The sequence below is a fragment of the Diplotaxodon limnothrissa genome, linkage group LG16 (assembly GCF_057381915.1).
Source record: "Diplotaxodon limnothrissa isolate DT_005_m linkage group LG16, D_limnothrissa_male_GT1.1, whole genome shotgun sequence".
Classification (NCBI taxonomy): Eukaryota; Metazoa; Chordata; class Actinopteri; order Cichliformes; family Cichlidae; genus Diplotaxodon; species Diplotaxodon limnothrissa.
This window is the reverse complement of record NC_140611.1, coordinates 23,649,518-23,773,035: the sequence shown is the minus strand read 5'-3', so window position 1 is coordinate 23,773,035 and position 123,518 is coordinate 23,649,518. Positions and strand designations below refer to the sequence as shown.

The 123,518-nt window shown below is 39.7% G+C and overlaps 7 protein-coding genes across 11 annotated transcripts; 4 read left to right on the top strand and 3 right to left on the bottom strand.

The window, feature by feature from the left end:
* The first annotated feature begins 27,112 nt into the window (after positions 1-27,112).
* On the top strand, positions 27,113-33,846 carry LOC146616228 (Golgi reassembly-stacking protein 2-like). Its single transcript, XM_085375037.1, has 10 exons — positions 27,113-27,301; positions 28,803-28,883; positions 28,958-29,161; positions 29,261-29,347; positions 29,440-29,570; positions 30,646-30,778; positions 30,882-31,002; positions 31,204-31,287; positions 31,426-31,539; positions 33,575-33,846. The coding sequence occupies exons 1-10, from the start codon at positions 27,113-27,115 to the stop codon at positions 33,781-33,783; spliced, it is 1,353 nt and encodes a 450-aa protein (XP_085231163.1). The 3' UTR covers positions 33,784-33,846.
* Positions 33,847-34,608: 762 nt separating this feature from the next.
* On the bottom strand, positions 34,609-51,710 carry tlk1a (tousled-like kinase 1a). 3 transcript variants are annotated; one of them, XM_085375034.1, is made up of 22 exons: positions 51,665-51,710; positions 46,228-46,349; positions 46,065-46,136; positions 45,399-45,437; positions 44,880-44,955; positions 44,721-44,764; positions 44,388-44,483; positions 44,209-44,295; positions 44,025-44,117; positions 43,765-43,875; positions 43,531-43,667; positions 41,182-41,370; positions 40,924-40,990; positions 39,661-39,758; positions 38,212-38,293; positions 38,041-38,132; positions 37,853-37,942; positions 37,597-37,766; positions 37,333-37,468; positions 35,905-36,016; positions 35,722-35,829; positions 34,609-35,634 (listed from the first exon to the last, which is right to left on the bottom strand). In XM_085375034.1, exons 2-22 carry the CDS (start codon positions 46,342-46,344, stop codon positions 35,464-35,466), a joined length of 2,187 nt encoding a protein of 728 aa, XP_085231160.1. In that variant the 5' UTR covers positions 46,345-46,349; positions 51,665-51,710; the 3' UTR covers positions 34,609-35,463. The 3 variants fall into 3 exon arrangements, with proteins under 3 accessions (XP_085231160.1, XP_085231159.1, XP_085231161.1); XM_085375033.1 differs by lacking the exon at positions 51,665-51,710 and adding an exon at positions 51,388-51,443; XM_085375035.1 differs by lacking the exon at positions 51,665-51,710 and adding an exon at positions 50,963-51,020.
* A 1,890-nt stretch (positions 51,711-53,600) lies between these two features.
* On the bottom strand, positions 53,601-58,507 carry mettl8 (methyltransferase 8, methylcytidine). The gene is made up of 10 exons (XM_085375038.1): positions 58,490-58,507; positions 57,147-57,303; positions 56,588-56,679; positions 56,132-56,493; positions 55,962-56,011; positions 55,620-55,680; positions 54,779-54,918; positions 54,267-54,373; positions 54,073-54,138; positions 53,601-53,778 (listed from the first exon to the last, which is right to left on the bottom strand). Exons 2-10 carry the CDS (start codon positions 57,296-57,298, stop codon positions 53,624-53,626), a joined length of 1,185 nt encoding a protein of 394 aa, XP_085231164.1. The 5' UTR covers positions 57,299-57,303; positions 58,490-58,507; the 3' UTR covers positions 53,601-53,623.
* dcaf17 (ddb1 and cul4 associated factor 17) lies at positions 58,156-73,643 on the top strand. Its single transcript, XM_085375036.1, has 14 exons — positions 58,156-58,708; positions 58,783-58,886; positions 59,697-59,787; positions 59,876-60,012; positions 60,117-60,195; positions 60,542-60,631; positions 60,745-60,852; positions 61,196-61,298; positions 61,672-61,814; positions 71,246-71,355; positions 71,453-71,537; positions 71,741-71,824; positions 73,117-73,272; positions 73,356-73,643. The coding sequence occupies exons 1-14, from the start codon at positions 58,538-58,540 to the stop codon at positions 73,461-73,463; spliced, it is 1,569 nt and encodes a 522-aa protein (XP_085231162.1). The 5' UTR covers positions 58,156-58,537; the 3' UTR covers positions 73,464-73,643.
* A 2,099-nt stretch (positions 73,644-75,742) lies between these two features.
* cybrd1 (cytochrome b reductase 1) lies at positions 75,743-77,737 on the top strand. The gene is made up of 4 exons (XM_085374708.1): positions 75,743-75,987; positions 76,500-76,708; positions 77,005-77,159; positions 77,260-77,737. The coding sequence occupies exons 1-4, from the start codon at positions 75,801-75,803 to the stop codon at positions 77,537-77,539; spliced, it is 831 nt and encodes a 276-aa protein (XP_085230834.1). The 5' UTR covers positions 75,743-75,800; the 3' UTR covers positions 77,540-77,737.
* Positions 77,738-78,760: 1,023 nt separating this feature from the next.
* On the top strand, positions 78,761-101,436 carry LOC146616223 (dynein, cytoplasmic 1, intermediate chain 2a-like). Of its 2 annotated transcripts, XM_085374704.1 has the most exons (17): positions 78,761-78,836; positions 80,315-80,426; positions 82,381-82,492; positions 83,664-83,751; positions 85,873-85,962; positions 86,283-86,392; positions 91,199-91,288; positions 91,468-91,630; positions 91,722-91,821; positions 92,909-93,034; positions 95,153-95,299; positions 95,384-95,497; positions 96,002-96,135; positions 97,138-97,282; positions 99,822-99,962; positions 100,125-100,250; positions 100,528-101,436. In XM_085374704.1, exons 2-17 carry the CDS (start codon positions 80,325-80,327, stop codon positions 100,639-100,641), a joined length of 1,902 nt encoding a protein of 633 aa, XP_085230830.1. In that variant the 5' UTR covers positions 78,761-78,836; positions 80,315-80,324; the 3' UTR covers positions 100,642-101,436. The 2 variants fall into 2 exon arrangements, with proteins under 2 accessions (XP_085230830.1, XP_085230829.1); XM_085374703.1 differs by lacking the exon at positions 85,873-85,962 and having other exon boundaries at positions 100,528-101,434.
* LOC146616222 (electrogenic aspartate/glutamate antiporter SLC25A12, mitochondrial-like) lies at positions 101,416-122,602 on the bottom strand. 2 transcript variants are annotated; one of them, XM_085374701.1, is made up of 18 exons: positions 122,464-122,602; positions 121,905-121,958; positions 119,162-119,304; positions 118,618-118,733; positions 117,781-117,920; positions 114,689-114,835; positions 114,361-114,499; positions 113,394-113,487; positions 111,286-111,370; positions 109,979-110,060; positions 108,544-108,702; positions 107,516-107,568; positions 107,193-107,273; positions 104,424-104,564; positions 103,191-103,329; positions 102,843-103,001; positions 102,073-102,163; positions 101,416-101,989 (listed from the first exon to the last, which is right to left on the bottom strand). In XM_085374701.1, the coding sequence occupies exons 1-18, from the start codon at positions 122,473-122,475 to the stop codon at positions 101,782-101,784; spliced, it is 2,043 nt and encodes a 680-aa protein (XP_085230827.1). In that variant the 5' UTR covers positions 122,476-122,602; the 3' UTR covers positions 101,416-101,781. The 2 variants fall into 2 exon arrangements, with proteins under 2 accessions (XP_085230827.1, XP_085230828.1); XM_085374702.1 differs by lacking the exon at positions 122,464-122,602 and adding an exon at positions 122,059-122,436.
* Between the last annotated feature and the right edge of the window lie 916 nt (positions 122,603-123,518).

The window sequence follows — 123,518 nt, the reverse complement described above, 5'->3', positions numbered from 1 at the left end:
CAGTACTCTGGGTTGAACTGCAGAGATTGCCACTGTGGTACAATTGTACCAAAAAAGTGGTCACTTAAGGACTTCCATGTTTCCACTGAGGTGTTACTGTGTGGAGGTGTCATGTTTAAGTTTGTATTACTATTTCTCTGACTCTGAAATGTAGAAGAGGAAATAAATTGTTGGCTGGTTGGAGTTGGACTAGGCATGTGTGCTCTTTGTAAACCAAATGCTTGAGAGTCTGGACGGCTCCTTTATATAGGTTTAAGCCCCGCCCACGTTCGGCTGCAGCCACTGTGACGTCATCCACTTTCCTTTGAAGTTGAACCTTCAAAGGTTTGGGGGCGGGGTTTAAGCTAATCTCTGACACAGCTGCATGACATTTAAATGGCATAAACTATTAATTTAAATTACCCATTGTAAATGTTGTTCTTAAAGCAGACTGGTTAATAATAATTTCACCACATGATATTTTCAAATTATTTTGTATTTGCTTAAATAAATGCATAATTCAAAGACTGTAATTTTTCATTGTATATCAAATTACAATTGGACATTTTAGGTGTTCCCTAAATTTTAATGTAGGCATCAGGACATAGATATTTTTTATTTTGCTTCTTTTTATTCAGATTCAAGCTGAGTACGATTAAAAGTTGTTGGGGTTTGTTTTTACTTAGACTGAAGTTTGTATTCCTATCTACTGATATTAATTCATTGTTATCTTAATATAGCTTAAGGTGGGGTGCATGCATACCCATATGGAAACGATATATACATAAATCTTATAAAGTCTGTATCTGTCTTGTGTGAAACTTGTATGAAAAGCATACAAGAGTGAAAACAGATATAAGATCCCTTGAAAAATTATATACATGAAACTTGTATATTTTGGATACTTACTAAAACAATATATGAAAGTAATGAGAAAGTGGCCACCTTCATGAGTGAATCGCATAAGCCTTATATGATTCACTATATGAAGTAGGCCACATCTTATGCAAGTCTTTTATACGTTTTTTCTATTTCTTTTCCATATGGGTATACTTGAGCTTGTATGTATACTTTTTACCCTGTGTGAATAAATTCAAACTTCTGCACCCAATTCTTCCTTTTTAAAGTCATTAAAATGTATACTGTAAAGTTAGAGAAATCATTAAAAGCCCCAAACTACAATATAATATTCATAATCATTATAAGAGCCTCTAAACTTCTCACCACATCTGTATGAAACTCCTGGCACTATTTTTGGTGATCCCAGCATCTGTTGACAAATTTGGGGCGGACATCATAGTAATTTAACCTTAGTTATGGTTCATACTAGGTTTTGCAATATTATTTTATAATTTTACACATTTGACTTTCTTATATATTTCATTATTTTACTATCACTTACCACACTTTATATTTTATCAAAACATTTCTTTCTTATAGCATTTTGTGAGCTGATTTTGGTCCAACTGTAATTATTACAAAAGGACATCTTAACTGTATAATCAGTGTGTTGTTTATACAGTTAAGATGTCCACAACCAACAATGAAAAGAATAAAAATAAACCTTTGAACCTCTCAAGGCGCACCCTTGTAGTTTGATCAGGTGCTTGTCGGTTTACAGAACTTCTCTGAATGGCTGACACCCTTACCAAACGCCGGGTAACTTTACAGTTCTTAATCATACTTGCCCCTTAAAAACCCTCAATAAAATCTGAAATTCAAGTTGGTCTCAGCTGCTCTCCACTCTGGATTCTTTAATAATTGAGATTTCAGCGGTGACTCTGTCTGATCTCAGTTGCCACGCACTCGCCTTCTCCATACTTTGCTCAGACATAAGCGCTCTTTCAGACTCATTGAGTCTACCTGCAGGTTTCCTGGAATCAAAATGAAAGTAGAGAACAAAAATCACTCAAGAAATCTCATCCTCGTCACCAAGATTGTTGTGGAAAAATACACTGAGCATCGACCCAAACTGACTCAGATTTATCGAAAGAAACTTCAAACCTCTGCAAAAGGATCAACACAGCACCAACGGGGTTCGTACCAGCACTGACAAACAGGCAAAATAATAACAGCTCCTCTATAGCCATACAGATACAGTGAAAATGAAAGTGTTTTTGAATTTTATTTTCTGTAAATCATTTGATTTATTTAATAAATTAAATATTATATTTTAGAGGCCGTTCTAATCTGATATTCCATTCTAGGCAAATTGACAGCAAATAAAACTAAGTACACTTTTAAAACTTTTTTTTAAATTCATTTTTATTTGAATTCAATTCAATTTTATTTATATAGCGCCTAATCACAACAACAGTTGCCTCAAGGCGCTTTCTATTGTAAGGTAGACCCTACAATAGTACAGAACCCAACAATCATATGACCCCCTGTGAGCAAGCACTTTGGCGACAGTGGGAAGGAAAAACTCCCTTTTAACAGGAAGAAACCTCCAGCAGAACCAGGCTCAGGGAGGGGCGGCCATCTGCTGCGACCGGTTGGGGTGAGAGAAGGAAGAAGACGGAATAAAGGACAGAAAAATGTTATAATGTAATGTGGTGAAATTATTATCAACCAGGTGGTTCATGAGACAATTATTTTAAAGTAGTCTGGTTTTAACATTAACAATGAAGAATTATAATAAAAATGTAATGCATCTAGGCTACGTCCACATGTACCCAGGTATTTTTGAAAACGCAGCTTTTTAGATGCAGGTGTCAGGTAAACTTTAACGTGTTCGTGAGAAAACCCTAGAGAAGAAATTAGGTCTCTTCAATGGGGCATTTCTTTTGAAACTTTTGACAATCACGTTTTCAATATTGTCTTGGCCATTAAACATTAACTCCAGGACAGTGTTTGGATTTTTCCACTTTTGCCGGAGTTCATTGTACACTTTCACACTGACTTCTTCAGTGTTCTCTAAGGACATTTTAAGCTTTTGGGACAAAATTTTAGCCCAAATCCTGTGGGTAAACCTGTTCATGATGGCTTTATCTGCCCCTGGAGGCAATTTCCTTGCCTCATTTGCGTTGCTTATAGCGTGCAGAACCAAATCTTTAGTGAAGCTTTCAACAACTTTTACGTACTCTTCTCGGTTTTTATATATAGTGAGTACTCTTTTTGGTAAGGCCAACAGGTGTTTTGTAAATGTTGGGACAGTAATATCGTCAAGCCGTTCGCTCAGATATAAAATCAAATACTTCTCCCTGCAGTTATGTGCTTTGCAAAGATTGGTGAAAATGTCCTTGTTGATATTGGTCAGCCTTTTTGGAGATAGATCCAAATCCCTCTCGTCAATCTGAGGCCAGATTTTTTCAAGCAGACGATCGCTGATAGAGTCGGAGTTGTGGCACCGTGTGAAGTCCTTGTATTTAGACGAGGCTTTGCCTGTGGCCTCTGAAACTACCAACTGAATAACTTTGTAAACACACATCTTTTCTTCAGACAGATAATCAGATGCCAGAGTGACATCATAAGAACCAAAATCTGAATCAGACTTACGGACTGACCTATGTAGTGTTTTCTTCACAGGCTTTTCCAGGGGGGAAGCTTCTATGTTGTCCAAGTCTTTTGTATCAGCTGAGTAGTTTTTCTTCGGTTCTACTGTGGCTGCGGTGAGGGTTTGAGGAGGAAACCTCTGGGATGACACAGACGCTTCTTCCTCAGATGACTCACAGCTGAAACCTATTAAAATATCTGGATATATGCAAGGTGGTGCAGGTACACGATGCAGTGTTAGAATTTCTCTGTTTTCACTGTCATCTGTGAATGTTTCATCAAGACTGCTCTCCTCTGCAGTCAAATGCAGCTTGAGGTTTTTTGAGTCTGAAGAGTCCTCCAGTCCTGGAGTTTCTGTTTCTTCATTATCACCGTGGTCATCTACAGAAATTTCTTTCAGGATGCTGTCCTTTGCTCCTGTTTCTTCTGTTTTCTCAGGGGACTCTGTGTGCACTGAGTGAAGAGAAGGCTCATTATTCTGCGTGGACACTGCATCTCCCTTCTCCACGGTTGTGTCCATTGCATCCACTAACATGGAACAAAGTTTCAACATGTCTTTCAGCAAAGTGGAAGGCAGCTCAGTGTTGCAGTACTCTGGGTTGAACTGCAGAGATTGCCACTGTGGTACAATTGTACCAAAAAAGTGGTCACTTAAGGACTTCCATGTTTCCACTGAGGTGTTACTGTGTGGAGTTGTCATGTTTAAGTTTGTATTACTATTTCTCTGACTCTGAAATGTAGAAGAGGAAATAAATTGTTGGCTGGTTGGAGTTGGACTAGGCATGTGTGCTCTTTGTAAACCAAATGCTTGAGAGTCTGGACGGCTCCTTTATATAGGTTTAAGCCCCGCCCACGTTCGGCTGCAGCCACTGTGACGTCATCCACTTTCCTTTGAAGTTGAACCTTCAAAGGTTTGGGGGCGGGGTTTAAGCTAATCTCTGACACAGCTGCATGACATTTAAATGGCATAAACTATTAATTTAAATTACCCATTGTAAATGTTGTTCTTAAAGCAGACTGGTTAATAATAATTTCACCACATGATATTTTCAAATTATTTTGTATTTGCTTAAATAAATGCATAATTCAAAGACTGTAATTTTTCATTGTATATCAAATTACAATTGGACATTTTAGGTGTTCCCTAAATTTTAATGTAGGCATCAGGACATAGATATTTTTTATTTTGCTTCTTTTTATTCAGATTCAAGCTGAGTACGATTAAAAGTTGTTGGGGTTTGTTTTTACTTAGACTGAAGTTTGTATTCCTATCTACTGATATTAATTCATTGTTATCTTAATATAGCTTAAGGTGGGGTGCATGCATACCCATATGGAAACGATATATACATAAATCTTATAAAGTCTGTATCTGTCTTGTGTGAAACTTGTATGAAAAGCATACAAGAGTGAAAACAGATATAAGATCCCTTGAAAAATTATATACATGAAACTTGTATATTTTGGATACTGACTAAAACAATATATGAAAGTAATGAGAAAGTGGCCACCTTCATGAGTGAATCGCATAAGCCTTATATGATTCACTATATGAAGTAGGCCACATCTTATGCAAGTCTTTTATAAGTTTTTTCTATTTCTTTTCCATATGGGTATACTTGAGCTTGTATGTATACTTTTTACCCTGTGTGAATAAATTCAAACTTCTGCACCCAATTCTTCCTTTTTAAAGTCATTAAAATGTATACTGTAAAGTTAGAGAAATCATTAAAAGCCCCAAACTACAATATAATATTCATAATCATTATAAGAGCCTCTAAACTTCTCACCACATCTGTATGAAACTCCTGGCACTATTTTTGGTGATCCCAGCATCTGTTGACAAATTTGGGGCGGACATCATAGTAATTTAACCTTAGTTATGGTTCATACTAGGTTTTGCAATATTATTTTATAATTTTACACATTTGACTTTCTTATATATTTCATTATTTTACTATCACTTACCACACTTTATATTTTATCAAAACATTTCTTTCTTATAGCATTTTGTGAGCTGATTTTGGTCCAACTGTAATTATTACAAAAGGACATCTTAACTGTATAATCAGTGTGTTGTTTATACAGTTAAGATGTCCACAACCAACAATGAAAAGAATAAAAATAAACCTTTGAACCTCTCAAGGCGCACCCTTGTAGTTTGATCAGGTGCTTGTCGGTTTACAGAACTTCTCTGAATGGCTGACACCCTTACCAAACGCCGGGTAACTTTACAGTTCTTAATCATACTTGCCCCTTAAAAACCCTCAATAAAATCTGAAATTCAAGTTGGTCTCAGCTGCTCTCCACTCTGGATTCTTTAATAATTGAGATTTCAGCGGTGACTCTGTCTGATCTCAGTTGCCACGCACTCGCCTTCTCCATACTTTGCTCAGACATAAGCGCTCTTTCAGACTCATTGAGTCTACCTGCAGGTTTCCTGGAATCAAAATGAAAGTAGAGAACAAAAATCACTCAAGAAATCTCATCCTCGTCACCAAGATTGTTGTGGAAAAATACACTGAGCATCGACCCAAACTGACTCAGATTTATCGAAAGAAACTTCAAACCTCTGCAAAAGGATCAACACAGCACCAACGGGGTTCGTACCAGCACTGACAAACAGGCAAAATAATAACAGCTCCTCTATAGCCATACAGATACAGTGAAAATGAAAGTGTTTTTGAATTTTATTTTCTGTAAATCATTTGATTTATTTAATAAATTAAATATTATATTTTAGAGGCCGTTCTAATCTGATATTCCATTCTAGGCAAATTGACAGCAAATAAAACTAAGTACACTTTTAAAACTTTTTTTTAAATTCATTTTTATTTGAATTCAATTCAATTTTATTTATATAGCGCCTAATCACAACAACAGTTGCCTCAAGGCGCTTTCTATTGTAAGGTAGACCCTACAATAGTACAGAACCCAACAATCATATGACCCCCTGTGAGCAAGCACTTTGGCGACAGTGGGAAGGAAAAACTCCCTTTTAACAGGAAGAAACCTCCAGCAGAACCAGGCTCAGGGAGGGGCGGCCATCTGCTGCGACCGGTTGGGGTGAGAGAAGGAAGACGGAATAAAGGACAGAAAAATGCTATAATGTAATGTGGTGAAATTATTATCAACCAGGTGGTTCATGAGACAATTATTTTAAAGTAGTCTGGTTTTAACATTAACAATGAAGAATTATAATAAAAATGTAATGCATCTAGGCTACGTCCACATGTACCCAGGTATTTTTGAAAACGCAGCTTTTTAGATGCAGGTGTCAGGTAAACTTTAACGTGTTCGTGAGAAAACCCTAGAGAAGAAATTAGGTCTCTTCAATGGGGCATTTCTTTTGAAACTTTTGACAATCACGTTTTCAATATTGTCTTGGCCATTAAACATTAACTCCAGGACAGTGTTTGGATTTTTCCACTTTTGCCGGAGTTCATTGTACACTTTCACACTGACTTCTTCAGTGTTCTCTAAGGACATTTTAAGCTTTTGGGACAAAATTTTAGCCCAAATCCTGTGGGTAAACCTGTTCATGATGGCTTTATCTGCCCCTGGAGGCAATTTCCTTGCCTCATTTGCGTTGCTTATAGCGTGCAGAACCAAATCTTTAGTGAAGCTTTCAACAACTTTTACGTACTCTTCTCGGTTTTTATATATAGTGAGTACTCTTTTTGGTAAGGCCAACAGGTGTTTTGTAAATGTTGGGACAGTAATATCGTCAAGCTGTTCCCTCAGACATAAAATCAAATACTTCTCCTTGCAGTTATGTGCTTTGCAAAGATTGGTGAAAATGTCCTTGTTGATATTGGTCAGCCTTTTTGGAGATAGATCCAAATCCCTCTCGTCAATCTGAGGCCAGATTTTTTCAAGCAGGCGATCGCTGATAGAGTCGGAGTTGTGGCACCGTGTGAAGTCCTTGTATTTAGACGAGGCTTTGCCTGCGGCCTCTGAAACTACCAACTGAATAACTTTATAAACACAAATCTTTTCTTCAGACAGATAATCAGATGCCAGAGTGACATCATAAGAACCAAAATCTGAATCAGACTTATGGACTGACCTATGTAGTGTTTTCTTCACAGGCTTTTCCAGGGGGGAAGCTTCTATGTTGTCCAAGTCTTTTGAGTAGTTTTTCTTCAAAAAGCTCTTCTTCGGTTCCACTGTGGCTGCGGTGAGGGTTTGAGGAAGAAACATCTGGGACGACACAGACGCTTCTTCCTCAGATGAATCACTAAAACCAATAAAAACATTTAGATATATGTTAGGTGGCGTTGGTGCACGATGCAGTGATATTTCACTGTCAGCTGTGGATGTTTTATCAAGACTGCTCTCCTCTGCAGTCAAATGCAGCTTGAGGTTTTTTGAGTCTGAAGAGTCCTCCAGTCCTGGAGTTTCTGTTTCTTCATTATCACCGTGGTCATCTACAGAAATTTCTTTCAGGATGCTGTCCTTTGCTCCTGTTTCTTCTGTTTTCTCAGGGGACTCTGTGTCCACTGAGTGAAGACAGGCCTCATCAGTCTGCGTGGACACTGGATCTCCCTTCTCCACGGTTGTGTCCATTGCGTCCTCTAACATGGAACAAAGTTTCAACATGTCTTTCAGCAAAGTGGAAGGCAGCTCAGTGTTGCAGTACTCTGGGTTGAACTGCAGAGATTGCCACTGTGGTACAATTGTACCAAAAAAGTGGTCACTTAAGGACTTCCATGTTTCCACTGAGGTGTTACTGTGTGGAGTTGTCATGTTTAAGTTTGTATTACTATTTCTCTGACTCTGAAATGTAGAAGAGGAAATAAATTGTTGGCTGGTTGGAGTTGGACTAGGCATGTGTGCTCTTTGTAAACCAAATGCTTGGGAGTCTGGACGGCTCCTTTATATAGGTTTAAGCCCCGCCCACGTTCGGCTGCAGCCACTGTGACGTCATCCACTTTTCTTTGACGTTGAACCTTCAAAGGTTTGGGGGCGGGGTTTAAGCTAATCTCTGACACAGCTGCATGACATTTAAATGGCATAAACTATTAATTTAAATTACCCATTGTAAATGTTGTTCTTAAAGCAGACTGGTTAATAATAATTTCACCACATGATATTTTCAAATTATTTTGTATTTGCTTAAATAAATGCATAATTCAAAGACTGTAATTTTTCATTGTATATCAAATTACAATTGGACATTTTAGGTGTTCCCTAAATTTTAATGTAGGCATCAGGACATAGATATTTTTTATTTTGCTTCTTTTTATTCAGATTCAAGCTGAGTACGATTAAAAGTTGTTGGGGTTTGTTTTTACTTAGACTGAAGTTTGTATTCCTATCTACTGATATTAATTCATTGTTATCTTAATATAGCTTAAGGTGGGGTGCATGCATACCCATATGGAAACGATATATATATACATCTTATAAAGTCTGTATCTGTCTTGTGTGAAACTTGTATGAAAAGCATACAAGAGTGAAAAACAGATATAAGATCTAATCTGATATTCCATTCTAGGCAAATTGACAGCAAATAAAACTAAGTACACTTTTAAAACTTTTTTCTTTTATTCATTTTTATTTGAATTCAATTCAATTTTATTTATATAGCGCCTAATCACAACAACAGTTGCCTCAAGGCGCTTTCTATTGTAAGGTAGACCCTACAATAGTACAGAACCCAACAATCATATGACCCCCTGTGAGCAAGCACTTTGGCGACAGTGGGAAGGAAAAACTCCCTTTTAACAGGAAGAAACCTCCAGCAGAACCAGGCTCAGGGAGGGGCGGCCATCTGCTGCGACCGGTTGGGGTGAGAGAAGGAAGACGGGATAAAGGACAGAAAAATGTTATAATGTAATGTGGTGAAATTATTATCAACCAGGTGGTTCATGAGACAATTATTTTAAAGTAGTCTGGTTTTAACATTAACAATGAAGAATTATAATAAAAATGTAATGCATCTAGGCTACGTCCAAATGTACCCAGGTATTTTTGAAAACGCAGCTTTTTAGATGCAGGTGTCAGGTAAACTTTAACGTGCTCGTGAGAAAACCCTAGAGAAGAAATTAGGTCTCTTCAATGGGGCATTTCTTTTGAAACTTTTGACAATCACGTTTTCAATATTGTCTTGGCCATTAAACATTAACTCCAGGACAGTGTTTGGATTTTTCCACTTTTGCCGGAGTTCATTGTACACTTTCACACTGACTTCTTCAGTGTTCTCTAAGGACATTTTAAGCTTTTGGGACAAAATTTTAGCCCAAATCCTGTGGGTAAACCTGTTCATGATGGCTTTATCTGCCCCTGGAGGCAATTTCCTTGCCTCATTTGCGTTGCTTATAGCGTGCAGAACCAAATCTTTAGTGAAGCTTTCAACAACTTTTACGTACTCTTCTCGGTTTTTATATATAGTGAGTACTCTTTTTGGTAAGGCCAACAGGTGTTTTGTAAATGTTGGGACAGTAATATCGTCAAGCTGTTCCCTCAGACATAAAATCAAATACTTCTCCTTGCAGTTATGTGCTTTGCAAAGATTGGTGAAAATGTCCTTGTTGATATTGGTCAGCCTTTTTGGAGATAGATCCAAATCCCTCTCGTCAATCTGAGGCCAGATTTTTTCAAGCAGGCGATCGCTGATCGAGTCGGAGTTGTGGCACCGTGTGAAGTCCTTGTATTTAGACGAGGCTTTGCCTGCGGCCTCTGAAACTACCAACTGAATAACTTTATAAACACAAATCTTTTCTTCAGACAGATAATCAGATGCCAGAGTGACATCATAAGAACCAAAATCTGAATCAGACTTATGGACTGACCTATGTAGTGTTTTCTTCACAGGCTTTTCCAGGGGGGAAGCTTCTATGTTGTCCAAGTCTTTTGAGTAGTTTTTCTTCAAAAAGCTCTTCTTCGGTTCCACTGTGGCTGCGGTGAGGGTTTGAGGAAGAAACATCTGGGACGACACAGACGCTTCTTCCTCAGATGAATCACTAAAACCAATAAAAACATTTAGATATATGTTAGGTGGCGTTGGTGCACGATGCAGTGATATTTCACTGTCAGCTGTGGATGTTTTATCAAGACTGCTCTCCTCTGCAGTCAAATGCAGCTTGAGGTTTTTTGAGTCTGAAGAGTCCTCCAGTCCTGGAGTTTCTGTTTCTTCATTATCACCGTGGTCATCTACAGAAATTTCTTTCAGGATGCTGTCCTTTGCTCCTGTTTCTTCTGTTTTCTCAGGGGACTCTGTGTCCACTGAGTGAAGACAGGCCTCATCAGTCTGCGTGGACACTGGATCTCCCTTCTCCACGGTTGTGTCCATTGCGTCCTCTAACATGGAACAAAGTTTCAACATGTCTTTCAGCAAAGTGGAAGGCAGCTCAGTGTTGCAGTACTCTGGGTTGAACTGCAGAGATTGCCACTGTGGTACAATTGTACCAAAAAAGTGGTCACTTAAGGACTTCCATGTTTCCACTGAGGTGTTACTGTGTGGAGTTGTCATGTTTAAGTTTGTATTACTATTTCTCTGACTCTGAAATGTAGAAGAGGAAATAAATTGTTGGCTGGTTGGAGTTGGACTAGGCATGTGTGCTCTTTGTAAACCAAATGCTTGGGAGTCTGGACGGCTCCTTTATATAGGTTTAAGCCCCGCCCACGTTCGGCTGCAGCCACTGTGACGTCATCCACTTTTCTTTGACGTTGAACCTTCAAAGGTTTGGGGGCGGGGTTTAAGCTAATCTCTGACACAGCTGCATGACATTTAAATGGCATAAACTATTAATTTAAATTACCCATTGTAAATGTTGTTCTTAAAGCAGACTGGTTAATAATAATTTCACCACATGATATTTTCAAATTATTTTGTATTTGCTTAAATAAATGCATAATTCAAAGACTGTAATTTTTCATTGTATATCAAATTACAATTGGACATTTTAGGTGTTCCCTAAATTTTAATGTAGGCATCAGGACATAGATATTTTTTATTTTGCTTCTTTTTATTCAGATTCAAGCTGAGTACGATTAAAAGTTGTTGGGGTTTGTTTTTACTTAGACTGAAGTTTGTATTCCTATCTACTGATATTAATTCATTGTTATCTTAATATAGCTTAAGGTGGGGTGCATGCATACCCATATGGAAACGATATATATATACATCTTATAAAGTCTGTATCTGTCTTGTGTGAAACTTGTATGAAAAGCATACAAGAGTGAAAAACAGATATAAGATCTAATCTGATATTCCATTCTAGGCAAATTGACAGCAAATAAAACTAAGTACACTTTTAAAACTTTTTTCTTTTATTCATTTTTATTTGAATTCAATTCAATTTTATTTATATAGCGCCTAATCACAACAACAGTTGCCTCAAGGCGCTTTCTATTGTAAGGTAGACCCTACAATAGTACAGAACCCAACAATCATATGACCCCCTGTGAGCAAGCACTTTGGCGACAGTGGGAAGGAAAAACTCCCTTTTAACAGGAAGAAACCTCCAGCAGAACCAGGCTCAGGGAGGGGCGGCCATCTGCTGCGACCGGTTGGGGTGAGAGAAGGAAGACGGGATAAAGGACAGAAAAATGTTATAATGTAATGTGGTGAAATTATTATCAACCAGGTGGTTCATGAGACAATTATTTTAAAGTAGTCTGGTTTTAACATTAACAATGAAGAATTATAATAAAAATGTAATGCATCTAGGCTACGTCCAAATGTACCCAGGTATTTTTGAAAACGCAGCTTTTTAGATGCAGGTGTCAGGTAAACTTTAACGTGCTCGTGAGAAAACCCTAGAGAAGAAATTAGGTCTCTTCAATGGGGCATTTCTTTTGAAACTTTTGACAATCACGTTTTCAATATTGTCTTGGCCATTAAACATTAACTCCAGGACAGTGTTTGGATTTTTCCACTTTTGCCGGAGTTCATTGTACACTTTCACACTGACTTCTTCAGTGTTCTCTAAGGACATTTTAAGCTTTTGGGACAAAATTTTAGCCCAAATCCTGTGGGTAAACCTGTTCATGATGGCTTTATCTGCCCCTGGAGGCAATTTCCTTGCCTCATTTGCGTTGCTTATAGCGTGCAGAACCAAATCTTTAGTGAAGCTTTCAACAACTTTTACGTACTCTTCTCGGTTTTTATATATAGTGAGTACTCTTTTTGGTAAGGCCAACAGGTGTTTTGTAAATGTTGGGACAGTAATATCGTCAAGCCGTTCGCTCAGATATAAAATCAAATACTTCTCCCTGCAGTTATGTGCTTTGCAAAGATTGGTGAAAATGTCCTTGTTGATATTGGTCAGCCTTTTTGGAGATAGATCCAAATCCCTCTCGTCAATCTGAGGCCAGATTTTTTCAAGCAGACGATCGCTGATAGAGTCGGAGTTGTGGCACCGTGTGAAGTCCTTGTATTTAGACGAGACTTTGCCTGTGGCCTCTGAAACTACCAACTGAATAACTTTGTAAACACACATCTTTTCTTCAGACAGATAATCAGATGCCAGAGTGACATCATAAGAACCAAAATCTGAATCAGACTTACGGACTGACCTATGTAGTGTTTTCTTCACAGGCTTTTCCAGGGGGGAAGCTTCTATGTTGTCCAAGTCTTTTGTATCAGCTGAGTAGTTTTTCTTCGGTTCTACTGTGGCTGCGGTGAGGGTTTGAGGAGGAAACCTCTGGGATGACACAGACGCTTCTTCCTCAGATGAATCACAGCTGAAACCTATTAAAATATCTGGATATATGCAAGGTGGTGCAGGTACACGATGCAGTGTTAGAATTTCTCTGTTTTCACTGTCATCTGTGGATGTTTCATCAAGACTGCTCTCCTCTGCAGACAAATGCAGCTTGAGGTTTTTTGAGTCTGAAGAGTCCTCCAGTCCTGGAGTTTCTGTTTCTTCATTATCACCGTGGTCATCTACAGAAATTTCTTTCAGGATGCTGTCCTTTGCTCCTGTTTCTTCTGTTTTCTCAGGGGACTCTGTGTGCACTGAGTGAAGAGAAGGCTCATTATTCTGCGTGGACACTGCATCTCCCTTCTCCACGGTTGTGTCCATTGCATCCACTAACATGGAACAAAGTTTCAACATGTCTTTCAGCAAAGTGGAAGGCAGCTCAGTGTTGCAGTACTCTGGGTTGAACTGCAGAGATTGCCACTGTGGTACAATTGTACCAAAAAAGTGGTCACTTAAGGACTTCCATGTTTCCACTGAGGTGTTACTGTGTGGAGGTGTCATGTTTAAGTTTGTATTACTATTTCTCTGACTCTGAAATGTAGAAGAGGAAATAAATTGTTGGCTGGTTGGAGTTGGACTAGGCATGTGTGCTCTTTGTAAACCAAATGCTTGAGAGTCTGGACGGCTCCTTTATATAGGTTTAAGCCCCGCCCACGTTCGGCTGCAGCCACTGTGACGTCATCCACTTTCCTTTGAAGTTGAACCTTCAAAGGTTTGGGGGCGGGGTTTAAGCTAATCTCTGACACAGCTGCATGACATTTAAATGGCATAAACTATTAATTTAAATTACCCATTGTAAATGTTGTTCTTAAAGCAGACTGGTTAATAATAATTTCACCACATGATATTTTCAAATTATTTTGTATTTGCTTAAATAAATGCATAATTCAAAGACTGTAATTTTTCATTGTATATCAAATTACAATTGGACATTTTAGGTGTTCCCTAAATTTTAATGTAGGCATCAGGACATAGATATTTTTTATTTTGCTTCTTTTTATTCAGATTCAAGCTGAGTACGATTAAAAGTTGTTGGGGTTTGTTTTTACTTAGACTGAAGTTTGTATTCCTATCTACTGATATTAATTCATTGTTATCTTAATATAGCTTAAGGTGGGGTGCATGCATACCCATATGGAAACGATATATACATAAATCTTATAAAGTCTGTATCTGTCTTGTGTGAAACTTGTATGAAAAGCATACAAGAGTGAAAACAGATATAAGATCCCTTGAAAAATTATATACATGAAACTTGTATATTTTGGATACTTACTAAAACAATATATGAAAGTAATGAGAAAGTGGCCACCTTCATGAGTGAATCGCATAAGCCTTATATGATTCACTATATGAAGTAGGCCACATCTTATGCAAGTCTTTTATAAGTTTTTTCTATTTCTTTTCCATATGGGTATACTTGAGCTTGTATGTATACTTTTTACCCTGTGTGAATAAATTCAAACTTCTGCACCCAATTCTTCCTTTTTAAAGTCATTAAAATGTATACTGTAAAGTTAGAGAAATCATTAAAAGCCCCAAACTACAATATAATATTCATAATCATTATAAGAGCCTCTAAACTTCTCACCACATCTGTATGAAACTCCTGGCACTATTTTTGGTGATCCCAGCATCTGTTGACAAATTTGGGGCGGACATCATAGTAATTTAACCTTAGTTATGGTTCATACTAGGTTTTGCAATATTATTTTATAATTTTACACATTTGACTTTCTTATATATTTCATTATTTTACTATCACTTACCACACTTTATATTTTATCAAAACATTTCTTTCTTATAGCATTTTGTGAGCTGATTTTGGTCCAACTGTAATTATTACAAAAGGACATCTTAACTGTATAATCAGTGTGTTGTTTATACAGTTAAGATGTCCACAACCAACAATGAAAAGAATAAAAATAAACCTTTGAACCTCTCAAGGCGCACCCTTGTAGTTTGATCAGGTGCTTGTCGGTTTACAGAACTTCTCTGAATGGCTGACACCCTTACCAAACGCCGGGTAACTTTACAGTTCTTAATCATACTTGCCCCTTAAAAACCCTCAATAAAATCTGAAATTCAAGTTGGTCTCAGCTGCTCTCCACTCTGGATTCTTTAATAATTGAGATTTCAGCGGTGACTCTGTCTGATCTCAGTTGCCACGCACTCGCCTTCTCCATACTTTGCTCAGACATAAGCGCTCTTTCAGACTCATTGAGTCTACCTGCAGGTTTCCTGGAATCAAAATGAAAGTAGAGAACAAAAATCACTCAAGAAATCTCATCCTCGTCACCAAGATTGTTGTGGAAAAATACACTGAGCATCGACCCAAACTGACTCAGATTTATCGAAAGAAACTTCAAACCTCTGCAAAAGGATCAACACAGCACCAACGGGGTTCGTACCAGCACTGACAAACAGGCAAAATAATAACAGCTCCTCTATAGCCATACAGATACAGTGAAAATGAAAGTGTTTTTGAATTTTATTTTCTGTAAATCATTTGATTTATTTAATAAATTAAATATTATATTTTAGAGGCCGTTCTAATCTGATATTCCATTCTAGGCAAATTGACAGCAAATAAAACTAAGTACACTTTTAAAACTTTTTTTTAAATTCATTTTTATTTGAATTCAATTCAATTTTATTTATATAGCGCCTAATCACAACAACAGTTGCCTCAAGGCGCTTTCTATTGTAAGGTAGACCCTACAATAGTACAGAACCCAACAATCATATGACCCCCTGTGAGCAAGCACTTTGGCGACAGTGGGAAGGAAAAACTCCCTTTTAACAGGAAGAAACCTCCAGCAGAACCAGGCTCAGGGAGGGGCGGCCATCTGCTGCGACCGGTTGGGGTGAGAGAAGGAAGAAGACGGAATAAAGGACAGAAAAATGTTATAATGTAATGTGGTGAAATTATTATCAACCAGGTGGTTCATGAGACAATTATTTTAAAGTAGTCTGGTTTTAACATTAACAATGAAGAATTATAATAAAAATGTAATGCATCTAGGCTACGTCCACATGTACCCAGGTATTTTTGAAAACGCAGCTTTTTAGATGCAGGTGTCAGGTAAACTTTAACGTGTTCGTGAGAAAACCCTAGAGAAGAAATTAGGTCTCTTCAATGGGGCATTTCTTTTGAAACTTTTGACAATCACGTTTTCAATATTGTCTTGGCCATTAAACATTAACTCCAGGACAGTGTTTGGATTTTTCCACTTTTGCCGGAGTTCATTGTACACTTTCACACTGACTTCTTCAGTGTTCTCTAAGGACATTTTAAGCTTTTGGGACAAAATTTTAGCCCAAATCCTGTGGGTAAACCTGTTCATGATGGCTTTATCTGCCCCTGGAGGCAATTTCCTTGCCTCATTTGCGTTGCTTATAGCGTGCAGAACCAAATCTTTAGTGAAGCTTTCAACAACTTTTACGTACTCTTCTCGGTTTTTATATATAGTGAGTACTCTTTTTGGTAAGGCCAACAGGTGTTTTGTAAATGTTGGGACAGTAATATCGTCAAGCCGTTCGCTCAGATATAAAATCAAATACTTCTCCCTGCAGTTATGTGCTTTGCAAAGATTGGTGAAAATGTCCTTGTTGATATTGGTCAGCCTTTTTGGAGATAGATCCAAATCCCTCTCGTCAATCTGAGGCCAGATTTTTTCAAGCAGACGATCGCTGATAGAGTCGGAGTTGTGGCACCGTGTGAAGTCCTTGTATTTAGACGAGGCTTTGCCTGTGGCCTCTGAAACTACCAACTGAATAACTTTGTAAACACACATCTTTTCTTCAGACAGATAATCAGATGCCAGAGTGACATCATAAGAACCAAAATCTGAATCAGACTTACGGACTGACCTATGTAGTGTTTTCTTCACAGGCTTTTCCAGGGGGGAAGCTTCTATGTTGTCCAAGTCTTTTGTATCAGCTGAGTAGTTTTTCTTCGGTTCTACTGTGGCTGCGGTGAGGGTTTGAGGAGGAAACCTCTGGGATGACACAGACGCTTCTTCCTCAGATGACTCACAGCTGAAACCTATTAAAATATCTGGATATATGCAAGGTGGTGCAGGTACACGATGCAGTGTTAGAATTTCTCTGTTTTCACTGTCATCTGTGAATGTTTCATCAAGACTGCTCTCCTCTGCAGTCAAATGCAGCTTGAGGTTTTTTGAGTCTGAAGAGTCCTCCAGTCCTGGAGTTTCTGTTTCTTCATTATCACCGTGGTCATCTACAGAAATTTCTTTCAGGATGCTGTCCTTTGCTCCTGTTTCTTCTGTTTTCTCAGGGGACTCTGTGTGCACTGAGTGAAGAGAAGGCTCATTATTCTGCGTGGACACTGCATCTCCCTTCTCCACGGTTGTGTCCATTGCATCCACTAACATGGAACAAAGTTTCAACATGTCTTTCAGCAAAGTGGAAGGCAGCTCAGTGTTGCAGTACTCTGGGTTGAACTGCAGAGATTGCCACTGTGGTACAATTGTACCAAAAAAGTGGTCACTTAAGGACTTCCATGTTTCCACTGAGGTGTTACTGTGTGGAGTTGTCATGTTTAAGTTTGTATTACTATTTCTCTGACTCTGAAATGTAGAAGAGGAAATAAATTGTTGGCTGGTTGGAGTTGGACTAGGCATGTGTGCTCTTTGTAAACCAAATGCTTGAGAGTCTGGACGGCTCCTTTATATAGGTTTAAGCCCCGCCCACGTTCGGCTGCAGCCACTGTGACGTCATCCACTTTCCTTTGAAGTTGAACCTTCAAAGGTTTGGGGGCGGGGTTTAAGCTAATCTCTGACACAGCTGCATGACATTTAAATGGCATAAACTATTAATTTAAATTACCCATTGTAAATGTTGTTCTTAAAGCAGACTGGTTAATAATAATTTCACCACATGATATTTTCAAATTATTTTGTATTTGCTTAAATAAATGCATAATTCAAAGACTGTAATTTTTCATTGTATATCAAATTACAATTGGACATTTTAGGTGTTCCCTAAATTTTAATGTAGGCATCAGGACATAGATATTTTTTATTTTGCTTCTTTTTATTCAGATTCAAGCTGAGTACGATTAAAAGTTGTTGGGGTTTGTTTTTACTTAGACTGAAGTTTGTATTCCTATCTACTGATATTAATTCATTGTTATCTTAATATAGCTTAAGGTGGGGTGCATGCATACCCATATGGAAACGATATATACATAAATCTTATAAAGTCTGTATCTGTCTTGTGTGAAACTTGTATGAAAAGCATACAAGAGTGAAAACAGATATAAGATCCCTTGAAAAATTATATACATGAAACTTGTATATTTTGGATACTGACTAAAACAATATATGAAAGTAATGAGAAAGTGGCCACCTTCATGAGTGAATCGCATAAGCCTTATATGATTCACTATATGAAGTAGGCCACATCTTATGCAAGTCTTTTATAAGTTTTTTCTATTTCTTTTCCATATGGGTATACTTGAGCTTGTATGTATACTTTTTACCCTGTGTGAATAAATTCAAACTTCTGCACCCAATTCTTCCTTTTTAAAGTCATTAAAATGTATACTGTAAAGTTAGAGAAATCATTAAAAGCCCCAAACTACAATATAATATTCATAATCATTATAAGAGCCTCTAAACTTCTCACCACATCTGTATGAAACTCCTGGCACTATTTTTGGTGATCCCAGCATCTGTTGACAAATTTGGGGCGGACATCATAGTAATTTAACCTTAGTTATGGTTCATACTAGGTTTTGCAATATTATTTTATAATTTTACACATTTGACTTTCTTATATATTTCATTATTTTACTATCACTTACCACACTTTATATTTTATCAAAACATTTCTTTCTTATAGCATTTTGTGAGCTGATTTTGGTCCAACTGTAATTATTACAAAAGGACATCTTAACTGTATAATCAGTGTGTTGTTTATACAGTTAAGATGTCCACAACCAACAATGAAAAGAATAAAAATAAACCTTTGAACCTCTCAAGGCGCACCCTTGTAGTTTGATCAGGTGCTTGTCGGTTTACAGAACTTCTCTGAATGGCTGACACCCTTACCAAACGCCGGGTAACTTTACAGTTCTTAATCATACTTGCCCCTTAAAAACCCTCAATAAAATCTGAAATTCAAGTTGGTCTCAGCTGCTCTCCACTCTGGATTCTTTAATAATTGAGATTTCAGCGGTGACTCTGTCTGATCTCAGTTGCCACGCACTCGCCTTCTCCATACTTTGCTCAGACATAAGCGCTCTTTCAGACTCATTGAGTCTACCTGCAGGTTTCCTGGAATCAAAATGAAAGTAGAGAACAAAAATCACTCAAGAAATCTCATCCTCGTCACCAAGATTGTTGTGGAAAAATACACTGAGCATCGACCCAAACTGACTCAGATTTATCGAAAGAAACTTCAAACCTCTGCAAAAGGATCAACACAGCACCAACGGGGTTCGTACCAGCACTGACAAACAGGCAAAATAATAACAGCTCCTCTATAGCCATACAGATACAGTGAAAATGAAAGTGTTTTTGAATTTTATTTTCTGTAAATCATTTGATTTATTTAATAAATTAAATATTATATTTTAGAGGCCGTTCTAATCTGATATTCCATTCTAGGCAAATTGACAGCAAATAAAACTAAGTACACTTTTAAAACTTTTTTTTAAATTCATTTTTATTTGAATTCAATTCAATTTTATTTATATAGCGCCTAATCACAACAACAGTTGCCTCAAGGCGCTTTCTATTGTAAGGTAGACCCTACAATAGTACAGAACCCAACAATCATATGACCCCCTGTGAGCAAGCACTTTGGCGACAGTGGGAAGGAAAAACTCCCTTTTAACAGGAAGAAACCTCCAGCAGAACCAGGCTCAGGGAGGGGCGGCCATCTGCTGCGACCGGTTGGGGTGAGAGAAGGAAGACGGAATAAAGGACAGAAAAATGCTATAATGTAATGTGGTGAAATTATTATCAACCAGGTGGTTCATGAGACAATTATTTTAAAGTAGTCTGGTTTTAACATTAACAATGAAGAATTATAATAAAAATGTAATGCATCTAGGCTACGTCCACATGTACCCAGGTATTTTTGAAAACGCAGCTTTTTAGATGCAGGTGTCAGGTAAACTTTAACGTGTTCGTGAGAAAACCCTAGAGAAGAAATTAGGTCTCTTCAATGGGGCATTTCTTTTGAAACTTTTGACAATCACGTTTTCAATATTGTCTTGGCCATTAAACATTAACTCCAGGACAGTGTTTGGATTTTTCCACTTTTGCCGGAGTTCATTGTACACTTTCACACTGACTTCTTCAGTGTTCTCTAAGGACATTTTAAGCTTTTGGGACAAAATTTTAGCCCAAATCCTGTGGGTAAACCTGTTCATGATGGCTTTATCTGCCCCTGGAGGCAATTTCCTTGCCTCATTTGCGTTGCTTATAGCGTGCAGAACCAAATCTTTAGTGAAGCTTTCAACAACTTTTACGTACTCTTCTCGGTTTTTATATATAGTGAGTACTCTTTTTGGTAAGGCCAACAGGTGTTTTGTAAATGTTGGGACAGTAATATCGTCAAGCTGTTCCCTCAGACATAAAATCAAATACTTCTCCTTGCAGTTATGTGCTTTGCAAAGATTGGTGAAAATGTCCTTGTTGATATTGGTCAGCCTTTTTGGAGATAGATCCAAATCCCTCTCGTCAATCTGAGGCCAGATTTTTTCAAGCAGGCGATCGCTGATAGAGTCGGAGTTGTGGCACCGTGTGAAGTCCTTGTATTTAGACGAGGCTTTGCCTGCGGCCTCTGAAACTACCAACTGAATAACTTTATAAACACAAATCTTTTCTTCAGACAGATAATCAGATGCCAGAGTGACATCATAAGAACCAAAATCTGAATCAGACTTATGGACTGACCTATGTAGTGTTTTCTTCACAGGCTTTTCCAGGGGGGAAGCTTCTATGTTGTCCAAGTCTTTTGAGTAGTTTTTCTTCAAAAAGCTCTTCTTCGGTTCCACTGTGGCTGCGGTGAGGGTTTGAGGAAGAAACATCTGGGACGACACAGACGCTTCTTCCTCAGATGAATCACTAAAACCAATAAAAACATTTAGATATATGTTAGGTGGCGTTGGTGCACGATGCAGTGATATTTCACTGTCAGCTGTGGATGTTTTATCAAGACTGCTCTCCTCTGCAGTCAAATGCAGCTTGAGGTTTTTTGAGTCTGAAGAGTCCTCCAGTCCTGGAGTTTCTGTTTCTTCATTATCACCGTGGTCATCTACAGAAATTTCTTTCAGGATGCTGTCCTTTGCTCCTGTTTCTTCTGTTTTCTCAGGGGACTCTGTGTCCACTGAGTGAAGACAGGCCTCATCAGTCTGCGTGGACACTGGATCTCCCTTCTCCACGGTTGTGTCCATTGCGTCCTCTAACATGGAACAAAGTTTCAACATGTCTTTCAGCAAAGTGGAAGGCAGCTCAGTGTTGCAGTACTCTGGGTTGAACTGCAGAGATTGCCACTGTGGTACAATTGTACCAAAAAAGTGGTCACTTAAGGACTTCCATGTTTCCACTGAGGTGTTACTGTGTGGAGTTGTCATGTTTAAGTTTGTATTACTATTTCTCTGACTCTGAAATGTAGAAGAGGAAATAAATTGTTGGCTGGTTGGAGTTGGACTAGGCATGTGTGCTCTTTGTAAACCAAATGCTTGGGAGTCTGGACGGCTCCTTTATATAGGTTTAAGCCCCGCCCACGTTCGGCTGCAGCCACTGTGACGTCATCCACTTTTCTTTGACGTTGAACCTTCAAAGGTTTGGGGGCGGGGTTTAAGCTAATCTCTGACACAGCTGCATGACATTTAAATGGCATAAACTATTAATTTAAATTACCCATTGTAAATGTTGTTCTTAAAGCAGACTGGTTAATAATAATTTCACCACATGATATTTTCAAATTATTTTGTATTTGCTTAAATAAATGCATAATTCAAAGACTGTAATTTTTCATTGTATATCAAATTACAATTGGACATTTTAGGTGTTCCCTAAATTTTAATGTAGGCATCAGGACATAGATATTTTTTATTTTGCTTCTTTTTATTCAGATTCAAGCTGAGTACGATTAAAAGTTGTTGGGGTTTGTTTTTACTTAGACTGAAGTTTGTATTCCTATCTACTGATATTAATTCATTGTTATCTTAATATAGCTTAAGGTGGGGTGCATGCATACCCATATGGAAACGATATATATATACATCTTATAAAGTCTGTATCTGTCTTGTGTGAAACTTGTATGAAAAGCATACAAGAGTGAAAAACAGATATAAGATCTAATCTGATATTCCATTCTAGGCAAATTGACAGCAAATAAAACTAAGTACACTTTTAAAACTTTTTTCTTTTATTCATTTTTATTTGAATTCAATTCAATTTTATTTATATAGCGCCTAATCACAACAACAGTTGCCTCAAGGCGCTTTCTATTGTAAGGTAGACCCTACAATAGTACAGAACCCAACAATCATATGACCCCCTGTGAGCAAGCACTTTGGCGACAGTGGGAAGGAAAAACTCCCTTTTAACAGGAAGAAACCTCCAGCAGAACCAGGCTCAGGGAGGGGCGGCCATCTGCTGCGACCGGTTGGGGTGAGAGAAGGAAGACGGGATAAAGGACAGAAAAATGTTATAATGTAATGTGGTGAAATTATTATCAACCAGGTGGTTCATGAGACAATTATTTTAAAGTAGTCTGGTTTTAACATTAACAATGAAGAATTATAATAAAAATGTAATGCATCTAGGCTACGTCCAAATGTACCCAGGTATTTTTGAAAACGCAGCTTTTTAGATGCAGGTGTCAGGTAAACTTTAACGTGCTCGTGAGAAAACCCTAGAGAAGAAATTAGGTCTCTTCAATGGGGCATTTCTTTTGAAACTTTTGACAATCACGTTTTCAATATTGTCTTGGCCATTAAACATTAACTCCAGGACAGTGTTTGGATTTTTCCACTTTTGCCGGAGTTCATTGTACACTTTCACACTGACTTCTTCAGTGTTCTCTAAGGACATTTTAAGCTTTTGGGACAAAATTTTAGCCCAAATCCTGTGGGTAAACCTGTTCATGATGGCTTTATCTGCCCCTGGAGGCAATTTCCTTGCCTCATTTGCGTTGCTTATAGCGTGCAGAACCAAATCTTTAGTGAAGCTTTCAACAACTTTTACGTACTCTTCTCGGTTTTTATATATAGTGAGTACTCTTTTTGGTAAGGCCAACAGGTGTTTTGTAAATGTTGGGACAGTAATATCGTCAAGCTGTTCCCTCAGACATAAAATCAAATACTTCTCCTTGCAGTTATGTGCTTTGCAAAGATTGGTGAAAATGTCCTTGTTGATATTGGTCAGCCTTTTTGGAGATAGATCCAAATCCCTCTCGTCAATCTGAGGCCAGATTTTTTCAAGCAGGCGATCGCTGATAGAGTCGGAGTTGTGGCACCGTGTGAAGTCCTTGTATTTAGACGAGGCTTTGCCTGCGGCCTCTGAAACTACCAACTGAATAACTTTATAAACACAAATCTTTTCTTCAGACAGATAATCAGATGCCAGAGTGACATCATAAGAACCAAAATCTGAATCAGACTTATGGACTGACCTATGTAGTGTTTTCTTCACAGGCTTTTCCAGGGGGGAAGCTTCTATGTTGTCCAAGTCTTTTGAGTAGTTTTTCTTCAAAAAGCTCTTCTTCGGTTCCACTGTGGCTGCGGTGAGGGTTTGAGGAAGAAACATCTGGGACGACACAGACGCTTCTTCCTCAGATGAATCACTAAAACCAATAAAAACATTTAGATATATGTTAGGTGGCGTTGGTGCACGATGCAGTGATATTTCACTGTCAGCTGTGGATGTTTTATCAAGACTGCTCTCCTCTGCAGTCAAATGCAGCTTGAGGTTTTTTGAGTCTGAAGAGTCCTCCAGTCCTGGAGTTTCTGTTTCTTCATTATCACCGTGGTCATCTACAGAAATTTCTTTCAGGATGCTGTCCTTTGCTCCTGTTTCTTCTGTTTTCTCAGGGGACTCTGTGTCCACTGAGTGAAGACAGGCCTCATCAGTCTGCGTGGACACTGCATCTCCCTTCTCCACGGTTGTGTCCATTGCGTCCTCTAACATGGAACAAAGTTTCAACATGTCTTTCAGCAAAGTGGAAGGCAGCTCAGTGTTGCAGTACTCTGGGTTGAACTGCAGAGATTGCCACTGTGGTACAATTGTACCAAAAAAGTGGTCACTTAAGGACTTCCATGTTTCCACTGAGGTGTTACTGTGTGGAGTTGTCATGTTTAAGTTTGTATTACTATTTCTCTGACTCTGAAATGTAGAAGAGGAAATAAATTGTTGGCTGGTTGGAGTTGGACTAGGCATGTGTGCTCTTTGTAAACCAAATGCTTGGGAGTCTGGACGGCTCCTTTATATAGGTTTAAGCCCCGCCCACGTTCGGCTGCAGCCACTGTGACGTCATCCACTTTTCTTTGACGTTGAACCTTCAAAGGTTTGGGGGCGGGGTTTAACTAATACCTTATAAGTTTAAAGTCACAGTCATCTAACAACAGAAAAAATACTGATTGTCTAAGAGAAAAAAATGCATAACTAAAAATGTTTTCCATCTTTTACATCAGCAAACAGAATTCTTACTGAGCATCTTATTGTTTGGTTTAATTACTAATGCAGGAATGTTGCTCTTGCAGCCCTGTGATGCGGTTCTTATAGTCTGCTTGGAGCTGAATGCTTTCTAATATGACATGCTGATGTTTAGCAGGTTGAATGCTTACCATCCCTAAAATGCAAAGACTGAGCAGGATTTTAAGAAGTTTTTGTATCATTAAAAAAATATACATGTGAATGTTGACAGCTTACGACAATTACTGCTACATCCCATAGCTTGCCTTTTAGTCCTAAACATAAAGCATAGCAGAACCTACTGGGAACATTAGTAATATTTGCATTTGCGTATGTGTTAAACTTTTCTGTTGTTTCCTTGGAAACGTGTGATTTTTTTTAAAAACTTGTTATACACATGTCAGTATTTTCATAATTAAGAAAACTGAATTTCTTTTCCATTTTCACTGTTTCCTAATTTTTTTTTACATGAAATAAACTCTAAAATCAGAATTAAATTGCAATCCTTATTTGTATTTTTATTATTTCAGTATAAAGAATAAAACATTATTCTCAGAATTTATTAGAGTAAATCCTGACTTCCTGTCTTACATCACAATCCAGCTTACAGCCTGCATAGACACACGATCAGGGTGAGCTCTTGTGGATCTGGAGACTGACAGGATAACTGATGACTGATGAGGGGAATAACAGCGCCGAGCAAGTTTATTTCAAATTATTTGATAAGAGCTGCTGCACTACAGAGATATTCAAATTTATATGCATTAATCTACTCGGTGAGCTCATGCTCTTTATAGAGCTGATGATCTCTCCCATCACAGTTTGATCATAGAGATAGTTTTTTTCATCTTCGGTCTCTCCTATCTGCTCTGGCAGAGCTATACTGAAATGAAATCAGCCATGATGTGAATAAACTAAGAATTCTACAGACATTTCTCAGTCAAGTTGATGTTACAGAAGGTGACAGGACAGGATCTTAAACTGTAGCACCGTGCTCTTTGGCAAAGCATGACAACTGATACTGTGTTTGCAGAAGGCAGTAATGCAGCAGTAATGCAGCAATTCTCCAATTTTTGTAATTTTAAGCCACAAAATGTATATAATATGTAATTGAAATACAAATTATCCACAATTCAAAATCCTCAGCATTAGTCAAACAGCACTGCAAACTAAATCCCTCTATCTTCATGGTGCATGGGTTGGTCATTTGCAAAAGAAGCCTTAACTGGACTACAGCACATTTTTTTAAATTACGATTGTCAAAATGTGACCTCACGCTTAATTTGGTGAATCTCAGCATGAATAAAACATCCCCAGACAAACTTTGAAAGGCCACAAACCTTAAATATCATAAGTCACTTTATTTAAGAACAGCAAACAACAAGTGCAAACAACGACACCAGACATGATTTGAAACTGACAACCCAAGAGATTCAAATGATTTCAACTAAATGAAACTATCACTAAAAACAATTAAGCAAACACACGGCACGTGACAAGCTTGAAACTGGGTGTGACGTCCTGTCTTATTTCAGTCTTTCCTGTTCTCCACACTGTCTGGTTTCCTAATCTGAAAATGTCAGTGAGAAAGAGGACATTTTTAGTCATGAGTCAAGTCCTGCTGGTGAGGTAGACTACGTGATCTGGAGGTGGAAGAGGCTGTTTCCGACTTTCAACTGTGCACACAGAGCAGAATCCCTTGTTTTCACAACCAGCTGGCTCATGGAGGTGTTACCAGTCACACTGCTCATGTTGAGACATGACCTGGGCTTCTCTTGTTTGACTTGCCTCACAAGAAAGTGGCTAGATTAAGTTAAAAGTATATATCTGCTGGGAGACTTTTCCCCCTTCATGTGCTTAACCTGCTTCCCCACAATGCATCGCATATGTCATGATTTATATTTTATAACCACCATGGATTCAGACTACTTGCCCCTGGGTTTTGCGCCCTTAATAAACCCGGTTATTTAAGAATATTTAATATTATGCTAAAATAATGAAGGCCAACAAACATATTTTGCAAAAGCTCACAGGCAGGAAACATCTTATTTGAAATTACACCAAAATATCGTCCTCATTAGGTCCCCCTGCCCTGAAGCACCCAGATTTAAAGCTTAAAGCCTCTCCGCCCATAATCTTATTACTTTACAAATAATCAGACCTCAAAAGACACAGATGATGAAACCCTGCTACCACAGAGGGATGCACCTCCCGCTCCTCCTCCTCTTCACTATCATCATCATCCTCATGAGCGGAAGTCCTGGGAAACCAAAGCCACAGGAAACGCGGCATGATCCGAGCCGCCTGCTAACTAATCACCTAACTAACCAGCACAGGTGTCAGTCCCACCCTGACTGTCGCACTCGGGGAAGCATGGGAGGCTCTCCGAGCGTCGAGATACCAGGTGGAGGCAAAGAGGGATACCACGTCCTCAGGGTAAGAGAACATTTTAATGTGGACGTACGGACTGTGACCTCCTGTTAGCCCGCGGAGGAGCAGCTAACGATAGGATAGAAGGGTTATTTTTCCTTTAGAGGAAGCGACCTCTACTACTGGCTAAATGCTGATGCTAGTAGAGACTTGTGTTTGACACAGACCCCGAGGAGGACTCAGACACACCCAGAAATCTCTTCACATAGCTCGTTGTCTTTATTGTAAACGGCTAGCTGTCCCCGCCTTTGAATGGAAGCTCCTGCTACGCCCACTCTCTAGCACCAACCGCTGATGTGTGAGCTTGCTAATAGCCTCTCGGTCTACACTGTTTAAATGATATATATCCATATTAGAAACTGGACACGGTTAATTGTCATTCAGACGTGCAGTTTGTGAGACAATCAGCAGATGTCCCCTCACTCCCCAGCAGACTGGATGATGCCAGAATAACCGGTGTGGCTGCTATACGTGATTTATGGAAATGGGTGTGTGTGACTGTTTTCATTTGAAAACGTTATACTCCACCAGTCAGTCCAAGCTTTTAAAGAGTTTCATCACCAGATTACACGCAGGGAAAATGGGCCACACTAAAAGTAAAATGCTAAATGTTTGCATTTTGTGCTTCAAAGATCTGTGTCCAATCAGACCCACTGATCAAGGATCATTAAGAAAAAAGGATCACTTTGAACATAATTCATTCACAGTGGGTCATTAGCTCAGTTTGTTTTAGAAAAGCCTTTAAAAATTCTTAAAAAGATACTTTAAATACAATTCAGGGACACGAAGTTGCAATAAGACAACAACAACTCATAAAAACACTTGCCCCAACAAACAGGTGATCAGCTCTAGGCGTACCTAGATGATGGTGGGAAGGATACTAAGAAAGGGAGGAAGGAAAATAAACACCTGGGGAGTGGAGATAAGAAAGAGTGCATCACAGGCAGTCCCACACCAGCCCTGAACCTATAGCGGCATAGCAAAGGGATGGTTTTAGTGGTTTTATCAAAAAAAGGCCAGTTTGAAGCTAATGTTAAATGTAGAGAGGATGCCTGTCTCTTAAATCCAAACCGTGAAAAGAAAGAGAGCGGCCTGATACCTGAAGGCTTGGCCTCCTATTCTACTTTGGAAACTTTTGGTATCAGAAGTAACCCAGCCATCTGAGAGTGAAGTGCTCTGTTAGGTTATTATGGTAATATGAGGTCCTTAAAAGACAATATGCCCTGAAGATTCAAGACTTTGTACGTGAGAAGGAGTAAAATAACCAGTTAAGGCTAGTTTCCAAGAAGGAGACTAATGAGTCTTCTTGGAAACCTCACTTGACACACTAGTCTTAAACCAGTGAGAGGAATGTTAAACTACACAGGAGTGTTTGCCAAAACAGAGATGTACAGGTTTTCATTGAATGCTGCTCGTCCTTTGTGACAAGGACCTGTGTGCAGATATTTAAAAGACTGGCATTAACCTGCTTTACTTGAAAACCTTCTGACCGCCTTCTAATCTGTAGGTGCAAGAGAATTCTCCCGGTCGCCGTGCGGGACTGGAGCCATTCTTTGATTTTATCATCTCAATCTGCGACACTCGGCTGGTGAGTTTCCGGTTAGGTCAGTGTTAGTCACCGATATTCCTAGGAATCATTTGGATATACTGGTTTCTTTACAGAACAGGGACAATGACACCCTGAAAGAGCTGCTGAAGATGAACGTGGAGAAGCCCGTCAAGATGTTGTTGTATAGCAGCAAGACGCTGGCAGTGCGGGAGACGACGGTCACGCCCAGCAACATGTGGGGCGGCCAGGGGCTTCTGGGAGTCAGCATTCGCTTCTGCAGCTTCGAGGGAGCCAATGAAAATGTTTGGCATGTCTTGGTGAGTGTTAGGTTCTGTCTGAGGCTGCTTTTTTTGGGGGGGTGTTCTTATTTATTTCTGTGATCTCATGTGTTGATAGCTGCATGTTTTTGAGTCCAGGAAGTGGAGCCGAATTCTCCTGCATCCCTGGCAGGTTTGAGGCCGCATGCAGACTACATTATAGGAGTGGACACCGCCATGACTGAGGTGCCTGCTTAAGATTTTATTTTTATTTTTTAATGCAGGAATTAAACCAGGAACAAGTTAACCTGATGTGTATTTTTGTGGTTTTTAACCAGAGCGAAGATCTGTTTTCCCTCATTGAAACACATGAAGGGAAGGAGCTAAAGCTCTACGTTTACAACACAGACGCAGACAACTGCCGCGAGGTGGTCATCACCCCAAACTCTGACTGGGGTGGAGAAGGCAGGTATGACAGTCACTAAAAAAAAAATGATCCACACAGTTTCTGTTGCTGGTTAAAATCTGTGAGCTTTCTTGATATTACGTAAGAGAGGAGTTTACAGTCAATCCTGCTAGTTTATTTAAGTGCAGAATTTGTTCTAGGCTATGTTTTTATTTTCATTTCTGGATTTAAAAACTGTGTTTGATATATAAGTGCTGAATGCATAGCCATATGCTGCCTTTGTTAGTGTGGTTGTTGGTGCCAGATGGACTAATGAGTATTTCTGAAACTTCTGTTGATGTCAGAGGTCAGAGGAGAATGGTCAGCCTGCTTCAAGCTGATAGCAAGGCATCAATAACTCAAATAAGCTAAGAACACAAACTCTTTAGACATTAGACACTATAGGATTTGAAAAAGATTCCCATTATTAAGTCAGTTCTGCTGCAACATTCAGATGATAGGGTCAAAACTTGGTGTAAACAACACAAAAGCATGGATTCATCCTGCCGTTTGGCACACTTTAAGTACCAACGAACCTTTTTTTTTTTTCCGTTAATGCTATGGCCTGTCGTTGTTGACCATATCCATCCCTGTAAGTCTACCCATCCTCTGTGACACGTAACAAAGCTCACATCATCTTAAACTGGTTTCTTGAACATGACAATGAGTTCCCCGCACTTAAATGACCTCCAGAGTTTCAGAGCTCAATCCAAAGTGGTGGAACGGGAGATTCTCATCATGGTTATGCAGCAAATCTACAGCAACTGTTTGGTGCTATCATGTTAATATGGAGCAGAGTGTCTGAGGAATGTTTTCAGTGCTTTTTTTGAATCTGTGCCATGAAGATTTAAGGCAATTATAAAGGCAGAAGTGGGTTCAACCCAGTACTAAGAAAGTGATGGAGTATACTTCTGCTACACATGTAGAAAGTTATGAATCATTCCACCAAGAAAAATGATACCCCTACGTTTAGGTGTATCTTGAGTTTCAGTGGGTTTGATTGTTGAAAAAGTTCTACTGTAATTTGAGTGTCAGGTTTTTCTTTTACAATGTTTCTGATGCTGCCCCTTCACAGTATTGCTCTATTTCTGCCATGCAGTCTAGGCTGTGGGATTGGCTACGGTTACCTGCACAGGATACCTACCCTGCCATTTGCTGAGGGTAAGAAGATCAGTTTACCAGTACAGACTCATTACGAACCACCTCCTTCACCAAAAGATGGCTTCACAGAGGTAAGTTGGCATCTTTAATAACTGCATCCAGAAGTAAATCTCATTTTGATGCTGTCTGGCTTCCAGCTTTTGTTAAAATGTACAAAACACTGTTGGTTACCAGGTCCACCTCTCTGCCGTCGTTCCAATTGCTGTGTCGTCTTCTGCTTCGACGGGATTGGAGCAAGGTCTCGCTAGCTTGTCCGTCAGCTCAAACCCAACATCGGTCCTGAGCAGTCATACAGGTACACTGTCCTCTCTGACTCTTTAGCATTTACAATTTGAGCTGATCTGAGGATGAAATCTCACGGAAATTAATTAGTAGTTCAAATGAAACCTAAGTGGAATAACAGAACAACAAGAGTTAAAGGCATTTAGAAACCTATAATATCTCCTCCTTGTTGTCGCTTTCTCATGTAATAAAACATATGATTATATAATTTCAGGAGTTCCTGCTGTCCCGCTGCACAACCAAGTACCCCTCTCACAAACTGTTCCACTGTCTGTCAGTCCTGCTCCAACGCTACCAGGTTGGTTAAATTACATTGGGTGTTCATAGCTCCCCAGTTTTTGTGCCAAGTACAGTCTGTAAAATTCATACTTTATGATCCATGATGCGAGTCTGCTACACCTGTCTATTTTTTCTCCCTTTTCTTTTTGTTGCATAGGCGTAATGCCCCTACCTGGAGGTCTTTCACCTTTTCCTAATCTACCAAACCTAAATGTCTCATTGCCAGATGTGAGTCATGCATTGCCACCGGGAGTTGGAATACAGCCCGCAGGTATAAATGTGTTCTGTCAAGCATGCTTGGGTTCGGATGTAAAGGCTAACGCTGATATTTTGCTTTCTTACTATCCAATGCAAATTAGAAATGTATTGTAAAGACGTACAGTGTAACGACCACAGGCAGCTGAGAATAGTCCAGCTAAATACAGTTTATTACTACTGAGTGACTTTGATGGAACACGCCCAGCTTAGTAACATTTTAGCTTTTAAAAGTGTGATGGCAGGCTCGCTGTTTTTGGTGTTCCCAACATTTGTTTATAGAAACAAATGTTTAAGGGTTTATTTTTAATATTGAGATAGCAGCGATTTAGTGAAACTTGGCTATAGGATTTAGATTGACTGACTTTTAAGTGTCCTTGAAAATTCTGGAACAGGTTTGACTTATTAACATCACTCCTCCTCCCATTTCTAGTCTTGACATGATCTTTTCATAACACAGTTAAGTGACAGAGACATTGTGCAAAGATGTATCCAACAGTTCAACCTGGTAAATTCTAACGGTTGGAAGAGGAAAAAAGTATTTAAAAAAAGAAAAACAGGTTTTCTTCTTTTACAGTTCTGTAAACATTTCTATTTTTGCCTCCATTGTTTGTGTCCATTCATATTTTTCCTCTAGGCTTTGACACATACTTCAGATGTGTCATGTTGACTAGTGTATTATGTCATTTTACTGGATCCTCTGATTAATTGGTTATTAAATGTGGGTTATCTATGTCTACGTGGTTATAACATTCAAACACAGCATCAGGGTCAAGTCTGGATTCAGTATCTTGCCCAAGGATAAACTGACAAGTGGATTGAAAGAGCCAGGGATCGAGCCACCAAACATCTGATTGGCAGACAACCAGCTTCACCTCTGACCCCTGTGTAAACTGTTTCGAACTAGCCAAAATGTTCTTGAGACTTGACAGATGACAAAAGTAAAACTGAGTATAGTGTGGGTATAAGACATCCTCCTAGAAAAGCTTCAACTAGTCTTTGCATTGAATGTTTAGTCTTTAGAATACTATTCTTCCAAAAGATATTCCCTCATTTGGGACTCATGATAGAGAGAACTAAAGTCAATTAAAAATCTCCCCGAGGTGTCCAATTAGTTTGAAATGTGAGGATACAATTCTCATTGTTATCATTTCCATAAGCATGTTATTGACCCCTTGAGCCATGTAGATGGATAATGTCATCATAGAAGAGTCTACTACCATCGTGATCAATCTTTTTAATTGTCCCCCGTGGCATACTAGAATCCATAACTGGAAGGGTCAAACATTTCCTTTACTTTTCCTCCCATCCACATGTTTGCAACTGCAGTCTAAAGGACCTTTAACTCTTTTACCTTATAAAAGGGATAGCTGCAGACCAGTGTAGCAGATCATCAACTAATCTGAAGGTTGGTGGCTCGATCTGTAAGCCATAGTATCCTTGGACAAGATACCGAACTCAAAGTTATTCTCAAGATTTACTGAGAATCAATCCCCTTATCATAAAGATGACATCTGATAACCACCCTGTATCCTTAATGATGAGTTGACACCACAGTATATATCCATTAAGATGTGGTTTGACAACCAAGGCAGAAATCACCCTCACTAACTTTTGATGCACACCAAGAAATTTCGTTTTTGGAAGCAAACCTGAAATGACCGAAAGTGTTTGGTTCAGAAAAGGGTTACCCCTGGTAGGCGTCCAAGGGTGAAAGGGTTAAACCAATTACTAAGTCGATCATTTTAAATCATGTGAAATTTGCTTAGTGTTTATATTTAAACTAAAGTTGTGGAAGAGTAACTTACCTTTAATATTCAAATGCATTGTTGCACAGAAACTGGATTCTGACTCACACCTCATTGAAAGTGCTTTACAAAGGCATCTTTCCAGGATTGGTTGAAATGGAAGCAAACACCGTCTGAGCCTTTTCTTTAATACTGAGTGTTGTCTCCAGGCAGGAAAAGTAGAAGTGTAGTGTCCAAGAGCTAATGTTGTTAAAGTAAAATTACAATTTTGCTAACTGAAGGGTTTTGTGTCATCTTCTGCAGGTCTTCCACCTCTTTCAGCAATTTACCTGCCAGGTGCTGCCCCCAGTGCAACTCCTCCCCTATCCAACTTTGTTTCACCCCCAGTCTTTGCCAGTACTTCGCCTGCTTCCACTATGCTAATGAACAGTTTTCATGCCAAAACCCCCAACTCCCCATCAGTGACCACCTCTGGATCAATAAATATTACAATGTCTGCAGACTCATCTTAACAGAAAGCAAAAATTGAAGATGTTGGCATGCTCTCTGTAGAGTCTTTACACAGTGTAATCTGACCATTCACCCCAGCACTCGGCTGACAAATTCCACGTGCAAACAGACCATCAGGATTGTTGTGCGAGCTCGGCTGCAAGAATGGAACTGGTATTAAATGCAGGGCATCCAGTTTGTCCTGGAAATGGTGTGTCAGAAGAAAAGCCCTGCGTCTGAAGGCAGTTAAAGGAACTTTGAGAGCATTTTGGAGTTTAAGTTGTTCTGTGATAGAGGACATTTAAATTCTTTTTAAAATATGGAACATGGGTTATTCAAATTGTGCAAATCAGCATCTTCGCATCTTCAAGGATTACACTACTTAACGGGAGGGCTCAACTATAACTTATACTACTGGGGATCTTCCATTAGAAAACAAGGCTTGCTGGCTGCAGGATTGCAGACATTGTTTTCTTGTATTGTATGAAATTATTTGTAAAGTGAAATATTGTTACCTTGATTAAACTGATGTATTTTCTCAATGTTAGCCTCTGGTTTTTCTCATCTGTTGTGAATCTTACCTGCATCCTAGTATGTAATGTAATACTATGTAATACTAAACATAACCAGAGGGTGTCAGTATAATCACAGACATAATGGTAGGTAGAGCACACCTGAAAATTTACAGTGAATAAGCACTAAATTATCTTTTTATAGATGCAATGAGAGTGGATTATGTGCACTAAGATCAATGGGGAGAAAAAAAAAGTTTCCTGGTATTTATTCACTCTTAGCAGAACTGTACAATTTGTACCCGAAGTGGAACATAAAGCCCTTGAAAAGTAAGAGCAACAAAGCAGCAAAATGAAACCACTCCAGGAAACTACTCTTAAATTGGGAAAAATTTGAACTCTTTGTACACATTACTGCTGCAGCTCAAAATTTGAAAATTCACCTGTACAGCATATACAGTTTCCAATTTATCTGTTAATATTCCTGCATAGGGTTTTTTTTTTTAATACAATTTAATTTTTCTACATTTGGTTATTTTGTGCATTAAACGTAAGTATGCTGCCCCAATCTACATGACACTAGTTGCCACTTGTATGCTACACATTACATTCTCATGGCTAAGTAACTCAAATTAAAGCCTAAAATTTGTGGAAAAACAAAAAACATAACCAAAACAATTACCCAATCAATGGTGAAATCTTTGTAGTTCTACTTAACAATGACTGTCTTCTCCTCACAGTAAATTAACTTCTAGCAGCTGAATCATTTGCACCCTGGCAGGACCACATTATTTAATCTAAATGGTGGCCTGCCAAAGTCTCCCTTCGGCCCTTTAAGGCCATGTCCATCAGCAAGATCCGAACCGAGTGTCCAGTCACATTTTCTTCAAGGTATGTAGTCAGTTTCAGTGCTTTTTTTTTTGTTAGACCTTCAACGAGATCCATTTACCCATGTCCTTTACCCGTCCCTTTACTGTCCCTCCAACTGATCAAGCCCTGGTAAACAAGTAGAAGCCTGGCACAGGTCAGAGGAGGCCAGGTGATGCCCCCCACCTGAGCCCGTTCCTTCCATCGCTGGCTGTTCCTCCTCTTACGAGCCCAAGCCTCTGAAGAGCTCTGCAGGTGCAACTTCAGTCATCAAGTTTTAAATTTTTATGCGCATTTTTGTTTTTTTGTCACAATTCAAAATTGTCAATATGAGATGTTGCTGGAGGAGGCTGGACTTGAGACCGCAGCACTCATTTGCAGATTTCCAGAGGAGCTTGATCTCCGGATGTGAGGGAGCAAGTAGGGGTCACTTCCCAGCTGGTGAACGTCGATCCGGTCCTCCTTCCTGTATGCCAGGCACCGCCGTATGAAAGCCTGAAAGTTGAAGAATGTATTCAAAATTAACAAGTCATAATGTGTGATGATATTTAAAAGACAGCAACCGTGTGCAAGTTCTGCTACCTTTGCTTCGTTACTGGAAACTGGCTTCACAGGGAACTGAACGTCGGTAGCTTTGAGTATGGTGTTCTCCTGCAGGATATCTTGTTGTGACTGATTGTGGCCAAAAGGCTGGAAAGAAGGACAACTTTATCATCAGGCATAAATTAACATAAACACTGCTAGAAGACCAGCCATCGTCCTTACCTTCCTTCCATACAGACACTGGAAAAAGATGACACCCACAGACCACACATCCACCTTGTTGGAGATCTTTGGAGGTTCTTTACCAACCACAAAACACTCAGGAGGCAAGTACCTGATGTCACAATATGCATAAATCAAAGGACAAGATTGGCACACACATTTATGGTCAGTACCGTTTTTACAATTTTAAGTTACTTATAGATTACTACAACTACAAATAGTAGTAGTAATAGTACTGTTACTACAAATGGGTGCCTATTTTATGCTACTTTTTTCTTTCCATTATACCTTGCTGAAATAAATAAAATCATGCCAGGTATCTATACTGATATGAACTGGGTAATATGTTAGGAACAAAAGGACGCCACATCCTTTGATGGAAATGAAAATTATTAACAATACAGAGAATTCAAAAACAGCCCAAAATCAAAGTGAAAAACTGATGCAGCAGGCTAGTCCAAAATTTCATCACACATCACAACTCAAAATGACACTCCGTAGTTTGTATGGTCCTATGTGCTTGTATGCATGTCTGGCAAAGTCGGGGATGCTCCTAATGGGATGCTATCCTGGGGAATATCCTCCCAGATCTGGACCAGGGCATCACTGAGCTCCTGGACAGTATGAGATGCAACCTGGTGGTGTTGGATGGATGGAAACAATGTCCTAGAGGTGTTCTATTAGATTTAGGTCTGGCAAGTGTGAAAACCAGCCAGTGGTATCGGTTCCTTCATTTTCCAGGAACTGGCTGCATACTCTCGCCACATGAGGCCGGTCATTGTCACGCACCAGGAAGAGCCCAGGACCCATTGCGCAAGCATACAGTCTGACACTGGTTCCAAGGATTTCATCCTGATGGCTAACCTGTAGCGTTTTGTCCAGTTTCCTCAAAGGATGCTCTACACAGCATGTCAAAATATGCCAAGTTTTCAGCTACAGCTAAAATATAGCTCTATTCTCTTTGTTAATAGCCAACAGAATTATCTCTTAATGCGTTGACACAACACTGCCACTGAAAGACACCGAATTCAACATTTATCCCAGGAGTTAATGCCTTTATGCTTGAGCAATTCAATGACTGGTATGAAGAAGCTGACACAAAAGTATTCCTCTAAAAATGTGAGTTACAAGGAGAGAACTGAAAATGAGTACTTAAAAGCACTTAACGCACTCTTAAACTTGGTTCCACCAGGACCATCATCGACATTTAAGGCGTTTCAGGACTGTAACGATGTTAAACACTCAATGTAAGAGTCTACTTCACAAACAGCTTTTGACACTTTCACAAGAGCACAAAACTAAATGCGGGATCTTTGTTTATAAAGAAGTACGCCTATAATATGTTACTGCTACTTTTCAGTAATCATCAATCAACATTTAAAGACAATTTTAAATGTCTGAATGTGATTTAGGAGCATTTCTTCTCACCAGTAGGTTCCTGCACCCTGTGATGTCAGGTCCATCCCATCTACGCCGTAGTTGTCATCATCCATAATTTTGGAAAGACCAAAGTCAGTGATTTTAATTTCCCCACAGGCTGTGCCATCCACCAACAAGATATTACCTTCAAATCAAAACACATTAGGTCAGAACTACAGCAGTAATCACGCTCAATCAGAATCAGAATACTTTATTAATTCCAGGGGGGGAAACTGTTTAAGACTGATCCGTTGTTCAGAAGGGGGTGTTTACCTGGTTTAAGGTCATAATGGATGATGGGAGGTTTGATTTCATTCAGGTATTTTAGTGCATTTACAATCTGCATGACTATGGACCGTGCCTCCTTCTCAGACATTAATTTATGCTGCTTCAAGTAGAAATCCAGGTCGTTGCCCTCGCAGTACTCCATAACGGTGCAAAACCTGTTGGACGGATAAATTAAGTAAGAATTACTTAGTGCATTTTTTTGACACCTTTCACATGCTATAAAATGTGCAGAGTGACTGACGTGTCTGTGTCCAGTGAGAAGTAATCATAAAGTTTCACAATCCTGGGATGGTCCAACTCCTTGTGTATTCTGTACTCTCGACATGCATGCCTGTAGAAAAGGATGATATTTATCATACCATTAGCAACCAAAGCAGGAAGGTGCTGTGCTCCCTTATAATACAAACATATTCACACAGACTAACATACTTGTGATAGTTCTCTTTTTTTTCTTCTCTCCAGTTTTTGTTAAGTTGGTGGATTTTCACAGCAGCGTATCGTTGTTCAATCAAGTCAAAAGCCTGAACGACACAGTGACAGTTAGAATAAACCTGCACAGCAACACTTATTGAGAGTATTTTTCCATGTTTAATGACTTACCTTGTAAACTTCACTAAAGCCTCCTCTGCCTAGAAGATGCAGGAGCAGGTATCTTTCATTCAACGTTGGGTGATCTTTAAATCTTTAGATTGGAGAAAAAATAATAATAATAAAAGGAGGGAGGAGTAAAATTAAAATTTGGACCTATGTGAATCACAAATTAATAAAAAATTAGCTTTGCTAGATCAATTTATTTTAGGTTCAGCACTACAAAGACGAGCAAAGAGTCACATTATGCTGCTTATTAAAAACTTAACGGCAAGTCTTGCATAACAGTTGAAAGTGTCAAATTTCAGCTCCAAATACTGCACAGATAAATAATTTCACCCAGCTTCTGCAACGTTTTAAGAGGTCATTTTTCTGACTACAGGTGTAATCATGAACTGCTGCACATGACGGTTTACAGTAGAGTTCAGCGAGTGAGATAAAGGAGCAGCATACTGCATTATAGCTGATATACAGACATGAATAAATGAGGGGGGAAAAAACAAAGAAATTCTGTTGCTTCTAGCACCTTCTCATTTTAGCTATGGCCGTCTGTGTAAGACAAGTAAGATGTTTTGGTTATAAAAGTCCAAATTTTAGCTGCTCAAACACTGTTTAGATGTTAACGTGCAGATTTTATGAAAACATTTCAGTCACATTTCAAAATCCAATCACTCTCAAAAGAAGCAAAAAATAAATACATGATAATCCCTTTATTTTTATATAGCAAGTTCTTCAGTAAAGTGCAGGCAAGCACACAATATAAGGAGAGAGAAATCTGATGTGATCAATAAACCGAAGCACAAAACAGCAACCTCTAATTTAATTTTCGGTCTCAAAGCTCCCATAATTTTTAATTTCACTTTTAACACAGCTGTAGTCTGTGTGAATACAATCAGAATTAATGTAATACTGCCAACCATATTTAGCAGCTTGATGTGCCAACGACAGGACACTTGCTATTACTCTAAGGACATTGCAAATACAAGTAATCTACTGGGTCTTCATTCCCCCCGGATACTGGAGTACATAAAGACTTATGGGCTGCAGGAGCAAACACAGAACAGACATTTTGTTCGGTTTGCTCATAGCTAATGCATCTCTGAGTTAGCAGACATGGATCTAGCAGGGAAATAATGGCAGACTGAGCTGTTCATTCAGAATTCAAGAGGATGAATCCGTTTGCCAGCTGGGGTGGGGTGGCGTTAACCCATTCTGACACCACAATGGTCTATAAATCAGAACAGCAAGTTCAGACACACTGAATGTGACAGAGAAAGGAACAGACAAAAAGAGATGGGCTTCCCCCCCTCATTTTGTGGGTCTCACAACACACGACGAGAAGCTTAATTTCACATAATACAACCCTTTATTATTCGACTGTGGACGAGGACTGTAGCCTTGCTTGTACATCGTGTTCCAATGTCAATGCAGCAAATGTCAAGGAAAGTGATTTAGACTCACTGTGAGCTGTCTTCGTTATTTATTCTCTTCAGTTCCCGAATGTGAAGGTTGCGCACTCTCTCCAGACGCTCGAGCTCTGCCTGGATCTCAGCTTCTTCCTATAAATGATTCAAACACACAAACACACAAATGCACAGAAGGAACTTCAGAGCACTGACTACAAGGAGACTTCATCAAAACCCACTCATACACATGACGAGCTCGCAATTAAATATTAACATCTGACTTGGTGCAGAGTCCGTTAGGGCTTTTCAGTGAAGCTTTTTTCCCATGAAAACAATGAGTAAATTGACCTTATATTCTTTGCACAATCTTTACTAATGGAACAGGATTTTCAATCAGGAAACTGAGGAAAAAGGTGGAAGAGATAAATGCAGAAAGTTTGGCCACAAGCTAAAATCTAAATAGATGAACAGATTTAAAAAGTCAAAGTTACAGTTCTTTATTGTTATTTTAAATAGCATTAGCATTTTTTACCCCTTTTACAAAGACGTCGGTCATTGCAATTTCTAAGGCTTGTTTACAACCACTGGGAAAGGTCAGGTGATGCAAATTTCAAAGGTTTATGAATATACCAAGTCAACCTTTAGCCCAAAAATATGCAGCCATAGCCCAAAAAGTAGGAGAAGGCTATGCCTCTGCTGTACAGCCACATCTGCTCAAATTGGATGTTCATGGAAGGCTCGGTACAGTTGGCCACATTGAGAGGTGCACGCTAACAGTTATGCCTCGGCCCCACGCAGTTCCCCTGCCTAAACCTCATCAAAAATCTGTAGTCATACCTAAAAAGAGCAGTGAATGCAAGATAGCCCAAGAATCTGACAAAACTAGAACCCTTTTGCAGGAAGAAGGAAACAAGTTCCTCAAACAAGTATTTAGGTGGCTTTTAAAAGTAACCACTCTCACCAAAGGGGGTGTTACTAAGCAATAAGGGCCATGCGTTTAAGTGTATAGCACTCAAAAAGGAAGACATCGGACCTAAAACCCAGCACTGCAATGTTCAATTTTTCTATTTTTTGCCTTTTGTCATACATTTTATTCCATTATAATCTACATTTTTATTAATATTTTATCTTTTTTAATTGATTCATCCTACTTTTAGGCCATTAATGTTTTGTCTGTTTAAATTTCTTACTGTTGCATATTTATTTTGTTCTTTTACTTTGTCAATTATCTGTCAGGCACTCTGAACTATATTAACTTGATTGAACAATCAAACAAAACGTCACAATTCTGTTTACCAGGCTTCATATTTCCACAAACCTTTTTCAGATGTCCAAGTCGCAGTTTGAAGATCTCTTCCTGTTCATGGTACTCTGCTAATGTCAGCCTTTCAAGGATAAGAAAGCATATAAAAACAAAGCATGAGCCTAATTTAACAGTGCGTCTTAAGTTTAACACTTTCAGTTAATACTGTGCTACATGCTGTTAAAATCTGCTTTCCTGGTAAACATGAGGTAATAAAGCAAAACACGGGGGAAAAGGATCCTACACAACACATACACAAGGGTGTGGACTTACAGCTGAGGTAGGCTGGGTTTTAGAAAGGGATCGTTTTCTGCTCCATTCACCGCCTTGGTTTTCCGTTGCTTTGGCTCAGAGTTTGTGGTTGGTGTTTGGGAGTTGTTGGAAGATGGAGGTTTCCTCTTGGCAAGAAGTTTCCTCTGCCTCTCAATGTCTTCTCTCTGTTGGTTTATCCACTCCTGCTGCCTGCCGAAGGACATATTAAAGCTGTTAATTTTAGAGGTACAACTACATTTTAGAATTTTCAACTTGAATCTGACGATGGAAATACTGCAGATGAAGGCTGCAATGCAAAACTCAGTGAAATTATACTAAAAATACTAAGTCTGTTTTGACAACATGAGGTTAAATCTACTCTTAAGCGAATAATGTTAAGAAGTGACGTGGCAGCTGTCCTAGGAAATGAAGCCTTGGAGCTGAGCTTACAACCCCCAACTTTTCAGTAGCAGGGGAATTAAATGTGCATGTAATGTGCAGCTTTAAGGTGTACGTGGAGAGCTAAACTTAAAATATGCAAAGCTTAATAAATAAATGGGAGATAAAAAATGAAAGTTGCTAAAGTTATTCCCATTTACAAAACCGGTGAAAGACATCATTTTACAAACTATAGACCAGTGTCAATACTCTCCCAGTTCTCTAAGATACTGGAAAAACTCTTCATAAAAAGATTTGATAGTTTTGTGGAAAAATATGAATTAATGACAGATAGTCAGTATGGGTTCAGAAGCAACAGATCAACAGCTTTGGCACTGATAGATTTAATGGAAAAGATAACGGAATGTATGGATAATAAGAGGTATGCGCTCGGAGTTTTCTTAGATCTAAAGAAGGCGTTTGATACTGTTAATCATGAAATTCTATTAAAAAAACTGGAAAAGTACGGGTTTAGGGGAGTGGTTTTGGAATGGTTAAAAAGCTATGTAGGGAATAGGCAACAATATGTACAAATAAATGAATATAAATCTAATTTGATGGATATAGCTTGTGGAGTACCTCAAGGTTCAGTACTGGGTCCAAAAATGTTTATTATGTACTTAAATGATATCTGCAGAGTATCGGAGATTTTAAAGTTTGTAATATTTGCAGATGACACAAATATACTGTGTTCAGGTGTGGAGTTGCCACAGGTTTTGGGGATGATCACACAGGAATTAACGATATTAAAGAAGTGGTTTGATATAAATAAATTATCATTGAATCTAGATAAAACCAAATTTATGTTGTTTGGAAACCAAAAGAAAAACATCGAAGTAGAAATATGTGTTGACAATGTATATTTAGAAAGAGTAAATGAAATAAAATTTCTTGGGGTGATCATTGACCACAAGCTCTGTTGGAAGCCACACATTACTTATGTTCGGGGGAAATTGGCACGGGGCATTGCCGTCCTGGGGAAAGCAAAGCATATGTTGGATCAGAAAGCACTGCACATTTTATACTGTGCTTTACTACTGCCATATATGAGCTACTGTGTAGAGGTCTGGGGAAACACATACAAAAGTAACACACAAACAATAACTATAATACAGAAAAGGGCCATTAGATTAATAAATAATGTAGGGTACAGGGACCATACAAATGCACTCTTTGTCAAAATGCAAGCTATTAAATTCCAAGACTTGGTGAAGCTTAAAACAGCGCAAATAATGTATAAAGTAAGAAATAAATTGCTTCCCAAAGAAATCTGTAAATTGTTCATAGAAAGAGAAGGTGGGTATAACTTAAGAGGGAGATGGAATTTAAAAATACAAAGTGCTAGAACAACTTTAAGAACTATGTCTATCTCAATTGCAGGAGTTAAATTATGGAACAGTCTAACAGAAGAAATAAAAGACAGTCAAAACATAAAACAGTTTAAAGTAAAATATAAAAACCTAATTTTAAATAAGTATAAGAATGAAGAAAACGGGGTTAACCCAGGACGGTAATGTTGCTGGTAATGGTGTTGCGGTTCTTTTTTTTTTTTTTGTTTTGTTTTGTTTTGGTTTGTTGTTTTTCCATAACTTGTGTATCTGCAAATATACACATTCTGTATTTTTCATATGAAAGAAACTATACTGTGGTGGGGCTTGCTAATTTCTTGTTTTTGATTTATGTATGTTATGTTTTGTTTTACTTCATATGTTTCATATGTTGTTTGTTTAATTTAAGACAAAAAAAAATTAAATGAATGAGAGGTAAAACTTGAGGGGGTAGGGACAAATAAGTAAATACTTCAGCCTACTCCTTTTCAAACAAATAATGGAATGATATTTTGTAATGATTGTGAAGGCACATGTTTGAAATGTTTGAAATAAAAATGAACTGAACTGAACTGAACTGATAAACAATTTAAAAGCTTCTCACTTGACAAGGTTTTGGAAGGCATAGCCATCTGTCCACTGCTCTGTGAATGAGGCCCCATGTCTCACTGTAGTAAAGTGGCCTAAACGTAGTCTATCCTGCATGCTCTTCTCCCGACAGGCCTGCTTCTCCTGGGTGCTCTGAACAACAACAACATAAAATACAGCATGCAGGTTCACAGCCACACAAACATTCCTGATTTTAATAACGCAGGCTACAGAAAAAACGCTTGTTTACCTTTTCTATAAGTAACTTCTTGCTCATGGTGATGCACTTATTCAAGCGTTCCTTGTATTTCTCAAGTAACTTTTGCTGTTCATCTATCTGTCTCCTGAGATCACAGTTTGCCTGTGAAGCAGAAAATGACACTGGATAAGCAGACATAGAAACAAAATGCTTTACTAAACACATTTACTATAAAACTGAACTCTGGGAAGTTTTATCCACCTTGTTTTTAAACTTGTTCAGTCAATAAAACAGTAAGATGTCCCTCTTACCCTTAACAGGTCATCTATCCTGCCCTCCTTCTTCTCAAGGTCTAGATTCTTGGTGCTTTCAAGGGCAGCCAATTTTAACACTGTCAGGTCAGTCTGGAGTGAAAAACAAAAGGAGTTAAACACTTGTCATATCAAACATGTTTTAAGAGTGAATGCAGAAAGGCTTTGGTTACAACCTCCTCACCTGAACAAATTTGACTGCTAGTTGCTTTGGATGTGCCATATGGTCCCCAAAAGACAGACTAGTAGGAGATGAGCTATTTTGTCTAACCTAGAACACAGAGAGTGATGATATTTTATTTAAAAACAGGTCAACACTATGGTGAGCTACAAAAGAGTTATTTTGTTATTATCACAGCTTACAGAAGTGCCCTGAGTCGAGTGGGAATGTGAATTCTGGGGCGAACGAATCACTGGTGGGGGACCTCTGACAGGACTGGACCCATTTCCTCCCTGGAACTACAAGATGAAAAGAGAGGATAAGTAGCACCGCTGCCTAAGATCTGGTAACAGTAGACAGCCAGTGGGTCCTTTTATTTTACTGTAATGTGGTTACAGACAGGAAATGGATTACGCCTCAGATCTTCAACAGGCTGATATAGCACACATTATTTTCTGGGCACTATATATTCATCTATAGTGCCATGAAGTATACTGTTCATACTTCATATATGAAATATCTGACACAAAACTTACATCGAAATAATCACTTATTTTGGGTCCCCGCACAGTTGATTTTCCTAAAATCAAGAGAAAGCAGGGATGAGTGTTGTGATTTATCAAACATATTTTATTGGAATAACACAAACAACAGGAGTAAAATAATTATAACCGGTATAACAGAACAACACTTACCTTGGCTGCTCTCTGACTGGATCTCAGGTTTCCTTTTTCTGCCTCTAGTTGTTTCAGTCTGTTTCTTCTCTGGGGTCTGAAACATTAAATTTAATTTGGTATAATTTTACAGTATGATTACTGCACAACGGACACTCTGAACCTGAACTGCTGCTGTATTCTCTATATAGTGATAGCTTTTTGTTTCCAATGGGTATTTATAGATATTCATGCTTTATATACAGAATAAGTAATATTACAATAGATGTTTGGAGCTGTAACGGCCTTTTTTTTAAGTCCCCAATAGTCCAGGTTAACAACAGTCAAGAAATGCAACAAGTTCTGGAATAATAAAAGTACTTTCCTAATATCTGAAAAATATTTCCATTATAAATATTGGTCTTTTGAAAAATATAAATAAATAGCATTGTTTCGGTCATGTTGAACCTAGAGGGATCACTGCAAACACCAGTGTTGACCAGACAAATCTCCAGCCTTTAAATGCAAAATATTCGTTTTCAGATCTGATAAATTACCCACCGAATAAGCAGGAGAGCTCCCTCTTTTCACATCAGACCCCTATAATGACAAGGAAAGCTTTAGACCAAAACTTATTACCCATGGATAATAAGTGACCAGACTAACAATGAAAAGCATTTATTGCAAGTGTACTTCATTATTAAATAAAATCTTTATTTAAAAAATTATTAATTAATAGTATAAAATAACCACCAGTATGCAAGTAAATGACAGTTCAAGACTACATTAAAAATATATTGTTTAATTTAACAATATTGATACTGGAAATATTGGTATCATTTCCAGAATAAAGGTTATATAATAATGGAATGCTTAAGATTAGCATGCAAAGGACACAAACACTTGTGTCAAGCATGATTAATCTGGACAGTGTAAATGTGATCAGAGTAGCTCCCACATAGGATTAATAATAATAATAATGATAATAATGGATACTTTATTGATCCCCATGGGGAAATTACTTGTTTTTCTCTGCATTTGACCCATTCACTCAGTGAAGCAGTGGGCAGCCCACTAAGCAGGCGCCCGGGGAGCAGTGTGTAGGGACGGTACCTTGCTCAGGGGTACCTCAGGGTAGCCGTTAAGTGGATTCGAACCGCCGACCTTCCGATCATGGGGCGACCACTTTACCTACTGAGCTATCCCTGCCCCTTTAAAGATATTTACCTCCGACTCCTTGTCACTTGAAGATCCTAGACTCCCAAAACTGTGATTTGAACATTCATTATTGGTCAAGCCCTGAAATAAAGAGAGACAATTAATAACCGAGTCAACACTACAATAGGAAACACTTAAACAATAAATAAATACGTCCTCATTTCTGACTCACTTTGGTTCCCCCGCTTGCGCTGCCAGTGCTGCCCCCTGTGCTGCCGCTGACTCCGCCCATAAAACGAGCCTCCAGCAGCTCCTGTCTCCGGGGGTCCAGGCTGTGCAGCTCCTCCATGGTGCCTGGGAGGATTAGCAACAAATCACAGTGTGTCTCCGTTATTCAACGATCAGCTTAATTGAACCCATTTACTGCCCACTCGAGTGGGCAAATGACACAGCAGCAGTAAGCTTATGAGATTTGAGTCTAGATCAGAATGTAGGCCGAGACCAAATTTCTGCCCGCTCCCTAGTGGCATCCCCAAGGCAGGTTTTGCTATATTTATTCATCAAGTACTGAAGAGATAAGCTAGTTGTGATTATGGTTACACCAACTCTACAGGTAAAAGCCTAATACTTAAATAACAAAAATATTCAAAAGAACGCGTTATATTCTCCAAATGCAGAGGCCACATTCAGAAATTTTCTGTTTTGTTTTTTTTCTTTAAATCATGAGAATCCAAGGGCAACATTTCAAATGCTAGGCAATGCTGCTCACAGCGCTCCTGCGGGAATGATGCAGGAGCACCATGGGCTTTGGTGTTGCTGCAGACTCAGAGGTGCCTGCTCACTAAATCTGTGCTGTAATGAGACAACCATTTTGAAAGGGTTATGGAGGTTTGGCACTGCATCCAAGCTTAGTACAGTAGGTAGGGATTTTCAAAATCCATTTAAGAGTAGGAAAGACAAGAACGCACTGAATATGTTTAAAATTATACCAGCTAGGATTATAAATGTGAACTAAAGATCGAGGATAAAAAGTCATCTTGTAGCATTCAGCGACATGAATTGTTGGAGGATATGTATTACAAACCACTGAAACCAAAATACACGTACTTTTGCTTAAAATATTTCAGCAGTGCAAGAAGAAACCTACAGAAAAAAAAAAAAAAAGTCTCTCTAAACGGAGTGAAAGAAAAAATAGTTACAATTCAAACGTGATTGCCCTGATTATCCCAGATAACAAATACAAATTAAACCACACACAGTTTCACATGAAAAATAAAATCTTCAATGATCTCAGGACTGAATCTGCACTTCATTTAGACCCTGAGGACTTCACATAACAGTTTGCGCACACAGCTAAACAAAAAGTAATTTATTACATCCTCTCAAACCAAACCCTGTCTCCTATTATGGTATGATTTGCAATACATCTGCAAACACAAAGCAACTTAACAAATGGGTTGTAACAGACAGAATACAGCTGGCTCGCCAAACGATACTGACATGAAGCCATTTCCCAGATAAGCACACAAAAAAAGAAGTGTGTCTAACGTAAAAAGAATCACGTGTCCTGTCGTTAATTAAAATCCCTTCTTTACCAATCGTGTCATTCACAAAAACAGCTCCAACGTGCTGTTATACTTTAATTTTCTGAAAAGTCAATAGCTACTTTTAAGAATAAACCATTCTAGGATATTTTTACTTCCAGCATGCTATCAACACCTCCACAGAGAAGCGTCCGTTACCTTTTTTAAATAACCACCACGGTGATCGCTTTAGGCAAATTCTATCTGAAAACTTTTAACTGATGTATTTGCTATCTTTATGTGTATTCAGTAACACATTTAAGCTGAAAAGAGACCTGTTATTAATGTAGTCTTCTAATTTACATTTACTAACACTATATTGTGATCGATAGTTACACTTAGTGAAGTATTTGTGGTGCTATGCATCAAGTCTAGCACCACAGAAGCCATGGAACTGTAAGCCACAATCAGCATTTGCCTCACTGAAATTTGATCAATACGTGCATAATACTGTCATATTTATGCTCTGCAAGCAAGATATAAAATAACAATGATTACACTGATGCATCTGCTTAGCTTATTATAATCACTACTTTGCCCTAACCTCTTGATTAAGACTTAATAAAAAGGTCAAACCGTCATGAATCTGATAATGTTAACTACCCTTTGCAACCACCCGATAGACCTTGTTTTTTTGTTTTTTACTGAGAAATACCTTATTAAAAAATAAATAAATAAATAAAAATTAGGCAACCCGCACATGTTTCTTCCTAACATTGTCATGTTTGTGGATCTGTAATTTCCCAATTAAATTCTGCTCGAGAAATCATTTACTGCAGGTCACGTACCTAACACAGCTAACCATGTTTTTCTGCATGTGGCAGCTTTATCAATTTAAGAGCAAAAAAAAATAAAATAACCTTATGGAGAATATTTGCTTTTTTCCCCCTATATTTGCTTTTTTCCTCTATAAATAGCACTGTGAAAACTATCTGTACCAAGCAGTCTTTAAACAGTGACTTAATTTATTAAGGGAAAGAGCGAGAGAGAGAGAGAGAGAGAGAAAAAAAAAAAAAGGTATCCAAACCCTCACCATGTGTGAAAAAGTAATTGTCCACTAAACCTAATAAGCAAGAACTGCAATTGAGCATTTGTGATATCTGGCAATGAGTCTTTCACATTTATTATCTTCTTTGCAGAATTGTTTTAATTCAGCCACACAGGATGGTTTCTAGCACTGACGGCCTGTTTAAGGTCATGCCAAACCATCTCCAGACTTTGACTTTCAGGCCACTCCAAAACCTTGATTTTATTTGTGTGTTTTGTTTTAACCCATTCAATCTGATGGTTGGACATTCCCCTTCAGGATTTTCTGGATTTCATAGTTCTATCAATTATGCCAAGTCATCCAGGTCCTGAAGCAGCCCAAAGAAATTTTTGACAAACATTAGATGAGCCTTTGTGTTCATTTTGGTGAGCAGTGATTTTCACCTTGGAGCTCTCCCATGGATGCCTTATTTGTACATTATTGTACTTTATTGAGCCCCGTGGGGAAATTGCTCTCTGCATTTAACCCATTCACTCAGTGAAGCAGTGGGCAGCCATTGGGCGCCCGGGGAGCAGTGTGTAGGGACGGTACCTTGCTCAGGGGTACCTCAGGGTAGCTGTTAAGGGGAATCGAACCCCCGACCTTCCGATCATGGGGCAACCACTCTACCTACTGAGCTATCCCTGCCCAGTCGCTTTCCTGTTGTTAAATCAAATCAAACTCTGACCTTAACTGAGGCAGGTGAGGCCTGCAGTTCTTCAGATATTATTCTGGGTGCTTTTGTGACCTCCTGGATAAGTCGATACGGTGTTGGAGTAATTTTGGTAGGTGGCCACTTCTGGGAAGGTTCACCACTGTTCCAGGTTTTCATGGCTCTGACCATGGTTTGCTGGAGTCCCAAAGCCTTAGAAATGGTTTTATAACCCTTTCCATACTGATAGATGTCAACGACTTTGTTTCTCTCCTGTTCTTAAGTGTCTTTTAGATGAGATCTTTCAGCCCAATTCATTTCGTCAGACAGGTTGTTTTTAAGCAATTTCTTGATTCAACAGGTCTGGTAGTAATCAGATATGGGTGTGGCTATCAAAATTAAACAGAACCAAAGAACCAAAGTTAAATAATAAATTAACTGTGATTAACAAACCAGGCAGATTTGGATCATTTTTTCCCCCTTAAAAAATGTAATCATTTAAAAACTGCATTTTGTTTTTAATTGGGTTACCTTTACCCATTTTTTTTGGGTGATTTGAAACATGTGTGGAAAAATAAGCAAAAAAAGAAGCCCTTTGATTTTACACAACACTGTATATAGTAACTAAATATCGCATGCGCCTTAATACATCGGCTTCATTTTCAACTCATTCAAATGATTAGCACCATTTTCACCTCACTACCGCTTAATTAGAAAATCTAACACATGCAGGGAATAACTGGCTTCTACGTTCAGTGATGATTATCATTTCTGCATAAGCTCTGAAATGTCCAATGTTGTAGACGATCAACCAATACTTTTGCATTTTTATGACTTGGTTTTGCTGAGACGGATCCATAACCACATCTCCCCAAATGTTTATGCCAGTTTCACGTCATAAATACACATGAGCTGCGTATTGTTTCTCAAGGATTTGCTTTTGTTTCAAACATGAAGGCCTCAGAGCATAAATATTATCTATATTCAAGCCCCTGCGGGAGCTAGCGGTTGAACCCTTACAGCTCATGGTGTGGATGTGTTTTAACTCCATGCTGCTCAGCAGACAAGCTGACCACCTGTTTATGGCAGACATTTAGAAAGTCGTTTTAAAAAACCAAAAAAAAAAACCAAAAAAAAAAAAAACTGACATTAGATGAACAGGCCATTACAGTCTGAGTCCATTCATTGAAAACTTGAAAACAAAATGAACAAAATAAATTATAGTCTCATTCTCATGTAGTCAGCTATTACTAATTTATGTCAATCTGTGTTTACAAAACGAAGTGGGGAGATTCATCGGTGTCCTAGGCTGGGTAAAGTCCTCCATCATTACAACAGCCAATGAAAACTAACGTCCAGGAAGCAATATTAACATTAAGTTCCAACTACAGATGTATTTTATGGCGTTATGATTGGCATGCTGCATAGCCCAGCCATAAGTTCTCCTTCAGTTTTGCTTGTCATCTCTACACAAACACTGAGTATTACTTAGAGTGAAAAGCTAAGGTCAAGCAAGGCTACCAAGCATCCAGTGCATTAGCTTTAGTTACAGACCACAAATACTTCCAGGATAAAAGCCGATGCAAGACCCCTGTGTACCGTAAAGATGACAAACAACACCACTTACACATGTAGATGATGTGGACACTGATGGAAGGAAAACAGCAGTTAACACACAAAGGATTGCTAACGATGCGATGCACACCTTTGCACTGGCTGCTGCCAATCCACTAAGCATTACTAGAATTTGCTTGATTATCTCCATTTGCACATGATTATCGGTAACCTGGCTAATGTGTGCTCTTAAACAGGCAGCATGCCTAATGGAGGATGCATCGACTACCACAGTTACATTTCTGCTCAAAACAAAGCTTAATCGCCATTGCACTAGTCTTAAGGTTACTGCACTGGCCTGGGCACAGAAAGACGGTCCTGTGTCTTCGGTGCTAGTAGCTAGCCAAACAGGTTCAATGGACTTTGGAGCTGACGCGTTAGAGTAACGTTAGCTAGCGAGCAGATTTCGCCACCAAGATTTGCTCGGTCATTTTAATAGAATTTCCCTTCTATATGCACAAAAAGAACAACACGAACAAGTAGAAAAGACGTGCGGCTTAAAATGTTTCACGATACCTTTCTGGACCTTCACCACTGCCGTGGTATGTAGCTGAAAACACAGTCCGTGTTGGGGACGTGGAGAGCTGGGACCAAAGATGGCGTCCCCTCCAAACTTCCACTACTTTGGATACTCATCAAGCTACTTTTCGTGTGTAGGTGCTGCAGCGCACATGGGTAAGCTTTAACACTGACTGAAAAACTGACCGACTGGCGTGCCCTGTGTGACTTTAGAAGGGCACGGTGACTGCCAGTAGGTGAAAATGTCTAATTATTGTGTTTTAAGGACACAAACCTCTTCACACCTCAGTAGCGAGTCCGGGCTCCGGGCCCACCTCTCCGTCTTCAAGTGGTTGGCTATGAAACGTCACGCATCGTGTGCAAAATTCTTATCGCGAGGGCGAAACATTTCCCCCCCAGCGTCAGCGACAACATACGAAAACATGAACACCATATGTTTTATTTTTACAGGTTACGATGCTCAAAGGGTCAAGACATGACTTTTAAACGAATGAAATGATCGATTTCCTTGTACTAAACTGTCATAGCATGGCATATCAAAAAATCTCTTTTCAATAAATAAATAAACTAATTTATTTAATTAAGAATTAAAATAAATAAATACATAAAACGCTTGAAAGTTAACATAATAATTATAAAAATACTCAAGATTAATAGTTAGATACAATGCAATAATTTTTATTTTCTACTCTCAGGCATAAATTAGAGTAAAGGTTAAGTTGTGATTCTGACGTCCAAAACAAAAAAGTTTCAAGAAATCAAATTAAAAAATTTTTTATTCCGTCAAAATTATGATGGAAACTAAAGATTCTGAAATAGTAATTAAGAAAAAAAGCTTACTTTTGGAAGGGTTAATGGGTTGATATGGAAGCTTGTTTATGTTATTAAAAATCAACTTGTAATTCAAAACTCCGAGTTAATATTTTGACATTTTTAGTTATCTCAAACTTTTGAGTGAAGTATCTTGACATTTCCAGTTAGTCAGAAGTAAGGCAAAACTTTTAGATACTTAGTAAGTTGAAATTTTGAGATAATAACTTAGCTCCCCCTCACATTTTTTCTCCACTGCTGGTAAATAAATTCCATATATTTGATCATAAATTTGAGTATTTCAGTTTAGTAACGATTACATGCTTTAAAACAATTTCTTTCTTGCTAATTTTAACCACTACTAATATACAAACTAAGATATTAGAAGGGACAAATACTTCTTCACAGCACTGCTGATAGCTAGCTTGCCAGATTTTATTGTTACAAAAAGAACAAAAAAATCAAAATAGCATAATCTACAAAAAATCAAACAATATTAAAAAGTACCATAGACCAATACTGAAGGCTTTAATATGTAAAGCAGTGCAAAAAATTTGAAATCGGATAATTAAGTTAATGTAAAGAAAAAAGATAAAAGACTGAGATCATGCAAAAGCAAATTGTAGCAAACAGTGGTGGAAATGACATAACAAATAACATGTGCACTGTACACTTAAGAAACAGCAGCAAGGAGGTTTGGAACAGAAATATGCATGTAATCATGTGTCCTGGTGTGCGTCGGATGTGTTCTCCGGTCACAAAAACAAGAGCTGTTGTACAATTTCATAAAGAATAACAGGAATATCCGTGTAGAGTCATCCAGGTCATGGGAATCCAAGGCGATTGGAAAGAAAGCGACTGGACTCCTTTAAAATTCTTGAAGATGTTAAATCTCTTGTCCGAGAAGATTCACTAGTTCTAATTTGCTCAATGTATGTCTTAGAACAGTGGGAATGATTTCCTGAAATGTTCTTTATGGCAGTGAGGTCGAATCAGTTTTGCAGCTTATCTGCAGATAAATCAGCATCAATAAACACAGCTAAGCATATATTCAGGCAACACATCAGTGCAACCGCTAATTTGCTTCTCTCTTACAAAAAGTGGCTTGAAGTGGCTTATGTGCCTTACTGAATAATGGAACGTAATCTCCTGTCAATCATTCTTACAGTGGCCTCAAAACATCTAGTGCATGGTTCATGTACCCGAGCCCACCTGGACTTAACAACATTGTGTCAGTATCTAAATATGAATATAATGAGAAGTAGAAAACACCAAACACCTGTTTACTGGTTTTTATTGAGTTTTATATATTTTACCCCCAGCTGCCTCCAAAAAAAAGTTATTACTAGGCCCAAATAAACCAGTTTAAGTATAAAAGTATGAAAAATACACAATTCTAGTTAGATCTGTGCATGGTGGGATGCTAAGAGGTTGAAGGTGGATATGGTTTTCTGTACTTGCTCTGCATCCACACCCGGCGCATTACTACTTTCTTTCCTCGGTTCACTTGCAGTCGTCTATCCTCTAGATTCTGAATTTCTTCCAGTCCAGCTTTGGAAAACAAATCATGAACCTCCTCTGTAAAACATAAAACACAACAGTCAGGAACCAAAATTTTAGTCCAGGTTCTCTTTCTGCCAAGAAAGCCATGACAACAGAAAACACGGTTTTGTGTGCATTACCGTGAAGCTGTTTTTTTATACATCCGTTTTCTTTTTTTACCAATTTTGGAATTGAGTTTTATCTGAGATAATGCATATATTTAACCATTCACCAATAAATGTAAATTCCATCTTTGTAAACACCACAAACTTGTATCATAGCACTGATCAGAATAGGGGTGTCAACACCCACACCCATACGTAGAAATACCTTTTGTGAAAAAATAAACACAGGTTCCATCTCCGCGTGTGTAGAAATTTTCTGATAGACATCGTCCTTGTTGTCAGAGACGAAATGACAAAGAATTTGTTTAAAAAGGAGAATCTCACACACAGACAAAGATGTATTAAGAATATATAAGAAATTAGGGTAAAATGATACAACGGGCATATCGGGAGGCTTACCTTTTTTAAAACGGAGTTGTGAGAAGTCGTATCTCCCATAATCACGGAAAAGGAGCACACCACCATGTTTCAGGTATGCAGACAGATGGTTCACAACGTCTTGCAAGCTGTCAATAAAATTTAGTTATTGGATAAATTATGTTATAATGCAGCAGGCTTGCAGCTAAAGTGATCCTTGCAGCCATCGGTAAAATATAGGCCAAGGAGAAATGCATTCACTGAGATACAACTGACTTCAGTCAGCAGTGCATTTGTATTAGCTTAACCCAAGTATATTACATGTGTTTCCCAAATTCATCTATACTTTTAGTGTCAAGCAAACCACAGAATATTCAATCTCTTGCAATTAACTGTATGGTTTATTATTTCCATTTCAAACTGGGGTTTATAATGGCATTCAAACAAAGGCTGGGCAATGGGATGGTTATGGAGGTTGTGGAGGGGGAGGGGCTGGCTGGCAGGTGATAAATGACATTAGGGTCTCCCATCTCTGTACTCTAAACCTCACCTACCGCTCTGGATGAATGGAAGAGAGCACAAATACTGCCAGAATAATATCCAGGCTCTGAGGAGGAAATGGGAAGGTGGCCATTTTGTCACAAATGTCATGGACGAAGGCGTGGCACACCGAGTCGTCATAGTCTGGGTGGTTCTACACAAGGAAAATAAGTTAGATTATATCTATTAAGCATGTCATTATCACATTGGTGTTGCAACTCATGTACAGTTCTGAGACATTTTCTCATGAACCTTCCTATCGCCTTGAAGCAGTCTGGTCATTCTTGTCTGAGAGCATCAAGAAGACATTTTCACCCAAATAACTGCCACTCAGTGGATGTTTTCTCCTTTTCAGACGACTCTCTGTAAACCCTAAAGATGATCCGTCCATTCATCCATCCTTCCTCTTGTCCAATTCAGGACTAGGATAGCCTGGAGCCTATCCTAGCTACTCTAAAGATGGTTGTGTGGGAAAATCCCAGTGGATCAGTTAACAAACAGTTAAATAGGTGTACATTACAAATTGGCTAGCAAGTGTGTAGGAATGCCGTCTTTTTTACATTACTAACATTGTTTTCTATGTGTGAGATTTATTTAATGTGGAGATATGTAACAGTGATGTTTTTTTCTTCTGCTACATTTCTGCACATGATGTCATATTTATCTATTCTGTGTCTGTCTAGGTAGAAATGTATGATAAAGACATATTTTATTTATAGATCAGCTGTTCTTCATCAGCTGTTGAAATTAAATTATTTCCCAAAACATTTAAGGGACGGCAATATTTTGTAGATGACTAAATTATTATTATAATACAGTATACACTTTATATTTTCATACGAAACAGATGCTAACCTTAACCAGCTGAATGGCACGTGGCGAGAAGTCACAACAGTATAAAAATGAGTCTGTTTCTCTGTGGAAGAAAACAAACAGTTTAACAACTGGGAATCATCACATTACAACCACAAGTACTTGTAAAACACTAACAAAGTGATTTTGTGGCTCAACACATTTTTTACAAGTGTCTTAATTGTTTTTTCTAATGTAGGTGATAACACAACTACTTCACAGAGAAATTTCCACTGTGTTCTATGTGTATGCTCTGCTCTCAGTCAACAACAGAGATGACAATAGAGACAATCAAATACTAAACATCTGTATGATCATTCATTAAAGAGAAACATTTTGACTTACTTGATGTTATTTACAATAGGAAACACACTGTTACCAACTCCACATCCAACCTGTGAACAGAAGAAAATGCAAAGCAGTTATTTAACATTATCTGTGTTGCAATAATATAACATGCACATCCTGTATAAAAAATTAAAACAAAAACAGAGTATATTAACACTTTTAAAAACCTCCAGGATCCTGAAGGATGCACGTTGTCCAGGAAAAGCAGAATCATCCACAGCAGCTTCATTCGTTCCTCGTGCAGCTTGTTGATAGGATTCCTGAATGTTAAAGGTGTCTGTATTCCTGTGATGGTCAATGGGATTGCACAGTTGATGTTTTCCAGTTTCGGTGTCCAATCTGGATGCACTACATAGTTGAATGGCTGCTTGCTGATGACTGTGACACGTGTTTGTGCTCTGGCCTCTTTCACCTGAAGGCAGCAGCTCTGGGAATTCTAAAAACAGCCACCTGCGATCTTTGAAGAACTTGTCCTGGTGAATCTCATAAAACATGTCCCAGTACTGGCAAGCTGCTGTAACAAATTTACCTGCAAGGACAGAATTCAACAACTTTTTCATCATTTTTGTTTCCATGTAATTCCCAAAAATCTAATTAAATGTGTTAAAATATTTTATTCTTGCCTTGTTCGTTTAAAGGAAGTCGTACAGTGGAATTTTCCTCCGCCTTCTGCCGTGCATTTTCCTTGTCCTCCTCTGTCCATTGCACATGATCCCTAACATGAAAAACATTACTAAAGCAACTCCTGAATGTTAATATATCAATTTAACTATAATGACTCACAATTTAATTTGTTATAATTAGCTTTAATGTCATGAAATCCTGTGACCTATATTTTAGATTGTATATTATTATATATTATAGTATATTATTAGTATACTGGTGGTGGTCAGAGGGCCCGGTGGCACCAGTGTCCGGCAGCCTCGCCTCTGTCATGCGCCCCAGGGCAGCTGTGGCTACAATGTTGTTTGCCATCACCAGTGTGTGAATGTGTGTATGAATGACTGAATGTAGTGTGAAGCGCTTTGGGGTCCTTAGGGACTAAGTAAAGCGCTATACAAATGCAGGCCATTTACCATTATATATAACACATATACAATATACAAGCTACATGGTGTCTTCTTATTATGTGGAATAATAAACGCAACTTTTACACATATTCATTAAAGTCGCATCACTTACCACATGTTGTGCTTGAAGATCTCATCAGGACTGGTCAGAATCCGTGAACCCAGTGGAGCTGAAGGTCTACTGTCACTGCTCTTTAACCTCATAGAGAATCTGATGAAAACTGCAGCCACTTTGGCTACAGAGAACCTCTTCACTTTATTCATTTACTCTGTAAAAGTGCACATAGGTTTAAATACATACAACAATCCCTGGTCAGTACATCGCTGCCTAAAAAGACTAGTGGAAGCAATATCTATGTCATGCAGGGGAGGAATACTAGCATCGAAGGACGCTGAAGATGGAGCTGACACAAAGGAAGACCACAAAGAAGACTGATAAATGTAGTGAAGGAGGAAATGCACAGGGTTGCTGTTACAGAAGAAAATACTAAGGATAGGGTGAGATGGAGACAAATGAGCTGCTGTCGTGACCCCTAAAGACACCATCCAAATGTCTATTTAATGTTAATACATACATGTAAATAAAATAACAGAATACGATAAACTCTTCTTTTGCCCTGAAAGCTGGGAAATGTCCTGAAAATAGAAAATGCATGCATTTTGGTTTTTTTAAAAATCCCCAAAGCTAACGAAACTAAAATGAGCTCAAAGTCGTAGAATAGTAAAAGAAAACAAAAGTCAAGAATACATAAACATTTAAATACAATGCAACGAAATCCTTAAAAAAGAACCTAGTATAATACGTTAGCGTGACTCTTTAAAGTACATTAGCTCAAATTTAATACAGGAAAAACAAAACAGAAATAAAATAAATAAATGATTAAATACACATACACACAGAGAAATATGTTTAGCTAACACCGCTCAAATGCTTAAAAAAAGCTATATAGTTTGAATAATAATTCCTAAAATATAGAATCGGACTATTACTGCAAATAAAAACGGAAACTAAAGGATGCAGCTGATTTTTAAGTGTATCTCTGGTCAGGGTACGTGCAGACGAATGGGTGCGCTACAGCGGGACAGCGAGTGCGCTATTGTGCCGTAGAAGAAGACGCGTGTGAAAACATGGAGAGGGATGGGGTGCTAATAGAGTTAGCGGCTAACTAACAACACAACCCCAGTCGACAGGCGAAAGCAATGCTCGCCAACTTAACCCTAACAATTATATTTAACCCTCCATGCAACCTCCGAGCAGTTCCTCTGGGTCATATAGTAAACAAAACTTTTGGACGAAGTTGGCGACATGTCGAGGTTCCTTAGCTCACGCTAACCTAAGCTAGCTGTTAACTTTTCATGTTAGTCATTGGACGTGTGAGGTCGCGACGGCGTTGAAAACATGAAGCCTAGAAAACAGCTGTAGCGTGCTGGACTACAAAACCATACGGTGCTTACCTCGCTCTGGGTGGGCTGTTGTGGTCACTTCAGTCAGTCGATCTAGTCATGCTGCTAGCAGCCCCCAGTAGGAAAACGTACCACCTGCAGATGGCGCCACAGCAGAGAAAGGGGAGCGCTAACGCAGCTGAACTGCTGAGCCGGAGGAGCACGGGTCTTGGGAATACTAGGACTTTAATCAGACATAATTTGAAGATCCTGAGAGGTATTCTCCTTCAGGTAATGTTACAGTTTGTAGTGTTACTGCTTTCAGTTGGTGTTTTCCCATATTAATTATTGTTGCCATATTGTAGGAAAACCGGACTTTCACGAAAGTATGGAGCAAGACCTCAAAATCCACAGTAATGTACGAAAATTGCAAACTATACTTTGAAAACTACCAGCACTGCTACAGCTGGTGAGTATGGGGTCCTAACTTTAATTAGCTTCAGTTTTTAAACACGTATACATGCCAAAATATACACAGGACTATTTTGGTACGTTAAAGTAATCCTCCACTGGTCATATACACTATTAAAAATGAGTTGTTAAAAATCTACCTATACAAAATATTTTTTTTAATATGAAGTGTTCATATGACACTGGCCTGTAATATAAATTTATTTGGCACCCACTTAAGAGATATAGCCAGAGCCAAATGAAAATCATCACCTCTTTAATCACTTATGTAATGGATATATAATGTTTTAAAGCTTTTACTTGAGTGTATTAAATATTATTGTCTGTAGTGAGAGTAGGGATCAGGTGAAAGAGCCTGGAAAGGTTGAGGTATGCTCTGGAGAGAAGAGGAATGCAAATCAGAATACATGCGTGTGAATGAAAGGGAGATGGATGTAACAGCGTAGCAAGTTGATGAGTTTTTAAAAAAAAAAAAAAAAAAAAAAAAAAAAAATGCAGAAAACCATTTAAAGCAGTGGAAGATATTGAATATTTTTTGTCTTATCTTATCTGGCAGGGAAAAGTATAGATGTCTGATGAATAACGTGAAAACAGGTGGGCCATGATATTTAATGTAAATGTGTACAATTAAAATAAAACCCATTGTGTCATTTTAACTTCGTCAGAAATTGTTGCTTTTGCGAAACAGTGATGTAGGATACAGAGGAGCAGATGATCTAAGGAGCTTTAATTGAAGTAGGAAAGTGTTGTGTATGCCCAATAACACTGACAAGCTGCTTATGTTTTATATTTTGTATATGTGTTTCAGTGTTCATGTTGAGCCTCAGATTTTGTACAAACTGCCAACGAGGTCCAAACAGGAGAAAATTGAAGATACATTGATGTGTCACAGCCCAGTTGTAAGTAAACATTAATAAACTGGGTGTTGCTCAGATAGAAAATTTCAGACTGTTGTGTTACCTCTTTTTTTTTTGTTCTCATCCAAAGGAAAAATCCTTATCTTCTCCATCTGATCATAAACCAAGCCTCTTGGCTTTGACGGCCAATAACTGGCTAATTCGCCTTTCAGCTGAAACGGGAGAAGAACTGCAGAGAGTTTACCTCTCTCCAAACTATAAGTTCAGGTATCTCTACGGTTCTGATTTCAGTGTCCTTTGAGTGGAAAGTATTTTTAGATTTGGTTCATTTTAAAGCCATTTTAGTTTTATAGCTTGTTGTTATCTTGTAGATATCTTGGCTGGGATGTTTCTCAAGAGACATTTTATGTTAAATCTGTTCAAAACAAGGAAACACCTTTAGCCAGACAGGTAAAGTGAATACATGTATTTAAAGTATTTGTGTCTTGTAAGAGAAAGTCAATGATAAGTTAATGTTATATTTAAATTAAACATAGCTGTCACTAGCTATACGTGACTCTTGTTATCATTTCATTTTTTATATTCTTTATATTTAAGGATTATTCTTTTTTCATCTTGTGGTTGTTGGTTTCAAATCAGAAGGTTGTTGTTATTATTACTATTATTATTATTAGTAGTAGTAGTAATTTATTGTTTGTGCAACTAGAAAGTTTATTAATTATTTATTTTTCTGTAAGTCCTATAAAAATGAAGAGAGGAGATGGAGACGTGACCTTTTTTCTGATTTATCCCACAGGCAGGTATCACTCAGAATACAGTGATGCACATCGCTATTTTTCACGTTTTCCCATTGGAAGTTATTGGTGTTATGGAGATCAATAAAAAAGTAAGTTTTTTGTTTGTTTGCTTGTTTTTTTAAATACAGTTTACATTTTTTCAAATGTACATTTTTTTGGAGGTTTTTTCATTTAAAGGTTTTTTGTTTTGTTTTTCTTGTAGGTGTTTGGAAATGGTGTCATAGGTGCTGATCTGGTTCAAGGTGTCCTTGCACTGTATTACAGCAATAAGTCAGTGAAAATGTACAGCTTCGAGCACATTGTCCAAAGAGTAAGTCTGTGTTTATTTAGACATTAGTGAATGCATCAGAATTTGCATCAGGGGCGATCGTGGCTCAAGAGTGGGGAGTTCGCCTTGTAATCGGAAGGTTGCTGATTCGAGCCCCGGCTTGGACAGTCTCGGTCGTTGTGTCCTTGGGCAAGACACTTCACCCTTTGCCTACTGCCTACGCTTTGGGGTCCTTTAGGACTAGTAAAGCGCTTTACAAATACAGGCCATTTACCAATTTGATGTGATTTTTTTTTAATAGAAAGTGTTTTATTATCATTCTGCTTAGCTTGCTTCTTACGTCTTTGGGATGTAAGAACATGATGAACATTTTCTTTGTTTTCAGTACCTGACAGAGAAGCTAACACTTGGAAAGCAGAGTCCTCTTCTTGGTGGCAAAACAGTCGGAGATGCACCGTTTGGTATCCCGTTAAATATTCAAATCACAGGTTGGTTTTTTTTTTTTTTTTTTTTTTTTTAAGAACCAGTGGTATATGTGCTTAAAGTTGAGTACATGCATAGCTTCAAATAACTAATAAAGCCATTTTTGTGAGGCAGCTAATATGAAGAAAGTTGTCTTAAATCGAGCTGTAAGGGACCTGAAATGACTTCAAGGCTGTGAACTGTGAATCATGTAAAATATGGTGCTTGATATGAACATGATATTAAACATATTTGGTTCTGTTTATTAACATCCCTATTTGCCGCAGCAGCTTTCTTCTGCTGCTGTTCCAGGGGTCACAGAGTGATAGCCACTCTAATCAAGAATGTTTTGCTTCACAAAGCGAGTATAATGTTTGTTTTTCCTTTCTCATTGCACAGATTGCCCTCCTGTACTTTTCAAGGTCTCTTGTGCTGAAAACAGTGTTCAGATTGGAGGAAACCCATGGCACTACATTTACACACCGCCTCGTAAAAAAGACGAGGGGACCTACCACATCTGCTCACTCAAGGACGGCACTATGGTATATTTAAAATTCCTCAACTATAAATTTACCTCATTATTACCTTTTAGTTATGGTTGTACTTTGAGTAAAACATGACAGTAATAAGTCAGTTTGTGGTAGAATGAGCTGTTGCTAAATTTGTCAGACCCTGGTGAGTTGTCATTGTAAGAAGGGCTCCAAATGTTTTTGACAGTCTTCCTATTCAGTCAGTGGACAGAGCAGGAGCGAACTAAACCTGTAATCACCTCACAATACTACCTTTGTGCTGATCTCTAAACTCTGCCTTCTCTCCCATTGAGAAGCCATGACATTGTATCAGATTATTTTCACATAATCTCTCCACTGAGTTGTTCATGTGGAAAATACCACACATACTTAAATAGAAAACAGGAGAATCAAAGGGGGGTATAACACTCTTTATACAGGGAGTGCAGAATTATTAGGCAAATGAGTATTTTGTCCACATCCTCTTCATGCATGTTGTCTTACTCCAAGCTGTATAGGCTCAAAAGCCTACTACCAATTAAGCATATTAGGTGATGTGCATCTCTGTAATGAGAAGGGGTGTGGTCTAATGACATCAACACCCTATATCAGGTGTGCATAATTATTAGGCAACGTCCTTTCCTTTGGCAAAATGGGTCAAAAGAAGGACTTGACAGGCTCAGAAAAGTCAAAAATAGTGAGATATCTTGCAGAGGGATGCAGCAGTCTCAAAATTGCAAAGCTTCTGAAGCGTGATCATCGAACAATCAAGCGTTTCATTCAAGATAGTCAACAGGGTCGCAAGAAGCGTGTGGAAAAACCAAGGCGCCAAATAACTGCCCATGAACTGAGAAAAGTCAAGCGTGCAGCTGCCAAGATGCCACTTGCCACCAGTTTGGCCATATTTCAGAGCTGCAACATCACTGGAGTGCCCAAAAGCACAAGGTGTGCAATACTCAGAGACATGGCCAAGGTAAGAAAGGCTGAAAGACGACCACCACTGAACAAGACACACAAGCTGAAACGTCAAGACTGGGCCAAGAAATATCTCAAGACTGGTTTTTCTAAGGTTTTATGGATCGATGAAATGAGAGTGAGTCTTGATGGGCCAGATGGATGGGCCCGTGGCTGGATTGGTAAAGGGCAGAGAGCTCCAGTCCGACTCAGACGCCAGCAAGGTGGAGGTGGAGTACTGGTTTGGGCTGGTATCATCAAAGATGAGCTTGTGGGGCCTTTTCGGGTTGAGGATGGAGTCAAGCTCAACTCCCAGTCCTACTGCCAGTTTCTGGAAGACACCTTCTTCAAGCAGTGGTACAGGAAGAAGTCTGCATCCTTCAAGAAAAACATGATTTTCATGCAGGACAATGCTCCATCACACGCGTCCAAGTACTCCACAGCGTGGCTGGCAAGAAAGGGTATAAAAGAAGAAAAGCTAATGACATGGCCTCCTTGTTCACCTGATCTGAACCCCATTGAGAACCTGTGGTCCATCATCAAATGTGAGATTTACAAGGAGGGAAAACAGTACACCTCTCTGAACAGTGTCTGGGAGGCTGTGGTTGCTGCTGCACGCAATGTTGATGGTGAACAGATCAAACACTGACAGAATCCATGGATGGCAGGCTTTTGAGTGTCCTTGCAAAGAAAGGTGGCTATATTGGTCGCTGATTTGTTTTTGTTTTGTTTTTGAATGTCAGAAATGTATATTTGTGAATGTGGAGATGTTATATTGGTTTCACTGGTAAAAATAAATAATTGAAATGGGTATATATTTGTTTTTTTGTTAAGTTGCCTAATAATTATGCACAGTAATAGTCACCTGCACACACAGATATCCCCCTAAAATAGCTAAAACTAAAAACAAACTAAAAACTACTTCCAAAAACATTCAGCTTTGATATTAATGAGTTTTTTGGGTTCATTGAGAACATGGTTGTTGTTCAATAATAAAATTATTCCTTAAAAATACAACTTGCCTAATAATTCTGCACTCCCTGTAGTATGAAGTGGAATGGATATCAGATTGTCAGTTGGTAAAGATAAGGGAGGTTTCCAGTTCCAGTTCAGCCTCCAAAATGTAGTTTAGGCTACGTCCATACGTATAATGGTATCTTTGAAAACAGAGATTTTCTTCTTCTTTTTTTTTAATCCTGTCCACACGTGCAGTTTTAAAAAATATCTCCCTTCACATGGAAACTCTAAAAGCCAAATGTTAGCCAATCAGAAATTTAGAAGCCTGGGAGGGAAAGACTAAACAGGGTTTTGTAACCTCACAAAACCTTAAGTAGTTCTGAAAAGTTTTTGTTTCTCTGGAAAGGCAGATAATTGTGTTACTTTTCAAGTGACATTTTCAAGTGCCTTCATCATTTCAAATGTTAATAACTAAAGACAGTATTTTGGCTGTTCTGTAGACGGGGTTCGTATAGGTGCTTGGAATCCTTTAATTTTAATATAGACTTTTCAAGGTTTGAAAAGTGCTTGAATTTCAGATGTGGTGCTTAAATGTGCATGAAACTGTATTAATTTCACCACAAATAACTATCTGACCGAATAGTTTTCTTATCAGATAAAGAAATAAAATGAGTCTAAAAGCAAAATTTCTCCACCTAGACTGCCTTGCCATACGGTGGCCCCTAGAGACAAAGCACGTACAAAATCCAAAACACTTACAAAATCCAAAACACATGAAAACTCCAAAGCACAAACAAGTGCTGTTTGGCCCCCAGGGGTTTTCTGAGTGAAAATTTTCTGCTCGAAAATTAAATGACCAAAAAACTGGAGTATTTCTCTGCAATTACAAACTCTGTGTAAACAGTATTGGTGTCAAATAAAATCAAAATAAAGCTAACACTTGTGAGATGTCATCAGAGATGTGAATAATACTGCGGATGTTACTATGTCAAAGTTGCTGTGACTCAAACATAGAAAAATTAGATTTGTTTTTTTTTATATCCCTTGCCTAATTTTAAAGTATTTTATAGCATATAACACCTTTGAAAATATTCTTTGGTTCCCATTTAACTCCAGAAAATCATAAATCAAAATATGGATATTACCTGTCCACAGATTCATGGTGCAGTAACTGCCTGGTGTCTTTGCTCTTTGTTTGGTGTTTGTAGACATGGTTTACATGAGCTTTTAGCTGAGATTCAGAGGTTTCTGTGGACACTACTCATGTCAGCACTTATACAGTGGGGCAAAAAGTATTTAGTCAGCCACCGATTGTGCAAGTTCCCCCACCTAAAATGATAACAGAGGTCAGTAATTTGCACCAGAGGTACACTTCAACTGTGAGAGACAGAATGTGAAAAAAAAAAATCCATTTTTACAAACCAATTCTGGTTCATCAGTTTCACTCAACAATCGGCCATGTGCGTATGAAAACAAAGGCACTGCGCATGCGCGTTTTACTCCCATTCTATCGCGATATTTCATTTTCCTATCGTTGCCTAACATTATACCGGTATTACCGTGAACGGTATAATATGGCCCAGCCCTAGTTCTGGGATCTTTGCTCACCGTTCTCATGATCATCTTGACCCCACGGGATGAGATCTTGCGTGGAGCCCCAGATCGAGGGAGATTATCAGTGGTCTTGTATGTCTTCCATTTTCTGATGATTGCTCCCACAGTTGATTTTTTCACACCAAGCTGCTTGCCTATTGTAGATTCACTCTTCCCAGTCTGGTGCAGGTCTACAATACTTTTCCTGGTGTCCCTCGAAAGCTCTTTGGTCTTGGCCATGGCGGAGTTTGGAGTCTGACTGTTTGAGGCTGTGGACAGGTGTCTTTTATACAGATGATGAGTTCAAACAGGTGCCATTCATACACGTAACGAGTGGGGGACAGAAAAGCTTCTTACAGAAGACGTTACAGATCTGTGAGAGCCAGAGATTTTCCTTGTTTGAGGTGACCAAATACTTATTTTCCACCCTAATTTACGAATAAATTCTTTACAAATCCTACCATGTGGATTCATGGATTTTTTTTTTCACATTCTGTCTCTCACAGTTGAAGTGTACCTCTGGTGCAAATTACTGACCTCTGTCATCATTTTAAGTGGGGGAACTTGCACAATCGGTGGCTGACTAAATACTTTTTTGCCCCACTGTATTTCTGACCTCGTGTTATAATCGATTAAACGTGGTCTCCTCCCTTTTGCCCCCATTTTTGATGTTGTGGGTTCAATGATCAGGCGTGACATTCTCATAATAAATCAGATAAAATACTGCAAATAATTAATCCTGCATTTGTGTGATTGAAATGTGTGTGCAGTGACACTGTTTTAAAGATTTGGCCTAAATAATTCTGGAGTGAATGAGCCTAAACATGATGACCGGACTAGTGACACCATATCACCTGTGACACTCACACACGCACGTATGACTTTGCCAGTTTCAGCTGAAACAATTTCAGTGTTTAGAACCATGTTCCAGAGTTTTTAGTTCACCGTTCATGAGGTTTCAAGAAGAAAATGAAAGACAGATCTGAATGTTTGAAAGTGTTTTGGAAAAACTCTGTAAAGAATAGATGAACAATACTCAAAGGATAAATTCAACTGTTTTATTTTGTTAGATAAGTTGAAAAAAAAGTTAAACAAGCAAGTAAATAACGAAACAAGGTAAAACGAAGTAAGTTCAAAAAGTTAACAAGTAAATAACGAAACAAGGTTAAATGAGGTAAGAGCAAAAAGTTAACAAGTAAATAAAGAAACAAGGTTAAATGAAGTAAGAGCAAAAAGTTAACAAGTAAATAACGAAACAAGGTAGAGGTGAGAAAACCCCAACAATCCCCTCTGAGCAAGCACTAGGCGACAGTGGGGAGGAAAAACTGCCTTTAAACGGGCAGAAACCTCCGGCAGAACCAGGCTCAGGAGGGGGCAGTCAACTGCCGGGACTGGTTGGGGGGTGAACAGAGGTGGAGCAAGACGAGGCTACATCAGTTGAAGAAGCAGTATTGTCCCTCTACCGGAAAAAGCTGAAGAATCTTTTCTTCTTTTTCATGGACTTTTCCACGAGCGCCTTTTTGTCCAGGATGAGGGTTCTCAACTCCTCGATGGTTTCTGTGTTTTGCCTCTCAAGTTTCTTGCATGTTTGTTCCACCTGTTCTAATGTTGCTTGTGTTTCTTCAAGCTTTTCTTTGAGGTCTTTGGATGTTGCCTCCTGTGTCAGCTTTGCCTTCTGCAGGTCTGCATTTCTCACTTGATCTTCTTTGTGCAGGCCTTCTAGCTGCTCATTTCTTTTCTGGATATCGCGGAGCGTACACTGCAGGTCCTCATGCGTTTTGTCTTGTTTTTGCTTTTGGGCCTGCATTTCTGTGTTTTCCCGCTTCAAGTTGTTGAATTCCAACAATATCCCCTTAATGAGCTCTGAGTTGTTTTTGGCCATGTGATCAATCTTTTTCTGCATGTGTGAGCATCGTTTTTCTAGTGTTTCCTTTTCTCCCTCCAGCTCACTTGTTTTGACCTTCAGTTCATCACAGAATCCTTGCAACTTTTGATTTTTACTCTCAAAGTCCTTGATAATGCACTTTTCTTCTGGCAGTCTTTCTTTCTGTTGCTCTTTCTCTTGAAGGAGGTCTTTATTTTGGACCAATGTTTGTTCCAACTCTGCCTTCACCATTCTGTACTTTTCCTGCATGCCTTGGAGCTCGCGCTGCAGGTCTTTTTGCTTTGTGTCCTGTTGTTCCTTCTGTTGGAGGACTTCTTTATTTTTTTCTTCAGCTTCATCAAGCTTTCTTTGGAGCAGGTGATTCATTTGGTCCATGTATTGCAGATCCCACTCCATTTTATCAATCGTCGCTTTCCTGCCTTGAAGCTGCTCGGACATTTCTTTAACTTCAGCGCTCTTTTTCTTGTTTTCTTTGATGAGGGATACAATCTGCTCTCTGGCTTGAGCAAACTTGATCCCCCAGCCCTCATTAATAATGTTGATGTCGGGCTGGCGCTGTAGTGTTTCTTCCAGGTGTTTGTTTTGTGCTTCCATCTGTAAGCACTTCTTCTCCAGGTGACGTTTTTCTTCTTCAATTTGTCGAATTTTGTTCTGGAGATGGTTGTTTTCATTCCTACTCTCCTGTAATGCCCTTTGGATGGATAAGAGGCCATTTGGAGAAATTGGCCGGCCACGCGTGGAAGGAGAGGCGGCGAAATCTTTTTGTCTTGGTTGCCGTAATCTTGGATACATGTTGGCGTTTGTATCCGATGACTCTGAGAGGTTTCCAAATTTTTCTGTAGTGAACGTTTGAAGGCTGCAAACACAAAGGCTGCGAAGAAACGAACTGAAAATTGCTGTTTCTCACCCCTATTTATAGAAAAACTTCAAAGGATCCTTGTGACATCCTTGTGACATCCTTGTGACATCATCACTCCTAAGCCAATCAGATTGTCACATGACATTTTGGAATGTGGAATGGGGATATGTTTTTTTTTAAACAGTTTTCAAATGTAACTTAATATTTAAGTGTTTCTTACTTGACCCGCTTAGTCGATTAAAAAGTTAATTGCCACGAACACCCCTAATGTTATATAACAGACCACAGAAAAAAGACAGGTTTTTTTCTACGTGACAGAGCTATAATAAATGTTTTGTTTTTTTTAATTATCCTACTTTTTCTAAAAGGGAACATTATTTAAAGAATATGTATTTAATTAAAAACTCTGTATTCATCTAAAGGGTATACCAAGAAGGGTGAGCTTCCTGCTTGAAAAGGAAATGACCAAAATAAATGTATTTCTCTGCAATTACAAACTCTGTGTAAACAGTCTTGGTGTCAAAATAAAGCTAACACTGGTGAGATGTCATCAGAGCTGTAAATATTACTGCAGATGTTACTATGTCAAAGTTACTGTGACTCAAACATAGAAAAAAAGATTTTTTATTTCCCTCACCTAATTTTTAAAAGTATTTTATAGCATATAACACGTTTGAAAATATGCTTCGGTTCACATTTAACTCCAGAAAATCATAAATCAAAATATGGATATTACCTGTCCACAGATTCATGGTGCAGTAACTGCTCTTTTAACTGTCTGGTGTCTTTGCTTTGTTTGGTGTTTGTAGACATGGTTTACATGAGCTTTTAGCTGAGATTCAGAGGTTTCTGTGGACACTACTCATGTCAGCACTTATATTTCTGACCTCGTGTTATAATTAGAGATGGACCGATCCGATATTACGTATCGGTATCGGTCCGATACTGACCTAAGTTACTGGATCGGATATCGGAAAAAAATAAAATATATATGGAGCGACTGCCTCTTCTTGCTGCGACTTCAATCATGAAACTGATCAATGATCAGCTGATTGGCTTTTCTGTCGCGAGTCCGTGTCTCTTGTTTGCTTTTGGCCCACTTTGCACCAGAAAGAGGAAACCAGCAGCTGAACAACAGCAGCACGTTTAAGCTTGATCAGCTGTTGTTAGAATTTATTTAATATTACTTTCTACTCGAGGATCTTTTTCTACGTAGCTGACGCTGGTAACTGTGCAGGGGCGGATCTAGCAAAGTTTAGCCAGGGGGGCCGATAGGGCATTAACAGGGAAAAGGGGGCACAAAGACATACTTTTCTTTCTTATTCTCATTTAAAATGTCGAGCTTTTAATAAATAATTATCTGACACCCAAAGTTTTAATTTGATGTAAAATGAATAGAAGTCCATTACTGTATATAGTAACTATTAAGTCTAATATACCCTAGTAAGCTATTTATTCCTTTGGGAAGGTACCATCTGTGCAGTCTGCAATTTTGTTGAAGAAAGATGTTGAATCTATTTAATATTTCTTGAAAAATAATTGATTTCTGTGCATTTTTTTTCACACTGCATCAAATTAAGGTTGATTACGTCGATTAAGCATCATGAGGTGGCGCGTGAGGGGTGGTTCCCTTTTTTTTATTTATTTATTTTTGTCTTTGCTGGGAGTTGGAACCCTATTAGTTAGGTTGCTTAATATTTATGCTAAGTACTCTTTAAAATACCAGAATAGGGAGGATGGTGTAGGTTTAAGTTTATTAGATTGATCAGTATTGCTGAACTATGAAATATTCTCTTTTGCATACAGGTATAACAGAATAGCTTTAGTGTAGTTGTTGTTTTAAACTTGAGTATGAACTTATACAAAATGCAGCAAGATATTTAAAAAACAGTTTTGTTGATTAAAAAACACTATATCGGATTCATATCGGTATCGGCAGATATCCAAATTTATGATATCGGTATCGGTATCGGACATAAAAAAGTGGTATCGTGCCATCTCTAGTTATAAACGATTAAACGTGATCTCCTCCCTTTTGCCCCCATTTTTGGGGGATGTAGGTGCTTAACTAGTTAAAATAACAAACATCTGTCTCCTTTTTTTGTGTCACATTAGAAAGAAGCATCAATATCTGATGAGAAGACTTATTAATTTGGCCTTGCTGTGTATTATTGGAGCGTTTGGTGCAGTTTTCTTCTTTTGTGGGGTTGTTTTTGTTCAAGTGGAGATGAATATCTTTAACAAGTTGATTTGTTCACATTTGTAATTTTAATTTTTAAGAGAAATTTGTTTTTTGAGTTTGTACACTATATGCATAGTGCACCATTTCCTTTTTCAGTATTTGTCTTTGGTGCAGTTTTCTATGTTTTAACAAAAGGGGAACAAAGGACATTTAAGTCAAGCTAAAATGATTTGTTTTCATTTTTACTTGGCCTTACTGAGGTGATGATAAGCGGAACATGCATTCTTTTTTTATTTTTTCTAGTAATGTGCTGGAAAAGCTTAAAAATGGACCTTGAAAGTTAAATTTATTTAAAACCAACATCTGGATTTGGGTTGTGAAAGCGTCTGTGTTAAATGCAGAAACCACATCCGAAGTTCACTCTGACGCCTCTGTCTTTCTAAATGGAGGGACAGAAACTGCGCCTGTATATGTAAGAGTGTAAAAAATGCAGATAGTCAGATTAACAGCAATAGTATTTTGTCTATGTCCGCCATTATAGAAATTAATCTAGTGTAAACAATAACGTGGCGCACAGCGTGACATCAAAAACGGTGCACACCTTTGACGTTGCGTGAGTAAATCTCCGTTTTCCTCGTCGCCTAAATGCAAAAAGTGAGTTTTCGAAAATCTTCACGCTGGCAGGAGTTTTAAAAAAATCTCTGTTTTCAGTGACACAAAACGCCATTTACATGTGGATGAAAGGCCCAAACGGATAGAATCATAAAATCTTTTCAAAAATACCCATGTACATGTGGACATAGGCTTAGACTGTCCACTAATGTAACCTTGGGAATGTGTCGGTCGTGGGTCTGTTACAATGTTCTGCACTGTTGTTTTTTTGTTGTATCTGACTTCCTGTCTTTCTCACCTGCTCTTTGCATCTTGACCTTTTTGTCAAGAAAACAGACCTGATGGAAAGAGCCTTTAAGTTGTGTGCTAATTAGAAACTGTAAGAAATCTGCATCTTTTGCGTTCTGATTTTATTAAATTAGGCAACAAACGGAGTACAAGAGATGGACTCCTACTCTCTTGAGAACGACGGGATCTTCTTTCATCCTGATGATTCAGGAAGAATTATCCATGTGGGACCTGTCACCATAAAGTGAGTGCTCCGGTATTTATTTAACATCATCATATTATCTTATTTGCCAAATATACTTATTGTACAATATTTGTGTTTTGGTTTTTTTATATTCCAGTGTCCTAAAAATCCTCGGTGAACTGAACAGTGCTCTGCCATCTAAGGTCGTTGAGGATTTCTCCCTGAAAACCCACCGAAACAATGTAAGTGTAAAATTTATTTGCTTGAGATTTTTAGTTGCTGTCCTTTGCTTTCTGAATAAATGTAATTGACCTGCGATGGATCAGCCTTTTACAATAAATCAGCCTGGCTACAACAGAGATGGAAGTCTCCTATAGAGGTGAATTGTATGCGTATAGTTTATAATTTCAGAAAATGTAAAGTTTATGCTTTCCATCTCTTGTAGCCTATCTCCCAAGTCACTGTGACCTCATCAGGCCGCACAGTAAAAAAAAGATTTCAACAACTGGATGATGACCCATCTCAAAAGGTAAAAATAGGATCTAATTAAATTACTAACTTGAATACCAATATATGATTGTGACAGGAAGTGAATAATATTTTTATTCCTCTTACAATGCAGTAAGGGTCCTGACATTCTTGTTAATTACTTGAGTGACTTGATGCACTATGACAGAGCATACATACCCCTCTGGAGTACACCAGTAGGCTCCTCCTGTAGGATGTTGTGGCTTGCCTCACCATAAAAACAGAAAGGTGTTGACAAAATCTAAAAACTCCCAAGATCCCAATCAAGAATTCACAGCATGCCAGAACAAGCAGACCGTCTGCTGCCGTCATTTTTGAAGCCAGACACCACGAGACATCCCCCAAAGTCCCTTGCATGCCCCAAGGGTTTGGATGACAAAACGGATCCACAAATCCGGATTAAGTTGTTCTCTTATTTAAACCAAGAAGCAAACACAATATCAACATTTTTATTATTTATTTAGTTATATTTATATATATATATTTGTTTCTTAATATAAATAAGATCTTTTTCTTCTTATTTATTCAAAAAGCGATATATATTAGTTTTTCCTCTGTAATAGACCTAAACAAAAAAAAATTCCGTTGACAATTTTATCCATCATGGCAGACATGACTCAATCCTGCCTACACTTCCTCTCCTGTAAATACCTCTTAATACTGCAAATCTGCAGCTAAAACTAACAAACTGATGCAGGGTTTATTTCTCTTTGCAGCTGAATTTTCATGCAAAACAGTTTTTTCTTCCCCAATCAGCTGTAAGACGCTGATGAGGTATTGTCAACACCCCACCAGGCTTAAATAGATTTACAGCTCAGTGATAAAAATTCAAAATGAATGAGGATCTTAAGTCGAATTCAGTCATCATACAAGAGCCTCTGTCCTTAAAAACACCTTTCAGAGGTTTCCTGGCTCAAAATGGGCCTTTGGAGGTGAGTATGTATGTAACCTAAATTGGTCTCCATGTAACATAAGGCAGAGAGCGAGTGGGAGTTTCCATTTCCTGGGGGAAAGCCAAAGCCTCTTTTGTGTGCGCCAAAATATTTTTAGAAGAATAAAAAAAAACCTGCATATTTATTTAAAGTGCAGAATATTCAGGATGGCAGCTCAATTGATTTTTATACATTTAATTGTCCTTACACATTTCCTCAGGTGAGATATGTGTTGGGTAATGTCCTCTGAAGAATTTCATTGATAAGCTTTCAGGTTTAAACACTGCAGGCAAGTAGAGCTGTTCATTAAAGAGAACATGGTACGTAGCACTTAATTCACAACGGCCTTTTGATTATGCAGACTTTCCGAATGGTGGAATATGAGGATGAGCTTGACCTTTTGGCAATCGTGGTAACCAATGGCGAGGAGGGAGAAGGAAGAGCGTGCATCCAACTCCATGACAACCAGACCGGACAATTACTGCGGACGATCGATTTGATTGAAACCTGGGATGAGGTGAGTAACTTGACATGAGTATGCAAACATCAGGGCGAGTAGTCTGGATGTGGATTAATGTGTGCTCTTCTCTTTTGTTTCAGACAAATAAAAACGAGGTGTTCTTCGACAAAGACACGATTGTTCATATTGAACAAAAGAACGCCAAGTTCTGCTGCCATGTTTACAAACTGTTCACCACCAAAACATAAGCGGTGCAAAACTGAATCAAAGCTGCTGTAAAGCTTTTCATGATCACTTAAGATTTTTTTTAATATGATTTCCTTCTCCTATATATATATATTTTTTTTTAAATATATGGATCTTTGCATCCTAAGTTCATATGATTACTCTTGATTATCACTATTTTTTTTTCTGTTATGATTATTCTAAGTCTGTACCATTAAACTTGATCTGACTTTTTTCCTTTATTCTAAAAATAAAATAAAATATTTTTCCAAGTTGCTCTGTATTTCAGCCTTCTCTTTTTCCGTCATGCATATCCAAATTGTAAGATATTGATATTTACTCTGAGCCAGGATCTGAGATAGTTATGCGATTGTTTGCTTGATGTTAACAGTCAGAGCTGATGAAATTGCTTGACGCCATCCTAATGATGTACGTTTCAGAAAAGTGATTTGCCAGCTGCAGTGCACTCATGCAGATTAAATGTGGTGACAGTGTCACACTTCACAAATGATTGTCGCATGCAAATTGCGGGTCTATTTACATGCATGGGTTACAGATATGAGGTTTTGATTTTCCAAAAAGTCTCCAAATTAACGTGAAAGGAAAATCTCATAACAGGAACAGGAGTCTTATGTATACCAAGTTTCTATAATTTTTTATAAAGAGTTTCTGTATTCAATATAAGATGTAATACAAGAAAATAGAATGTCACAATGGGAAGTTAGGGTGATCACGTGTTTGTCTTGTCCCACATATTGAGATAGTATCACACATTTTGATTGACTTCAGTTTACAAAAAAGATGCGATGGTATTAAATATCTTAATTTTAGCTCTTAAATATGCTCATAGGAAATTAAAAGTAGCAGTACAATAAAGTATGTCTGTTCTTTACTGCATAGATCCCCAAATTGAAACCAGTTAGTTTGTGTGTTCTAGCTAACCTTTAAGTTAGGTTTATCAAAAGCATATATTATCTCACAGAATTAGTCAAATTTCCTTTGCAAATCTTGACACTTCTCAAAAATTAAAGGAGGACTTTAGGGATATCAATCTGTCACAGTGTGAATCCTTTTCCCCTGTCTTGGCACAAAGTCACAGCGGATGTGGTGGAGAGGTAACAACAAGACAACCCCTCCCCAAAAGGAAATGGTTTAGCAGAACTGTTCCTTTTCCTGTATCCCTTCTGACAGAAACATGCACGAGTAGGTCATTTTGTGGGCAGTGACACTGGCAGTGTTTCCACTGTCATTTACATGAAGAAGCAGATATTGGTCCTGCTGCTGGGTTGATCCCATTCTTTGGCGCTGTCCAGCTCTCCTCATGTAATGGCACACTTGGTGTCTCCTCTAAATTCTTGAAACTATCCTTGGAGTATGTTTGGTAAATAATAAGAGAGGAAAACAATGTTCCAACATGAGAAGTTCTGTTTTGTATTCATTGTAAACAGTTTGTGTTTTCTGTCTTCTTCTTTTCTTTTTTTTTTTGTAAACTATATCCACAAATACCCAATAAAAATATTTTGAATAAAAAAACGATCCTTGGAGTCACAGCAAACCTTGCAACAGCACATATGGATGTTTCACCCTTGAGGAGCTGGACTACCTCTGTAACCCAAATGGGCTGAAGGTACTGACACCAACAAAAAGCAAAATAAAATAAGAGAAAAGAAATCAGCCAGGAAGGATAAGAAAAGAGCAATGATCTGTGGCCACCAGCTGCAAAACCACTCAAGTGTTCTTCTTTAATAAGTTTTTAAATAATGAATCTTCAGTTGTAACAAAAGTGGCTTTGAGCTTGTTTGTAGGATTATGTGTCTTAATGTTCCAACCCTAAATGTTGTAGCTGTCTGTCAGGGTAAGTGACACGTTAATATTTACAGTGTAGGTATAGCTTTAAAAGAAAAGAGCAAAGGGTTGTCTTCATGTTTTCTTTGTAATGTGTCTTGTGGTGCATTAGTAAGATATAAATAGGGGGGATAATGAGAAAAGTGCCTATTCATAAAACGCAGTACAAAGCAAAACCAGAGCCACAGATGTCTAGTCATGCCCACATGGCTGTTTCTTTAATCCCGCTGGAGCTCAGACTTTGAAGGACTGCGTAGACGTGGAGTTGTGTTGTAACGGGAGTCAGAGGGTGACGCAGCACCAAAAAAACCCCCAAAACATCTTATAAAACCGATCCCAGACTCTCTTCTGTAACGACAAAAGTTGCAAAACACCCTCCCTCCAAACGTTTTCTCAGCTCGGGGTCACGTGACCGCGGTCCCTCCTCAACGGGCAGCGCTGAGTTGTAAGTTGTTATTGTACCTGACAGCAGCCGCTCCGGTCCAGTCTCTGCCTCTCCCCCGCTGCAGACGCCGATGGAGAACCTGAAGCACTTCTTGCTGGCTTTGTGTCCCGCCACCGCCGCCGGCTTTGTTTCCATAATCTTCGTCTTCAGATGGGTTCTGTATTTTAAGGAAGGTTTGGCCTGGGATGGAGGGCTCGCCGAATTCAACTGGCATCCGGTATTAACAGTCACTGGATTTATTTTCTTGCAGGGGATAGGTAAGAAGGGTCTTTATTATCTTTATAAGACATAATTGAGACTAACTGTTGAAAGTGCACTTCTTTTTCTTATACCACGACATCTGCGGGATTAAAAGGTGCAAATAAAAATCCAAAATTGACGTCCTCCTTCACATTTTTCAAAGACTTTTTCAAAGTGGGCTGGCTTGGATTGCTTGCCTGCCTGATTCTAGCCTTCATTGCGTAATGAGGGAATCACAAGCTGGCAGTACACTCGTCCTTCATCTAAAGAGAGAAACTTATGATTGAACATGCACTGTGACATGGCATATAGATTTTACATGCATTACAACACCTGTGTGCTTTCCCCCCCCCATATGATTTTCATGAGGCTATGAGACCCAAACATTACATCCTAGATAGTATAAAGCAAGTAAGCCTACAACTTTAGAAATATGTAGTCAAATTTATTTTATTTTAATTAAAAAAAAAAAAAAGCTTTATTGTTGCCTTAAGTTGTTGCTAACTGCCTGTCTTACTCTCTCTTGCAGCAATAATAGTCTACAGGCTCCCCTGGACCTGGCAGTGCAGCAAACTCATGATGAAGTTCATTCATGCAGGACTGAATTTGTTAGCCTTCGTTTTTGCTGTTATAGCCATGGTGGCAGTTTTTGACTTCCACAATGGTGCCAACATTCCCAACATGTACAGTCTGCACAGCTGGCTGGGCCTCACGGCTGTTATACTGTACGGTCTGCAGGTAAATAGATGCAATCATTTGGTATTTTTAAAGCAGTTACAACAAAGACCTACTTTTGTTACATATTGAAGATAAGAGTGTCGTCTAACATTTTACCTAAGAAGCACAGTTATTGCAGGGTTTTTGTAGCTACTACTACCATTAGACTGGACTGTTAACACATCTAAAGTATAACAGTATAGCTTTCTCATTTTTCTCTGAACCTCTTACTGGTGGTTCTAAAAGACTAAGTCATAGTGGACAGCAGTCTTCAGATCTGAAGTGGGTTTTATCTGTCTCTCTCTTTCAATGGGCAGCTTGTTCTTGGAGTTGGCATGTACTTGATACCAGTTACACCTGTGTCCTGGAGAGCAGCGTTTATGCCTCTCCACGTCTACAGCGGTCTTTTACTTTTTACCAGTGTCATAGCCGTGGCACTTATGGGCATCACAGAGAAACTCATCTTTGGCCTGTAAGTATTAAAATAGAGAGTGAGAGTAGTTAAAAATGAGATGAATACAGTGTAAATGCTGAACAGTGAGAATAACTTTCCTCTGTTTACATCACAAAAGGAAAGACCCAAAGTATAAGGATTCTCCCCCAGAGGCAACTTTTGTGAACGTACTGGGAGTCCTCCTGGTGCTTTTTGGAGGTCTGATTCTTTGGATTGCCACTCGAACATCTTGGAAACGCCCCAGTGACCAGATCTTGCATAGTCTGCATACCAATGGGGGAGGTGAGGACAACAGTAAAGTCGCTTCAGCATTGTCTCAACTGCCGGATGGATCTGATGCTTACGGTGCTGGAGATGCCAGGAAGAGGAGTAACAAATTTGATGAACAGGTTAACTGATAGAAAAAGTAAAAAAAGAGTGGATTAATGTATGTGCAACCAGTTTAAACGAACAAGGGAAATCAAAAGGAACGCATCAAATTGTTACATTCCTGTACCGCTCTTCGTTTCTTTTTAGTTTTCACTCTCGCACCTTAAAGTACTTCATTTTGATTTTTTTTTTCATTTCTCCAGTGTTTATGTAAGTGCATGTAAATAATGGTGAGCTACTACTGTATTAAGATTACACAATGATTTAAAAATAGGCATACACTGCACAATTTAATCACTGCAGGTTTTCTATACACTAAATACTCTATTGTATTTTCTTAGTTTGATACTGACAGTATATTTTATAATAAACATTTGATACATATAAAATGTCTCCATTATTCACATTGTAAATTTAAATCAGTAGTGAAAGAGAGAAATTACATGCTCTTGATAGTGATTGTATTGTTATTATTGTAGATGTTAATATTTTTTTAATATATATACATATATTATTTTGCATATGTGAAAAAAAAAGTGGAACATTTAAAACAGTACTAACCAGGTGCACTAATTAGAAAAAAAGAAAGAAACCAAGGTTGTCAGAATCACTTCTTTCCTTGCCAGCAGGGTGATGGAAAAGTTCATAAATAAGTAACGCAGGATTTTGGATCGCTTTAATTAAATCCAACTTAATTCGAGCAAAATGTGACTGAACATCAAAAGTTGACTGCAGTATGGATACTGCAGGAATTAAAAAAAAGTACATGCATCACATGAACCATTAGGACTGAAGGTCCTTGATACGGTCTTTTTAATAATTTTTTTTTCTTAAGAAACGGTGCAAAATTAATTGCGGATACGAGCAGCTGACTTCAGCAATAATACTCCTGCTGTTAATTCGCTACCAGAGTTGTTGACAGACTCTAAACCAGGGGTGCCCAATCCCAGTCCTCGAGAGCTACCGTCCTGCAGCTTTTAGATGCATCCTTGTTCCCACACACCTGAATCAAATGAATGGCTTGTTATCAGGCCTTTGCCAAACATGATGGCATGCTGAAGAGATCAAACCATTTGATTCAGCTGTGTTGGAGTAGGGATGCATCTAAAAGCTGCAGGACGGTAGCTCTCGAGGACCGGGATTGGGCACCCCTGCTCTAAACTCTGCATGCTTGGCATGGCCTGGAAATGACAGCAGCACAGCCACGTCAAGGCGGAGCGGCTCTTTTTGGCTCTACTCGGCACCTGTACTTTGGTCGAGAGCCCAATTGTTTTGGCTCAGTGTTGATTAAAGCCTTTTGGTGACAGGTCCAAAACTTTCTGTAAGGTTAGTTCTCTACACATCACCATCAATATAACCGTAGCTTCACATTGCTGTAAAAGTATGTCTGTGTTCGTAAGCGAACTGTCTTTATTCACCGTGTGGTCAGCGTGACAGCGCTGCAGACCGGAGTCCGGTTAACTGCTGTAGCTAGCTGCTCTAACTAGCTTCTATCAAAGTGATGTATCTCTAGCCGTTATTTTTGGGTTGATCTCTAGGGGGAAATATTCTATTGCCTTGAAGTCAGCAAGAAAAATATAAAAATAATAAATGGAGATAGTAGTGGGTGTTTATTAAGAGAAAAGCGCTGTAATGCCAGTACAGTAGTTACTAATAACACGGAAGGCTACTGTTAGCAATAGCCGAGGCCCTTGCTGCTTAGCGGGTTTCCCTTAAACTGCAGTGTAACTAATAAACAAAGCATCATAATACTTTGAATTCATTGGTACATTAAGCTAATATGAACCGGGAATAACTAACTTACATGGATAACGTAACACCGGGCCGGGTGAGGTTAGCGGGTGTGGGAGGTTGAACGGACTCTAGGGTGGGGCTCTCTGTTAGCTAGCTAATGACAATGACTGGTCAGCCAGTCTTTACATGAAGCGAAGAAATAATACACGGCTAACACATTTAACTCAATTACCCAGGGGGGAGGCTGAAACACTGGTCGGTTTAATTGTGCGGTCAGTGAGAGGTTGGGTCGATACAAGCTGTCGGAAATGTCGTGAGAGGCTCCTGAAGCTGTTATGAGATGCTTGGCTTTCAGTTATGGTATAGGACACCCTGTAAACACAGCGAGACCACTAGGGCACTTCTGATGCTTTGATATATAAATAATCTTTGGAAAGTAACAGTTTTTGTATTTTTGCCTGATTATTCAAAACCCAATCGCATGGAGACTTTAATCACAGGACTGAGATGTGTTTGAAGGGCAGATTTTCAGCTTTAATTTGAGGGGTTTAACCAAAGATTTGCATGAACTCTTTCGGAGTTACAGCCGTTTTATTACGGAGTCCTCCTAATTTTCAGAGACTCAGAAGAAACGGGACCAACGGACATAACAGGACTGTTGTTAATTCTTTACAACCAATAACTGCATGACGTCAATACCCCATGGACATCTTCAAATGCTTTGTTTCCTCTCTTGACATGCTCTGCCAGACCTTTACTGCTTGTTTGTGGGTCTCTGTCTTCAGTATCTAAAAAGCATGCTTTATTGGGCTGAGAGCAGGTGACCATTGAACAGTATCCCACTTCTCATTTGCACTGTGAACTTGCTGTCTGATCAGTTTTGCAGCATTTGGCTAAATCTGTGAAACGAATTAAAGCTGAAAGCCTGCACTTCAGTCACATATTGAAATGACAAACATTGTGTCTTTGTCCAGATACTTTTTGGCTATAATTTTAGCTGATAAATACTTTATATTTCAGACTAATCTTAATCGACACTTAATATAACAGAGCTGTATCTTTTTATACAGCTTTGGCATCATGTCTGACAAAAGTGAGCTGAAAGCAGAGCTTGAAAGGAAGAAGCAACGCTTAGCACAAATCAGAGAGGAGAAGAGAAGGAAGGAAGAGGAGCGCAAGAAGGTATGCTAACAATGTTTTGTAAATATTTAGTTCACATGCATTTACAATGGTCCACATTAATCGTCAAACTTATTTGGCCATTTGCATATGAAGTTTAGAGTAGGAGAAAGTGGTTAATACACACAACACATCCCAAGGCCCTTGACAAAGAGATAAGGTTCTTCTGAGAAAGGTAGGTGAGAAAGGTATTTATATTAAGATAAGCAACCCTGTTCCATTAGTGATAATGTTTTTAATTTCTAATCCAAATGTAACCCTGCAGGTATTAAGGGTTTCTGCGTTTATATAGATAATAAATTCCACACCATTTGTTTTGAATGGCAAAAGTAAGACAGAAAAGTAAAATGTTTTTCATGGATTGATTTTTCTCAACTGACTGATAGTAAGTAGATTGCATTAACAAGCTCAAGTTGGGCCTAATGTGATAAAACAATATGAGGTGGCTAGTGTACAGTATGCATTTTCTTCTAGCAGAGTAGCTGTGTTTTGGTAGATAGCTATATTGATGCCTTTTGTCAGTCTCCCTCTCCAGCCATTCTTGGCTATATTACATAATGTTTTTTGAACTTCTATAATGTGATTGGAATAAAAAAATAATCCGATATTCCACTGTAATTTAAAAGCACGTGTAGATCATTTGATTATTTCCTGTTTTGACTGTTTCATACTGTTCTGACAATATAGAACTCTTCTTCTTAATTGATATTTGCATGTTGCTACTTTTAGTGTGATTATTTCCTCCACATCCTTTGAACATATAATCAATCCTATCCATAATAGCTGTATTTCTTTGTGGTATGAAGGCTACAGATTATTGAATGGGAAAGGAAAGTTGTTTTGTTCTCCAGGTTTGTCCTTTAAGGAGGATTTTCCCCAAATTCTCCAGTTTACATGAGTTCTTACATAGAACATTTACTTCCTGGTCGCAAGGCTTATGTCATGGAGCAAAACCTCTCAGTGAAACACAGATTGGGTGAAAGTAAAACAACACTGTATCATGACTGCAGCTTTATTTTGTAAGATATGTGCTCTTAACCAACCTGTCGCTGTTTTAAGTAAGGGTAAATACACTGTCCCACTGTCCACGTATGCTCAGTGCTACATTTCTGGCTAAGAAGCCAAACACTAGGTCATAACAATCTTATCTTGACACATTAAAATACAGTAGCTTTGTGTGCACACGAGGAAAAGCAAACCTCAGACCTTTTCGTCTTGCAATTCGGCCTGGAAATGGTAAAATGACAGACATCAGCAGTGCCTTTCTCTTAAATGATGGAGATGTACAAAATCTAGTTTGCTCTGTGTTCAGACGTATTTAATAGCATCCATCTTTTCGGTTTCTTCTTCTCCAAAATATCTCTCCTAGCATTTGATAGCCTACAAACATACAAGCATACACCACTTTATTCTGTTCCTCCAGCTCTTTCTCAATCACACACTGAAGAAAAGTTTAGAATTAAACATCTTGCCCAAAGACCCTTTGACATGTAGGCTGAAGGAGCTCAGGGATCGAGTCACTGACCTTTAAAATTAGTGGATCACCTTCTCTCCACAGAGTCACCCCAAATTAATGTTATGTATCCTTGCTGGTGTTCCTGCAGATCAGCTCTTTGCTGCACTTGTCATATCCTTTGGCAGTAATAAGATTCTTGCACAGAGTGCATCATAAAACAATTAAGTACTAATTTTTAATTTAGAGAATGGGCTTCCTCATAGCTGTGAATCACTAAAAAAGTCATAAATCAATATTAATGTGTTGTGTAGTCCTGTGATAGACTGGCAACCTGTCCAGAGTGTACCCCTCCTCTCAGTCTATGACAGCTCGGCTTTAGCCCACTTTGGCACTGAACTGGTTAAGCAGAAGAGACTGGATGCTTTACTGTATTGCCTGAGATCCAGTCAATTTAATATTGTTATCATTGGTGTTTTTATGTTTGTTTGTTTTTATTTCTAGGCGGAACTGAAAGAGGTCGTACTTCCTCAGGATGACTCTGACCTGGAGAAGAAAAGACGTGAAGCTGAGGCTCTTCTACAGAGCGTGGGCATAACCACAGATGTTACAGTTGGTATGTTTTATTTTACATAGAGCTCTATTATGATACCTACTTTTTAACTGTACACCCTTAGGAAAATACATGCATATCTAACTGAGCTCAAACCCCCAGTGCATCGCTGGATAAAAAAATGAATCTAGTTTGCATACACATACAGTTGGGTCATTGTACTAGAACTATGTTTTGACATTGGTGTCTGGGTGTTCATGTTCATGGATGAGCAGTGCAGAAATCAGCTTTTTTCATTCCACATCACTCACACCAGAATATTTGGGGTAATAAATAAATGATATAAAATTTCAGTTTCTAAGCACTGCAATCTTCATTAATAGTCATATTAAATCACTTGATTTTGTGCATAGATGCAGCATACTTTGGACTACTTAATAAACATTTCATTCATTTTTGTCTGTAATGGTTGTGCTGACTCCTAAAATTGGATTAACGTTTTAAAAATAAGAAAGAAATGTTATACTTCTCGATGCTGATGGATGCGAGAAAACGCCACCATAATAGTCTCATTTTCATGTGGTGGCCATTACAGTTATTTCGTATCAAATATGCTGGAGTACAGATCTGAAGTAACACAAATGTGTCACTGTTCTTTTGTAGCTTTATATTAGACATTTTCTGAGCTGTGACTATGAAAATTGTGGCAAAACTAAATCCAGTTGCCTGGAAGATGAGGCTAATCATGATATTATTACTATGATGAGTTTGTGTAAATAGCTTGTCAAACATGAGCCTCACTAGATGATGATGATGATGATGATGATAATAAGTGGAAGGATGGATAAAAATGAAACATTTCCAAAAATATACTAGTATACACACAGTGGTTTTTAGAGCATGGTCATATTGCTAACAGCAGATGGCAGAAGAGATCCATATAAAAATCTATCAGAGTTTGCAGACGGACCCAAGTAAGACATTCAAAACAATCATGGTTGTATTTTTAATACTGCTAGTTTTTAATTGTATTTTTTTTGTCTTGCATATGATTTAATTGATGAAGACAGTACAATTGTGCTGAAATCTCCTTTCCCAACATGGCTTGAGCTTGCAAGAGTTTACGTTTATTATTTAGATTTGTGCATTTTTCTTGCTTTACACAGAGACATTTATATTGTATTGTACTGCTATAAACAGTTTACTGATGATTACTGTCTGTCTGCCTGTGTAGTCCCTCCTCCCATTTCTCCAACTGCCAAATCTGCGGGCACACCGAGTGATGCAGGGAGCCAGGACTCTGATGGAGCTGTGGGACCCAGGTACACACACTGTCTCACAATCTGCACTTGTACAGTACTTGACAAGTGCATAAACAGTGCAGACGTCCCTATTTCAGGGGGGGGAAAGGCCAAAACTGTTTCTACCTGAGGAATAATAATCAAATGCTTGGTACTTTGTTGATTCTACCTTGCTTTTTACTTCAGCATTCTTTTTAACTGTTATGCTTATATCTGCAATGTATGTTTCCAGTGTCTTTGTCACAGCTTAAATTGCAGAACTGTTTTGCAGCAAATTAGTTGTGAAGCATTTTGAAAACAACATAAAGAAGCTTGTCTGTTCTGCTTTCTTATGCTTGGCATTACTTTCAAACTCTATAAACAAAGCTTATGAATACCTGTTAAGCACAATTGCATTAACAGCAGCTGAGTTAAAACATTTTACAAAGTCCTACATCATTACAGTGAACGATGACGAATTCCTGCCAACTGAGTGCATGTTTATTTCATTTGTGTGCCATCGAATTAGAACAATCCTAAATTAACAATAAAGCAGCAGGCTGCTGTGACGCCTGGGGGACTTCTTAACCCCTAATTAGAGCCCCTTCCCAGTGCTGAAACTCAAGCTCCCCCAGTGTCCCATCAGACCCAGTGAGTTGTTCCCCCTACGTGTTGACTCATTTCCCTCACCAGCATGGCCATTTCCTACACACATGGAGGTCATGTTTTCTCCCTGAGGGTTCTCTCTCTCCCCCCCCCCCCTCTGTCGGCACAGCACTCAGTGCTTTGGTGTGACACAGTTCGGCCTGAACATTACACCCTGTGCTAGGGCTGGGCGATATGACCCAAAATTTATATCTCGATGTTTTTTAGCTGGATGGCGATATAAGATATATATCTCGATATATTTTTTTTTAAAGCCATAAAGTAAGAACAAAAAGAGAGTTCTTAGTCAAAGCTGTGTCCCAGATGTCACACAGGCACTTTTATTAACATAGAGCAGAAGTACATAAAATTTACTCAAAAATAAATTATGAGCATTTATTAAATAATAATGCTCCATAAATAAAAGAAAACAATGTTGTTTTTGTGCATAACAAAAAGCTCACAAATGTGCAGTCAAAATGTAAACTAAAAGACGAGCACTATAACAAGGACAGATTTCACAGCTGCTCTGTTCCCAACTTGTACTGCGTGACTGACAACCTGGAGTTTGAAATCCGCTTCGCAACCACGTCTCTTAACAGGTGCCATTTATGGTCCTTATACACAGTAGGGTAATATTACGTTGAAGCACAGTACGTATCACTCCGCGAGGCTCAGCCGTAATGCTCCGACAATCCATCAAGCGCTGCAGCTCCGTAGCTTACCAAAGTCGTACTAAAACATTTTTTGACAGATTGCTGAGCGCCGTGTTCCACATAAAATCGGTGCGCGGCCATCAAGCACAACCAGAATTCATACATAAGGCGCGCTGTCAACTTTTGAGAAAATGAAAGGATTTTAGTCCGTGCAGCACCTCTGGGCTGCATGGCGTTAGCGTGGTTAGCTCGTTAGCGTGGTTAGCTAGCTAACACGTTGACGCCGTCCAGCCCCACGCACGGGGCGATGCGCAGTAACTCGTTAACGGATTTGCCGTGTCCATCTTGTCGCTTCCTGCAGGTGAAGCGATGGGGGAGGAGGGGGAGTTGTGTTCAGTGAAGGAGAGGCGAGGCCGAGTAACGTTGCGTAAAGACGAAAGTGGACGAAAGAGAGGCAAACTTGCGGCTCCGCAAGTATAATTATAACGTAACATAGACTATATCGATATAAAGGATATTGTCACATCTTATATCTCGTATAAAAATATATCGATATTTTTTAAAAACTCGATATATCGCCCAGCTCTACCCTGTGCCATCGCACACAGGGTCTGTGTGCCCATGCATTTTAAGCAGATACATTTTTCCATCTCTGGGTTTATGTAAACAGATTCAAGCTTAATTTGTAATAAAGAAAACTCATTTTTTGGGTGTTTGGATATGCAGAATGATTTTAATTGTGACCTAGGATTCAATCAGCATGTTTGTTATGTGCCATAATGCTAACTTTATTTCCTCTCCTCATTTGTGCTCGCCTGTTTCTCTCTCACTAATGCTGCCTTGTTGCTGTGACACTAACCAGGAATCTGCATTGGGACTCTGACCCGTCCACTCTTCAACTTCACTCTGATTCTGAGCTGGGGTACTGGACACTCTCTTCTCTCCTTTCCTGGTCATTTTCCCTTCTCTCAATCTATGGCATGATTACTTTGTCTTTCAAAGTCATTATTCAGTTAAGACAGATCAGGAAAACCATGTAGGGATGCATGCAGGAATGGTGAGACAAAACCTTTTAATTATTTACATAGTTTTAAAAACTAATATGAAGTCGTTGCAATCCCATAAACGACTAATTTACTCACTTTAATCAGCAAAAGATCCCACTTGCAAGGAGGTGAGAGTGGTTATAGATGTAGCACTGTGTTGTATGTTTTTGTCTTTACTGTCTCTTTCACTGCGATTTTGTGCAAAACTTGAGTTCTTTCCTTTTAGGCGTGTAACTCCAAAACTGGGGATGGCCAAAGTTACACAAGTGGACTTCCCACCACGTGAAATTGTGTCCTACACGAAAGAGACCCAGACCATTACTCAGGCGAAAGAAGGTGACTCATGAAGTGTTATAGGTTAATGTTGAAAAACGCAGTCAAATGTGTGCGCATGTACATAACTGCGTGCCTGCATGGATTATATCATATCATTCTTCTTAACAGGGTCTCTCTGAGAGCAGAAGTGAACAAGTGCAAGAGATTTGATTTTACTGAGATGAAAGAAAAGGAAAAATGAGGCCCAGGAAACATAAGAAGTTAGGGCAGGGATTAGATTCTGACAAGCTCTGCTCCTCTGAACCTTCCAGCCAATGCTGCTTTGGTATAATTAATGAGCAGGATGAGAAAGCCTGTGACAGGAAGGAGAAATGAGATTGGAAGGGAAGATATGAAATGCTGTGCATAGGACGGCTCATTCTCTCTGAAGCGTGTCAATATGTATGTAATTGCTGCAGCAAAGCTTTCATGTGGTTGGACGAAGAGAATATTTGGGTTTTTTACTAAAATTCACATGGTGAGCACATGTTCCATCAAATATGCAATATTTTTGGTCATGCTTCTTGTTCTCGGTTGATTTTTCTAATGACTGATGGTGAGTAATATGCTCGACTGAAATCCTGATTAGGATAGTTGTTTTGTACCGTCACTCATAGCCACTATCTTTTTTTTTCTTTCTTTTTTTTAAGCTGATTTCTCAAATGATTTGCACCAGCTAACATGTGTTTTAAGCATCCCTGAAAGCCTGGTTAGGATTTTAAAAGTGTACCGAGTGTCGGTTGTGTGGTCTAATCAGGTGACGTGTAGAAAATTCTGAGGTGGCATGCAGCTCGAGTAAGATAAAATTGTGTGATTTTGTGGAAAACTACAAGCGGAACTAGTGAAGGACGAAGAGCATCCCAGTGTTCCTCATCGCTCTTTACGCTGGACTCTACTGGGCATTGTAAAACTGTGTTAAACAACGATGGTTTCTGCCAGCTGTTCAACACTGGGGCCCCCCTTCCCCTCTCTGCCACTATGTAATCATTTCATCAACTCCCTCGCTTCCCTGTCTTCTCCCTTCACCGAGCAGGCACATAACAAAACACACTCAGTGACATTGTGCATTTTCACACCATCACTTCTGGCACTCGATGAGACGGCATCCCCTTCCCAGCTTGCTCCCCTTGGCGCATTTCTGATGTGTGGGGTGGCGTCAGGCCTGGTTTCTGATTGAGCGATTTATCATGTTGTCAAAAGGAAGCAACGCCGCAGCACTCTCAAGGTCAGCAGGCGGTGGCATTAGAGGGTAGCGGCTGCCATGCCCTGGCTGCTCCAAACTGAGGGTTCCCACAGTGTCAGTGAGACACCTCGGAAAAAGGAGTAAAAGATTTTAAGATCACCTGCCCCATTGGCACATAGAATGTCCTCTGAGCAGTCCAGGAGAAGCCATCCACATTTTAAAATAGTTGGAAATGAGAATAGTATATCACTCAAGAACAACTGGATACTCGTTTTCTTGGTGTATGAAAAAACTCTTGATACCTGTGCTCGTATAAGGATCACTTCCATTTTTTAAATATTTGATTTCCTTTTCTTATTAATTCTGTTGGGAGTGACCAGGAGGGTCAGTATGTGAGGGAGTAGATCAGAGGGACAGCTCAGACTCAGCATTTTAGCGACATGTGCACAGGAGGCATAGTGGATATGTAGGACAAAGGATGTTGATGATGGAGCTGCCAGGCTGGTGGAAAAGTGGAAGCCCAGAGAGAGGGTTCTTGGATATAGTGAAGGAAGACAAGGATGCAAAGGATAGGGTGAAATAGAGGCAGGTGATCCTCGGTGGGGAGCTCTAAAGAGGGCAGCCGAAGAAGAAAATGTACTGTCTTCTTATAATTAATCCCAGCTTTTGGGAATTAAACAGTGAACAGCACTGTGCAAATGTTTCAAGGCATATTAGCTGTTGAGATTTTTATTCATTACACAGTACCTTCAGGAAAACATCTGTTTGGCTCCCACATGCATATTTCTACATCACAGCCACCCCAAACACACAGCTACACGGCTCTGTCGTCTATGACAACGAGCCATGCAGCTGATCAGGCACCCACAGAGAGCTGATTTCAGCATCGTGGGGTCAGTCTGAGATTACATGAGAAAGCAGTGACACACTGAAGAACAGTGGCGAGCTCTCCACAAAATGCTTGAGCCAAACTACCTGGCAAAAGCCTAAAAAAAAAAACAAGTGCACATAGACAAAGTGGAAAGGACATAGAAATTATACAATGTTTTTTTCTGCCTAATAAAAAAACCCACATTATTTTTAAAAGCACTGCCTGCCCCACATTCAGTGCATTGGAGATTAATTTTTTCCATCTGTAGGTAGCTTCAGAAAATTTGTTAGTTTAAGCCATTAGATTGTCGAATATGCCACCGCTGATTCCCAGATTGCACTAGTAGGTAATATGCAGCATCAGTATGCACTCCTCAACAAGAGGCTGTAATTATGGCATAAGATATTGTGGAAGGTTGGAGGTTTGGGAGTACGTGTGGGGTGGAGGGGGAGGGCTGGACTGGTTCGTCTAGTACAGCATTTCAAAAAGGCTCGTCAGGAATATAAGTATGCAGAGCAGTTTAGTAAATCTAATATTTAATTGAATGTGATTGTTTTAATCACGATGAATTCAGAGGCAGGTCAAAACTTTTAATCACAAAAGCCCTTAATGGTCTTCTTGTTTGAAGTGCCACTTGTAATTGTGGTCAGCTTTTATGCACTTGATGATTAGTACCCTTAAATATCTGTTGTATCCTTCTCTCATACAGTAGCTAATCATTTGGAATAAAAAAATTGAGAATATTCTCCCCTTTTTTTTCTGTGTATGATTTCAGCACCTATGCAATTTGTTTTTTGTTATTGTTCATGTAATAGGGTTTGCTGATGTTTTTATTTGCTGCACTACTAGATGCAACTACACACTTTGGAAAGGCTTTTTGTACGCTGGTACTAGAAGAGGTCTATTTCAGCATACAAGAAATGATAGTTCAGATGTACGTGTGAATTGGTGGAAATTTGTCTTCTATGGTTTCATTATTGGGCTTCATGTTGCACATGCTGAAGTCACAGCCTTGGTGTGTCTGTGCGTATAGAACGCGGATGCCACCTGCAAGGTCATTTAGTTTTGTAGTTGCTCACCACTGGCCACACGCCATGTTTGCATTAATATATTGTCTATTGAGGAAGACTTGTGATTACTCCCCCACCACCACTACATACAAAAAAAAGCTTTTATGTCTTAAGTGGTACAAAAGCCGTAATTGGACCTGCTTTGCAGCTTTGAGAGGAGGTGTCAGCGTATGGGACATTGCTGATCCGTGTGAATTCTGTTAAATGCAACCCACCCACCCTTGCTATTCCCCCCCACCCACCCACCCCACACACACGCACATCCCTAGTGGGGTCACCAGGATCACTAGCTTTTCTCCAAATGGCCATTTTGGCTGGCAGGTGCATTATACCCTTTATTTTCAGATTGTCTGTCCGCTCCTAATGCCTGGCAGGTTGATTGCTCTGGCTGCCTCACCAGGGAAAGGGCTGACGAGCACGGCCGGGACTAGCTGAAAGACAGTGATTACTGTTTTCCTTTAAGCCTGATTGAGGCCCTTGAAAGGAAAGATTTTAACCTTCTCCTGTTGGTTGCAGAGTATGGCCGCACATTGAAATGGCTTGTGTCATCAACCCAGTTCTGTAAACTCATCAGTGCACCCGGTAACCTTCATCCCCCAAACCTCCATCTGAGAAAGGGGATAAATCATTTTATGGACAAAGTGACAGATGACATTATCATTTAGATTATCTCAGTAGGAAGGAAACTCTGGCGTGTGGTGCTGTCATCTTAGATTAACTGTAAGGTTCATACAAAGATAAACGCCTGTAGGAACCAGGCGAGTATTTCCACTTTCCTCATGAATCTGTTTTGTCCTTCTGCTATTATTTTTTTAAGCATAGTCTATATAGTGTCTCTAGGAAATGTGTTTGAAAAAGATGTGTTCATCTTCTTTGAGGTAGAGCCGGTGTGCAGTTTGCCAGCTGGTGTGGCCTGTATTTTGTCGTACATTCTCTGAGGTTGAATAGGAGTTGCAGGACCTCCTGCTAGGATGGTAATTGCACAGGCTTGCCGTTCAGGGAGAAGCTTGTCTCGGGGCAGCCATGCGGAAAACCTCTGTGCCATCCCCATGCCACCTCTGAAGAGCACAAGACAATCCCAGCATCACCATCTGCTTTTGCACCATGCCGTCATCTGGCTAGTCCAATGGGACGGGCCTGGGCAGCTGCTCCACAACCTCTGCCCCGTGGCCTAGAAGGGGGCAACCTACTAGTGGGACACAGAGGAAACAGCTACACTGACAGCTAGACTGTCTATTGAATGGTTAGGGTCTCATTAACAGTTGGGAAAGACAGGGGTCCCTATGACAACAAGACACCCGCTGCGCTGTGTCCCTTTAATACAAATGACAAACTTCCCCGCTTTACAGAGGCAAGTTCTTTTTGAAAGGAGACATTGTGCTGACCAACCAAACAAATGCAAGGGAGAGATACAAAATCAGTCTATTGCTGTGCCAGTAATCACTGGGTGGAGCTTTTCTTGAAAGAGAAAAATAATGAATGTGGAAAATGTAGTGACCAAAAGGTATGAAATGTCTGTGTTTGGAAGCATACTCATTCATTTTGTTAAAGTTGTTTATTTGTTGTTTGATTTTTATACCTTTTAGCATTTGAAAATTCCGAGGAAATGATGATCATAAACATACTCGTTTACTACTTACACAGGTTATGTTGATTGAGAGTTGTTTTCTAATGTTTAATACGGGTATCTTTTTCATCAACAGAGGAAGAAGAAGAGGAAGAAAGTGCTCCACCTCAGCAAGTAGTTGAGACTCAAGCTGAGAAAGAGGACCAGAAAAAGGAGGAGGAGGAAGGTACTGCAGAAATGATAATTGAGATTCTCTGCTGAAATTGAGGCAGTTTAGTTAACACTTAAAATATGTAATTGTTACAGATTATCTATATAATTGAGGGGATCAGATTGCATAAAATAATGGCTACTAGCACCAGGGATCTTCACGACATTTCACTGTGTTTTTGTTTCTCCATTTAGCACCCCCTCACGAGCTGACAGAGGAGGAAAAACTCCAGATCCTGCACTCGGAGGAGTTTGCAGATTTCTTCGACCACAGCACTCGCATTATCGAGCGGGCTCTATCCGAGCACGTGGACCTCTTCTTTGACTACAGTGGCCGTGACCTTGAAGAGAAAGAGGGGTAATTCTTGAGCAGCTAGTGTTTTTAAAACTTGTAATTGGTTTTTGAAGAAGTGCTTTTTATTGATTTTTGGTGCTTTGTTTTTCCGCAGTGAAATCCAGGCCGGGGCAAAGCTCTCGCTTAACAGGCAGTTCGTGGATGAGCGCTGGTCCAAACATCGTGTTGTCACCTGCCTGGACTGGTCACCCCAGGTCATTTTTCTTAACAAAGTTTTCATGGTGAAGCCAACTAGAGCCTGGCTGATAGTGGACGTTACAGACGTTATGTTTGCAGTCATATTGAAATCATTAAGTATTAACTTTCACAAACACGTTGGCCACTCACCATTGAAGCTACTGCTTGATTATGCTCAGTTTTGATCCATACTTTGGTGTTCTGCAGACAGTATAATAAAAAACCCTTAAAGATTTTCATATATGGTCAGTATTGGCCGACAGGTATTAAAAGTTTGGCCCTAAAACCAGCATTTTAATACATCAACTCAGAGAGACAGTCATGGATCATCTGCTAATCCTAATCCTTGTGTCTTTGTGCTGGAATTCTGCTAAGAGCATAATTGTTTTGTAATTGCCTGTTTAAACGACTTAGATTTGCACAGCCATAATGCTTTATGATTACATAGCTTGAGTTTGACAGCATGTTCTTTCAGCCTCAGCTCCCTCAGGAAAAGTAAGTTACGTCCCATACAAATTGTCACTTAGTCGGAGGCCGTAATGATTTGTTTCCTCTGGTGTCTAAGGTCATTTAATGCATTATTGTGCAATGACTTGTGACAGTGATTGAACACCAACTCTTTGTTCACTGTATTTTCTTGCTCAGAGCAGTATCCACACCCTTGTGATGTAAAGTGATGCATCCACTGTACTTAAATTTAAGTATTAAAAGCAGCAGAGGTTAATCGTTTGTCAACATCTGGATAGTGTTTCTGCAGTCTGTGTTTTTTGAAATGCACTGGGATGGGTTTGTGTTTTATGAGATCCTTACTGAGCTGCTGAGTCTGCTTCCGTGTTCTTTTGAGCCCTTGCAGAACTGTAGCTTTTAGTTAAAATTATGCAAAGGAATAAAAACATCATTTACCAACGTTCTTCGGGGGGTAGGGTGAGTTAAATGAGCCATAAATCTTGGAGGAAAGGGTTAGTCATTCTCGAAGGCATTCAGCAGCAGCACTCGGGGCAGGCAAAGCTTTTCCACTTGGAGCCAAGCCTGGGGGGCATGTCTGCCTGCCTCCCTCTGACATTCATTCAGTCTGATTTTTTTTTTTTTTTGGTCTGTCTCCAGTATCCTGAACTGCTGGTTGCTTCATACAACAACAATGAGGATGCTCCTCATGAGCCAGACGGTGTGGCTTTGGTGTGGAACATGAAGTACAAGAAAACTACACCGGAGTACGTCTTCCACTGTCAGGTACTAAAAGCAACTTTAACTTTCCTGTCCTTTTACTAACATAACCCAGCACCCTCACGGATGGCTTCTTCCATGACAAACATGGAACACGGCCAGCCATCCTGTCAGGCTCCCTGCCTCCTCCTCTGCTCCCATACCCCCCCTACCCTCATCCACATTGTGAGTTCACAGTACTGGCATCCACCTCCACCACATCTATGCACAAACACATGTTCATGAGGCGCCTGTGAAGACCTGTGGAGTCGGATGGAATCTGAGCACCGCAGCAGGATTAAGCGTGTGGGGCAGGGCTGGTTATCATGTGCATCTAAACAAGGGCCCTGTGTTCAGACAAGCTAGCTGGGAGACCAGTTGAGCTCCTCCGCTCTGCCCAGCCTTATTACAATGCTTGCCCTGAGGCTCCTTCACCAAGACAAGTTGAGTAGAACCACATGTTTTGGCCTCCATAGCGGATGTAAATGGAGGCGTGTTGCTCAGATGAGTAAAACTGAACAGAAGTGTTAACATAGTTTTCTTTTTGCCTCCAAGTCAGTTTATCTATGCATTAAAAGTTTTGCCAGGGTGACTTTCTGGGGAAAAAAATGTTATAGGTGGGGTGATGAGTGTGTGTAGTCCACCTAAACCATAATCCAAAAATATATACTGATCTTATCGGCCAGCCTTGAGGTCTGTTTATTTACACTGTGAGAACTGAGGCTCGAGTTATGCAAGATGTGTTTAGTTGTACTTTAATAAAGAGGGAACATGCAAGATGACGCAGAAGAGGAAAAAGCTGCAGATTGAAGTCTGTGTTTTCCATGTCCATATTATTGCATCTTTGGAGATTTTAAGTGCTACTGATGCAAATCTTTGCAGTTTTTTACAGCCCCACATAGGTTTGACTTGTGGTTGAGAACATCAGTGGGAAATGGGAGTTATTGTGACTTTAATTTGTATTTCTATTTCAGCAAATAAATCGCTTGAAATAATTACATTTGCTCTCAATAAAAATCAGTTTTTTAGCTAAAACAGCTCAAAAGATGTTTGTGTGGAAGAATTCAAAATTAGCAGCAGTGCAAAAATCAACTAGTAGCATAAAATCTCAGCATGCTTGCTGTGCCCTCTTCATGTTGCAGGGCTCGTTACTTCCATTTTCTTTTCAGCTCGTCAGTTTTGGGATAGTTTCCTTGAAACGACAAGTGGCATGATGTCCTCACTGCTGTAGATTTCCATTGGCCTGTTACTCTATGAAAACTCTTTCCCTTCTCATCACTCGCTCCACAGTGCGGTTACCTAACCTCAAATAATGAGCTATTTTTTCCTCTTTCGGGGTCATTTGGTGCCCTTGGTCAATAGTGTCACTGTTTTCTGAAATAACAGTAGTGTTGCCGCTTGTTATCTTGGAAAGTGGTTGACTGTTTAGACTTATTTTTTAAGCGAAAGAGGCAAATTAAGACTGGGCTAAAATTAATAACATTAGCTACACAGTGGTGCAGCGGTTAGCATCATCGCCTCACAGCAGGAAAGTCCTGAGTTTAAATCTACAAGCTGACCAGACGCCATGATCAGCTCTTCCTGTATGTGCATGGCTTCCATCCAGGTATTCCAGCTTTGTTCCACAGCCCTGAGACATATTTGATAGATTAATTGGTAATTCTAATTGGAGAATTGCTGTCTGTCTCTCTGGTACCCTGCTTTTTATCCCACGACAGTTCGGAAAGTCTCCAGCCCGCCTCCACAAGTTGAAACTGGATAAATGGGTAGGAAATTGCAATGGGGAAAAAATTGAATACATTAAAAAAAATGTTATACTTCATATGTAGCACTTCTCTTAAAGTTACAAACTGCTTCTCAGAATAAAACATTTTATAAAATTTAAAAAAAATTATAAAGATGTTCTGATAAGAGTATTTCAGGTAAACTCTTCAGTAGTGATGTGACTCCAGTTGGACTGCTCCACGCTTTAGAGGCTACGTTGGCAAAAGCCCGGTCACCTTAGTTTAACAGCCGATCCCTCAACATTCACGGTATCTTTGTAATCTGTCTCTGAGCTTCCATTGTTAGCTGCGGCTGTCTCAATATAAATCTCTATTTCATTTTTCCTTGCCCAACCCTTCTTGCACCCTTTCATTGTGACAGTCTGCTGTTATGTCAGCGGCGTTTGCCAAGTTCCACCCCAACGTTGTGGTGGGAGGCACCTACTCGGGGCAGATTGTGCTGTGGGACAACAGGAGCAACAAGAGGACCCCTGTGCAGAGGACTCCCCTGTCAGCAGCAGCACATACGGTACAGTAAAGGTCTGACACAGTGGGCGTATACTTCATTTATATTTAGCTAAAAGGTAAAATTTCCCCGTCACTGTCTTCGCAGCACCCGGTATATTGCGTGAATGTGGTCGGCACCCAGAATGCCCACAACCTCATCAGCATCTCTACTGATGGCAAGATGTGCTCCTGGAGTCTGGACATGCTCTCTCAGCCTCAGGTAACATATAACACAGGGCAGACGCTGAATGTGTGCTCTGCTGTAAAGAAGTTAAAGTATTAACCATAAAAATAAGTTTTTATAATGATAATGCATCAGACTTTAGCAAAGACAATATATTTTCTGTTGTTTTCCTCTCTTTTTCTTCTTTCACATCGCCCACATGCTTTCTGTCCTTTGCATTCGTGCTACATGTCAGACATTTTGGCTGGACTCTTTCCTTTTCACATTCCTTCGACTTTACTCTTATTTTTTTCTGCAGCTCATTTTTCACTTTGAAGGAAATGATTCTTGCTAGCTGTGTCATTTCATCTCTGCTGCCAAGCCCTCGCTGTCAAACTGATTTTTTTTTATTTTTATATAAAGCACTAGTCGAATTTAGATTACACATTAATAAACTGTCGGGTGATTTTTATAGGTTTTGCTTGGCAGAGTGTGTGTTAACTTAAAGCCTGGGCGGGGAGCTTGTTATAGATGTTGTTCCATGTTTCCTCCCCTCCACAGGACAGCATGGAGCTGGTGTTCAAGCAGTCCAAAGCTGTAGCTGTCACCTCTATGTCTTTCCCTCTTGGAGATGTCAACAATTTCGTAGTGGGCAGCGAGGACGGCTCAGTCTACATGTCATGTCGTCATGGAAGGTGCGTTCATAAGCAACCGCAGTCCCACCGTGTCGCCTCCCGAACACCAGCAGGAAACTGAGGCGACTTGTAAGGCCCACCTAGACCCGTGTGTCAAATAAATATAGCCCACTCACTTCCCAGTGCAACGGAAATCCAACACTTGATCTCCTGCTGTTTGAGGTTTCACTCCTGCCCAGTCATCCTGTTTTTCTTTTCCGCTTGTCAGTTGTGTTTGTAAAGGTCGTTCAACATAAACAGGGCACACATGCAGGGGAAACAAATCATTTTTTCCCCCCCTGTTCTTTTATTTTTATTTAATTTTTTTCCCTCAGTATGTTTCTCTGGGTGAGAGAGTTTGTTTACAGTCGGTCATCCCTGGGAGAATTAAAACTGCACTTCATCCCACAATGTTCTCATTTAGGAGACTGGGGATCTTCATCTAGGATGGTCCTCGGCAGAGAAATGTGGCTTAAATCAGAGCTGCCAGTGAGCAGCGTGTCAGCCTCGCACCAAATGTAGTATGCCTGGAGACCACAGAGAGGTGATAGCTGCGAGGTTTTGCACTGCAGAATCACCTCTGTAATCGGGGGAATAATTTTCCACATCATTTACAATGGTATGATACTCTCATCGCAGTTAATAATGCATAAGCATCACTCATGCTGAGTATTTACCTCTCTACATTAATTATCAGAGTCTCAGTTGGGTAACAGCTCTGCAACATGTGGTTGAAGGGATGCAGTCACTTTTGCCTCCCTGCTGGTAATTACATGATACAAGTAAATGATTACTGTGAATACGTCCAGCAGAGGTCCATCTGTGCCTGTCGCTTACTTACCTGCTTAATGCATTGCGTAAATGGTAACAACCAGCAGTTTTGTGCATTTTTGTTGTTTCTTTTTTTCTAAAGTTTCTACAGTGCACATAAATGTGTATTCAGACATTAGATCTGAAGGTAAAATTTAATTCTTTGTGGTCAGTTTAAGCATATTTACCCATATTTATCTGTGTGCTCCACAGCAAAGCAGGCATTAGCGAGATGTTTGAGGGACACCACGGCCCCATCACGGGGCTCCACTGCCACACAGCTGCTGGGCCACTGGACTTCTCTCACCTGTTTGTTACCTCGTCTTTCGACTGGACTGTCAAGCTGTGGAGCACCAAGGTATGACTTGAGCTCTAGGATGTATTTTAAAGGCCATGATTCATTTATTTGGCCCATCTCTGCATAGGGAAAAGTTTCCTCCCTTTCTGTGCCTCTCTGGGCTTCACTATAATCCAGTTATTGTTCACTTTCAGCCGTAAGGTGGGACTAATGATTCTTTTAAGGTTGATTTTTAAGTCACAGACTTCTGTTAAAAGGCTATTGATTGAATTTGTAGACAGATGTCCTGATACAGCAGTCAATACCAGACTCCGTTTAGCCAAAATAATTAATTTTTTCACCTCCTATTTGCCACAGTTTGGTTTCCACAGCAACAGGTCGGCTCAGACTGTTAGGCTCTAATGTTTATTTTAAAAATGTTTATATAAAAATGGATTACTTTTTTTTTTTTTTTTATCTGTAGTTACCCTGCATTTTTACATATAGGATTTTTTTTAAAAAACATTTGATATAATGCATTAGTGGTGGCAGTGGAAAATTTTCACTTTTGACATCTTGACTGTACATCACAATGAATAATACAGAACACTCTTGAACTGAACTCGGGAGACTGAAAAAAATAAGAGACAATGAGAGAAAAGGGCATGTAATGAAAATTCATAAGAAGTGTTGTCAAAGTGAAAGTCTCACCTGCCTGCGCTCTGTTGTCTTTATTTGGCAATGAATAGACACATACACGGCCACCTCCTCTAGCTCTTTTGGGAGACAGCCTCTTTTCATCTGGCCCCTTCGTGCATCGCCGGCTTATAGACGTGGATGGGGTTTGTGATCCCAGAAGCTCGGTTGTCAGCGGCAGCCTTCCCCGGTGGGGTCCCCTGGGGCAATTTCAGCGTTAAGTGAGGGGCCAGATGAAGAGTGATTCAGAAACCCCCGTTGACGAGAACAGGAACGATATGATGCCCTGCCCAAGCGAGGGTTACTGGGGCCCCACTGTGGAGCAACACCCAGGGATGGGGAGGCTCAATGGCGAGTGTTTGGTGGCTGGGACTTAGCGAACCTCCTCTGGGCCCACTCTCCTGTGCAGTCAGCTCCCAGAGGGCCAGTTTAAGCCAGGCAAACTGTAAAAGCTCTGTTCTGACATAACAGGCTGTCCCCATTGCATCCCATCCCAAAGCAAGTCTTTTTCATCCATTTGCAGCAGTTACAGAATTCCCGATGGCTTTTTTTTTTTTTGTTCTGTAGACATTTCACCTCCCACACTGGACACTTCTTACAAACCATACGGTCATTCTGTTCCCACAACAGATGAGTGGGTTTGAGATCCAGCGATTCTGCCCAGCCGTTCCATTACAGACTGGGATATCAGCTGACTGCTTTTATTTTTATACTCTATGATTAAAAAGAGCACATCGCAGAGAGGCGGCCTTTCACGTTCCCTCCATCAGTTTGACAAATGATTATCTTTTTGTTTGTTCTACGTCTGTCAAATGTTCTTCTTTGTCTCCTCAAATTTGGATCCCTCTGCACTTTTTTGCCGCTCTTGTTTTCTTTCGCCCATCTTAATCTTTCCCTTGTGTTCAGTAACTCTGTCTAGAAGCCCACCATCCTGGTGTCATCACTTCAGTGTCGAGGTAGAATCGGGTGTTTTGTGGGTGCCCTTGAGGCTTGTGAGACTTTTGTTTTTCAAACTAGAGACTGCGTCTCTTCTTGGTCTGTTATGGGAGAGCGTCTCAGTCTTGTTGATTTTATTCTGGTTAGAGGTTTGTGCTATTCTTTGAGTCGAATAGAACAGATGATTGAAATCTGTTCACTGCAAATCTAATCATGAAATAACTTTTTTGTTTTGTTTTTCTTGGAAAAATTTTACTGATTTTATTTATTTTTTCTTCCCCCCCCCCAAATTTAAAGACTACAATGAACCCACAGAGGCTGATGTTCCAGATACTCAAGTAGCCAAATTTATAACTTCTTTAATCAGCACAACAGTTTTCAGCTGTGCTAACATAATTGGAAAGGGCTTTTTTCTAATGATCAATTAGCCTTTTAACATGATGATAAAGCTGCATTAGGTAACACAGTGTCCCATTAGGAAAAACATAGATGATGGTCGCTGGAATTGGGCCTGCATACATATTCCATTACAAATCATAAATTACTTCTGATTGATTTCATTAATCATTAATTGTCATTTACAACATTTCTAAGTGACCTTTAAGCATTTTTTTAGCAGTATTGTAAATGGACTGGTTCTTATAGAGCACTTTTCTACTTGAGCACTCAAACTCACCCATTCACACAAGCACTTTTTAAAATTCACACTCTAATGGACTCATTGCAGAGCAACTTGGGGTTCAGTGTCTTATTGTGTGTCCTGTATGAACATAACCATACACTTCTTTTGAAACACAAACCTTTGTAATGTTTGATCTTTCACACTGCAGTTTGTGATAATGTTGAGTGGCTTTGCTAAGTAACATAAGCCAGTGCGTTTTAACAGTTTAAAACATCACTGAGTTGCATTAGTGTGTAGATGGATATTTATACATTTAAAACTGGAAACCTTTTTGAATGAAGCTGTCCCCCCCCCCCCCCCCTGCAGAACAATAAGCCGCTGTACTCATTCGAGGATAACTCGGATTACGTGTATGATGTCATGTGGTCCCCGACTCACCCTGCTCTGTTTGCTTGCGTGGACGGAGTCGGTCATCTCGACCTGTGGAACCTCAACAATGACACAGAGGTAATATTAATAGACATTTCTCAGAAGAGCAGCTGTGTGCTGTTACCAACTTTACTGTAGACGAGATACTCATATCTTGATTTTGACCTTTTTAACCATATCAGATCCTGTGCCTTCACATGGTTTAGCGTGCAAGTACACTCCTGATTGTTATTGTTTCAGGTCCCCACCGCCAGCGTCACAGTGCAGGGTAACCCAGCCCTGAACAGGGTCAGATGGGCTCATTCTGGCAAAGAAATCGCTGTGGGAGACTCTGATGGACAAGTCCTTGTCTATGATGTTGGAGAGGTGAGCAAGCATGAGTCAGCCTTTCAGTTTCTGACTGTACCTTTAAAAAAAAACACATTTTGGATTTTGCAAAAATGAGTCAGCCTCTCACCTGCTACAATGTGTAATTTAGTAATGAGGGATTAATTGTAAAGCATTTACCTTATAGAGATTTTAGAAGAGCATCTTAAGGACTAATTTGTGCATTTTAGGTCTGCTCTTTGTGAGTAAAAAAATGCACAGAGCATAACCTGTCTGCGTTTGAAATTCACGCCTCTGTCGTGTTCCTCCCCCACAGCAAATTGCGGTACCGCGAAATGACGAATGGACCCGTTTTGTTCGCACACTGGCAGAAATCAACGAGAACAGGGATGACGCAGAGGAGCTTGCAGCTCAGCGTCTGGCCGCATGAGCTTATCTCCCTGGACGAGGCATTTAAGGGACCAGTCATGTGCTCGTTAATGTCAGACCTGTTTTGATAGATGGAAAAGATGAAGTTTGTATCAGAAAGAAGTACGGATATCGCTTGGTTTCCAACGCTCCTCTTATTTAGACAATTGCCTTCTTAGTTCGCTGCACCGTGGTCTGTCTTCCTCTGAATAAGCCAAGCGACAGGGCTACGAACCTCAGACACTAACCCAAAGCCATATTCACAAAACAGTCATCTTTTCTTCAACCAGATGCCTTAAAGTTTAATTTAAATCTTGATTGTCACGTCTTTACCCACCATTATTTACAGCATGGCAGCCTTAATTATGAGTTAAGTCGGTGCTCCACTTTCACCATATTCAGGAAAATCAGTAAGAGCTGTTCTCCATTTCCACCAAAGTTGTAGTAAAGCAATCACATCTCTAAACACCCAGGAATGTAAACATCTCATAGCTGTAGCCCACGTCGCCATCTCTGTTCTTTTAGACTGGATAACATAAACACGTGTTTGTAAAATAGTGAAATGTCAAAGTCTTTCTACCAAGATGTTGTTTTATACTGCACTTCTTGCCTCTTAATCGGCGCAGCTCAAGTTGGATCCGGGATGGTTGGAATATCACCCCAGCATGTTGAATAGGGTGATTATGTATGCTGTAACTGCTCGGTGATTTCCACGTTTGTCATGTACAGTGATGGGCTCTGAATAGAGATTGGTGTCAAAACAGAGAATGTACATTTCACAATAGAAATCAACAGTTTGAATGATTTATTTCAGTAAAATACAATAAATACATTTAAATTATTTCCCAAGTCCCCTGGTCGTGATTTCAAAATAAATACTTTGGAAAATATCTGTACATCCTCATGTCTCTTAAATGTAAGTCAAACATGCACACCAGAAAAGCGCAGTGACAATCCTTTGTAATGCCATAATGTCCCTCTGTGGAGAAGTACAAGATGTACAAAAAAATTGTGCAAGCTATGCAAAGAAAATGCAATTAAAGCCATACCCATGCAGCATTTATAGTAAGACAACCACTTCTATGCATTGAATCGAAATGTGGTTAAGTAAAGGAGGAAATGAGGGCTGAAAGTGCATGCAGCCCTCACGAGAAGTGACTGTTTATGAGGCTTGAGGCTCCGCTTTGGACGTCGCTGATGTGATTGTCACCTCTCCGGAAGGCTTAAACTTGGGCAGGTGCAGGCCAAATTTTCTCTCCACGCCAGCAAATGTTGAGGCAGCCAGACGGTAACCACCCAGGTGGTCTGGAGTCACAGAGGGAAGGTCCTTGATTGTAGGTTTGTGAGTGGGCTCAGATCCAGCAGGACGACTGAGAAGAAAGATTAGGAGATGCTGAGCCTCGTGATGCACTGAGTGGCTCGCTCTTGTTTGAGACGCGATTAATGTACTTACTGTCCTCCGAAGTCAACATAGAACCATCTCTGTAACAGTTCATAGGTCACCAGTGTTACGCCAAACTGCGGTGACGATCTAAAGACGCGAGCTAGAGGGAGAAATTTTAAAAATGACAGTTACAGAGAAATAGCATTACTCTGGTGAGCGTCGTGTGAGTTTTATTTATAGAAATCAAAGGCCTTCTATGGTTGTTAGGGCTAAACGGCAACCCTGAGGGTCGGTAATTAATGGAAACGTGAAACTGCAGTTTCTTCAGTTCCTCTGGAGGCCACTACAGTTGAGCCCCACAAACCCTTTTATTAATGCTTAAAGCTTGCATTTGTCATTACGACTGACAGATCTGCTGCGCTTCACCTCAGCTAATTTGAGTCACTGGATCCCTCGATCGCATTTGTGGTGTTGCTGTATGCTCGTACAGCCCATCCAAGAGGTTTCTGCTCAGTTTAGGCAAGTGAAATTCCAGTAGCTTATTTCTATGTCTCACTAATTAGAAGATATCCATGACTGTTTGATGTACCTCAGCTGTGGATGGATAAACTTTGCTAACCAAGTTTGCTATCATCAGTTATGTCACTGTCCCAACACATATATAGATACGAATAAGATGGTAGACAAAAGGCTAAGGCATCAAAACTTACACTGGGCTATCTCTATCTTCATATACAGTCTATTTGTTCAGTTCAGGTGAAATATGAGGTATATGTATATATATATATATATATATATGTATGTATATATATATGTATGTATATGTGTGTGTGTTTTACCTCCTGCGCCCTTCCAAAACGCTCTAAAACCTTCCTCCTTGAGGATCTTCCTAAAGCAGTCGATGACTCCGTTATACGTCGTTTGGCCTGCTCGGGCTGCCACCTGGAGCCTGGTCTTGATGACATCAGCAGGGGTCACCAAAGAAGCTGCTGGTACACCTTGTTTAAATAAAACAACAAAAAAAAAACAACCACATCATAAAGCACTCTCGCTATGCTATGCACAAACTGGGAGGAAACCTAAATGCATTTTTTTGTGCAGACAACATGACAGATCCCTTTACAAAACGACTCAACATGCCGCTGTTTCAATGTCCAGATTCTCTGAGCTTTCCAGATGTTCGTTACCTGCGATAGCTCCAGCAGTGAGCAGCTGCAGAGCCCCCAGCCTTCCATCGTCATCTGCCAGCTTCCCCTTGGTGTGGGCATAAACGGGGAAGTAGATAGCGGAGAAGGGAATGTCACGCAGGAAGCAAGCTTTGGCTCCCTAACAGAAAAAAAGGAAGATCTTAAAAATCAAAGGAACGTAACAGGGCTGATGAATGAGCAAAGACAGCAGTGGAGCAGCTTTGTCTTTGGGATTAAATGGTCTGGGATCTGATTTATTTTAACCTACGGGGGGCTTTAGTGTTGATGATGGAGCCAAAGAGCCCCAGGCACTGGACCTCCAGAGAAAAATCCATCACACCACAGACCTCAGTGTGCTGGCTTCTTTTACCAAGAGGAAGTCCGCTTTTTCTCCCCCCTCCTTCCCGTTTCTTTTTTCAAACAAGCCACACACTGTCTGCCGCTCATTAAAATATGGAGTATGAACACATGACTCCAGCTGTAAGTAAAGCCGCAAGGATTTGGAAAGGAGCAGTAGCAAAGCGTAATCCCTCAGTAATTTGCTGTCGGTTGTTGGCTGCGGTTCCGTTTGCATGTTTAACACTGTTTTGGAAAATTGCAAACAGTCAGCAGAGCAATGTTTGATCTTCAAATTTCTGTTTCTCCATCTCCATTATGTCTATGTACACATACAAGATGTTTGTTCAAAAACAGTAGTGTTTCATCTATGTATTGTTACAGGAAATTAAATAAGAGCAGGTTATAATTCACACCAAAATCCCTAAATTTAAGAGGGAAATATTGTGCCTTTTACTCTTGATACAGAGGGTTAGAAATTAAGACAAATATTAGGATAGACATGATTTTGCATCGAGAACCTTTAGGTGTTAAATTACTGTATTGCCACTTTCATTGCTCAAGTTATATTAACTGACAGACCCAATGTAAATTATAGTTAAAAAAATCAAACAAATGTTTAAAATTACAAGCAGAAAATATTAAAGATGTCAGTCTCCACCTTTTTATTTAGAGGGATGTTGGTTGTGAATTTAATGTATCAAACAATTCATCAAATCAAGAAAAATCTGTGGAAAAAATGTTAGATGAGAAACTTACAAGTGACAACACCATGGCAAACAAAAATAAACTCATGTTGTTGGCTGCTTGTGTCTCGGGATCATCGGAGTACCTTTCACTGCCCTTGTATGACAGTTAAAGGAGGTTGATGCTGCAGACGTCATGGGGCTGACCTACCTTGTAGAGGCCAAAGAAGCCCAGGTCCCTCACAACAGTCAGGGCACTGACCCTTGGGCCAGTAGTGATCTCTCCAGCCACCTGCAGACGGATCTTAACAATCTCCAGAGGATTGGTGAAAATCACCTGGGAGCCTCCAGCCTGCAACGGGAAAAAAATAAAATTAAACAAACAGCTGACTTGTGGCTTAAGAATGCTAGGATCAGGGTCTCTAAGTGGATTTTCAGTGGTGTGTGAGGCTGCACAAGTGAGGGGTGAATTCTGGGTGAAATGGTAATGATGTGTAAGCATTTCTTCCCCACAGGGATTCTAAAATCATCTCGGTAAACCTCTTGCACAAAGAATACTTTTTTTTTTCTCCTCCTAAATCTGATGTGATATTGTCAGAGCGTGGCCTTGACAGGAGGAGGAAAAAGCAAGCATTGATAGAAGAACAACTGGGGTCACAATAGAGCAGGAGAAGTCTCGGCTCATGGTTGGGAGGCTCTGACCCTGGCACCAGCCCTCTGCCCCCTCGCCTCCCCCGAGGCACCTCCTGTGGCAGGGTGAGTGGCCCAGCCTGGCCTCGGCCCGCACACTTCCCCAATTCACCCCTATTCCCAGGGGAGAGCGCTGAATCACCCAGACAGCTCAGAGTCCAGGAAAGCGATGCCCTAAAGGCACGGCACCCTCTGACTCAGGCACATTTATCACCCGCCCCACATCTAATCAGGCCTCAGGATGCCTGCTGGTGACATTCAGGGCAGGGGTCTTATCTGTAAACATCCGAGCAAAGGTCTAAAAAAAGCTCAGGCATATTTAGTCATCTTCAGAGTGGACGGGGAATATCCGCTTCTCTGAAGATTGATTCACTCGTCTGCTCCCTTTTATCTCCTTCAGTTCTGTCTGGTGGAAGCAATTATTTAACAAATTATCAGATTAAGCAGACTTCAAACTCTCATGAAGCAACACGAGAATATGGGGAAAGTCATAAAATACATTTCTATCAGGGTCCACAGATGGAATAACTTCTTCGCAGCAAGCATTGTAGTGGACACCATCCTCATCCTGTGCAAAGACCTGCACGGTGACTACGCCTCAGGTTCGTACCGCGTTGTCAAACTCAATCACAATGAGCTAGACCCCGCTTCATCCAGGGCCCTCCAGGGCCTCTTCCTTCAATTGCACCCTGACAGGGGTCACGACCCCGCAGACCTCAGCTCCTCTGAGTCCAACCTGCGGCCTCTGCTCCACAGCGCTCCTGCTTTATTTCAGCACAGCCGGCACAGAGGCATCTTTAATCCGATGATGCAATGACAAATTGCTACACAGAAAAAGGAATCACACCTGACCGCAGTCGCCATTTCAGACGATTCACAATCATAGTTTCTGTTTTGGGAAACTTCCGATGTGCTGACATTAGACGCTGAATTATAGCAACCTCTCTCACTTAATAAGAGTCACCATGGCAACAGTAAACACACTGGCAAATGAAGTCAGATTCAATTTAAAGCAAAAATCTGTAAATGAAATGAAATAAAACCACGATGCCTCCCTGTGTTTACAAATCCAAAACGGACACCTCACAAAGATCCAAACGCAGGTGAAAGACTTGTCTTTCAAAAACTTTAAACAAGCCGGGGCACCTTCTCCTTTAAATGGTGTGGTTACAACCAGAAACATACGCACAAAACATTACAACAAAACAGGAGTGTCATTTTTCTTCTGTGGGACTGTAAAAGTGCATCAAGCACTCTGCTTAGGTGCAAAGACAGGGTGACTATAGTCTACTCTTTTCATTACTCCACATCACCACATTAAAGAGGGAAACACTTCTTTCTGTACTATGTATTTATAATGTTCTGACCTGCAAAAAACTACTTACTCATCATGCAATAATATCTTACTTTTATGATTGTGGCATATGTATGTCTGTTCCTCTTAGACACATTGATCAGTCTGGATGAAACTCACTGTACAACCTGCCTATGGTACCAGGATTATCAACATGTTTATAGCTTTTGGGAATAATTATATCCTAATAATTTGTTTAGATTATGCACAGTAGCTGATCTATGATAAGTGTGCATTGTTTGTAAATACATTTTGCTCAATTTGTAGTGCAGTGGCACTTTGGGGCCACTGGAAAGTGCTGTCATCCATGTTTGTTAATAAGTGTTCATCAAACAGTGATAGTAATAGTGTCTGATTGATTACCTCGTCTTAAACGTATGTGTATATTATCATTTCTTTTGTGTTTCTGATGAATGGATGGACTATATACACTCATGTAGTGAAGATAAAAAGAATAGCAGTAAGTGAAACTTAACATACGTGTCTGTTTAAATACATGATTGAAGTGAACAAGTGCTGCAGGCCTCGTTAGTAACAATAAAGATATATACTTTTTATATATTTGTACTTTTAACTGACCTCTCTGGATGGTGATGCAGGATGTGGACTTGTAGAATGTTTTGATACTCTTATTTTAATTGGCTTTACACAAGTATTTTATTTTGAAAGATATTTGTGTTTTCCTACCTGACAGCTATGGATGGTCATGATTTACAAATATTTAAATGGTCATTAAGCTAAAAACTGAACTAGAATGGCAAAAGCCTGGCACAGCAAGGCAGTACATGAAGAATACTGAAAGCATTATGCGCCTGAAATGCTCATCCTTACTACCGACAGGTAAGATTAATATTGTGGTAGTCCTAGATTTCATTCAGCTGCCTCCACATTCAGTCTCTCTGACATTTGAATGATGATCGCCTCAGTAATGCTTACACATCCACCAGCCAGAATCTCTGCAGGAAGAGGGATGGTATCATCCTGGTTGGTGAACTTGTCTCTGACAAAATCGTTCACCTGAAGAAAAGAAGAAAAAATAAAGGAAAGGAGACACAAAGAAGAAGAAGAAGAAGAAGAAGAAGAAGTCAGATGAGACACAATCGCAGTCTTGATGGCAGGGCATTAATGTTAACTTGTGGTTGCAGTCGCATCTTGATTGCAAAGTGTGTCTCTTCTTCTTTGCATGTTTTTTTCCATTCACAATGAATCGTTCAGAACAACTTTTTGAGCACTCTAAGCTACGCAGTGGAATGACTTGCCGTGAGTTTGATAGCTTTCTCCGGGGCAACGCCAATGAGCTGCGGGAGGAGACCTGCAAAATATTATTCATAGATACCATTAGAATACCTGACAGAGAGAGAGAGAAAGAGAGACAGTCTGGCTGGAAATGAATGCACTTTTTTTTTTGTATCTTTGCTGAATGAATACATCCACTGACAGCTAGAACAATATAAGCTGCGGGGTTCTTGTGCGTGTAAAACAAACCCATAAATATTTACAGATGGTGCCTGATACAGCTGATGCACCAGCATACAAAGGTCCCACTGAAATTGAACAAAAGTCCCCAAAAATATGACACGGCTGCTCCATATGGGATCAGCATCGCGGAGACTTGATCCTGCTGTTAGCGGGGAACAGAGAGAGCTGTGTGGTCACGTACAAGATCGAGGGGGGAGGCTGGGTGCTACAGTGGCGATAACTGCCATACTGTTTCACCGTCTGTCCTTCATCAGGCCAGATAAACTTCTGAAGGAGCTGCTGAGTGACTGCTGCTGGTGTGCAGCCAGAAAACAGCCGAGCGTGTCTGTCTCTGAGTCAATCACCCTCTTATCATGTGCAAGAGATGAGGAAGGAGGGCAGGGGGACGCAGATCAGAGCAACAAAGCGCTGCAGCGGTAGAGGCAGCAGTAGATGGCAGTCTTGACTTCCCTCATATGAAAGAAGTGTTGTATATCACAAGCCTTCAGCACCATTATCACCACTCAGGCAGAGGCAGATCAGACACCGCTGCTGCTGTTGCTACATGAATACTGCTGGTCATTCTCCTCGGGCAACTCTCCCAGGTACTGAGATAATGAAAACGTGACCCCTGGGTGTTGCACTGCTGAACAGGGAGGGCAAAGGTTTCTGGTATCAATTAGCGAACCATGCTCCCGATATTAGCGCGCTGGCGAATGTTGATGCTTTCCCATCAGATGGTTTGTTTTGCACGACACCCACATGTTGGCTTGCACAGAGATTTCAGGTCTTTTCATTTACTGAAAAAAATAAATCTGTAAATGATTACCTCTGTAAAAGCCGAAGAAGCCCTCGTAACGGAGCACTTTCTTTGCGCAGTCGAAGCTGTTCTTGTACATCAGCTCTCCTACAAAGGAGCCGGTGGAGCGCTGGTTCTGCATGCGCGTCTTCACCAGGTCAATAGGGTACACAGCCGTAGCGCCGGCAGCTACAAACATAAAAATAAATAAATAAATTAAAAAAAAACACACAATGAACTAGTTTTGGGGGGGTTTCTGCTATTTTGGAAAGATTTTTTTTGAGCATCTAAACAATTCAGAAACCAAATTCACATTTTACTTGTGGCAAATGTGACAAAAAGAGCTGCAGTTTGTTTTCTGATTTGTGCAACTGGCAGACAAGAAAACCCAAAATGACAAAGAAACCCCCCCTTTTTTCAGTCTAGACAAGCTAGTAAATGTTTGATCTTTGTGCTTCTAACAATGAATTACTATTACTTTTAATTTTTTTTTAACTCAATTAATAACCTGTTGATATTGGACAGCCCTTGGGAAGCCCTCTAATGCATACAAGCCATCACTTTATTTATCTAGAGTCCTACACAACTGAGATGTACAGCAATAATTCTGCAGCTACATTTGGGGATGGTTTACCACTTCAAAGAAATCATCATAAAGCTTAGAGTAGGAAGTCCTGCAAAGTGGACGACTGGGTGAAAAATACAAGATGAAATCAAGTTTAATGAGAAGGATTTGTGGAAAAGTAAGGAGAGAAGAGTGTTGAAGCTTTTATGTTCTCTGTTATTTCAAAAGAATGCACCTTCGAGCCTTTATTGTTATTGTAAATAACTGTTAAAAATCGCGGTTTGGCGGGTGTGAACTTTCTCAACTCCTGAAGGGAAGCTTGCCAGAAAAAGTTTGAGCAACACTGCACTAAACTGTTGTTATCAGTTACACTCGCCATGTCTTGTTTGGCATCAAGGCCTGCTGTAATGATGATTCCCAAACGTGCAAACAGAGAAAGCAGCACAGTGCGTGAGAAACCGCTCATTCCTGGTGGTTTCTCTGTATGCCTCATGACTTACAGTATATCTCTCTCTGACCTGGCCTGAATTGGCTTCTGCTGAATGATGACTGAAAACTCTTTGCGTATTTAAGGAGAACAAGTGCACACACACACATACAAAGGCCGTGTTCCTATCTGAGGGGCAGTTATGTCAGAAGTTCCTTGTATCAGTTCCCCCCAGCGTAATTAGAGAGGGAGATTCCAGGGAGTGCGGTTCCGGAAGATTTGTGTCATTCCAAAGCTTCGACTCCAACGACAGCCTGGAGCCACGGTGGCACGGCAGCACAATGCTGGAGCCTCACATCACAGCCCTTCTCCCTGCAGGACAATGGTCGGCCCCGGGGCCTCGGCGCGGCAGCCAGCCGGCTAAGGTTACCGCTCGGGCGGGCCGGGGGCTCCGCCGCAGACATGTCACTCACCTCCAGCGATTGAGCCCAGAGAAAACCTGTAGGCAGACTCCGCAGCCTGGAGCCAGATGGGCCGAGACGTTTCGTGAGCGTGCTGTATAGGAGAAAAAGACACCAGCGGTCAAATGAATCTGGAGAAAGACAGGAGGGGGGATCAGACACTAAACATGAATCGGCTGGCTATTAAACTATAGCGAACCAGATACATTGTGGAAAGAAAAATGCTATAGAGTACTCAACGGCGGAGGAAGGCGATGGAATGCAGACATGTCACATAATGTCTGATTCATCATCAGCCTGTATTAAATGTCACAGACAGACTAGCTCTGGATACAGTAAATGACTGTGTGAACCTGCGGCTGAGTTTTCCACGCATGCGACATGTGGGAGGCTAAAAGCTAAAAATGTCTTCTTTTATTTTTATAACAAAGCATAATTTCTCCCTTATCCACTTGATCTCAGGATTGGTGTTTGATGTTGAAAGCAAATGCCTTTGTTTACACTGGGAACTGATTAGCCTCACAACCCTTTTCCATGTCCAGATAAGAATCTACATGAATATTACACAGTCCGAGCGAGACATCGTCAAATGTGTGTGCAAGTCGATGTATTTAGCAACTTCTCCTGCCACCAGATGAGCAGGGAGTGGAGAAGATCTTTTTTTTTTTCCCTCTTCCCAGATGCTTCCACCCAGAGTTGCATGCTAACAAGATCGAGGTCTTGATCAAAGGGTTTAAACAATTAGCCTACTTCCACAGAAGGGCAAGGCTGAGAATTGCAGCATCCCCCCCAAAGGAATCAAATTCCAGACCTCTGAGCACGAGTCCCAGGAGTGGCCTGAAAGCTCTGACCACAGCCTGATATAGAGCCGTGTTATCCGGTGGAGGCAGGAACTATTTTGTTCTCCCACATCCACCTTGACTCCCACTCCCCTCCTGCCATTAGCAGACTTTGCTAAAGGCTCCTAAAACTTCTCAAGCCCCACACTGATAAAAGCCTCTTATTAGCGTCTCAGATGTGTGATTGCAGCTGATGTGTATGTACAGCCATACTGAATAAAATAGGCAGTGCCTTTCATGGAGAGGCGCAACGCAACAATCCATTCCTCCTCTTTGACTATAATTGGAGTACTTTTATCTGGGAGTTAAAGAAATGCACTTCACAAGGGAAGAAAAACATGGGCACTCTGCTAATTCAGCGACTGAACAGTCTTCCTTTTTCTCGCTTCTTTCTGAGAAGGAAGCAGGGCGAAGAAGTGGGAAAGGCTTTGATGAAAGGCAGGAGGATGTGAGGTGTATTAGAGGAGTCACTCAGGCTACCTGTCTGTGGCTCTCTGCTAGGTGGTATGGCATGTCTCCTTCCTCCAGCGGGGCAACTCTCTCGATATCTGCGTGGTTCAGCCGCCTTGAGGGGGAGAGAGAAAGGGATTTAGTCCAGGAAAAAGCAGAAAGCCGTGCATCTACTCTGAGCGGCAGCCAGTGATGTAAGATTTTCCACAGACCTTTTACTGCCATATAACTTAAAGTTCCTGCTACTCGAGCTTATACACACAACAGACAAACAAAGCTGGAAGGGGCCCAATGAGTAAATGAAAGTGTTTTGTTACTAAATGCTGGAGATCCAAGTATCCCCCGCTGGTCTGATGCATCATAAAGACTGCATTCATGTTTTATGTGTGTCTTGTTAATCAGCCACTGGAGCAACCATTGTTAAACAGAATGAGCAATAACTTTATCTTTACGACCAATAAACAGATGTTTATAACATATTCATTCCATTCGTGTCGGCTTAGAATAAAAACACGAGCTTGTGTAAATGTAAATTTGAGGGAATAGCAGGAGAAGCTACCTGGGCGACTGCATTAATGACAGTGGAAAAGAACATTTCTGCACTTCTTTGGACTCCACCTCGAGTTTGGTTCGTTCCATTTCATGTATTCCTCACATATATGCAGGTCGGACTTTGGCAATTTAGGAAAGCATTAGTCTGCTAGAAATCCAAACTACATTTAAAAAAATTACACAGTCAAAAACCACCCAAGTTAATCCAGGAGCTGGAATAATTATTTCCCCATTTATACACATAAACACTACAGAAAAAAAATAAAATATTAAGGAAGTTTGTCCAAGTTTCTTTTTGTACCCTTTTAATGAGAACATATTCATAATTTAGTTACAAATTTAAATGCCGCACTATGTACGAGAGCACTTTTTCAGCTTGTCCAACATGAACAGGTACAAATAAAAGAAACATTGTATATTACAGTACAAATATTCACTATTAGACATCTGTTTATTAGCATGTGTACTACTTTTTCAGTAAATCTTCATGAATAATTATAAAACACTTATTAATGCTTCATATACATGAAAACATTCTTCAATTTGTAGGTCATTAACTAAAGGTTTTCCATCAATATCCTCCTAGTGTTTTTCTTTATAATGCATGTTTTACTCAGGAGTCGGGACGGTCATTCTTCTTTAATAACACTTATTAAATACAGTCAAATGCAGTGGTTGCTGTTATAATAACGTCCCCCCACAGACCCGAGAACCGGGTCATTGCACTGTAATGTGTTCAGTATGGAACTGGACCAGGTTACCATTTACTCTTTCCCATTAGATTCACTTCACCATTTATCAGTTTTGGTTAGTAAACTGTCTCAACTGCTTATCTATAAATATAAGCTTTTAATTTCAACCACTCCTTCCATTATGTTTAGCTAACTAGTTTTTTCTTAATATGCTCATGTTTGCTCAATAAATTCAACCTAATTACACCTTTAGTCAAGAATTTCCTAGTTTTTAAATCTAAATTTTCGATAGGTCTTTCCTTTGATTATCTATTATGCAGTGAGCGGACAACACTTTTAGTGGGGTGTACAACTTTTTTCCCTACGTACTTGTTTATTTACCGATTTTTATCATTTACGCAATCCTGTTTTTATTTAAAAATAACTTTTCTGCACAAACCTATGGAAGCTTCCATACAAACCTGTCCAGGTCAATCAGTTCTTTAATTAACTGTATTTTCTTGCTTTTTTTGTAGTTGTTTTTTTTTAAATGAGTTGAGCCTTTAGTTACTGTGAAAGTACTACTAGCGCTATTATTTGAGCATCACTGGTGTAACGTAATACAACTAAACTAGGGTTCATATTTTTTTTTAATAAATCTATATTAAGTGAACTTATAAAGCAGTTGAGTTATTGAGAGGTAATCTCTTAATGGCCTGCTAATTGCAAAATGTTTGAAATACAGATTTCACATAAGCATGGAAATAAGCTAATGGTAAATACAAGCACCTTATTATAAACTGTTGTCCAGTAAAGTCTTGTTACTCTTTAGTGTAAACGTGTTGTAGCCTGAAATATGTTCACTGACCAATAAACCAACTCCACAGGTGACAACAGAATAACTGGAGATCTTACCCAGAGTGAGAGTGGAGACCAACGAGCTGATACAGGATGTCAATTTCCATCGGAGTGATTTGACCAAACTTATTTGCAGCATGAACAAACTCCTCTACAATTTAACAAAGACAGGAGACGATGCAGTCACACAAACTGGATTTCAAACATCAGACATGAGGCCGAGAGGATAAAAACATTAGTTATTTTCTACTGGAGGTTTGTGTTATATAGTATTTGCAAATAATGGTCCTTGTATTTTTTTCTTTATGTGGCTCTTTGTTGCAGAAAATTTTTTAAAACCATTAAAACCAGTCCTGTGTGTGCTTTACTTCTTCCTCGACTACCACTAACTGAACCACTCTCAGCAGCACCCTGCACGGCTCTGCTATATGGGATTTATATTCACTTCTTTACTGCTGCCTGCTGAGAAATTCCATTGCCATCAGGTGGTCGTTCTAAAAGGAAACCTAATGGTAGTTGTTGAGAGAGGGGAAAGAGTTTGTTATTCACTTCCTCCACACCTTTAGTTACAAGTATGCTCGAGGTGTACAATGATATACTTTTCGGTGAAGGACAGCAGACATGCAAGTGCTCGCTTTAAACTTAATGATATTTGACATGCTCGGCAACAAATAACAATAATTATTTGCAAATACTGTTTGCTCAAAGTCTTTTCTACAAGGCGAAATACCAATGAAGAGGAAGCAGAAGTCTAAAGTTTGCATCTGAATGGGAAACACAACTGGGAACAAATGTGACTGACAGAACGACTATCAGTTACTCAGGTATACATGTGTGGGGAGGGGAGGGGATGATCTGATTACCAGATTGAAAATGTTCATTTACCTTAGTAATTTAGTGCTACAGTAAATGTTTCCTGAGTGTTCACTCACACCACTCTGTCAAGAAAGTTAAAATATGATCGAACATCTCACATCACATTTACGATGCAGACGTGATTATTTCGGGAGACGCTCGGCAGTACCTTTGGTGACGAGAGTGTCTTTGTGCGTGCCCGCCACCGTGCTGTAAATCTTGCGGATCAGCTCCATGTTGTTGAGGAGAGCATTGAAGGCATTGAAGTAGGAGAAGCTCACCATGTGGGAGGTGCTCCCTCCCGCAGCCTACAGCAAGACCAAAAGCCTGTCAGACCTACTGGATAGGAGGGACTACGGATGGATCTTATTATGTTCCTTCAAATCTTCCTTAACCAGCTAAATGACAGCAGCTCAGTAAGACATAAATCACTAACACAGATGCTAACTGTGAATTCTTGTGTCACTGTTTAAAAAAGGAAAATGTAATAACTCAACTGAAACCAGATTCTCCTCGACAAACGGAGTCAGCATGTGGTGCCTGATGGTGGCCATGATGTCACTGAAGTCCAAGGCAGTGATGGTGCCGCTTTTGCTCTTGTCTTTTTGTGCAAATGCCTGGCGGGCGTGCTCAAGCTGCAGCTCCTGTAGCACACACAGACACACAAGGTTAAGATGCTAAAAAGGAAAAAAAAAAAAAAGCAGAGTGCGTTCCCAGAACCTTGGAAGAAGAAAGTACAATAATATCAGTGTTAAACAGATGTGAAAGTCATGAGATGTGACCGTGTTAGACAGATTTTCTTTTTTGTTAATAGCAGTCGTTTCTCCAGAGACTAATGAAAACCACGTCCCGGGTAGTCTGATCCCGCATTCGAGCTGAGCGGCTGCCGAGGCGGCTGGCAGGTGTGTCCGCAACAAGATGATTCAATATGACAACCGTGCAATCAGAAGGGGATGCAGGGGAGGCTGACCCCGGGTCAGTGTCTGCTGTCAAAGCTCATCGCGTATAACCAGAGGACTGTGGAGGAACTCCAACACCGAGGTGCTTCTTCATCCTCATATTCTTGCTCTGATAACCTAATCAGTGGATTTATTCTCACAATGTTTGCTGATTAGAATGCTCAAAACTGGTCATGATACTCATTACACAGACATGTACTTTTTTTAGACTTACAAACACTCTGTGAACTCACTGAAGTTTCACATTCCTGTGAAAGAGCCCTAACTTTCAATAACAATCGGATCTACTTGCATCAATTTCAAGTAACGCTTAGAAGAAATGTAATGTGCTCGGACATGACAGAAAACAAGACAATAAAAATGATACATATAGATGAAATTCCGCACGCAGAGGAGTGTTTGGTGTAGTGGTGGGAAGCTCCAGTCAAGTATGATAAACCACAAAGCGCTCTGAGAGATCCCACACTGAAGTGGAGACAGAGTGCAGCCTGCATAACTCTTGGACCACCCAGCTTCTGCCTCAGACCACAGCCCTCGACTCTGAACCAGGTCGCTGCACTAGCCCCGCTCCCGCTTTTTCTTTTTGACAACACACACACACACACACACACACACACACACACACACCGGGCAATAATCAATCAAGAAAAATAGCAATTTTTGGGCATTGTTTGACAGTTTAACAGTGAAGCGAAGTTAGGAAGGAGAGAGAAAGCAAGGGAGGACACATAGCAAAGGGCTGCAGACTGGATTGAAACCTGGGCCACTGCATGTCAGCTGCAACTGAATGGGCGCCTGCTCAACAAGTGGGCTAAACTGATGCCCAACTTTAACTGTCTTAATGGCACAACAGGCTCCCTCAAACCCCCAGAACTACTGATTACACTCCCCTCCCTTTTAGTTATGCCAACTATATGCATGGCATATAGTCCAATTTGACCCCAAGTGGGATGAAATCCCCACAGGAGAAACGACTTCATGTTTTCTGATGCTATTGAAGCACTTTTGGCTGCTTTTCTGTACAAACTGTTTACTTTAAATACAGAAGATACTAAATTAACCTCCTAAGACCCGAACTCTTCCACGGCATGCATTTTTAATTTCTCTTTGATATTTGGTCACATTGGGGCCCAATTACCAGATTTTTTTTTTAACCTTATTTTTGTTTTTAAGAAAAATAAGAGCCACATATGAGGATATTCGTTTAAAGTTTTGATAGAACAGCAGCAGTATAATGTCCTCGTAAGTGGATATCAGGCCCATGTAGAGCAAAATTGAGTATTTCGGTCTAAATAACCCAAAATGTGATGTCCACATATGTGGACGACAGGTCCTAGGAGGTTAATCAGATTTAGATGAGAAAGTTGGATTATGTTCATTAAGTATTATCTTTAAAGACTTTTGCACTTATTTAGAGGGGACATGTTCTTAAATTTAAAAAAAAAGTCATGAAAAGAGCGTGAGATGTATATTTTACACTTTTTGGAATAGTGACGTTGTTGTGTGTTTTTTAAAAACCTTTTGATAGATACTACTTTTTAGACTAAGCAAAAGAAAAGTGGCTCCTCTGAACACAGATGTACACATGTAGATAGTGCAGGGGTCACTTCTGTTTCACTGGAAGATGCATCAACGCGGCCGCCATGTTTGACAGGGAATGCAGTTTTCCATAATATATATTGTATATATGTCTACAGAGGTCACAGGTCATCATTAGTTTTCAACTTTGTTTCAGTCCACCATTCCATATTTATAATATTATTGTTATAATATTAATAATATTATTTGTTTCCATAACAAAATACTGGCAATACTGGTTTCCATCCATTCATCCAAAGTTGACTAAGCATCAATTGCTTAGTCAACTTTGAGTCACATGGGGGCTGAAGCCTATCCTAGACGATATCTCATGTGATCCTGGGAGAAATCGCGCGCTTGCACTTTCACATCTACAGCCAATAAACAATTCGCCTAACGTGCATGTTTTTGGACTGGAAGTCAAAGCCAGATTACCCAGAGAGAACCCACACAGTCACAGGGAGAACGTGCAAAGCCAGGCAGCAGGTTCAAACCCCAAACCTTCTTGGTGTGAGATGAGAAACTACCACCCACTGCTCCACCATACTGCTTAACTTTTGGCAGGAATTTAACCAATCTGCTTGTCGGTAATATTCTGCCAAAAAAAGTTTGTGAAAATTAAAAATTGATCTAACAAATCTCGTCATTACAAAGACAGAACTGTGAACGTCAGACATGTAATGAAAGCTGCAGAAGAACACCAACAGAGTTAGAGCCAATTTAAATGACAGAAGGTAGTATTAAGTCAGCCTAAAAAGAAGGACCAGTCTACCAACTGAGATATGAAATGAACCACCCCACCGCCCCACCCCTCCGAGCAAGATGGCAGTAGAGGAGATACAAATTTCACAAGCCTAGATGCAGCTTCTGTTATCTGGCTTCTGTAGACGTAACATACACAGCACAGATTAAACAAATGAACTTATTTCCAAAATGTAAAATCATTCCTTTAATTTTAAAAATGGACCGATGCTCATCTGTGAAATTTAGCTCATTCCTTTAACACGCTGCACATCAGTTTTGACATAAAGCGCCAAGATAAAAATACATACCTGCAGAAATTGGGTGAACTCTGTGTAGCTGAGGTTCTTGTTCCTTTCATGGCCAAAGTGTAGCCTGATGAACTCACAGTCCCAGTTAAAGGGAATGTGGTGATGGACTGTAGTCTGGCTGAAGATGTCACGTACATTCTCTGGAAGAGAGAGGCCCGAGTGAGCAGTAACAAAAGACAGAAGGAAAAACCTGCAAGATGAAGCTGTAATGTCCATCTCGCGTGCTCATTCCCTTTGCAGAGAACCCAGTTAAAGGAGATGAAAGAGTCAGTTTGGATGGCGAATCTGAAGAGGCTGTTACATTTTGAGGGTCGTGAGTCCTTCCAGGAAATTTTCTGTATAAGCTCTACTCTCAATTCCAGCTGCCTTTATGGAGGCCTATTGCACAGAAAGAGCACGACAGCAGCTTCTTTGTAAGACTCTCTCGGTTTATGACAGACTAGATTCATGTCGAATGGAGCTGGGTATAATGTGATGTTTCACACAGCTCACTGCAGCACTGCCCAGAGACGAGACCTTAAAAAGGTCTCACTGCTAGCATATTTAATACTCTAAAGAAGAAGCCCCCAAAAGCTCCGATACTCCCATATTTATTGACTATACATGCTTACACACAAAAAAAGAACTTCTACAGTGTTTAATCATCCCCACCCCAGTAGTTTCTTAGTGTTTTTCATCATTATGTCATCAATGTTTTCTTTCAACAAGAAGCACTTTAAATTCCTTTTAATTATCTACATCAGGTCTACATCTTAAGTCAGACGTAGGTATAATAACATTATCCAGTTTAAATTATCCTCTGTGCTGAAACACTGACATTAACTACCATGCACATACCAAATGAGATGTTCCCTGTACCAGTCTTGTCAAACAGCTGAAAGGCAACTATGAACAGGGCATCGGGGGCACATAGAACTGCCTCAAAGGCCAGAAACTCCTGGAAAGAGATCAGTCTGTTTGGAGAAGAAAGAAAAAAATGAATGATGAAACATATATGGATCTTCAATATCAGTGTCCAGGACACGGACTGACGTTGAGGACAAGGCACAAAAAGCATTAAAGGTATACGTTTTATAGCCAAGCTTCAGTTTTCATTCTTAGCAACAACACAAACTAGCCAATGAAATAATGTTACTAACACTGGTTATACATTGATATATATACATTGATATATATACACGCATATCTATCTATCTATCTATCTATCTATCTATCTATCTCCATCCTTTATTTATCAGTGAAGAAAAGAAAACGTTTGACAGGTTGTTGATGTACTAAAATAAATATCTGTTTATAGCAAAAAACAAAAACAAAAGATAAAAGATCTAAGCATAACAAACTCTTCATGGCAACCTTCATCGCACGACTTGTTCTTACTCACCCATCCTTGGTGGTGTCAGCCACTCCGGCTATCAGCTCCACAGTTTTGGGATTGTGTTGAGGCTGTGTATGCAGACCCAGGTAATGCTGCACAAAGTCCTTGGGGGTCATGTAATGCTCTCCATCCTGCACCACGTTGGCATACTGCAAAGAAGAAACAGACAAGCTATAAACAAGACTCAGTGTGGATCCATATGTGCATTTAATCGGAGAACCAGTAAGGCTGAAATTTTACTGTGTGCATAAAAAGAGGAAGATGTGGACATATCCCTTGTCTCTGTAACAATACGATGCATCCCGCTTCCTTTAACAGCATAAAGGAATCTAAGTTTATCGGCCCTATAGAGCATTTTAAGCATATATATAAAGCTTTGCCATAATGACAGGCAGCATTGAAAAAGCATCTCTGAGCTTTGTCATCTCTTGACTTCATTCTAACCATGAATCTCATTCTCGTACAAAAGACATGTTGCTACACACATAACAGACAATGATGCATGCCGTGCCACTGAAATTGCAAAGAAAAAAAAAGAAAAAGAAAAAAAGAAGTGTTATTGTGTGAGAGGAACACTGTATTACAATGATTTACCCCTTACTCATTCAGAGCAACGCTGCTGACAGCCCCTCTCTTTTTCAGGAACACCCTGTTCCCACTCACACACTTGCACACATTCAAACCTGGAAGCTGCAGTACAATCTGCTGGCCGCTGAGCAGCTCCAGTGGCCTCCGTGTGAGAGGTTCAAGGCCTTTCTCAGGGGCTCCTCAGGGATGGGAAAATGTTTGTTTCACTCATCTCACCAGTGAGGGACTTGAACAGGCCCGCTTATCCAAAGTCTTAAGTTAGCAGGATACATTTTTCTATGATGTTCTATGTTGTTTTATCCTGTACAGTGGTGTGAAACGTGCTGTGCCACAGTATACTATGTAGAGATTTATTTGAGCGTGAACATCTATGGATGCCTTGTGTTTTGGGGGTATATGGTGTTACAGGGCTAAACACAAGTCTAATGAGGACGGTTGCTTTGGTATTCCGGTCTCGAGGTAATACTACTGGGGAGCCGATGTGAGAGGCCTTGCTTGTTGGAAGTAATAAAGATATGTCCCACTGTGGGTACTCCGTGAGACCTCAGCTGTTAAAAAGATACCCCTTTCCTATCTGTTGTTCTTCAGTTTTGCAGTCAGAGACAAATTAGCTCAACAAAACGTTATGTTTAAAGTCCCCACAAATACCAACTCAGACAAAAGTAGCCTACAAGGCTTCTAGTATCTCCTTACATGCCCCAGTATGGCATAACCATCCTTTTAAACCTAGTCAGCTGAATGGGGCATGTTCAGCCTGGAGAGCAAAAGATACTGCAACTCTGACAGTTTGCATCCTTCCAAATTTACATTATTTTTTCATTACCTTCAAATTAGACACACTTAATGTCTAAGTTTGGGCAGCAGTTTGTTAACAGAGTTTTGGGAAGAAGCAATATCCCTTATTCATAGGTGTTCCAACACCACATGGTAGTTTGATTTAGTACAAGGTGATGCATAGCCTGTATTACTCCAAAACCAAAGTGAACCTCATCTTTCCATCAGTATCCTCTCCATGCAACAGTGCCTCTCACCAACTTTCTCCAGAGAAACGACAACTCGGACGCTCCATAGAAATTCCAGAGCTTCCACCTGACATGCAGATTGAAACTCTAGGAATGATGACTGGCAAGAACCTATAGCGGCAAAGATTGAAAAACTGTCCAACATTTTAAAAATAAAAAAAATTAAGTGGTGTAAATCCTTGCTGTTTCATGATATGCAATTCTAACCTCCAAATCTACTTGCAGTTAATAAAATGCATATAACAGAGCCTTGTGTTGCAAATGTGTTTTACTCCACTCTGCTGACGCAAAGCATGCAATACAGTGCCGTGCTGAACGGGAGATCTGGGTCACGCTCTAAGACATAAGGTCATTTTTAGAGCCCGGGTTGGTTTTCAAGTTGGAGCAGAGATAGCTCTGGGAACACAAGCACCACATGAACTGGCAACAGAAAGGCCACACTCATGGGCCCGAGCCAAGCTCAGACAGAGAGAGTACGACATGAACCCAGCTGAGAGTGTGGGAGGAGACCCCCATGCCAAGTGTTTTCAGGACAATTCAACGCAGTCTGCTGAATTAATCTTTTTAAGTGAAAATATTAATTCCGAGCAATTTATTGCCACATTTCTCCATCACATGATTGTGTATCTATTCACCCGCGCAGTAGGCCTCAAGTAGTTCTTAATCAAATTATACAGGCAGTCAGAATGAGCTTCCACTAATTAACTCTTCCACCTGAATATGCAACACAAATTACACAGCCCTGTTCTAGCAGAGTGAAGAGATGTTCAGGGACCATAAGGTGACTTAAGAAGTTGACACTCCAAACAAGACCTGGTGGGGGTAAACAAACTAACACCCTAATGCTGGGAATTGGTTGTCTCGGAAGAACGAAGAGGAATTCTTTAAGTTTTAAAGATAAAAAAATAAAATAAAAAGCACACACACTCTGCACATGCAGAAAGTTAAAGCCAAGGACGAATCTCTGTAGTAGCTGATCCATAATTAGTCAGAGTATTTATGTGACCTTTACAGAGCTACGTGTCCCTGTGGACGCCACACAAACTACTCACTCACTGCACCAGTAGGCTTTTAATGTATTTGTTTGATTTCATATGAGTTAGTATTAGAAACAGTTTTAATCCTGGAGCAAGCCTTACCTTCAGAAAAACAGTCTTCAAGTCTTGGGGGTCTGCCCTTTTGGTTGCTTGCACCTGTAACACACAAGTTGGAATTTGTTATGAAAAGCAGTTGAAAAACTGACCATACCACGTTAATGCCTGTAGTTTTTGGAGCTCCAGCAGGCAACTCTACCATCAATAAAGCTGAAGTTCAGTCTGTCACAGTTTAGCTTTGATTTTCCCCCCTTTTTACGCATCGATCGCAGGCTACTAACAGCAACAGCCTGGCACTGCATATGGAAGTAGCCGTGCTGCGATCCTTTCAGACAGCAAAATCCCATCAAATCTCCCAGAATCAGAAAAAAGCAGCAGAGAAAAAGAAATTACAGCTGTCTCTGCGAGGCCGGGAGAGATGCGCCTGTGTAAAGATGTAGAGCTTAAATAAAAGGGGGGGAGGACACCGCTGCGTTTCAGACTGAGGATTTGAACCCAAGCGTCCGCGCAGACGAGCCGTCCTCGGCATCCGACAGCGCAAAGCTCGCGGCCGTTTTATTGCCTTTAAAAATTATTATCTGATAAGAAATATTGACGGAGTCACCTTGACCGCCATGCTGGATGTGACGTCAGCCGCAGTGGACTAGCGCAGGCGCTGGGCATCGGGATGACAGCGGAGGTCCGAGACAGCGCACTATTTTTAGCCAGATTGTTGTCCTTGCTGTGAACAAGGCGCAGCTGAGATGGACTCTCCGGACAGAGACACTTGGTCAGCAGATGTGTTACAGCATTTCCGGTCTGCACGGGGTCAAGTGAGGACACGCTGTACTGTGTGGTAGCCCTGCTCATAACAAACAGCAGGACAGAGAGGTGAAAAGAACAAATGTGGATAAAGTCTCTAAACCGGGAGAGAATATCTTAATTTTTAAAAAATGCGTTATTTATTTAATTATATCGTGAAAAATCATACCGTGAAATGAAAAATGCCCATAAGAATTTTCCACAGTTCATATTCTTATAATAGTCTACTCGGTTTAGGATAATATAAAATAAAGAGAGAGAATCATTTTGGCGAAAGTGATCATATATGCTTAAAACCTCCACGTAAAAATACAGTTTCAGACATCAACTATCATATTTGTGTGTAGCCATGGTAAAATAAATAAAAATTACACCCCACGTCAATTCTAAGGTTTTATATGTCAGGACAATAAAACATATTCAAAGCCAGGACTTACATTTAAGTAAATGTATCCTTATCAGTCTCTCACATCACTGAAGAACATTGCTTCAGTTCACTGTTTTTATGCACAGCTCTCTTAGATCCCACCACAGCTTTTCAGTCAGGTTGGGATCTGGTATCTGGGCCATTGCAGCACTATGACTCTTTTTCAGTCATTCTGTTGTAAATTTTCTACTTTGACCATTGGATCGTTGTCCTGGTGGATGATCCAGTTTTGTCCGAGCTTTACCTGCCAAACACGTAGCCTCGCCTTTGACCCTAGAATACTTTAGTGCACATAGGTGGTCTCAGTGACTGCTCTATAGGTCCTCTGGCTGCAAAATAAGCCCAAATCGTCACTCCTCCATTGTGCTTGACAGTACGAGGTGTCAGTAGGCTATGTTTGGTTTGTGACAAACATGGTGCTCTGCATTATT

Excerpts from the sequence above, each read along its gene's own strand:
- LOC146616228 (XM_085375037.1), top strand. The coding sequence starts at position 27,113 with ATGAGCGGAAGTCCTGGGAAACCAAAGCCACAGGAAACGCGGCATGAT. Across the intron at positions 28,884-28,957 it reads CAATCTGCGACACTCGGCTG|AACAGGGACAATGACACCCT; the intron begins GTGAGTTTCCGG and ends GTTTCTTTACAG. Across the intron at positions 31,003-31,203 it reads GGTCCTGAGCAGTCATACAG|GAGTTCCTGCTGTCCCGCTG; the intron begins GTACACTGTCCT and ends ATATAATTTCAG.
- tlk1a (XM_085375034.1), bottom strand. The coding sequence starts at position 46,344 with ATGGAGGAGCTGCACAGCCTGGACCCCCGGAGACAGGAGCTGCTGGAG. Across the intron at positions 38,294-39,660 it reads AATAACGAAGACAGCTCACA|ATTTAAAGATCACCCAACGT; the intron begins GTGAGTCTAAAT and ends TCCAATCTAAAG. Across the intron at positions 37,767-37,852 it reads TTCTCACTGGACACAGACAC|GTTTTGCACCGTTATGGAGT; the intron begins GTCAGTCACTCT and ends TCCGTCCAACAG.
- dcaf17 (XM_085375036.1), top strand. The coding sequence starts at position 58,538 with ATGCTGCTAGCAGCCCCCAGTAGGAAAACGTACCACCTGCAGATGGCG. Across the intron at positions 61,815-71,245 it reads CACTCAAGGACGGCACTATG|GCAACAAACGGAGTACAAGA; the intron begins GTATATTTAAAA and ends TTATTAAATTAG. Across the intron at positions 71,825-73,116 it reads ATGATGACCCATCTCAAAAG|ACTTTCCGAATGGTGGAATA; the intron begins GTAAAAATAGGA and ends TTGATTATGCAG.
- cybrd1 (XM_085374708.1), top strand. The coding sequence starts at position 75,801 with ATGGAGAACCTGAAGCACTTCTTGCTGGCTTTGTGTCCCGCCACCGCC. Across the intron at positions 75,988-76,499 it reads TATTTTCTTGCAGGGGATAG|CAATAATAGTCTACAGGCTC; the intron begins GTAAGAAGGGTC and ends TCTCTCTTGCAG. Across the intron at positions 76,709-77,004 it reads TTATACTGTACGGTCTGCAG|CTTGTTCTTGGAGTTGGCAT; the intron begins GTAAATAGATGC and ends TTCAATGGGCAG.
- LOC146616222 (XM_085374701.1), bottom strand. Across the intron at positions 110,061-111,285 it reads TAGCAGAGAGCCACAGACAG|CACGCTCACGAAACGTCTCG; the intron begins GTAGCCTGAGTG and ends TCTCCTATACAG. Across the intron at positions 108,703-109,978 it reads TCTGGGCTCAATCGCTGGAG|CTGCCGGCGCTACGGCTGTG; the intron begins GTGAGTGACATG and ends TTATGTTTGTAG.
- LOC146616223 (XM_085374704.1), top strand. The coding sequence starts at position 80,325 with ATGTCTGACAAAAGTGAGCTGAAAGCAGAGCTTGAAAGGAAGAAGCAA. Across the intron at positions 96,136-97,137 it reads ATGTCATGTCGTCATGGAAG|CAAAGCAGGCATTAGCGAGA; the intron begins GTGCGTTCATAA and ends TGTGCTCCACAG. Across the intron at positions 97,283-99,821 it reads TCAAGCTGTGGAGCACCAAG|AACAATAAGCCGCTGTACTC; the intron begins GTATGACTTGAG and ends CCCCCCCTGCAG.
- mettl8 (XM_085375038.1), bottom strand. The coding sequence starts at position 57,298 with ATGAATAAAGTGAAGAGGTTCTCTGTAGCCAAAGTGGCTGCAGTTTTC. Across the intron at positions 56,680-57,146 it reads ATCTTCAAGCACAACATGTG|GGATCATGTGCAATGGACAG; the intron begins GTAAGTGATGCG and ends TTTTCATGTTAG. Across the intron at positions 56,012-56,131 it reads CATCCTTCAGGATCCTGGAG|GTTGGATGTGGAGTTGGTAA; the intron begins GTTTTTAAAAGT and ends TTCTGTTCACAG.